The 144179-nt window shown below is 40.5% G+C and overlaps 1 protein-coding gene across 1 annotated transcript; it reads right to left on the bottom strand.

The window, feature by feature from the left end:
- Positions 1–42852: 42852 nt before the first annotated feature.
- On the bottom strand, positions 42853–129571 carry LOC109038001 (uncharacterized). The gene is made up of 2 exons (XM_019052909.2): positions 127875–129571; positions 42853–46262 (listed from the first exon to the last, which is right to left on the bottom strand). The coding sequence occupies exons 1-2, from the start codon at positions 128947–128949 to the stop codon at positions 45907–45909; spliced, it is 1431 nt and encodes a 476-aa protein (XP_018908454.2). The 5' UTR covers positions 128950–129571; the 3' UTR covers positions 42853–45906.
- Positions 129572–144179: the final 14608 nt, after the last annotated feature.

The raw sequence follows: 144179 nt of genomic DNA, 5'->3' as shown, positions 1-144179 counted from the left end.
CTGCTACGTAAAGAGGGTAGGAGGAAAGAGTTACATTTTTAAAGTCTCAGTCGAAGCGAGCGCTTTGGAAACATCTTGATCGGGTATTTTTTCAAACAGTGTAATAATCGGACGGAGAACTGGCGCTATTATTTAATATGTGTGTGTTCCATTTACACTTGAGTTTCTTCGCACAGAGGTGGGGCTCCTGCTCGATCTTCCCAACCTGAGGCTGTCAGACGTTGCTGACCACTAGTGCGGGCGCGCGCCTGTCCGAGTCTGGGCCACTTCACGTCTAATTTGACGTGCTGACATGTTCTTGTCGGGGGGTAATTTAATTGTTCGTTTATTATACCCACAATCTTGAACAGATCGCAGCCTCCTTTCACCTCGCCGACCAGCCTTTGAGGCGGCTCGCCGAAATCTGACTTTCCGGTTCTTTAAAACCATGATATTGCGACCAATTACGTCTAATTTGACTCGACTCAAGTCCCTCGTGAATATAATGCAACGCATCACTGAATATAGTCTGGATTTCGGCACTGTATCATATTTATCCTTATCAATCGTTGCATAAGAGATATACAGTGCAGTGAAAATTTCGTAAGTAAATTTCTAATGGCCTGGTTACACGATCAAATTCCCGTCAAATTCCGATCATAATGATGACCAAGATGGCGGTCGAGAGTTATCGAGATTGATGAGTAAAATTAATTAAAACAGCGTGTTGATTGAAATAAGCATGAAATAAGCACGGTAATGTGGACATCAGATGAAGGATGAGCCTCACAGTTCCACCATCTACCATCAAATTTTTGCAGGCTGCAGAAATTTGATGGTAGATGGTACGCACCAGTCACCATTTGATCGGAATTTGACGGGAATTTGATCGTGTAACCACGCCATATGGGAGTTGTCAACGTTTTTGTGAGCGTAAATTCAAATATATTTCATGAAAAACTTGAGGTATACATAAAGAATACCAGGCTGAAGTAGAACTTCTTATCCCGCCAGTTGTGTTATATCAACGCTAAAATCTAATGACGAAACACATTGCTAAACACATTGCTTTACATCGCTGAAAATCATGCTCTGCTTGACAATCTATTTAAGAAAAATAGGTTGTTACCTTTTGGGGCACTTGAGGTGTTTTCCACGGTAGGAAACACTCTTAAAATCATATTTTAGTGCAATGCAATGCCGTCAACATAGAGGTTACTACTATTCAGAAAGGAAGTAAAGGACTCGATAAAGCTCTGAAAACGCCATCCTACAGTCAATGATGGGTTCGATTCGATTGATACTTGAGGAAGTAAAATAATAATTGAAATTGCGATTCTTTATATAATACCATCGCTACAAAAAAGTAAAAAAAAAACACAATAAAAATAATAATCGGCTTGAGAGTGAAAAATAGATCTTACTGTTTAAAAAAATTGCTTAGCCCGATACTTCCCACTCCGAACCAACGCAGTTGAAAAGTTTTCGTCACTAGCAGGTCGTATTGTTTAAAAGTTCTCAAAGGCCTACATAGTTACCAATTTCCAGCTAAATTTCTAATTTATCGGTACAAAGCAATGATGAACAGTGACTTACATCCTGAAATGCAACAACGTCGAGCAGTAATCGTCCGCGGAAAAGTAACGTTTGGCGCACAGGTAATCTGTTTCGGAAAGGAGGAAGCGCAGAGTGACAGGAAAATAACGACTAATTATCATGTACATCAGCCAGGTAGACAAGAGCGCCTAGGCAGGCGAGGACGCAACAAACCTCACGGCGCGGTAGCGGGGGTAGTCTAAAACGTTTTGAAGGGGCTGAGTGGGGGAACGCGGAAGCAAGACAGCGGAATCGGGCGAGAAAAGGAAGGGCTCAAATTACGAGAGACCCAGGTTACTGTCTCGTTTTACTGCAGACAATCATCGTATCGATTTTCCTCGCTTAGACGCGGCCTGAACCTCAGTGAAAACTTTAATATTCTAAACTGCAGAATACGCGAAGCATTATCAGCTACGGGTCGGCCAGATGTGCTAGATGATTTTGCACTCCTCTTGACTCTTAAACTTAGAATAATCTTACTGACGTTTGAATCGCAAGTTTCGTGCAAACTAGGTGAGTAGTAGGATTTCATTAAAAAATGATATAATTGGTTCTTAACGCAATAAAAGTATGCTGATTGTCGAAAAGTACTTCGACTGATTGATGAAGGATTAAGTATTTCAAAACTTGAAATGAATGAATGAACAACACAAATAGAATATTTTACAACCAAGTGTATTGAGGTGACTTACTAGGATCATTCAAAATGTGAACGTTTATAGAGACTTCAGCTACGCTAAATTTTTAGGGGAGTTATTTTTCTTGCCGAGTTGGGTCAAAAAATTTGGTTTTGAAATTTCGATGAAAACTCTCCTGGTGTCCTGAAGAACTATTTGTACGGATAGTAAACTTGACATTTGTGCCAAAAAAGGGTGTGAACTTGCATCATGAGTTGTCAATTTTGTAAGTAAACATGGTAGTTCAGAATTTCAAATACGTCCTAGTCTAAACTACTATTTTAAAACTGCAAACCGTTTAACTTCTAACTCGATTAGGCATCGTTCAGCGGTGTTTGCCCCAAAATTAGCAGAACTATTTTCCAGACTATAACTATTGTATACTACTACAGCGTACGTACCTACTCCCGCGTCCTGTTAAAGCGGACGATTAAACACATCCAATTTTAAGGATTACCAAGCTGTCTAACCAATTACCAATGATGTCTAATTTTGGTTGTATCTCCGCATAATATGAGTTGCAAACTGAATAATGAATAGCACATCGATTGCGCATGTGCAAAATCATGTGCCTTGCACTCGAAAATTCTGCCTCTATTCGTTTTTCAGAATTTGTGTTAGATTCTCCCTCTCATTTTAAATCAAGTCTTATATGTATGTATTTCTGCCAAACGGAACTATGTGCATTAGGACGTGAGCCTTGTTATACATATATTCTTACGGGTCTCAGGGCTCATGTCTTACTGCACATAGTTCCGTTTGGCAGAAATACGTCCATATGCTTGATGCGAGGGCGTAGTTTTTCTTTATTTTTTCAAAATGTCAAAATAATTTTTTATGAAGTAAATGGGCCTGTTGCAAACTTTTGCTAGAGCAAAAATAAGAGTTGTTTCTTATAGATAATGCCTCAAAAATCACGATGAGCTCATCGGCAAAGTCTGAAATGCACTCATAACTTCACAATCTGCGTAAGAAATTTGCGTTTTTTTAAGCTTCCCGCTTCAAAAACGATACTACGGCACAGGTGAACATTTTGTTAGAGGAGTCGCTCCATCGTCGGCGATATTCATCATGGCCGACGCTTGCTCGCAGTTCCGTGCGTGATTCGAGGAGAGTTCAAGGTCAATCAATTCGGGCGTGGAAAATATGAACGTTAACACACCGATTGTTATCCGGTCTAATCCAGTTCAGGTGTTATATCTCGTCCCATCAAACGTGTTTCGGCGGATTGGCGTCGGCCATGCTGATTATTGCCGACGATGGAGCGACTCCTCTTACAAAATGTTCACCTGTGTCGTAGTATCGTTTTTGAAGCGGGAAGCTCAAAAAACCGCAAATTTCTTACGCAGACTGTGAAGTTATGAGTGCATTTCAGACTTTGCCGATGCGCTCATCGTGATTTTTGAGGCATTATCTATAAGAAACAACTCTTATTTTTGCTCTAGCAAAAGTTTGCAACAGGCCCATTGAGAAAACTAAACAACGGGTGTCCAGCTGTCCACGAGCTTGTTGTACTCTTGCTAATCTTGGTTGCTAATAACACAGCCCTGCGTTTTTTTGGTCAGGCCGAGTTGCATGACACGTCTTCTTTGATTCTTATGTATTTTTTAGCGTTGAATTCGAGAGAAATATGCAAAAAATTCCAACACGTCAGGATTTTTAGCAAATTCAAACTTTTGGTTTTTTGTGGGGGGGGGGGGGAATTTCTGAAAAAGTGAATTTTTTTTTTCAATTTGACCGTAGATTTTGGTCTGTAGTATCCCCAGCAAGTATAAAATAACCATTGCACGTCAAAAAGAAGCCTTAAAGAGTGATCATTGCCCGATTTTAGCCAAATTTTATGCATTTTTAGGTGATTTATATCCCCTACCAAATCGTTCCCCGGTCAAAATTTTTAAAAATACCACTGAGAAAAATTTTATTCCCCCTGAATTTACTTCCGGTAGTACCCACTGATCACGTTATAATTGATAAGAGGAATTTCCCATAGGTTTCTTTTAAAAAATAATATTGCTAAGTTCGTCTCACTCTGCTTGCTGAATAAGATTCTTGTTTTCGCTCGCGCATCATCAGGATGGAATCCCCATAACTCATGCTCAAAGCAGCGAGAGGCACCTCAGCTTCGCGCACGATGCGTTCAAACTCGAATCGGTACATTTCGCGAGAGCAATATCCGAAAACAATAAAAATACCTCGGTCCTCGAATTTACGGCCGCTCGAATTTATATGCTTCACTTTTCAGGAGCAATTTGAAATTCGGATCACTGGAACTGCCCCACCGATGTGTCCGTCTCTCTCCTTCGCCATGGATCCTCCACTGTCCCTCTCTCTCGCGCCGATCGCGGAGGTGAGGTGCGCTTAAATCACAAACTGGTTTGGTCCTTCACCGGTTGCTAATCAAATATTCATCCAAACAATTAAGCTCAGCTGAGCAGTGAGAGCCGAGCTCGGACAAGAACATTAGGCTACCGGCAATACTAATAATATAATTTAGCCGCGCCGCCTCGTAATTTAAGATGCCGGCGCAGCGCCGCGCGCCCCGTGTTTAGAAACATCCGACATCAGACCCGACACCGCGCCGCACCGCGTCAAGAGGTGTTCGGAAACGGGTCACCCCGTGGCGACTCCCCGTGTCCCGTCAACGACACCGAGTTCGCTCTGCCGTGCTAAGGAAAAACGCCGTATGAACCTTCGGGCGTTGCCAAATTTCCGTTGGTAAATCACGGATTTTCGGGAAAATTTGAAAATATTTTTCTTCCAATTTTTTAGATAATTTTGTTCGCAATGGAGATGTTGCATGTGTGAGGAATTTGCGATTTGACCATTGATTCTTATGGAAAAGTTCACGAGAAACACGATGGTGCCACTGGTTTTTCCTGAAATCAACTCCCAAGCTCAAAAAAAGCTCTCAAGTAGGAGCCAAAATGGAGGGGATATCCCACGCTATCCTAAGAGTCCACCTCTACATCAAAGCAAACTCTCCATGCAAAGATAGGGAGCAAATACATTGACAGGGCTGCCACTTTATTTGGGGACTCTAATAAGACTGAAAACACGGCATCCCTGCTAATTTATTCGCACCCTATCTTCGCATGGAGAGTTTGTCTTGATGTAGACGTGGGCTCTCAGGATAGCGTGCGATATCCTCTCCATTTTGGCCTCAACTTGAGAGCTATTGTTGAGCTTGGGAGATAATTTCAGAGAAAACCAGTGGCACCATCGTGTTTCTTGTGAACTTTTACAGAAGAATCAATTGTAAAATCGCAAATCCCTCACACATGCTACTTCTCCATTGACCGACTGCACTACGTTTGGCGCAATGCGAGAAGTATTCGTGCAGTCTTGTAGGCGCTTATATGCGCCTCAAGTCGACTGCACTGTTTGGCGCAATGCGTGAAGTATTCCTACAGCCTTGCAGGCGCTAATGTGCGTTTAACGCTGGCCGCTCTGTGTTTGGCGCGATCATTCGGACTCGAGTTAGAATAATCGCGGCATCGAATCATGTTATTGTCGGGTCAAAATTCAGCGGGGCCCGCTGCGCGTTCCTTCTATTTTTTCAGCCATCGGGGGACCGGTTATTTAATTAATAATCAAATCGCAAATTCCTCACACATGCGAAACCTTAATTTGCTGAAAAACCTAGCCTTCGGTGTCATTCAAGTTATCATTGCCCTGAAACACAAAGTTCGTGTCTTGAGTTCGGATTAATACAAATAAACACGTATTTAATTTAGGATCACACCAGGGGTTTTTCAATCTCGGGAAACGGTGGTGATGACGGTGTGTAGATTCTACCTTCATTTTATAAAACCTCTGCAAAATTTGTTGAATATTGATCCGCAGAAAACTTAAAATACTAACGCGCGAAAAAGAGTGTTGCTGATGCAGTTTATATCTTGAGAAACAGCGGTAATTGACCAACAGCCGGAGCTCCTGTGTGGGCTTATGATTAGTATGGTTATTTTTATGACTAGCCTTTCCAATCGCCTCGGGCTCCGCGCATTGATCCTCAGCCAGTGGCATGGCGTGCTCTGCGATATATCGATTGATCTACCGTTTAAACCCATGAGAAAGGATCGACAGACAGGGTGTTCGCAACGAACACCTTAATAATCGATTCTTTACCATAGCTTCAAATGGGAAAATATCGATAATCGATCACTCACGCCTCGCCACTGCCTCAGCCGATGCGTCGCCCATTTATCGTATCAACTTCCTTACGAGCTTTCAATTGATCAAATCAACGATCGGCAGTGCTCAATCCGGTCTACAATTTGCTCGCGCATGACGGGTCAAGCCAACTCCTCAAGCTGTTGACGAGCTGTTCGTTGAGTGTCGTTTGGGCGGGTTCGAAGTGTGGTCATAATTAGACACATAGCACATTATCAGAGAGCATTAATATCGAGCTGTTTACGGTATAAGGACTAACAGGTCTTTCAGCTCACTCTTTGCGATCGGATATTCCAACAGAATTGCATTTTTTCTCTCGACTACCACCAAGTCCGTAAGTGCCATTGTTAGAATGATGTGAGCATGCTTACATTTAGAATACTAGCGTATTTTAACAGCATTGTAAAAACACTCAGAATAAAAAACATAATAGGTGCTTTTATTTGTAAATTTTTGATTTCCGAGAATTTTATTTTTGAAAAACGCCAAGTTTACCACGGAGAACCAGAAGTATGGACAAGGCATACCGTTGCCGTTTGGTATCGGAATCCAGGGCGGCTCGCTAAAAGTGTTTCGTGTACAACGAAAGAGGTGGAGGAGTTTTGAAAATAAGTTAGGAGGCAATGAACATTTTATTGCAAAAACATAAAATAAAATGAGAGACATTTTGAAAAGTAATGGAAAAATCCTGACATAGAAGATTATGGAGATGCGAGTCGTCAAAATTGTTGTTAGGACTGTGAAATGTTGACCATAATACCGGTAATTTACTTAAAAACCAGAAACAGAAGTTATTGGCGAAGAGCATTCAAGTCGCAAACCAGGCTAATAGCACTGTATGGACATTATTCAGTTACATCGTGAAACATCGTGTCAAACTCATGCGTGAAAGACGCGCCTATACTTTGATGGTTATGCAATGGGAGCTACAGAGAAGTTTAAATAATTGTCTCACGCCCCTTGCGCTCAGTTCGAGCATCTTTATGGACATTTTTATTTCAAATCTTCTTAATTAGATTGCGAGCGGTCAGTACGGGAATTAGAAGGAATAGACAATATTGGATGCAATAATTCACACATCATCTTTTCTTCGCCCAATGCAAGGGTGGAGACATGGGGTTTTAGAGGGAGTACCAACTCCTTGAGGGGCTGTAAGAGGATAGGGGACTTTGGCGGCTAGGTGTCGTGGAGCGCCAGGGAGCGATGTACAAGCGGATTTTAAGTGTGTGTCGAAGGCAAAAAGTCAAATCAGGCATTTTGTTAAATAATCTTACTTAGACTGACAGGGCCGGATTTACCTACTTGCCACCTATGGGCTGCCTGTATTTTGCCGCCTCCTTCTCATTCGTTTTGAAACATCAATAAAAACCGTCAAGTGAACGTGCCGGAGGGAGAGGGATGCATAAGACGCGTTTACTCGTGTTGGATACATTTTTTGCAGGAGCCCTGTCAACACTACTAGCAAAAATTCACGGAACTTGGCGCGAAAGTTAAGTTCCGTAAACCTGTCTCTTTGTGGACAATGCCTTCCATTAATAAGAAATGAACGGAAAAATTATGAAAGAATAATCATAAATGTAGTTCAATAATTTTAACTTCCACCGCCGCGCCGTGCTGATCGCACTTTGTTTGGCGCAATGCGTGAAGTATTCCTACACTCTTGTAGGCGCTATGCGTTACACGGCGACCGCTGCTGACCGCAATGCGTGAAGTATTCATGCAGTCTTGTGGGCGCTATGCGTTAAACGGCGACCGCTGCTGACAGCACTGTGTTTGGCGCTATGCGTAAAGTATTCATGCAGTCTAGTAGGCGCTAATATGTGTTACATGCCGACCGCCGCGCCGCACCAGGCCAAATTGCGTGTTTGGTTTCTCTCTCAACTAGATTAATGAAAGGGCAGCCAACCTTCTGACACAAAAATGTCACTGACAAAATTTAGATTCCGATGTCAGACTAAAACGGCCAAGAATGTTCATAAATGAGCGTTCTGGCCAAATTGCGTGTTTGGTTTCTCTCATAACTCGACTAATTAAAGGTGCTGTCTTTTGTATCACCGCAAAACGACAAAATTAGAAATTACGATACTCACAGGAAATGCCAGATTTTGTCGCCTTTTTCCATTTGCAATTTTACTTTTATACCTAAATTTAAAAAAAAAATTGCAAAATTTGCCGCCATGGGCCGCGGCCCATGTGGCCACCCCCTTAATCCGGCCCTGTAGACTGAAATTCTGATTATTTTGCTGACTGTAGACAAAATAATTATCTTATCATGTGGAAATGAATTCCCTTTAAAAATTTGTTCCATACGATTATAAATACGTTTATTCCAGTCCTTGAATGCAAATTTATCTCAAAACATGCAGAATTTCGTAAAATAAAAAGTTTTCACAGTTACGGCGGTTGAAAAATTATGAGGAGCATTTCTGAACGGGAAATAAAATGACAGTTTGTACTTTGACGGATTTTTAGTCTCAGAATATTGAAAATTAGAGAGGTATTTTTGAAAACATCGTAAACATTGCAAAGAGTATCTGCCTAGACATTTGATAAAATGCCTGATTTGACGATTTGCCTCCGACATGTGTTACCCACAGATTGCAATGGTTTACGTCCGGTTAAGTCTTTGAAAGCTACGTTTCCCACTATCCACGCGGAATCCTCAGATATGATGATGTGTGAGACTTCATGATTGTCTTCGTCGAAGATCTTACGTATACAGAAACCAGAGACTCGTAAAACTGTAAAAATCAGAAAACCAGTATCTCGTCCGTGTAATGTGGCGTGTTAGTTTTTACAGCTAAGTTATAGAACGGATTACAATTTCTAATAAAATTAAAAAAAATTGGCTAGTGCTATTTCATGGTTGAAAACCGACCGACGAGGCATTAGGCGGGTTAAGGCGGTTTCACGAGCACATGGACGGCGCAGTCAAGGCGTATTTATCATTCCCGGGTGTGATACCTGTCAAAAGGAGAGGCAAATTGATTATTATTTCAGTGACTCCGATAATAATGCCCACGACGCCGCTCCGGTGGCGTGGCGTGAATTGCGATACATCGATTGTTATGTCATCTAAACCCATGGTAAAGAATCGATTAGTAAGCGAACACCCTGTTCATCGATCCTTTTTCATAGGATTAAATGGGCGATCAATCGATATATCGCAAAGCACGCTGACGCGGAGGCAGAACCACTCACCTGTCGAGCAGGTGCTTGTGCTTTAGGTGGTAGGATTAATGTCTAAATATCCTTTTTAAAAATCATTAACTCGGACCGGTCTTCATTATTCCGAATTATCGGGAACGAGACGCAAGTCCACTGTTTTATGTGCGTCCCGAGGCGGTCCGGAATACACCGCCCGGGCTCCGAATGTATTCGTATTCGAGGGGGCGCGGACCAATCGCGGCGGACCAGGAACCGATAAATATGAAAGTATTTAGTCTCTTAAAATTCGCCCGAGTGCAATCTATTTCGTGCCGGCAAACCCCTCGAGTTTCCTTGCTCGCGTCAGTACGTCCCACATCATGTGCAGTTTCGTCTGGAGAGGAGGAGAGAAGAGAATAATTTGTTCCTCCGTGAAGCACAGAGAGCTCGAAAATTTAAGGTATTATGATACCTCTTGACTCAAGGGCGTCTCGGCCCGTCGCTCTGGGAATGGAAATCAGCAGTGGCGACTCTAAATGATCGATTATCGATCTTTCCCCATTTGAACAGTAGCATGGCGTGAATTTCAATACATCGATTGTTATGCCATTTAAACCTATGGTAAAGAATCGACTATTAAGGTGTTCGCTGCAGACACCCTGTTTATCGATCCTTTTCCATAGGTTTAAAAGGTAAAACAATCGATAAATCGCAAAGCACGCCACGCCACTGCATTTGAATGTATGGTAAAAAATCGATTATTAAGGTGTCCTTTGCGAGCACTTTGTTTATTAGGAAACCTTTTCAGGCACTGTTATTGGGCACCTTGTTCCTTTTAAAAGAATCGATAAACGATCGATTGATCTGTCATTTAGACCTACATAATAGAATAAGTTTAAATGACAGATCAATCGATATATCGAAAAGCACGTCTCGCTCCTGGAAATCAGGACCGTCATCAAAGACGTTCCTTAAAAAAACTCCTGCAAAAGGGCTTAACATGAACATAATGACGATGTTTAAATGTTTATCTCTCCCCCATATAGACAGTCAAACTTTAGTCAACAGTCAAACTTGTCTAAATGGAAGTCTTGATTTCAAAGAAAAATCCCAATTTGTATCCATGGTGACTAGAGAGCAAAAAAAAATGATTGAGCTGGTATGAGAGCCTAAGAAAGAAGCGAACAGATTTTCTCGAAACGGTTGTAATGCCTTGCGTCGGTGGGACTTAGAGCTGGCGTGATCATCGGTGTGAAGTTTTTTAGTTCCCCCACGGACACTTAAACCTAATGGTTTTATTCGGAAAGTGTAAAATATTTAAATTACAAGCTAGGTGCGCGCGAGTGAGCCGCCCCTTTGACGGAACCCGAAAACAAAGAGTAGCCGCTCTGATTTAAAAATAAATTCCCCTGGTCAATGTTGCCACGATACGGTATCACACTCCCAAGGAGCTGGGTATTTGGGAATAATGAGCAAGGATTATCCGTTCAATCTGACGATCGCACTTTATACAGTCATCAACGAGAACCAGTTATGGATATGTAGGAGTGCCTATGATGCTGGAGATTAACTATCGTGATTTATTAATCACCTCTGCTTGATATCTATCTTATGAGACTTGAGGCGAAAAGTACGGGTATACCTCAGGATAAGAGACTCGCTGCTCGGTTTCGAAGAGTTGGCTGAAATTGCAAACATGTACTTTTAATGACCAGCAATTTCCAAAATCAAATGGAAAATCCCGGTGTTTAATGCTAAGAACATTAAGCTGATGAATTTTGCGAATTATGGGAAAACTCTGTCGAATGTTGCAGTGATATTTAACATGTAAAATATTCTTTTTATAAAAAAATGGCTTTTTAGGCATGGTATAGTTATTTTAAAAATCTTCCTCGTGCTGAAAAATGGATAAATTCTTTGTTTCCTTGATATTCATTAATCCCTCCTCTAAATATTGAGGACATATCTAGGGCTCATTTCAGTGGCGAGGCGTGAATGATCGATTATCGATATTTCCCCATTCAAAGCTATGGTAAACGATCGATTATTAGGGGGTTCGTTGCGAACAACCAGTCTATCGATCCCTCTCCATAGGTTGAAACGACAGATCAATCGATATATCGCAAAGCACGCCACGCCGCCGGTTCATTTGCCTCTCAGACATGTGAATTTTCCGTTGCATTTTGGTTTGTTTTCCTCTTTCATGTTTTACACTCACACATGAGTTGATCGAAAAAATCAGCTTGGGATTGAACTAGATTCAACAGTGTTCATTGATTTTACCATTTACTTTGTAGATAAAATTATATGTGAATACTCTTAGCCAAGAAACGCCTTGGGGCTTAAAGAATTATCACAGAGAAAATATATGAATAAAAATCAGAGATTTAAAGTAGTCTAAAACACGATCAAGCGTTTAAAGTAAGAAATACATGATTTAATTATTTTGAAGCGGTTCTTTTTAAAATCTGGGTTAGAGAAAGGGAATGGTTGTATTGATTTGTGAGTAAAATTTCCCTCCTCACTTTTAAGCGTACTTAAAATTGTTAAATCTGCAATTTGTCGTACGGAAGGCAAGGTGTAGATACTTTCTTGCATGTCGGTTGCTATTTCATTCAAATTAAGAACCTATTTCAAGGGGATTTTAGTAGAGTAATAAAATCCAAAATTTCAACTCGACTTGAGGTAAGTCTTTCAAAATGTTGAATAGCAACGAGTTTGAGCTCATTTGATGAAGGTTTGCCGATTTCGATAGTCATCATTTTCAATTGAGAAAAAAACATGAATTATTACATCTATTTCATTAGAATATTTTATTTTTTTTTTCTTCAAAATTTAGACTATCCTACTAGAAATTAGAGGTGTGAATTATTCAATATTTTCTCATTCAGGACTAAAGTAAACCATATCAATTAGTAAGGTGTCGGTTGCGCACAATCTGATGAACGATTTTTTCCAAATGTTTAAATCTAAGATCAATACATCGCAAAGGACAACACGCCACTGCTTGGAAATGATATTCGAATCTAATAGCCGTTGACTCAACATACAACACACGGACAATCAGCGATCTTCGGGATGGTTTTATGATTATTAGGGGACAAAGGTTTACCTTAGCGACGTGTCCCTATACACCGCGAGAGGAATTCGCTTGAAAAAGAAAGATGAAATCGGCAGCAGCGTTAGTCATATTATGCAAAACCAAATGAGAAGGAAGGTGGCAAAGGGTCAGATATCGTGTGCAATTTCAGAAATAACACACATCACGGTGCATCACCGATAGATTAGAGTTAAACGATTCATAATACCGTTGCCACTTTTTCACTAGAGTACACTAACGTTGAAGTCCATTCTGCCGTGCCAGGGAAAAACACCGTATAAACCTTGAAATATTGCCAAATTTCTATGGCTAAAACGCATTTTTCCCCAGAAAATTTGTGATCATAATTCTTTAAATTCCTCCAAGCAGATTTTTCGAAATTAAGTTCAGTGTACCTGAAAATTAAAAAAAAAAAAAAAATCATGACTTTACTTGAGATAAATATATCGACAGAAGAAATTTAGCAATGTTCAAATGTTCATACGGCGTTTTCCCTCAGCATAGCAGTACTGCCGTGCTAAGGAAAAACGCCGTATGAGCCTCCAGACGTTGCCAAGTTTCCTCCGATAAAAACCGATATTACTGAGAAAATTGTGAAGATTATTTCCCACAAATTTCAGATAATTTTGTGCGCAATTCAAGCTAAAGCATCTGAAAATTTCAAAGGAAAAATATGCACGAATGTGGCCAAAAATACATGTTTTATTGAGGGAAATTTGGCAACTCTCAGGTGTTCATACGGCGTTCTTCCTTAGCACGGCAGAGTACTGCTTGAAAAATTGGACATTGGCCGTGCGAAATGGCAAGGGTGGATCGAGGGGCTAATGCGGTCGGTAAATCTAATGATCAATGAAAGGAAACAAGGTAACCGGGGCTGAGAGTGACCGGTGGGCCCTCCGCGACCCCTGGGCCCCCCCCACCCCCCGGGGCCCGCGGCTCCCACCATGTTCCCGAGGGCCCGCTCTTTAATCAAGCGCGATTGAAGCCGGCCGCCTTCACGCCTTTTTAGCTGTTGATTGAAATTTAACCTAAAACGTGTCTACTTCGCTTATTTGTATTTCATCATCATTGCACATCTTGATACATTTCTCCGCTCCCTCAGAGCCCGATCGTAGGAGCAATCTGCGACTGCGGCCAGAAGTACTTTTTATAAAATTTGCATAAATTCTTTTTTAATTTTAATGAAATGGAGGGGCTGTTAATTTTTCCCCGAGAAACTTAATCGAACTTTATTTCAAGGTTCAGAACTTTCTTAAAGGTTCAATCTGGTTCTGTTTCATCAATCATCAGCCTGGATTATTGAAACTAATTGATAAAATTTGAAAATCACCAATAGGATGGAACTTTAAAAAGCCGACTCGTGTGGTGCATCCTCAATAGTTCTGCAGAGGCGAAAGTCCAAAACTGAAATAAAAGGCTGAACTTGGAGGTTTCTGAGTTTCGAAACAATATTTGCTCTTTATGATTGATCCGCAGCTTAAGCGTAGAAAGTGCTAATTACTATCACGATCGAGGTAAGATTAAGGTAAGATCAAGGATACAAGGTATTGTCAGGTATGCAGTGCGTGGCAATTGAGAATCCACCAAAAAAAAGCCTACCTCAATATCTTAATATTTAATTTGAAAAATAGAATGAAATTGTGAATCAACCACTGTACTAATTGCGAGGGGCGTTGGTTCATTTGAAAGGTGTTGTTCTCAATGCTTCGGGAAAACTATAAATTATTTTCTGGGGTTCGTCCCCGATTTTTAAATCCCTAAAAACTCATAAATTGGATGAGGGGAAGTGGGGTTTTTTTTTTTTTTGTTTTTCGGAAAAGTTTTGTTGCTACGCATCTTACTTTACCGTTTGCTGCCTTTTTATCAGCTGTTTTCATTCAACAATCATCATTAAGTGAGGTTACTTCCAACACTCAACTGCCATCAACTTACATTTTTCTTTTCCCGCGTTTTTTTTTTTTTTTTTTTTTTTACGGTTTTTCATGATTGGTTCCATCTTTTTCCTATTGCCAATTTTTCCTCCTTAAGTCAATAACCTCCACGTTTTTTTTCTCATTTCCGATCAGAACTTTTCACGCTGTTTCTTTTCAATGTGTATAAATATGTTTATTATTAATTTCCATTTTCATTTCATCCTTTTTCTTCTGATTTATTTTTTTTAATTTAAAAATTGAACTTTTCAGTTAAGATTTTGTTAAAATAATAATAATTTTTACTAATTTTAATTTTAAATTTAACAGTTGTTATGAGTGAAATTTTCAATGACCGAGGCGGTCGTCCTCCAAAACGTGGTCGCGTTTTCCAGAATTCTTTGCATGTTCGTTTAGTGAAGCAAGAACTTAACTCTGTTATTAGTATAGAAAATCAAAGTTTCATTTCTTCATTTCGGAAGTATAAAATTGATGATCAGAACTTTGATGAAAATTTTGTTACCAAATTTTCAGTCGGTTCAATGAATATAATTTGTCATCATTGTGATGCTCGCCATTTTCAGGGTGAAATGTCCAATGGTCATTTTAATAACTGCTGCCAAAATGGCTTAATTTCTTTACCGAGTATTCGGACAAATACCGATTTGAAATCATTATTTTTATATTCTCCAAATTTCATAAAGCATATCAGAAATTATAATAGTGCTGTTGCTTTTGCCTCTTTCTCTGCAAATCGAATTGATATTCCGGGTGATGGACCTTATTGCTTTAAAGTTCAAGGATCCATATATAGGTAAGTTTATTACCGGAACCAGAATGCAGACTGAACATGGAAAAAACGAAGAAGAAAAAGCGGAAAAATTAGATGAAGTTAAAACAGGAGCAGAAAAAGAAGAAGAACCAGAAGGAACAGCTACTGAAGAAGAAAAAGAAGAAGCAAAAAAAGAAAAGACAAAAGGAGGAAAGAAGAAGAGCAAAGTTGTAGGAAATATAGGAAGAAAAGCAGGACAGAAATGGCAAAAGAAGAATCAACAATTTAATCGAAAAAAAAGCAAAGTATTTAAAAAATAAAAAAAGATCTTCTTTAAAATTAGTTTGAAAACAAATGTAAAACCGAAAAAATAATTTTGTATGAAGATTAAAACAAAATTTTAGTTTAAAGTTTACTAAATAAAATTACAATTTTTGAAAACATTTGTTATATTTATTCTCTCAAAAAAATAATTAGACCCGATTCAAAGACAAAACAGAAAATTAAATGAAAATAAATAAAAAAAAAAAAAAAAAAACATGTGAAAGTGAAAAGTGTACAGGAAAAATAAGGGGCTGCGAAGCAGCCCCATAAGCCCCTAGTGTACATTAATTCGGATTTACGGATTTTGACGCGTGGAAAAAAATGATGCTAATACTGCCAATGGAAGTCATAATGAGATATGTAGGCTTCGCGAAACAGGGTCGTACAAAGAACACAGCACACAAACGGAGATGTAGGTGTGTTTAAGTGTGCGCGTGTCCATTAAGCTAAGAATCGAAGGTTTGACCGATTCAAAAATTGTCTTCGCAAAAGAAACTTCACTCTAACAGTGAATACAACAATTTTCCCCCTGTAGCATCAAATATTACTGCAAGCAGTATAGTTTTGTACTGATAGAAATATTTGAATGAAACGCCAAACTGTCATGGTGTAACGTTGTGTCGCAAAGAATCTATTCCTCTCATGAACTGTCGGAGAACGGTCTGGCGTCTCTTTGCGCCTTCAAATCAATGAATATGCATTTTGAGCTATGGATAAGTTGATATATTTGTATCACGTCTCCTGCTCGAAGTAGGAAGGATTTGATCCGGTCTGCCAAAGGCAACCTGCGCGTTGCTTCACACCGTGTAACTGCAAAACAATCCAAGTGATATAAGACGAAGTCTCATATTATTATAACTCGTAATTCTCAAATGCATTGAGAATGGGAATAATTAAGTTTCCCCAAAAATGTTGATTATTATGACCTTTTCGCTCTAAGGTACTGCTATACGCCCCTGAGTGAAGCACAGTCCGGATCTCACTTCAAGATTCTTCAAATAATTGTTTAAGAAATCATTCTTTATTAAACTGTATTTTCATGAACGATATGATTTCATTTCTCTCCGCGCTACCTTAGAAAAGTACTCAGACTACAACGAAGATTTCATCACTTGCGAAAAACTAAATCCTCATCATTTTCTCTACTCCCCTCCGGCCTTCTTTTTAACGAGAATTCTGAAAATTATATACATACAAGTTGAAACAATATTCAGGGAATCGAAGCTCTCTCAAAATAAGAAAACTTACGTCAAGTCCTAATTGAACCTTTGCCAGACCTTCAACTTTTTGAGTAGAGGCTTTGTCACCCTTGCTCCAACTTCTACATCTTAATACTAGCCGTTCTGGGCGCGCTTCGCGCGCCCGTCACGCCTAGCCGGGGGCTAAGCCCCCTGGACCCCCGGTCACTCGCTACGCGAGTGACATTCGGCTCGCTTCGCGAGCCGATTTTGTAGTAGTTGCAAATTTTTTATCACTATATTTTGAAGATTTCATAGAAAACATTATGAAATTCTCACTCCACAATTAACTTGTAGAATAATAATGGCAGGGCAAGAAATAGACTATATCTTAAAATGGACGGTTAATCCCACTTAGTAAAAACAGCCAACACCACGTGAAGGTGAGGAACCATCGTTAGCCACTTTTTTTTTCTTTTTTTTTCTTTATTTTTCTGAAAAAAATTTACTGAAATTTTAGTTGCGTCCCCTAAAAGGAAACACGGAGAAAAAAATTTGTGCATGGAACCCGAAGCTGAGATCATATGGATCTCTGAAGTTTTCGGATCACGCATCCGAAAAGTTAAGGTCCATCTGCCGAAGTTCGGGTCAGACAATTGAAGTAGTTCGGTATATACCGAAGGTTTCAGGTCACACATCTGAAGTACTCGGTGCATACCGAAGTGCTTCAGATTTCTGACTCAGAGATTTAGGAAAAACACAGTAGAGAACCAAGGAAATCACAGTAGAACAGAGAAAAAAATACAGTCGAATAAATAAAGAAAACTATTATCGAAGAAATTCTAATTATTAGAAAGTAATTAGCTGGCGTAATCAATGCGTAGCTGCATAGGAGCATGAGCGAGATTTATCATCAACTGACCGCTGGCCGCTAGGTACCTGGGTGGGCGAGCGACAATACGTAAGCGGTGGCATATGGTTCGATTGACAGAGGAGTGGGGAACGGTCAGACGTAGGGGAAAGGTTCAGGCTGAACCGTTCAGCACAGCGCAGCGTCAGTCACCGGGTGGGGAAGAGAGTCCGGGAGGGGACACTTCCCCTCGAGTGAAATAGAAAAAGGCAGAATCCTTCGAAGTTTATATTAATGATATTAATGATACATGAATAAATGGCTTCCAAACAATTCCTCGGTATAAATAAACTACCATCGGCGTAATGTAATTTACAAAGAAAAAAAGAGGATTGATTTCAAACGTCAAGAATGATCATTGTTATTTGAATACGTAACTAATTTCGAAGGAATCTTGACTGTTTAATAACATGAAAGATCCATCTAAATGACCACACTTTTCGCAACCCTATATTTCCCTTCGAGACGGGCAAAATTTGTTTCATTTAAACTCCAGCATAAGGCACTAATAAAATCAATAGTCGACAGCCCTGATAGAAACCTGAGGTTTGGAGGAAATCCCCTCTCAAGGCTCATAATTTGGATCCCTTATTCAATACCTGCAGTAATTACTCTAACAAATGATGCCGTATTAATTAAGCAGGTATAAAATTTATTGGTTTTAAATTACACACAGGAGACTTAACAAATTAGATCCGTGGGGCGGCTTGAAATTAAAACCGAGCTTCTGGGCCCAATAAAAAATATGATTTTGGGTCCGTGTCAGATAAGGGCAACCATTAGGGTTGCTATGCTCGTTATGATGTTGCCATGGTGCCAAATTTCTACATTCTTACTGTATGCTTGGAGACATGATCTTCTGGGTAAGATTTTCTGACGTCATATCCCAAATTTGGTCGGTAATTGATGAGATTTTGTTGATTTTGCATTGCACCAATTAAGTAGTTTAAGTCACACTTTAAGACGGCGTAATTTTGAAATTAGCCGTATACTCATTACTGCGTACATAAGTGAATGTTATTTACTCCTCTATTTCAAATATTCGAGTTTATTCCGACAATACAGCAATGAGAACTTATTTGTACCTCTGTTCGATTCCTTTCCTTTTTTTGTTGGACTTTTTATGCTTTTGTACATTATTATTATAAGATCAGCTTAAAGACAAGGTCAGAACTACAGAAAAAGGTCCAAATTTTTTCTCTTTAAAATCTTTAGTAGGAAACGAATTTTACATCAAGAAAATCGGAAATCGCACCCTGAACAAGATATCAACGAATATTTTTAACATGGAATCAAAGGAAGTTATCTGATATAAATGAAGTCATTTGTCAGATAGCTACCTGACCGCAGTTAATCGTAAACACTTCTTTAGTAGTTGATTTCCAGACTTTCCGTTGTATGATTTGTTTTTCTCGTGATATTGTGAATATAGAACATGTTTCATAAATTTATACCTTGTCTACGGGTCCATTATGAGTCTTTTTATTTTGTTACGTGTTTTTTCCAGTTTTGAAATGTTTCTCTTTCAAAAAATGACTATTGAATAACAGTGATCATCATTCTGAGTATTGGTTACATGAATACATCGGGCAAAAAAAATGCTGATTCAACAATTCAATTGCTAAAAACAGTGAGTGCAATGTTTCAACGCAGATTATTACAACCAAAAAAATGCTACTTTAACCACCTCCGAGGTTAAATTAGTTTACGATGTGGTTAAAGTAGCAATTTTTTGTGGTAAAATCTGCGTTGATAAAACAGTTGCACTCACTGGTTTTAGCAATTGAATTGTTGAATCAGCAATTTTTTTCCACGTGTAGTCTAAATAAATCTTGTAACTGTACATTGTAAAAACTTCCAAATTATTGGAAAATCTTTATACTCGCTACTCAATTTTTAATTTTAAGAGTCGAATAAATAAAAATTAAAAATGGATTTAAGGTCATTCTGACAACGCCGCTGATCACCGCACCTCGCCCCGTGGATCTCTCCTCGGGGTGGTTTCACCGTCCGATTTCGCATCAATATACCGCGGGCAGTAAATTCTCGTCTAGTTTGTGTGAAAAACGATTAATCATATCAAAAGGAGACGCCTCCCTTTGACGGGAGAAAGGTGGTATATGGACATGCAGCGAGCACCCACATAGCGAGGGATCAGAGCTGATCAGTCATCAATGGTGCCGAATTTGGAGCACGAAAGTCACGTGGTATTCGAAAAGTATAATTTCTTTTTTTAAAAAAAGCAACCTAATTTGCAATTTTTACCGATTGAGATCAAAATTTCTTCGACGTGAGATGCTCCCTCCGAGCAACGAATTTACCGTTGTAACCTCAGGAATCGACTGATATTATTTAAAAATTGCATGATATTATGGTTTTGCCGAGAAATTTGGCATCATTGTGATCTGTTTTTCAATTGCCGACGGCGCGCTTCAATATGCACAGATCTATTCTCTAGACTACCTGCGGTTAAAATTTGTGTGTTAAGGTTGAAAAGATGTTTCCACCCAAGACAAGAATATAGGTCATGTGGGCTATAATGGCGGGGAGCGCTTGCTGCAAAAGTTCATAGAATTAACAGAAACTTCATTATTTTAATTTGTAATGTCTGAAATGCATGCTGTCGGTGCGGCTAATTTTGAGGGCAGCGTAAAAAAATTGTCATCTTTTCAGAGATTTTAGAATTCAAACAGTCCGACTTTTTCAAAGGTGAATGAACATTGGAAATTGTTGGTCATCCCACTGCGTTTCATGGGTTCCTCTTTTATTATATTGTCGGCAGGCGTAATTTTTCATGTTCATATAAAACTAATCGAGCAATATATATATCCACCCCCAATATTCAAGAGTGTTAGTTCGCACCTTTTAGCTTTAGTTAAAATGTTTAACTTTTTATTGTTAAAATGACGACATTGCTAGATTTAATATACCCCCGAAAAATATTTATACGTCCAATCCCATGATTGCAGGAATGGATTGCATTTTGCACAAAGGAACCAAGAGATTCCTATGTTGCTAGGATTGTGCAACTTACATTCTTTGCAATAGAAGCACTGAAATCATACAAACAATTTAATTCACAAAGGGAATTTTTGTTTTGAATTTACAGTTTACTGGAAGTAAAGATGAAACTTATTCAGACGATCAGTTCATATTTGCAAGGTAAAAAAATTGGACAATCTTGGCGACATGGGAATGCTCCCGATTCCTTTTTGCAAAATGCATTCCAAATAATAAAAAAAAAAACCTGATTACAGTTTGCAAAAAGGAACCAAGAGCAATTTTTTTCCTCGCAAATGTAAAGTGATCAGTGATCATCTTAACACGTTTCATTTTTATTCCCAATAGACTACAAATTAAAGACGAAAATTACCTTCAAAAATTCAATTTTGTGCATAATTTCAGTAATTTCATTGCAAAGAATGCAGTGTTTCCATTTCCTGGAACTGATACCAAACCACCAAAACCAGACTAACCCACCCCCCTAAACTGATACCAGAACTTTGGAGATTTTTCCTGTATTTTTCCCGGAACTTTTGAAATTCCTGAAATGTTCCAAATCTTTTGCATTTGCCAGAACTTTCTCGGAACTTTTGAAAAACTCTATAACGAATCCCAGAAATTTTAACGATCACGGAGTGAGAGAAATTGAAACAAAGAAGATCCGAATCCTGGAATTTCCGACGGATATGGAATGTGGTCACTAAAAAAATGGACGGAGTTAAATAGAAAGGAACCAAGCCACATCCGGATCGAACTGAGAAGAAGAGGTCTAAAGTTTGGCTCCTGCATAAGACTCAATGTAAAAGATAAACTTCAAGTTCAATTTCTGAAAAATTTGCTCCAACAAAAACTTTGAATTTTTTGTGATAGATAGTAGAGTGGTGGTCGAGTTCAAAACCACTCATAACTCAATTTTTTCCAAAATGTGAGTTGGTTCCTTTCTGCTTAACTCAGTCCAAATGTAAGTTGCACGATCTTAGCAACATTTGAATGCTCTCAGTTCCTTTTTTCAAAATGCAATCCTACTCTATCGAATAGGGCAGAATCGAGTATGGATGGACGTGGACAAGTGGAGGAGCGCATGCGCTAGTGTGTCTCGCTGTCTCGCCGGGATCACGATCACGAGGCTACTTAGCCATTCAGTTAATTGTGATTAAGTTTGACGCGGACAGCAGCGTGTTATTAGACGGGTCCACGTAATTATATCGAGCCCGGCCACGCCGCGCATGCACAAAGTATTTATGTATGCGTAAGTACGTATAAATGTGCTTTAAACGCGAGTTTCATTACAAACGAGCCCACGGAAAATAAGACGGTGCCGTCGCGTCGCCGTCGTCCCTCCGTCTGTGCGTTGCGGTATTGCCTACGGTGACCGGCGCCCCGGGCAACTAGCTTGGAGCGTTTTCCGGCTAAGAGCACTCGCGATCTTGCTCCGTACAGTAGGTTTGTTGCATAGGGAAAAAAGGAGGTGTTTGTCTCTTGAGGATTGTTTACCCTGTGACGTAGGTCTGTACAGGCACTCTGGCAAAATCCAAAATCCGAAGTATGAAAAATGGACCATGACGTTCGATTTTTTTGCTTAAACCAACGTATGATATAATTTCAAACACTTTATATAGAGTGACTTTTTCCCATAAACTACACCATTTCCAAAGAAGTTGATGATAAAAATCTTCCGTACCAACCTAGGTCGTCAAAAAAATCCAAGATGCCCGAAATGCAAACAGCTCCTTTTCTTTTTCTATGGGTTTGTTGAGAAAATTAGCAAGAACGGAAAAAAAAGTTGTTACTTGAAGGGTGAAAATTCAAAATCTGGTAAGCACCATCAAGGTGGGGCAACTATTTCTTTCATTGAACGGGCATATAGTAGCTTATGGACAACAAGTTTTGGAATAAAATTAAGATTAAAGCCAGAATCCCACTCTGGATAGGGGCACCTGAGTGTACCTAAATGTGGAAGTCATCGGTCCGTTGTTGAGTGGTGCATCGATGAGGATAGGATTGGGACTTAGCAGTTATCAGTTGTTCGTCTTAACTATTCGAATAAGTTTAATATAAATGTGGATGAAAAATACCTATAATTACAAAGATTTAACTTTTGAGCAACGAAAAGCTGCAAAATTCAGCGTGTGATTCTGGCATAAAATTAAGAGGAAATTTTCCATTGAACAGCTTACTAAATCAGAACACTAATACTGGCTTCCATCATTCCCCAACCTTTAGGACCCCCTTAGGAGCCAAATTAACTTTTCGCTCTGACTAAAGTTTACAACAGGCCTATTGTCCGTATCTCAAGATTTTTCAAATTTATGTCTGGGTAAATGCAGTTAAACATGACCTTTGAAGAGACTCGAGTTATACCCGAGCTCATGAGCAGTGGCATGGCGTGCATTGCGATAAGTCGATCGATCTGTCATTTAAACACACGGTAATTGATCGATAAACAGGGTGTTCGCAACGAATATCTTCATAATCGATTCTTTGCCAAGGCTTCTAATGGGAGAATATCGATAATCGATCATTCACGCCTCGCTACTGCTTATGAAAAAGCGCGATCTGAATGGGCAGTGCAGGCTACTTACATGGTATTTACCTGCCAGTCACCACTTATGACCGGCAGAGGGCAGAATCTGACTGTTTAAAATGCAAGAATGAGGCCTTGATTAACAGTTCAATCCAACTCACCGACGGATGTAGAAAACTGCCCAGGCAGAGTTGTCGGCTTACCGAAGAAAGCGTAAGACTTGGATTTTTGCCGGCTTTCGCTTGAATCGTCGCAGACTGTACACATGATACAGCTTGTACCTAGTAGGGAATACATCTTCCAAATCAAAAAGAGTTTATTGGTACAACGTAAATAGCTACGTCCTCGGAGTAATATGGGAAGAAAGGAAATTAAAATCTATTTGGGTCAAAAGGAATTTCCATTGAATATTTGTGGCAAGAAGAATTCAGTTATTATGTTTAAAAAAATATCAGACATGTTATATTCATTTCTTTATGATACGACTGTGATACTTTCGAACAATTTTGATCAACGGAAACAAAAACAATATGGAAATAACGCAAAGGAGAGGACGCGCGTTGATGACGGCGCAGAGATACAACTATTCGTACTTTATTGATGTCCAAGTTGCATCTGCAAAATTGAAGGCGCGATGGCGCGAGGCGTGAACACGCAATGCCTCGTTCTTTGTGGCCAATGAGGAGTCGCTCCGATTCGAGAGAAAAGTTGAAAAAGAAGGCCGGATTAGGTCTCACCTGTCTTCGGCTAAGTTGACACTACATTTTTTTTTCATTTTTTCAAATTGACGATTGATTGTCTTTAAGAATTATTTGTAGACCTTTATCTACAGCTCGTAGGTGCCAGCTTTACTTTAACCGCGGGACCGTACTGCCCGTGCTTTTAGCAAACCTCGAGTCAATTGGACCCGGCTTGGGCATTGAGGGGTTAACCCTATACACTTTGACTTAGTTCTGATGATGTAGCAGTGCTCCAGACTGCATTCACATTCTTATATATAATGTTAATACCGATGGTTAAAATGCGATACCACGTATCTCCGTTTTCAAAGTTATACATTTTCTGTCTTACCTCATTTTTCTGACTGGGATATTTCCTCAAACAACGTCATTTTTTGTGATCATCAGAAAATGTATTTTATTAGGAGCCAATCATTAGAGATGTTTAATTGTATAGACCCCATCAAGAAAAATTTCTGGCCAAGTTTTTGTCAAAGTCGGAATGCAACTCTCAGTCCTGTTTGTCAAAGTCGGAATGCAACTCTCAGTCCTGTTGGCATATTTTGAAACCAAAAAAAAAAAAATTGCCTCCTAACTTATTCAAACTGTAGGTACTGGAATGCTAAGCACAGAGGTGTCTGTTGCAAACTTCAGCAAGAGCAAATAGGAGATTAAAGTCTTACAGAAAGTTGCTCAAAAATCAAGATGAGACCATCGGGTAACTTTGAAATGCTTTCCTAACTTCAGAATCTGCAAAATAAATATGTATTTTTTAAAGCTTCGAGAATCCAAAACGATATTACGGCAGAAGAACATATCGTAAGAGGGGTCGTTCCATGCAACCCTTGCGCACTAGGATACTACGCAGTATTTAAAATGACTAACGCCAAACCACCAAACTGAAGGACGATATTTAATATTTTATCAAACGGCTTGTTTAAATTAAAATATTCCTTGTATTGATACAGATCATGGTACTTCCTCACGATTTGCGCGCGGAAGCGTCAGCCATGTTGAATATTGTAAAGCATCCTAGTTCACAAAGGTTGTATCGAAAGACTCCTCTTACGAGATGTTCACCTGTGCCGCATTATCGTTTTGAAAGCGGGAGGCTTAAATAACCGCTTATTTTTTCACGCAGATTGTGAATTACGGAGCGTATTTCAGACTTTCCGAAAGCTCTCATAGTGATTTTTGCGCCATTTTCAGCAGGGCCGGATTTACCTACTTGCCGCCCATAGGCCGCCTGTATTTTGCCGCTCCCTTCTCATTCGTTTTGAAATACCAATAAAAACTATCAAGTAAACGTGCCAGCGGGGGAGGGGTGCATAAGATTCGTTTACTTGTGTTGGACATATTTTTTGGGAAAGCCCTGTTCACACTACTAGCAAAAGTTCACGGAACTTTGCGCGAAAGTTAAGATCCGTAAACCTATCTCTGTGTGGACAAGGCCTTCCATTCATAAGAAATGAACGAACAAATTATGAAAGAACAAACATAAATGTAGTGTAATGATTTTAACTTCCACCGCCGCGCCGCGCAGACTGCACTGTGTATGGCACAATGCGGGAAGTATTCCGACAGTCTTGTAGGCGCTATGTGTTTCACGCCCATCGCTGCTGAACGCACTGTGTTTGATGCAATGCGTGAAGTATTTGTGCAGTCTTGTAGGCGCTAATATGTGTTACATGCCGACCTCCGCGCGAAGGGCTTCTCCTTTTCATCTCAAGTCCTCGTCATCATTGCTCCCTAAGTCCAGGCCAAATTGCGTGTTAGGTTTCTCTCTTAACTCGATTAATGAAAGGTGCTGTCTCTTGTATCACTAAAAAACGACGAAATTAAAAATTACTATACTCTCAGGAAATAAGAGATTTTGTCGCATTTTCTCGTTTGTAATTTTTTTTCAAAATTCGATTTTTTTTAAAAAAATTGCAAAATTTACCGCCCCTTAGATTTGCCGCCATGGGCCGCGGCCAATGTGGCCTCCCCTTTAATCCGGCCCTGATTTTCCGTGTGAAAAAAACCAGCTCTCGTTTTACTCTAGCTGGAGTTTGCAACAGGCACATAGTATTAGATTTTAACGCGAGTTTCGCGACGGTCTACGGCGGATTTCGGATCGGGGGCCACCTAAACCGCGACGAAAGGGTAAAAGGACGCATGTGAGGGGAAGCAGGAGCGGGAAGGGGGAGGAATGTTTGGGATTCCTGTCGATTGTGCGGGGCTGGAGCCCTGAGTTGTAATTTTCACACCGCCCAGTAATTTGCGCGTCAGCTTTTACGAGACGCGGCGCGGGCGCGAGCGAGCGGTGCGTTTGCGGCAGATCAGTGCCATGCCGCACCGCGGTAATTGAAAGCCATCGCACCACTAGCCCGAGATTATCGCACCTTCCAGCCGCATTGCCAAGCCACCCGAATTTCCCAAACGACACTTTTGCCAAGGAGAGCAATTGCTTCGTTTTTCCGCTTCACCGCCTGTCATTCCTGTGCCCGGTTAGGCGTAAATACTCTCAAAATATTGCTATTTAAGTCAAAATAGCACCCTGAAAATCTGGCAAAAAAATTATCAGGACAGCTATGTTTTTCAAACATTAATGCCAGAATATTTATTGGTGTATTTGTTAATTGTTTTGCATTCCAAGCAATTTAAAGAAGCTTCCACAATTTTTTTGCCAGATTTTCAGGGTGCTACATTGACTTAAATAGCAATATTTTTTACGCTTAACCGGGCACAGGCTTCTCTAAATTGCTTGGAATGCAAAACAATTAACAAATATTACCAATAAATATTCTGGCATTAATGTTTGAAAAACATAGCTGTCCTGATAATATTGTAAACATAATTTAAACATACTTTTTTAATGTACCTAACTGTCCTAAAAATATCTATACAATATTTTGCAATATTTACGCGAGAGAAGCATTTAATCGGATTAAAAGTAGATAATTGAGAAATATTTCTCAAGTATTTTTAAAACATTTTAGAGATATTATTGTGGATACTATCTTCGAAAAATGTTGCTGCTAGCATTATTTTATGAGCCGCATTAAAGTGGCTCAAGATCAAGAAAGTGTTTGTTGTAATTGCAACACTAGAAAATTTTTTACTCATAGTAGGAAATAAAATTGTTTTTTTTTTTCTTTCTTTTGGATAATTTTTCTAGTTCCGAAGAATTAACTTATGTTCTAAGAGAGAATTCTTCGTTCCCCTGTTACAACATGTATTTTCCTAAATGCACCGAGAAACTCCCACAGAAAAGGCTCTATCCTAAAACTAATTTGTACTATTTTCAATACACCCATTTACTTGAGGCGACCGAGGTACCCGTGAGGCGACTCATGGTTACTGATTCAACAGCACAGATTTTGTACCAGTTGAACCATTCTGACAATTTTGAAGCATTTGTGTAGGATAGGGTCATTGAAAAATAGAATCAATCGATTTCTGTGTCACACATCATCCTGTCCTGGGGTAGAAGGTTGGAACTCACTTATTGCAAATGTGTCATTGAGAACCATGAAGCAAGAAAAACCCTCCAAATCAAGAAACAAAATCTGTGTGACGAAAAAACGGAGCTTCGATAAAATAATGCTTGTATTCTCGAAGTACAACTTTCGTTTAGCATTTTTTGCTGACGATTAAAGCTTATCTGCAGCCGCACTCTTACATGAGGATGAAATACAATGCAGAAAAGAGGAATTCAAGCGCTATTAAAAGACTTCTCTCCGCTGAGAAAATGATTGGACTTGGTAGGGACTGTAGTGGCTAGTCTCAATTAGTACAAAAGTTATCACTCTCATTCTATTCATAGCTTTTGAGGAGGATATCTTAGACAGTGATCTTTGCGGAACAGCCACTTAATTTCATTTTTGGTGGGAAACTTGGCGCAACGTGTAAAAAAGCTGGTTAATGGTAAATTATTATGACTCTCATCGACAGCATTAAAGGTAATACGGATATACCATAAAGTGGTTCTACAAAGTTGGCAACATGGTGTCTCATCAATTGTGGTGACTACCTGCTTTTTATGTTTAAATTCATTTTTATGAATATGAATTTGCCGATCGTCTGCATAATAACGTGTAATTACGTTTGCCAAATTTACATGCAGTCCATTTTTTTGCAGCGAATTTCTATTTTACTTGGGTCGTGTTCACACTACTACCATGGTTAGAGCACTTTCCATTTTTTCTAGGAAATGCGAAGCTCTTTAGCATGCCTGTTTTTTTGTTTTGTTTTGTTTTGTTTTTTTGCTACAACGAGCAAGAAGAGGGAAAAAACGTATCTTAACCTCGTAACATAGTGATAAAATGTGTAAAAGAAGATTGTTAGAACTGCCTGAACAATAGTTGAAAAGGTTTATTTTGGCAGTTAGGAGTGCGAAAAAAAGTACACTTAAATATAAACCGCACAATCAGGGCTGGATTTAAAAGTTTCATTGCTCACGAGACAATGTTTGTAAGAGGTTGAATACCCTATTTGATTTCTCATCATGTAATTTTTTCCTTTAAATATGTGAACTCTTCAAAGTCTTCATCGATCGGAAAATTTCTACCCGTGCACTAATTTGAAATGTATTTGAGCGATTCCTCATTCCAATGATATTACAGTTAAGAATGATAACCAGTGGATCTAGAACTTTTTGAGGTTATCGAAGAAACTTCATATGAATGTAATATTGAGCGGCCAAAAATTAACCAGGATCCTGTGGCTCTGAGCCGCATTTTTATTGACAGTTAGTACACCGAAAGGTCTTATTATTTCCGAAGGGCATTTTGAAGAGAAAAAAATGGGGTCTTATCATGAAATAGACGTATTTTCCTTGCAGTACACGTAGATAGAATATTCCTGTGTTGTAAGTCCCATTTACACAAAGCCAAAATGATATATTTGGGTACGAAAAGCAAGTTTTTTCATGGAACATTAATGGGCATTTAAGTAAAAAATTATATCGTAGTCTTATTCAAATTTTGATTCGAACTACTGTATTTTATTTTATACTTTTACTAATAATTCAGAGTATTAATATCGTGTTAATAATTCAAGAATACGGTAGCCGGGCAACACAGCAGTGGTCGCGGAAAGGACTGGACCGAGTGGCTTTGAATAGCCGTAATTGATCGGCAATTTTTAAATCCGCGCTGGCATTTCGCATTTTCGCGGCCAATCTTCTTGGCTCGATCCTAATCGACATTGTCAAACTTCCTTGAACGTTTCTCGTCGGATTCTCTCATCAATAGGCAAACATTTTTAGAAATGCAGGAATTATACATTTTGCAACAATGCTCCATCCAGGTCGTAAAACACGCAACTAACCAGGGGTGCACGGTAGCCGGTCCTGACTGATTTCATATTATTCGTAGCATTAAAGAAAGTACGATTCCTCTAATAATTTTTTAGGAACATATGTTCTGATATTTATTGTTGTCTGATTCAGATTCGGCCGCGCCAGGGGCCAGTGATTCAAATTTGGCCACTGAGAATAAATTTAAGAGATATTTTGAGCCAGCATCTGATTGTAAGAGGAAGAGAGTAGGAAAAGGGAAGACAGAGAGCTGCTGAATCGTGAACTGTTTGTAATCTTTTAAAACTTATTCAGTCCATTGAAACATGATTGTTGCGCGGTAAAAAAAAAAACCCCAAACCCCTAACGTACTTAGCGGGAATTTGTGCCTGTTACGACACATTTGTAAAATATAGTATGAGCAAGGTAGAATTTAAAGTTAACAAAAAAGATGCTGCTACTTTAGGAATATCTAACATTTCTTTTATTCACGACCGGTCAAACTCTCCGAAATTACGATGCTATTCCCAATAAGTGTCTCTAAAAATAAGAGAGAGGAGTATTTTTCATTGATATCATTTACCCTGATAAAGTTTTTCGGAGTTCAATCTGTTTTTGAAAAAAAAAAAAAAAACAAAAAAAACAAAAAAAAAAAAAACAAAAAACATGACATTCTTTCAAATTTTATACTTCAAGTTGAGTGTCTGGGGATCAGCTAGAAATTTTCAGTCGTCACCTATCGATAGTGATAATTCTCGCAAGTAACGAGCTACCACACGGAGAAAAATGTATGGCTTTGTAAACCAATTAGTGGTTCATATAAAACACCACTAATAGTCGTAAATGGACTAGTAATTCTCGGTGTGATACATACTAAGGTATCTCGTACCATATTCAGGTATATATACCATCACTCAGGTATATTAAAATGCGATGAATCTAATGTTACTACCAAACTTCTGAAACTCTTTGCCTCTCTTAATTTAAAAATCTAAATTTTCGTATATACACCCATTTTTCAAATCTTTGAAAAGTCTATGTTAGCCGTTAAAAAAGCCGTTTGAAAAGCCGTTAATAGCCTATGACGCTGAATGTTTTAAACTAACTAACTAACTATTATTATATGTTGTCTTTACTACTATTAGCGGTGTTCCATATGAACCACTAATTGGTTTATAAACCATAGATTTTTCTCAGTGCACAGTATATCCACAGATTTATAAGATATCTATTACTTAATTTTTTTTTAGAAACAATTCTCAATAATTTTTATTCACGAGATGTCAGCCGTTGCATCGCTCCAAAAGATACAATCTCACTAGGAAAAAGTCGCTTGGATCTACTGAAAACAGTGACAAGAAAAAACACTCTTGATTCAATCGGATTTTTGCTTGGATCGAAAGGAAAACCGCTTAAATTAAGAGGATTGGTTCTCGATGTAAGCAAAAATCCGATTGAATCAAGAGTACTTATTCTTGTAAATGTTTTTAACAGTCTGGACTCTAGATTCAAGCTACTTTTTTTTCGAGTGCTTAGTGGAAGCAGACACAAAAGCTACCATTCCGAGGTTTCTCGGATCACGTATCAAACGGCCAAAAGGCGAATATATACATGAGGAGAACGAATGAAAAGCGGAGATTACGCGTGAGGGTAGTTTCTCTCTGAGGGTAAGTCTGAGCTTGCGAAGTATGCCGGAGAAGTAATTTGTTTACGTAGCTTTGTTGGTCCGCGCACTGACAACGAGACTCACCCCTTCCCCGCTGTTCGTATCACGCTCCGTTGCCCCTCCTTCGCGTTCGCCTCTAATTTGGACCCGAAACAATAAATTTAAATAAAGATACACGCAGATAAATCACAGCAGAGTGATTCCTCGGCAAAGTAGATACTATTAACTCCCAGCTGGATCCGAGCGCCTGGTGAATTTGTTTCATGGGTTTTAATTTTGCGCCCGACGAGCGATTCCTGCGCCTTGGAGGGTCGGCAACCATCCGTGCACGTTGAGAGTGAAATCAGAGGCTGGAATGCCACCGACACGAGCGCAATCTGACGTTGCTTACACTAAAAACAAACAAAAAAAAGCTCGGTAAGACGCAACAGAGGGGCTTGGAGGACAAGACGCGTAAGTGCAGAATTTTTTTTAAAAAAATGAGATCACTGGAATAAAAAACACATTGGATCTAGAGTCCAGACTCTTAAAAACATCGACGAGAAAAAATACTCTGATTCAATCGGATTTTGGCTTAAATCAAGAACCAAGCCTCTTAATTTGAGTGGATTTCCTTTTGATCTAAGCAAACATCTGATTGAATCAAGAGTCCTGTTTCTTGTCAATGTTTTCAAGAGTCTGGACTCTAGATCCAATGTGTTTTTTTTTCCAGTGATAATAATGATTCCAAGTAAAATTAGTCTAATCTTACTGCATATTCTGCGAAAAATTCCAAAATTCCTTCCAAATTCCAATTTTTAAGCATATAAAAGTCAGTTTGAACTTTCTTTCCGCCATACGCATCCAAGTAATTTCGTAACTTCAAACGCGTATTTCTTGAAATAGCGAACACTGTACTTATGCGCCTTGTCCTCCGAGCCCCTACATCGTGCGGCTTTTTGTGGAAAGTATTATGTTATACACAGAGAACTTTTCGATGGTGTGAAATGTACGCGAACTTTATTTGACGTGTAATGGTAAACGGAAGGTGCGGTATAAAGACGCCATACGAGTAAAAATGTGAAGTTTTTATAAAGCCTTTAAAAGAAAGCCTTATTTCGTTTTATTGAAAAAAAAGAAGAGGCCAAAACTTATTGTGTCATTGCACCATCTTACCCACGCACGTAGCTTATAGGTTGTACCTACAAGTTTGAGAGTGAAAAAGAAAGATGCCTCCAACAAAATTGCTGCAACAGGATATGAAGGAGTCTATTCAAGCTAGAGAACCTGTACAGGAAGAGTATATGGACGGAAGAAACTCCGAAAATCCATCACACCTTCCCCGATGCCTCCACGAATAAAGTTAGGGCCCGAGAGGGCAGCCAATCTATGAATTCAAATCATCCAGAACGAATTATTATTTAATTACAATTCTTGCGATCTGTCGTTTGTAAAGCACGCATTTGATTTTGTTTCTCATTTTGGCGGAAGAACGCTAATTCATGAACATTCTTGGCCATCTTGGTTTGATATTGGAATGTCAAGATTGGCAGTGATATTTTGGGTGTTAGGAGGTGTATTGGCTGTCCTTTGGGGCCCTAGGCCCTTAATTAAACGATCGGTCCATACTTTCGCCGTACAGATACCCTAATTCAAGCTCGCATTCATCTTTCAAAAAAAGTTGAAATAACTTCACCTACTGACCTACTATCCAATTTCACCTTAAAAAGTTTTAACCCGCGTTGATATCACTTACTAGAGGATCGCCTACTATTATTACTCCCACGCACACCAGTTTCTTTCATCGTTTTTCTTGCAAACGAGAAGGACCTTCAACGAAGGTACACACGTGCTGGTCTGTCATAATTCTCACATTCTTCATGAAATTTCCATGCGAGCCCAACAAAGTCCTTCCGAAACTGGCAACGCGTGTACCGCGTGCTGAGGGACGAGTCCAGTAAAACTAAGCAGGTGCCCGGGCCATGATTTAAGGGAGACATTAAACCGCAGGGATTGAGCTTACATTGATAGTAGTAAATGCGTTTATAGCTTCCCGGAATGTTTGAAAAGTAGACTGTTCATTCATTTGCTCACCCATGTATCGATCCAGCGTTACAAAATCTACGTGGGAATCTGCCCGATTTCCGTTTGGAATTCGGATGGATTGCCCGTCATCGACAACGAAGCATCGATGTACTTAGCTTGATGCTCTGTGTCTCATCTGTCATAAAGCCTTGTTTTATTTATTTGAAGCTGCCTAACCGCGACTCCGAGGCTCCTCTCGGGCGGAATTTGATCGGCTTTCCTGAACCGTTTGCACGGCTATATTTATTGTCTTAACGATATTGTTAATTGCGGTGAGTTACGCGCGTGATGCGATGATTCGTGTTCCGCAGATAGCTCACCGATTCCTGTCTGCGTGTGCTTGAAGAATGCGTCCAGTTTCCAGTATCCTCTTTTGCTCCAACATTGTTATTTTGTACTGGGGAAATTGAGACCTTGCAGAGTTCACTGATCCAGCACTGACAACTGGACGTATTTATGCTAAAAGGAACTATGTCTCCCGCAAACCCTATATGCACATAGTTCCTTTTAGTATGAATACGTCAATCTTGGTATCAACAACAGTGTGCATAATACATTACGAAAATCGAGTACTGAGCAGGCATCGCCTTAGGAGCGACGTAAAATCCGGAGATGTTGATCGAAAAACATGTCGATGGTTAAAGTGCAAAACCACGTAACCATCTTACAGTATGTTTTAGTATGTTTGCTACTATTTTATTTTTTTGAAGCGGAACAAGCCGAAATGGATTGAAAATTATATGTATAGGATACTAGATGCATCAACATGTTGAAATTTGCTCTTTGTCTAGTGGTCCATTTTATTTACCATAACTTTTTCCTGGTCGGGGGCCGTTCAAGTATTACGTTAGGGGGAGGAAGGGATTTGAGTCAGCTTTACGGTGCGTCACAAGACGGGGGACGGGAGGAGGTCGAGTTTAGCGTTACATAACAAACCCGAGCCCCCACGGGGGGGGGGGGGGACCTTAAAGAAACGTGCGAAAAATTGAAAATCCCGCCTTTCCCGGATGAATCTTTTTGCGGCGAAATAGCTTTCAAGAAACCCCATTTTTTCCGAGCAGTTTTCTCACATTTTCTTGATTTTTTTTTTTAAATTGGAGGGAGGGGGGGTCAGGCCAGCGTTACGTAATTCAAAAGGGGAGTATGTGGCTGCGTTACGGGTGCGTTACAAGGGAGGATGAAGGGATGAAAGAATCGGGAAAAGTGCATTACGTAATCCTTGAACGGCCCGTATAGGTTAGGCCGTGACCTAACCCTATAGGTGACTCACTTTGACTGATTGCACATAAAGGCTCGTATAATTAGTGGACTGCAGGTAGGTTTATCTGGCCGCCACGTATGTGCACGTGTGATGCGACGAAGACAGGGACAGGGCGAAGTCGGAGGAGCCAAAGCGAGGCGTCTGGTGGCATCAGACCATGGCCGGAACCCGAGGGAGGCGCCGGGAGGGCCGTGGCCCCCGGCTTTCGTCCGCCACCGCCGCCGCGTCGCCGCCTCCGCCGCGAAGTGTCCCGTGTGGGCTCCGGCCGCCTCCCTCGCCTCGCGATGCCCCATTTAATTTTCCGGCATCCGTCAAATCTCGCTCCTCTCGCGTCACCACGTCATCGTCGTCGCTTCCTAATTTAAATCCTTGTTAAAACGCGCCCCGCAGTGATGTCATATCTTATCACCGATGACCTCAGAAAGTGTTCTTTTTTCTCCTTTGAAAAAAGCAGAGCTCCCATTCCATGTTCGTCAAAAGTTCCGGGATTCGGAACTTTTTAGTTAATATTCCTACCACTCCATGACACCAAAGGTTCCGGAATTCCGTTTAGATTTTTTCAAAAGTTCCGAGAAAGTTCCGGAAAGTTCAAAAGATCCGGAACATTTTGGTAATTTCAAAAGTTCCGGGAAAATTTCAGGAAAATCTCAAAAGTTCCGGAATTTAGAACTAGTTTTGGGAAATGGGAGCATTGGAAAAAGGTCGTTCCAAACTCTTACATCCTGAGTTTCTTGTCTTCTCAAATTATTATACACAACAAGTCTTTTCAAGTCACTGGAGTCTCCAAGGAGTATAATCATAAAAATAAATTCGGTTTACCTTTAAATTATTGAAATTTATGGACAAAGAAGACAAAAGGGGTATAGAGGGATTCTAGTGGTGAAAAAGGATGGTTGCAATGGACAGAAGAGGTAGCCAATAGACTAACTAAAGAAAACTCACGAAAGACGCTATAGTTAGTCTAACAATTCCTCCCTTAGTCTATAGGAACCACCCATTCAACCAATAGGATCCCTTCATGCTTCCTATGCTTCTTTCTTCTTTCATCCGCTTCCTATACGTCTTCATTAGTCTGTCACTTTGTGAATCAATTTCAATAATCAGCCTGAAGTCATGCCGGATTCTGCCGTGCCGTATCGATCGTCCCTCTGACGTAAGGGCGTATCCCGATTTCCACAAGGCCCTGTTTTACATATAAATCCATGCTATCTTGGAGTCATGCAAAAATCGAAATACTTTCTTCCCTTACGCCAGAGAAGCCACGATATCTGGCACGCTGCGATGTTGAGGGATCAAATGACGTAAAATCCCATTAAGAATTGGGGGTCAGAAAGCGTCTCAAATATGGCGCCCGCCAAGATGTTAAGGGTTGATGTTTCCAAGAGCTTGGTAAGTGATCCAATAAGAAAAAGTGCTAGGTGCTTGGAAGATCGAGATTCATCTGCGCGCGAGGAGCATGGAACGCTTCGCATACCTCGAAATGATTCTGAATGGATGAGTTCTGATCACATCATTTCAAGCGTCCCTAAGTGCGGTAACTTGGCAACATCCTCGACTAAAAGATTTTGACGCCACCGCCACACTGTCGATGCATTGCTGTCTGCGCAGTGGGTTGGATTGATCGTTTAATTTGTGTGCTTAATTAGAGTCCTAATAGTGCTCACTCCTCATGACCCTGATCTACGACGGATGGAAAAGAGTGTGGACCAGTCAGTTATGAACTGAGTAACTGGGATCATCCCTGTCATGATTGTTTAATTGCCTAAAGCAGTCATCTCAGCCACGCGGTTGAATGAGTTGAATTGTGTAGTGTGGGTGAATTAATATGGACAGATTTGAGCAGGATGATAATTACTGCATTATGAGTTTTGATATTCATCGAGCAATCGGACGCATTATGCTAAAAAAAAAGAATCTATGTGCACATTAATTAAATTGAAGGGAGTATAAGCGATACAAATCCTATGTACATGGTTCCTTTTGATTTCATCCATCTGCGTGCCATCTTTTTTAGCAAAAGTACATCCCATTTGGTTCATATTCAACACCAACTGGCTCAAATGCAGCAGTCTTTTCGTGTACACCATTAACTTTATTCTTCAATGCATTTTTTACCGTATATTCATTGAGAGACACACAATCATTTGCACTAATGTGCACGCTTACTCACACAAATTTACCCTAGAATAGTATTTGTTCCCACTTTTAAGAGCTACGGACAAAGTTTCCGCGCGTGTATTCCCATTTTTCATTGCCCGTTATTGTTACCGACTCTCTGGCTTCTGTGGCAACTTCAATCCAAAATCCAAAACTGAGCTGGGTCAAAGTTACTTTGATAATACTCTACGAAGGGTGAAAATTCTCGCAGACTTAATTAAGTTCACAGTTTGCAAACTTTGACTTTCGGTTGACCATCGTTCTAATCAGAACGAGACTCGGGTACTTTCAAAAATTCCTCTCTAAATATCCCGATAAAGGATGTAGATTATTTTCAGACATGCCGTGGAGTAAAAAAGCTGTATACCTCTCTGATTGATGCTCATAATGTGTTGGAATCTGATGAAAATATGTATATTGGTTAAAATTCCAGGCGGTTGGAAACGGAGGCTGCAGTACGATCTACTCCGGGCGCTATATTTGGGGAGGGCCAAAGGGGGAACTTCCCGTATTTGGATGTTGAAATTTTCGGGACAATTTAATTGAATTTTGATCAAGATTAGGTTATTTTTGAGGAAGTTTTTAGGTTAATCTTCCTAACGTGGAACTATCTTTTGCCCCACCCTTCCCTCAAAAAAAAAAAAAAATAAATAAATAAATAAATAAATCTATAAAGCGGCTGGGATGATACCGGCGGTTCTGTAGAAAATTTTTAAGCAATTACTTCTTACATTATCGTGCTTAGGAAAAACGCCGTATGAACCTTCAGGCGTTGCCAAATTTCCTTCGATAAAATGCGAATTCATTGGGAAAGTTGTGATTATTATTCTTCTAATTTTTCAGACAATTTTGTTCGCAGTTTGATCTAAAATGTCGGAACATTTTAAAGGAAAATATTCATACCTTTCTTTATAAATACACGTGTTACCTGGAGAAATTTGGTAACTCGCGAATGTTCATACGGCGTTCTTCCTTAGCACGGCAGTACGGAGGTCTATTGGCCTGATTACACGCTCAAATTTCCGTCAAATTCCGATGAAAATGATGACCAAAATGGCGGTCGAGAGTTATCTAGATTGATGAGTAAAATTAATTAAAACAGCGTGTTGATTGAAATAAGCATGAAATAAGCACGGTTGTGTGGAAATCAGATGAGGGATGAGCCCCACAGTTCCATCATCTACCATCAAATTTTTGCAGGCCGCAGAAATTCGATGGTAGATGGTGCGCACCAGTCACCATTTGATCGGAAATTGATGGGAATTTGAGCGTGTAACCAGCACATTTTGCAAGAACCGCTCTTTGGACTGCGACGTGGACTCGACGGATGCAATAGGCTGACACAGTAGTAAGAGAGTCATTAAGTCGGACGGGGAGAGATGGACCCGAAGATTCCCGGCGCTTCGTGACCCAGCTTGGAAAAATGCTGCGGGGTCAAAATTAAAACGGTTGCACTCCTCCGGTGGATCGTGGAGCTGGGGGAGTGTCTCGGGCCCCCAACGCCGCCGCGGCTGCTTTTCCACCGGGAGCAGCCCTCCCCGCGCCCGCCATCCACTGCCCGCTCCCTGCGTTGGCACCTGAAACGCGCCGCCAGAACACTCCCGTGCTATGTCAAAACGCCGTATGAGCATTCGGATGATGCCACATTCCACTCAGAAACTATCTATTTTTAAAGGCGACTACGAATATTTTCCCTTCAAATGGAGATGTTGCATGTGTGAGGGATTTGCGATTTGACCACTGATTCTTATGTAAAAGTTCGCGACAAACACGATGGTGCCACTGGTTTTCTCTGAAATCAACTCCCAAGCTCAAAAAAGCTCTCAAGTTGAGGCCAAAATGGAGGGGATATCCCACGCTATCCTGAGAGTTCACCTCTACATCAAAACAAACTCTCCATGCAAAGATAGAGAGCAAATACATTGACAGGGTTGCCGTGTTTTCAGTTTTGGAGACCCCAAATAAAGTGGCAACCTTGCTAATGTATTTGCTCCCTATCTTTGCATGGAGAGTTTGTTTTGATGTAGAGGTGGACTCTCAGGATAGCGTGGAATATCCCCTCCATTTTGGCCTCAACTTGAAAGCTTTTTTTGAGCTTGGGAGTTGATTTCAGAGAAAACCAGTGGCACCATCGTGTTTGTCGCGAACTTTTACATAACGGTTACAATTACAAACTTACCTCAATGGTCAAATCGCAAAGCCCTCACACATGCGACATCTCCATTTTCACACTTTTTAGATCAAATTACGAACAAAATCCTCTAGAAAATCGAAAGAGAAAAATTCAAAAGTTTTCCGAAAAATGTGTGAATTGTCGAAGGTAATTGGGCAACGCTTGATGGCTCATACGTTGCTCTTTCTTGGCACGGCAGAGATAGCCATCGACCGGTTCGCACTTGGCTACAAAACAATCTCCGCGCTCATCGGAGACCCTCTTCGCGACTGTGCTCGTGCTCTCGTTGATCGCAGACTATGGAGACTGCTATTTTTGCTGTAATAAAAAAAGGGGGAGGGGGTGTTGCTGATGTTGGTTACTTTTGACCATTTCCACCCCTCAATATATATTGAGGAGAGACAGGTGCCAGGTGCCAAAGAAACGTGACTAACAATTTTGCATAAATCGAGCTATTTGTATTCTCGGAATACTTAGTTAGGGATCTGTACGTGGGAAAGGGTTCGTTTTGGTAACTAACACCAGGAAACAGAACTCCTAAGTGGCTCCTGTAATACTTGAATAGCCCGTACGATGTGTGATGAAACCAACCCACGAAAAATGTTTCTGATTTGTTATTTGAATTTCGATTTTTACGCAAAGATTCCTGGTGATTTCAGAAGCTGTTTTTGTGAAAATTACAGAGATAAATTTGACTGCATTTTGCAATTTGGAACTATAAATTCTGGCTCCTCTGGAAAAACACTTATGTGCATAGGGAAACTAACGGCACATACGTTGTTTTTAAACTGGGATAGAATATTCATAGTTCCAAATTTCTAAAATGTAGTCCAATTGTCAAACTGATCGCGGTAGACGCACGAGTCGTAAAGACAGTAAGCTGAGATAAATTGTATGTTTGGTAAATTTCTGGCGAGCAAATTAGAACCACAAGATGGAATGTTACGTTGATAAAATAAATTTTATTTGTGATTTTTTTAGGGATCCCGATCGCATCTAAGACATCGAGTAGAAAAAATTCAAGTATAAAGTCAAATATATTTCTACATGATGCCTCGGATGACATCAGTATCGCAAAAAAGTATGATTGATTGAGTGTCAGTTTTAGTTGCATTTCATCCATCCGAGGTAAAAATACGCTACTTGAGATGGGAACCGATCAAGGCTCAAGAGCGCTCAGAAGGATACCACAATCATAGCTCAACACCCCTCATTCTAGTTGGCTTCTGTAGTTTTTGTGGCGCTGCCACAAAAACACGACGAGTTGCGGTCTTACGTTCCATGATCTATGATTATTTTACGGCGACTTTCGTTCCAAGAGTGAGCGGGCTGTGTTTAATATGAGATGATATGACGATACTAGCCTCAAACGCCATGCCAGTCAGGGTCAGATTAAGGGGGTGGCCACATGGGCCGCGGCCCATGGCGGCAAATCTAGGGGGCGGCAAATTTTGCAATTTTTTTAAATGTAGGTATATAAAAAAATCGGATTTAGAAAAAAAAATTACAAACGAGAAAAGGCTAAAAAATCTCTCATTTTCGTGAGAGTACAGTAATTTCTAATTTTGTCATCTTTCAGTGATACAAGAGACAGCACCTTTAATTAGTCGAGTTAAGAGAGAAACCAAACACACAATTTGGCCTGGAACGGCGCGACTTAGGGAAAAATGATGACGAGGACTTAAGATGAAAAGGAGAAGCCCTCGGCGCGGCGATCGGCATGTAACACATAGTAGCGCCTACAAGACTGCACGAATACTTCACGTATTGCATCAAACACAGTGCGGTTATTGTGGTCAGCGTGAAACGGATAGTGCCTACAAGAATATGCATTGCGCCAAACACAGTGCGGTCAGCGTGAAACGCATAGCGCCTACAAGACTGGGTGAATACTTCACGCATTGCGCCAAACACGGTGCGGTCGGCGCGGCGCGGCAGCGGAAGTTGAAATCTTTAAACCAAATTTTGTGTTTGTTCTTTCATAATTTTTTCGTTCATTTGTTATGAATGGAAGGTCTTGTCCATAGATTTAAATGGAGGATCAATCCAATTTCAATTCAATCAAAGGAGGAGGAAAAAAAAAAAAAAAAAAAAACATCATTGGATCTAGAGTCCAGACTCTTAAAAACATCGATAAGAGAAAATACTCTTGATTCAATCAGATTTAAGCTTAATCAAGAACCAAGCCTCTTAATTTGAGCGGATTTCCTTCTGATTTAAGCTTAAATACGATTGAATCAAGAGTCCTTTTTCTTGTCAATATTTTCAAGAGTCTGGACTCTAGATCCAATGTGTTTTTTTCAGTGTGTTTGTATCCCATTATCACAATAAATTTTCGATCACCTGATAGTGCACATGCAGCTTAATGTGTTCATGTGCCACTTATGTAGTTACAACTTTCATATCGACGGTGTAGGTCCGCAACGACGTATTTCGTTTGCGGTGTTCGAAAATCTCCGCCTCTGTATTATTTGTACGAAAGAGAACTGATCTACATCATTCCTTGAAATTTTGGTAGAGTTTTCTTTGCACAGAGAATACGAATCACAGCAGTTTTAAAGAATTGACGTTGAATAGATTTCCATTCAAAAAATAAAGTATTTTTCCCCCCAGTGCAAGTGTACGTTACGGATGCGTCACCTGAGGATTAGGGATGAAAAGCAAACAAAGGAAAGCGTACGTGATACTTGAGCGCGCCACAACCACCAGCTTCGTGCGCCTTGCCGGTCAATGATTGTATCTCTCAAGTGACCTCATATTTCGTCGGTCTCTCAATCACGATGTTTATGATTTTACTTTTATGGCTTTACGATCCATCTTTTTAATTTGGCGAGTCGGCTTTTATTAGGGGTCGTGCGGCTTATTATCCAAATTGGATCAGCAAACTCGCCTCTAATAATCATAATTAATGTACTCATTTGCTCTTGTTTCTTCATTCGACTGGAACAAAGAACCCATGTGAAATTTCACTCGAAGATTGCCAGGCGCACGATTGTCCTCTCGAATTTTTACTTTCGTACTTCTTCAAGTTTTTTGTTAAATACTCGTACACTGGAAAAAAACACATAGAATCTAGAGTCCAAACTCTTGAAAACATTGACAAGAAAAAATGCTCTTGATTCAATCGGATTTTTGCTTGAACCAATACGAAATCCGCTTAAATTAAAAGGCTTGGTTCTTGATTTAAGCTAGATTCTGATTGAATCAAGAGTACTTTTTCTTGTCGATGTTTTTAAGAGTCTGGACTCTAGATCCAATGTGTTTTTTTTTCCAGTGTAGGTACAAATATTTTTTATGATCAGTACCTTTATGACTTTGAACATAAGCTTTCTTTTATGATGGAACTAAAAACATCCTCAAGCGCTCGGCAAAACTATAATTACTATACAGTTCAACAGTTTTGCATAATTAGTTCAGTTCGTCTATGTAGGGTACTCTAGATAGAGGTTATTGTTGGAAATATTGACTAAAATTTTGTCTAACGAAGTAGCTTTCTCGTCAACATTTAATCTGATCAATACGTACTTTCAGACAAATCAAATTTTCACTCCTTGTCCGAGCGATCTCTAACGGTCTACTGGATTGATTTCTGTGAAATTTTTGCTGTCGGTAGTGATCCCTATGTGCGGAAATATTTCTTTCTTAATGTTTCTTCGAACGAGGTAACGAAAGTCTTTCCATTCGGGAAAGAAATGTCCATTGGAGTCCATTGGGTAGCTCTCATTGACCTAGGAACGTCCTCCAAGGTTCAAACCTTCACCTCAGTTGGGTCAAAAGTTGGAAAGGGTGGAAGGGACTTTTATATCACCCTGTGCAACAGCAGAGACTTCAACGCAGAAATGGAAAGTCAGCATTCAAAATCCTAGTGATATCGTAATATTCGTTTAATTCCGATCAAATTTTGGCGGGTTTTAGTTTCAATTTCCTCAAATAAATGTTCCTCTTTCTCTTTAAATTTTGGCCTGTTGGACAGAGTGTCATTTAAATTTATTTTAATAAATATACTTTCCCTCTTTTTGAAGTACCATTAGTGTTAAAAAAGCCGAGCTCTTTGTTTGTATTTGCCGTTTTCTCTTGTTATTCACTGTGCGTGATATTATCAGCAACTTCTTGTGAGAGCACTCTATTTTCAAGATTCAACATGAAAGTTCGAACTCAATGTTTCTTATTTGCATATTATCAGCAGATCATACATCATGATCGAATTATATGGGAGAAGAAAGGTCAAATAAAAAATCGGATTTTCTGTGCGGAATAAGTATTATGTATCAATATTCTTAACTTCAGTTTATTTCATTTCCGTTACTCTACAGGTTTGTACATGTTTACAATAGTAACGTTATTTACTAAGATTTACACGTGATATTTTACATTTAGTTTCAACTTTGAGTCGAAACGAACGTACAAAAATTAGTTGGGAAACTAAACACGAACATATATGCATTAGAGGTAGGAAACTTAAATTATCTGTATTCAACGAACAACGTGACTAAATCAATGCGTAGACTCCTAGGCAAGATTTTATTTTGCAACAAAAACAAATCTATTTACAACAATGTTTAACATCTAGAACTAATGCAATAACCTATACTTATCCTTTTTGAAAAACTTTGGATTAAGCTGTCTGGTATGTACCAATTTATATTGGTGAATGGTATGTATTCAATTCGAATATTTGACTCGGAACTACTATTATGGAAAATGTTTTGTTGTTTCAACTAAAAAATGTAACTTTTTCTTCTACACCAATATGATTGTTTTTTCTTTTAAAGAGAAACCTACGGTAAATTTTGTCCATTTGAAAAATACAAAACTGCGGTGGGTCTTTTTATTTATTTTTTTAAAGGAGAACTATTTATTGATGAACTACACAGATACGCTTATTACTAATAAGAATATCACAGAAAAATCAAAGGAAAAAGTAAAGCCATCTCTCATATCTACAGAATATATTATTAATACACGGTCCTGAAACTTCATCAGGTTTAATATATCTCATGGAAAGGCTCCGAATTTTGTTGAATTCGGCTTGAAATCTTTGCCAAGTGTGATATGACGAGTTAATAAATTCATTATTTTTAAAATGTGTTGTCAATTCCTAAAAAATAATAGTAGATCCCTTTTGATATCATTGCTTTATACCAGCGCAATATTTTGATTCAAGTTCATTTAGCTTGAGAAAAGTCAGTATTACAAATAATTACTGGGAGCTCTTTTATTCGGAAAAATCGACTCAATGAATAAAATACTCAAACTTATTTTTTTTTTTAAAAAAATTGAAGATAATAGCAAGTGAAGATGTTTAGATTTTCACCGCTAGAAACTCTCCTAAGAGACAGCCTTTTGTAATTATAAATGAAATATATTATTAATGAACAAGTATGAATACCTTTAAAAAGTGTGTGGAAAAAAATATTGTACGTAGAATAAACCCAGATCAGATTCAGGCTTTTTTAAGATTTCAGAGCAATAGAAAAGCTCAAAATAAGAAGAAAGACAACACTACAAGATACAAATTTCTATATACTTAAATTTCCTGACGACCAAAGTACTATGTACATTTTTATGGAACACAAATACTTTGAAGATGTGAAAGTCTAGATATGGACATATTTTATACACGTAAGGGCAAAAAACAACAAGCACTAAATCATCTTATGATTGACATTATACAAAAAAAACAGGGGAAAAATATCACAGTTACGAAGTCATCATTACATGACATCCGCTCAAATCCGCTGAAAACGCAGATTGCATTAACCTTCAATACTTTGATTGATTGCAAGTGAAAGAAGAAATAAATAAACAAACAATACGTTACATAAGTTGGAAAGTTCAGGAGCAAGGAAACAGTATACTTATTTGTCAAGGAGGGTCTTGTTTTCTGGGGGTTTGAAAGACTTACGTCGTACCTTGAAGTACTCTCAACCGAGACTTTACTTAGCTATTTGTGATAACAATTTGACCTTGGGTACACGAAGGTTTTTCTTGAGGATTCGAAAGTTTTTTACTTGATCACAGCGCTTTAAATGATGATCCTGCGTTTCAGTCCGACATCACATGCTTTGAATAGATCAGAGAGCAAGAGCTAGGTTTTCGTTCATTTAATTATGGAAACATACTTTAGTAGGAAACCGTGAGAATGATAGGCGACTTGAAATTACTTTTTTAGGCGTTGTAAGTCAAGATTTTTAATGTCAAGTGCACATTTAATAAAATACCCATCTTCTTGGCTTCATTCATTAAATAATTACAAAAATCTCTCTCTTGCTGAGTTTTCTTTCAAATTTCAATACTCAATTTCCTTCATCGATAAGAATAATGCACAAATAACATAGCCCAAAAGTACAAATACGCCAGAATAACAAATTTAAAAAAATGGATAAAAAAAGCTAAAATGTTAAAACATTAAAAAATAAGAGGTTTTAAACCGTCACGGGTTCATTTCCAGCTGCAAAATATAATTAAACTTAATAAGAAATTGAGTGGCAACCTGATTCCGGCTGCTAGTGGTTGCGTTGTAAGAACTGAACTAACCAGAGTAAGATTGCCATTAAATTTTACATTCATTTTCATTATATTTTTGCGGCCGAAAAAGAGCCCATAATGGCTCGACACGTCCTGCCTTCATAGTGCTTTATAATATTTAAACCTTGTTTTACCCTTTTTTTAAATTTTTTACCTATTCTGTTGTGCTTGTGTACATAAGGTGGGTATTCACGGAAGTGGCTACTCGTTTGATGCACTGGAAAAAAGTCGCTTGGATCAAAGAGTCCAGACTTTTAATAATATTGACAAGAAAAAATACTCTTGATTCAATCCGATTTTTCCTTGAATCGAAGAGCCGAGCCTCTTGATTTAGGCGGATTTCCTTTCGATTCAAGGAAAAATTCTGATTGAATCAAAAGTATTTTTTCTTGTCAATGTTTTTAAGAGTCTAGACTCTAGATCCGTGCAAGTGACATTTTTTCCAGTACGTGTGTGAGTGCTTTGAGAGCTTCCAACGGCCTGAGTAAGATACTTGGGAGACAATATCTTTCTTCTTTTCTGGAAATTTTGAAGAATTCGTCGGTTGACTCATAAACACCCAGACCTCTGAGCAAGATCTCCACTTGTTCACTGGTTTCTGTCCACGTGCATGGAAGGGCTTATCCAAAGTTTCGTTTGACTTAGTCGACCTCCTTGTTGACGACGGGTTTCTTCTTGAGGAGCGCCAAGTTTTGAGCGTTCTTGAAGAACGCCGAGTATGTTGGAGTCGACGTGCATGGAAGGGCCTATCGAAAATTGGGTTTGACTTAGTCGACCTCCTTGTTGACGACGGGCTTCTTCTTGAGGAGCGCCATGTTCTGAGCGTTCTCGAAGAAGGCCGAGTGTCCGGTGAGGACCTCGGTGGCGCGGACGTCCTTGGCTCGCTCCTCCATGTCGCGCTTGAGCTTGGCGCGTCGGTTCTGGAACCAGGTGATGACCTGGGCGTTGGTGAGCCGCAGTTGGTAGGCGATCTCGTCCCGGTCGGCCGGCGAGAGGTACTTCTGGTGGATGAACCGCCGCTCCAGCTCCATGATCTGCACGTTCGTGAACGCCGTCCGCGACTTGCGCTTCTTCTTCGCTTGCTGCCGCGAGTTGAACAGGTTCAGCGGGTTCCCTTGCGCGTCTGGAACAGAACAAAATCGAAAGACTGTTAGGGCTGGTGTAACTTCAAGGACACGGGGAAAAACAGGAAACTTTTGGGTAGGGAAGTAAAATCTGCTGATTTTCGTAAGGGGGAAGGGGGATGCGCGTCTGAAACAGAAAAAAATCGAAAGACTGTTAGGGCTGGTGTAACTTCAAGAAGGAGAGACAATACAGGAAAATTTTGGGAAGGGGAACAAAATCTACTAATTTCCCTAGTAGGAGTGGGAGGGGGGTGGTGGTGGCGGTGGTGAAAAGACATTTAACAACTTTAGAAAACGACTCGAAATAGATAGAAATGGACCGAAATAAATGTTCGAAATGATACCTCTCTATTCCCACATCGAAGATAAGTTGAGTCAATTGACTCAAACTTATAAGCAATTGAAGTAATTTAGAGTTAATTTGAGTCAACTAGAGTCATACGGGATCAATTAAAATCAAGTATACTGAGAGATAATCAAGTTTGATTCAAAAGGACAGTTAAAGTTGACTCAATCTCATCCGCAAAATGAGAACAGAATATTAACAGTGAAGCTTGTAAAGACATCAACTCTTAAAAGCAGGTAGGGACTCTATTGGTTTCCTTAAGTCCTTAAATGTCGCTCCTGGCGTCAAAACCAGAGACTTTACCATTTATCGGGAGCAGGAGCATATAGCGAGTCAAGTTGACTCATAGAGAGAAACTGGAGAATCACACTGGAGAATCAGTGTGCGTTGTATGAACGTATATACGTTCGGAGACTTAAACGCAAGGTAAACATTGTAGAGATGCGGATGATTCAACCGTAAAGTCAATATATAAGACTAAAATGTATCAGAGGTTTTAACTTAACGAGCGATTTCAACTCAAAGCCGCTTGAGAATCGATTCCACAGTGACTAGTTCGGAGACTTAAACGCAAGGTAAGAATTGTAGAGACGAACAAACCAATCATGTTACGGTCAAGCGAGCTGATTTTAAAAATAATGTAAGCCCTATAAAATGATACTAAGTAAATGTTGACTTCATGGATTTTATTAATTAAGAATTTTTACGGTATCTCTTCGATGACAACTTTGACGAGCTCGAAAAAAGGATATGAATCTGTGACGGAACTGTAAGTCTTCGTCTATAGGCGTCATAAAATACATGCTGATAACAACCGAGAAAACTGGATTTAGACGATTACACCTCATATTTTCAGAATGTACCGATTGCACAAGGATTAAGTCCAACCTGATTCAATGCTAAATTAGATATATGTATCTTTTAAAAACCCTATACGTGCTTACACCTCCTTACCTCTGATATCTTTCTACACCGGATATTGTTAACCGTATTACGACATCTTCTCCATACAAATTTCTAGTGAAATTTTGGACGTAAATAAACGAAAAGAAAGTTTCAGAACGGAGTTTTGCTTAAAATTAATGCATAGGTGTCAGATGTTACTTAAAAAAGCCGATAAAATTTAAATATCCGTCAAACCAATGACCAATCCTGGCGACCACCTCAAATTTTGAAACGAGTTCCTCAGCATAACAAGATAAAGTGTTAACGTCGACTCTCAGGTCCCGGCTTGAAAAGCTCCAACGGAAGGACGAACTAAATCTTCCCGGGGACCACGGCGAACGTTAAGAGTGATAAAGGTGGCGATGCCACCGGCGAAGCGGTGAATGGTGACTCCGGAGTTGAATCGGTGTAAACGAGGTGGTGATAGGCGAGGAAACGAGTTGACAGGTGAACAATGAAAAGTCGTAAAAAGAGTGGTTAACACGGTGCACCGCGCGGCGGCACCCCCGAAAACGAACAAGTGCATGTAAACCCGTGGTTCGGGCGACGGTGGGTGTTGAAAACGGGGATCGGACATCATTTAAATGGACCTTGGACGATTCAAAATATTTTCATGCCGAGCGGTATAGGCATCGACGCCATTGCCGTCTTTTCACGTTATTCTGTTGGTTCTTCGTGTTGTCGCATGGAAACTGGAGGAATTTATAGCTATACTGGCAACATCGCGATCGGACCTGGGAACCACGGCTGGATACAGGGATCGCCGCCCCTGCAATGGTGCCTGATGTTGGATACAAAAAGGTTCGCGTGTTTGAATAGTGCCGCGGAGTAAAACTGTATATCACCTATCCCTGACTCCTAACTTATCCCTGATTCGCTCTCGATTCGTTATCAACTTAAGGACCGATTAAAGACTTGACACAATCAGGGGTTGTGCTAAGTTATTACCTTTGATGTATTTGCAGACAAATATAGAATTTCCAAGAGAAAAACGTGAATGATTTGCTCACTGAAAATATTGCAGGAACACAAGAACATTAGTTTTATCACGATCGGAAGAGATTGTTTACGCTCATGGCGTAAAGAGGAAGTGGCGTAAAATAATGATCTAGCATTTGAACCAGTTTCATGCTAAACTTATAAAGGATCTACCTCCAGTTTGGCAAACTTCGACAAGATTTCACGGTATTTAGAAAAGAATAAACTTCTGAGCAACATTTTGAAAATGTTTTAAAAAATTGGTTGCAAGCTCAGATGGGTAAGGTGGGACAACTTCTTGATGCACTACCCTCACAACATGAATCTGATGTTGATGTCATCTCTTTTTGAACCTAAATTGAGCTCATTGGATTTTGTCACCATGAGATTCAAAATTTGAACCTGGGATTTCAGAATGAGAGGTCAAAGTTGCCGGGTATCAAAACACCCATAAAGAACCTAAAATGCAAAACTTGGCGCCCAATTTTAGTATCAAACTAGAGTTAGAGAGGTGAGAAAAATCATGTTTCACTGGATGATGCCAACCCCGGTGAGTTTCTTACGATTTTTATTAATTTTATGACTATTTCATGTCCGATGACTGCAGTTAAAAATGCGTGTCTTCATTTCATCGTTTAAAAATCTTAAATTATCTTCTAATTTTTTCATAAAAAATTATTTTTGAAAAATTTTCGGACGTTATTGTGTGAATGAAGAAAATTAACCGAAAATTTTATGAAAACATATTGTTTAGTTTTTTCTTTAAAAAAAAAGAAGACAAAAAATATATGAGCGGAGATTTGCAACGTTGCGATTGGAGGTACGCATTTTTCGACTGTAGTCATCGACATGTCCATGTGTGAATAAATTAGGGTGAAAATTGAGGAATTTCCCGGAGAAGTGGCAGCGAGGCGGCGGTGCGCGGCTTCGGCGGGTGCTACCGCAAAAGTTGGTTAAGATGAGACATCTCATATATTTCATAAAAACGGGCCGGCATCGCTTGAACTGAGATTGCCGCCTTAAGGCCCCCGTCACACCTGATCCGAGTATTACGGCGTCGGCATCCTTTGAGAAAACACCGCACAAACACCTTAGCCTTCCTCTTTAATCCATCTTTTTCTCTCTAATTTGATTCATCCTCCCCCTCGCACCTCGCCCGCACGCCAACCTCCATCAGTCCATCCTTCTTCCACTCACGACGCTCATCTCGCTCCTTCCCTCTTTAATCTCCTCCGCACACCCTTTCCGCCCTAGAAATACAAGGTGTCTCACGGGGTTGAAGGAATTTTCCGCCGCGATTTTTCACAAATTTTCTTTGTTTTAATTTTATTTTCCTCTCTAGAAAAAATTGGATTAACAAATGTGGATTTCTCTTAAAAATAGGATTCAAAAAGGATCTCTCTAAAAAATTGGATTCATACCACAAGGAGCAGACATTATGGAAGTGGATTTTTGGGAATGATAATTTTTAGACGGTAACAACTTGAAAATCCTTAAATATTTTTTTGCGACATGAAAACTGTCGCTGTTGCAAAACATTCATTCAGCGCAAGAAGTTATTTTTTTATGCTTCCTCAGGAGGGTAAACAAACTACTAAGGGAACGGGCCTCTTAGTCGTGATGAATATATTTTTCCTCAGAGCGAGGCATTCAAAATTTGTGCGTTTTCTTTGTCTCCCGAATGACAATCCTTTTTACAAGTGCTTATGTATTAACCCTACTCCGTAGAATGTATTTCTGTTTTCTAGGAACTCCAATTGTAGACCCTAATTTTCTGCGTCTTTCTTTTTTTATGTAAGATCTAATTTATGTATCCAAGTTTGTTTCGAAAACTTTTCATATACGAAACCTGCTAAAAACATAGGATTTGCTGGGCCACTAACTTTTAAGACTCTAACTTACGCGGGAGTATTCGTTAAAGTTAAAACACTAGAGGGTAATTTTTTTGGTTGCGCCTTGATCGCGCACTCAAAGCATTTTTTCGACCTCTTTCAAAGCTCCAAAGAAATAGAGCATCGTACGTGGTAGAAAAAAAGGGGAAAAAGAGAAAATACTCTTGAAACATTTTATTGGCTACCTAGTAAAGACTTATGATGAAACCGTACGGGGTTTTTTTTTCTTTCAAAAATCTATCCCTTCCGAAAAAGAGGAGAAAAAATTCAATACCTCGTACTAAATCAACTGGAAAAGTAAATCCGTACACAAATAACGATTGCAACATATCCAAAGAAGCATGATTTCTCAGGATCGGGGTTAATAATGTTTCTGAGCAGGGTGTAGTTGCATGATCTGGCGGCTCACCCACACCTCCTCTCGCGCACGCACACCAAGACACGATAATAAGATCTCCTGAATTACTGCTGTCTTCGGCCGGGCGGCGAGCGCTTGGCCGCTCCTAAGGGCGTAACCCAGTTTTCGCGTGAGCTCTGGGAAGCATTGAGTTATACGGGAGAGAGAGCTCTACTCAAAATGCACTTGGACCCTTATCCCGGAGGATGGACGACTTGCGCCCAGCGCCGGGGCCGGGATACTACAAAGCACCGCGAGCTTCTGACGACATGATACAATTATGGCTAAGTATCGGCATCGGCCAGGTTCGGTTCGGCGCGATGCGAGTATTTATGTTTTACACGGGATTTCAAATGGAATCAGGAAATATGGGCTTCGCAATCAATAGCGCCAATGAGAAATAGTTGCACCGCGCTCCAGAGAAACTTCGGAAAACTTGGTTGCGACGGACGGGAGAGGTTTTCTGCTATGCAGTCAAAGTTTGCACCTGCAGTTTTGACATCAAGCGCATCAGTTAAAGTACCGCACAGTGAATCGGGTCAATAGCGTAGAGGTAGGACAAAATTTGGAAACTTTAGAGGCTTATAACTCCCTTCATACAAAATGTCGGGGTTCAAAAATTGGTGCCATTGGTTTTCTCGTGAAATTTTCTTTTAAAAACACCCCTAAAATTTAAAATGTGACGAGATGAACATCAAAATTTGGAGTTTTAGTCAATAATTTCATGTCCGACCTTCCTGATTGACTCGATCCACTGTGAGCCGCAGAAAAAGAACTTAGATTTAGGACGGATAGGATCGCGTTTGGCAGAGAGGAACCAAGCCACATTAGCTATTGCCAAATTTAACTGGGCAATTTGAATTTTTTTCCAAGAGTAGGTTCTGTGGATTTCTCTGCAAATTTTAAGGAATTTGCTTCTTACTACACAGGAGGAAAGAGCAAACAAAAGTGTTAATATGATAAGAGCGAAACACGACGAAGTAACATAAGCTGTTGGTTAATTTTTTTGTTATTTCGTCGCTTGGCTGAAATAAGGGCGTAACTACACATTAAGATGAGCCCGAAAAAACATTGAATTGTATGTAGGACAAGGTTCATTGCAGAGTGTAGTACGCCTTCATGTCAGGTAGGCGACGATTTGTTGGTTTTCCCTACGTCAAATTGACCAAATCTTCGATTCGAAGGGACCAAATCTCTGTGTTGAAAATCGTTTTGAAAGAGTGCAAAAACTGACTTAAAACTTGCACACCGGGCTTCACGTTAAATATTAAAATAAAACAATTGATTTTCAGGTTTAGAAATGGGTAATATTCGTGATGCCTACTTTAGCGACCATCGCCGATAAAATTAAAACATGGAGTGTCTACCGCAAGTACAAACGCGCCCTAATCGTGAAAGCGGAAGAGGGGGCGCAAAGATGATAGAAAGGAATTTAATTGAATAACTAAACAATGATCTGATTCATTGATTGATGGCGGCAACTAATCACTCACGCCAGTCGCCGGTGCGGCGGTAGGCAGGGTAACTCACCTCCTGCGTTACCTGGCCCAGCCTCCAGCGGAGGATGAAAGGCCCTGAGTAGGATACCTCCATATTAGCCATATTTTTCCCAATCTCATCTATTTATTCCTTTTTAAGCCTTATTTCCATGGATTTTATCTTCGGAGGAAGAAAAGGCCAAAAAGGAGAGCTAGACGCAATTTTTTCCTCGGATGTCCCGCCTTCACTGGTAAAAAAAACCTCTCGGTTCAAGAGTGCAGTTTCTTGTCGCCGGATTTAAGAGTCTGGACTCTTGTTTCAAGCGGATTTTGAATTGAATCAATGCAAAATCCGCTTGAAACAAGAATTCAAGACTCTTAAATCCGGCGACAAGAAACTGGACTCTTAAGTCAATGCACCGCGGCATTGGTCCAAGAGGTATTTTTTTACCAGTGAGTTATTCTCTGAAATTCTCTGTCTGAAATGACAAATACTTGATTTTTTATGTTCAGTGTGTATATTAAAGTATACACCCTTTGAAGTCACGAAGCTGTTGGCTGAGAGTAGTTGTAAAATGGTTGTCTGAGTAATCTCAATTCAATTTTTAAATTTTTTCAATATTTACAGTTGTGAATTTTGAGAGAAGTGAGTGACTAATTTATTTACTTTCACTTCATAGAAGAGCATTGTAATGCAAAGTTTTTAAAAGTTGATGAGGAGACGCCCCTGCGGATTGTTAAGTTTTAGGTTCAATTTGACACTACGCAACTGCATGCTGACCAATAAAGGAGGAGCTTGGTTCCCTCATCAGTGTCTGACTGCTCTTTTTAGCTTAAAATTAGTTCGGTTGTCACACCATGCTTCACGAGGACTGACTCACTCCAAACCTAAACTTCATTGCTTCCCATGCTGTCTGCATCAATTACATGATCAATCATCGATGCAAGCCTGAAACGAGTATTTGCGTTTCATCGGAGTCTGTTAGCTTGAAATTCCTCATTCTTCATGGGTGTTTGATGATATGATTGGGTTTAATCATTTGAAAAGTCCTCATTCAGATTGCACCAGAAAACTGAATTTGGGCGAAACTATATAGGGTAATCCCTTGAAGAGTAGATGAATACATTTGTAAGGGGGGTTTGGGGGAGCACGAAAAGACTTCCCGCACCAAGGAGGCTCCAAGAGGCTTTCCCAGCTTCAAACTGAGATTCGGAGCTCCGCCCCTGCAAAATATTGAAACATGCAGATGTCTCATGGACCGCATTTTGCAATAAGGAGCCACTATTTCTGACTTATTTAAGAAACAACATATATGCCATTAGTTTCCCTATGCAGAAGGGTGATTTTATGGTAGAGCCAGAGATAGTGGTTCCTCATCGCAAAATGTAATCCTAATGCACAATCAGTAATTTTGAGCTTTTCTTCGGAAGCGGAGAAAAGCCCTGCGCTCCCCAATCCTGCCCTTGTAACTGCTCTCGCCACAAAGTAAAACAACACAAATAAAACTAAACCCCCACACATCCGAATATTCGATCATCAAAGCCTCATCGGCACTGTCTCTCTTCTGATGGTCTATTCTAGGGGAAAATTCACTTTTCCGAAGATACCGGTCTCCCGGTCTATTTTTGTAAAGTTGCTGTACCAATTTCAGCAGGAAAAGCACTTTCTGAGCCCAGGGCAACGAAATCCCAGGCGCGTTTTACCAAAGCGGCCAGCCGGACTGGGCGGCAAGTCAAAGGGTTCGACGATAATTCCTGTGTCCAATCAGTCTGGCTGCCTCTACCCGTCCAAGCATCGACTGCGGTCGCATAAAGCACTGTCTTTGCTCCCTTTCTCCGCGGGCCGGACGCGTCGTTGTCTCATTGCGCGTTCGTTTTGTGTAGAAAATATATTTTTATTGAGACAGGTTCGTAATCCGAAGTCACACTTCTCTCCTATTTTATGATGTAGGAGTAACCCTTATCATATTGAAGTTTGCATAACCTTAAATTCCGCTTTAAAATTTAGCCTGGATGTAGCCTATCTCCAGGGATGGGATCATTCTGACGCTTTGGATCTGTTTTTGCCTAGTCGATGATAATAAGGCAAAATGCACCTGTTGCATGCTTGCAACCATGGTGCTTCCGTTTGGACATAATTTTAAAACAGTTCAATGAATTGGATGAATTGAAAGAAATCGAACATCTTGCAAAGAATTGATTTGTTGCATGCAATCAGCAATCGTTGGCAATTTGCAAGAGGCATGCGCGTTAACTCATCAAATTACAAAATTCGCGACAACATGGTAGAGCTTTCGGCGGTGAAGATCCTCAAAATCACAACCACACCGTGGAGCGCCATCAAATCCAGAAGATACCCTCAGCACTGCCAGGTAGTTAGTTTAGTTGCCTATCGGAACCAAACCTAAGTCAGTGATACCACTTCACGTGCTCGCGAGTGTGCTTAGTGTTGCCATGTATTTCTGCAGAAAAAAAAATGTTTGTTTGAAGTCTTAGCATAATTATACTTCCTTTCTTGTTTTTTCGATTCTGGATTTTACATTTTTCCTTACTCAACAGAGGTAGATTGCAATTTGCCGGCAATTGGCAATGGTGCCTTTACAATTATGTTTTGGTCAGAGTGCTTCACATCCGTTCGAATGATTTGTGTAGAGATGTCGAGCTTCACATCCGTTCGAATGATTCGTATATATAGAGATGTCGAGGATTGATAGATCTTATCATGAAAAGCTAAACGTCCCAGAAATATATTTTTCAGTGGAAATTGAGCAACACTGTCTTATACTGCGCGGAACCGTTTAGACCGTAAGCGTCGTAACTCATTCTTTTAATTTGCACCGAAGCCGCTCGCTGCGCCAAAGCTGACTCAGATGCTGATTCCAAGCCTTGTTGCTCACCCGCCAGTGGAGCTTTAGCTAAATCAGGAAGGCCGAATGTGAAGTTTCTAATCGCGCTGTGGTGATTTTCTCCGGATATCCTAAAGTTCTGAGAAAAATTTCCCTGTGGCTCTTCATAGAGCTATGTAGAGAGGAATCGTTTTTGGTGCTGAGATTAAACAAATTCATTTACCTCACAAGAGTGGTTTAGAAGATTGCACATTTTTGCGATCAAGTACAGATACGTAAAACAAATGCCGATTAAACTGGAATATTGCCTTGTTATCATTCTGTAAATCACAGTCCACATTATTGGACGATATACGTTTCTTTCATCAGATATTTAGGCTCTCTGACTCTCCACATTTTCACCTTTTAGCCATGGCTCGCGTTCTGGAGATTTACTGGGTCGAATTTGATTATTGCAGATATCAGCAAGTACCTCTAGATAAGTCCACCGTCTTTAGGGGCCTACTTGAGGCCGCCAAGTCGTCTAACATGATAACATTTACGATGCTTATTAACTCTCGGTTTTCTATCACGCCTCATCCTCGCCATCGGAAGAGCTATGAAAAATTAACTACCAATATTTTCAGATGACTCAAACATAAATTTCCAGGGAAATTTCCGAGCGCCTAATTCCAAGTGGTCTGAGAGTCTACTCGGCCCTCCGTGCAAGAGGGGTGCGAAGCGAAGGGGTGATAGACATATTGAGCCTCAAAACTGGTAATAATTGAGTGTTGAGTGGCGCAGCGCCCGGCCAAGCGTTTATGGATTGAATATGCATTGATTTGAAGACGGAACGCGTGAACCAGATCATCGCTCTCATCGCACCTCGGTCGCGGTTGGAGAGAGGCCATTACGGCCATGACGCGGCAAATTTCGGCGCTTTGTCAAAGTTTAAGTTAATTAAAGGTACGACTTCATGCAGAATCGATCCCGCGTGGGGTCTCCTCATCCAATGTTGCCGAATTTCACATGTAGAAAGAGGGTTGCACTGAAAAAAATTCTCGGCGTTTTTACCAAGGTCCGTTGGTACCTTTACCATCTTACTTTTTTTTTACCAATTATCGGTAATTTTACCAAGATAGACTGGTAAGCTTACCTAAAAACCGGCATTTTTACTATTTTATTCAGGTAAGAATACCACTTTTATTGGTAATCAATTCCCGGTAACTTTGACATTTTATTTCGGTAATTCTACCACAGTCGATAAAAAATATTGGCGTTTTTACCAAGGTCCAGTAAAATTACCGAGAAAGTTCAATAATTTTACCGAGATTTCTCGGTAAAATTACCAATTCCATACGTGGTAATTTTACCGAGAAAAAACTGGGATCCAATAGAACCCTGAATTCTTGGTAATTTTACCCTTTTCTTAGTAAATGTACCGAGATTTTATTTTCAGTGTGTAAGATCAAAAACTTTTACCAACGAGAAAAAGAGAGTAGCGCGTAACCTGCAAGGGATGCTGAAGTTCTATCACATGCTTAACCAATATGACAAAAATTCGGAGACTGTTAAAGGAGTTTTTTTCGAGCCTAAAACCGGAAGTTAAATAATTTTGAGTCTGGGCATGTTTGCGTATAAAAAGGAGGAATTAAAACCAACTTTTAATTGTAAGCTCATGGAGAAAAGAAGAAAAATTCTTGAGAGGCCTGCAAAAGCAAAACAGTTACAAAAACGTTGTCGAGTATTGGACAACATTTTTTCGGTCTTTAAAACGTGATATTTTTCATGGTTTTTCGAAGAAAAAGCTCACTTTGTTAGTTTGTCTGCGACAAATAGACTGAAAACATTAAGAATAGAATCTAAGGTGAAAAAAGAAGAACACGTATCTTGATTTTTCGAAAACATTTTCATCGAAAAATGTATTTTTCACGAGAAATGGAAAACAAGCAACACTGATCAAAAACGGACATTGTTTTAGTTTCCATTTGAAAAATTAAGTGTGGCGGAATAATTAGGATGTCGCATAATAGAGATACATGCTTTTCGAGTTCTCTTATTGATGTGTGTTGTGCTTCTTGCTTTCAGGGAGAAAAATTGGAGTTTACATCGACATTGTGACAACACAGTGAGATGCCTCTCGTGGCAGTGTGTAGCTAATCGCTTATAAATTGATTTCCCGCACCCTAGTATGGATCCAGGGGCAGGGTGCGGATTTTTCAATCGCGAGTGTTGTCACCATGACGTCGGTGATGCAGATGACTCTATATCCTCTATTGCAGGAAAGGCACACAAAAAAAGGGTAGGACCTAAGAAAAGTTGCGTCTCATCGAATCCCTCAGCTCCAAAAACTGCATTCTACATCTTAGTGACTCAGAACCGACAGCATTTGACAGTATGGGGCCAGCTCATTTAAAAAACAACATATATGCCATTATTGCATCCATTCAGATAAGTTGCATTCCGATAATTCTCATCACATACCTCAGCTCCAAACTGCATTCTTCTTCTTAGTGACTCAGAACCGACAGCATTTGGCAATATGGGGCCAGCTCATTTAAAAAACAACATATCGACGGTGAAACTACCAAACCATGTATCTCGGTTTGCGACGTCGCAGACTTCCTGTCATACTTTATTTTTTAAATAAAAAACTACTTAAGATCCAGTCTTGAAAATTGTTGTGATTTTTCCTCTTTGTGCGGAGAAAATTCCGTGAAAATTTCCAGGAATGATATTGATTTGGTCTACTTCAAAAAAATAAAATGTGAGCGTAGATTTTTAAACACCGCAAACGAGATACGTGGTTTGGTAGTTTCACCGTCGATATATGCCATTAGTGCATCAATTCAGATAGGTGTTTTTGTAAATGAGCCAGAAAAAATGGTTCCTCACTGCGAGATTAAAGCGACAGTCAATCTAGTATCGGTTAGACAACATTTTGCAATTAGGAACCACTATTTCTGGCTCACTTATAAAAGTAGGTACCTCGCTGCAAAGGAAAACTAGTAGCACATAAGCGTTGTTTTTTAAGGAAACCGGGATAGTAGTTGCTTCCGGTAAAGTTTAGTCTAGTTGCAAATTCGATAAATGTATTAAAAATGGGATGATGAACGAGCACATTGCTTTCAGAAAGAAAAACTGGGTTTCTTTTCAATTTACAAGAAAAACAACGGAAAAAAAAACCAGACTCCGTCTGAGCTTGGATCCATTAAGACGGCTGAACTAATATCTTAGAATCAAAAGCAACCGCAAACCCGGTGAGGAGGCTTGCACAAAACAAAGGTGCAAAAAATTAATTAGCGCGCAAGAAAAGGATACTTTGGGGGCCCGAGAGCAAAAACAAAAAATCAAAGCGACAAGACCCAGGGGTCGCCAGGTCACGACTCGAGGTTGCCATGCCGGGCAAAATTCTCGAAAATTTTCGGCAACTTCTAGGACCCCGCCGTTCGACCTGACAACTGGCGAGTACAGGGTATCCCGGGGACGCCGACGCCTGGTTATAAATGAATTTTAGCCGGTGTCAAGACGTATTGCACTATGAGTTCCAATACAATGTTGCCAATTATCGTTGAGACGTCCTCCTCTCCAGCGGGGTAAATTACGGAATTACTCTTGACGTTTTGGCACTTCCTTCTAATGACTGCGGTTAATGATTTTCCTCCTGAGAAATCGCACGCGGTTACAGGCGAGATCCGACATTGGCGTTGTCAAATCGTGGGTTAATCCGTGAATTTCATCGTTGGAGACACTGCGAAAGAGGGAAAGCTTTGGCAACTTAGTGACGCTCGCCATTGCCCCCTCCAGTTTTCGCGCCGTTTCGCCCACAGACTGCTTTGATGTAGCCGCTCTTTAGGCGGCATCTAGGCACTCCAGCCTTCCTGGACTATTTTCGCTCGTAGATCAAAGATCCTTAATCCACCACTATGCCCCCCTTGGTAATTGGTACCCCTGATGGCTGCGATTTTATTTTATTTTTCCTTCCATTAATTTAGTTTGGTTGATGAATATGCATTGGTTGTCCGCCACCACAGATCCTGCGCTGTTATCCAACGTTATCTCCGACTTGCGCCTATGAGAGCATGTGCTGTACTGCTGCGCATAAATGAATCATTTCGTGACATTAGGCGCAAAATTTCCTGAATGAATGAACCGAGTTGCTCTAAAATTTGAGGTCAAGAAAATGGTGGGGAATTTTTTCAATAATAACTTACCTCCCATGAAATGACGATGAAATCGAAATATTTTTCAAAACATATTAATAAACTCCCTGACCATAGTGTAGATACGGGGTCTCAATAACGAACTAAAATCAATTATTGAGAGTGGGTAATTCATACCCTCCACAAATGTATGTGCCTATTTTTTAATCTTAAAGGATAAGCCTATTTGCCCTCTAGTGCAAAGATGTAGGGTTCGTACGGTCAGATTTATGTTCATCAAGGTACCTTTTTAAAAACTCTGTAAAAGCTTTCATAAAGTTGAAAGAACGAAAAGTGGAGGGCTATAGAATCAAAGTTTCAGAACGAGTGAACAGAATTGAATTGCAAATTGGAAATTACAATATTTCAGTAACTTGAAATCAGAACTATTTAGTAGAAAAAAATATCACATCAATACGAATGAGAGAAAATGAGACACTTTCTCAAGAAAAATCGACATGGATATCATAATATCCTCCACAGCGCATTTGAAATGATGTTACGTAGTTCCATTGTGATTGCCTCAAAACAATATTTTTGCTTGTTTTTCTCCTGTCTCAACACACATTTTTGAGCAGATTTACTGTCACCAAGGCACCTCTCACCCTCAATTTCGCTGAGAGATTTTTTACGGTGCATCCTTTGTGGCAACCAGTGGCGTGGCGTGCATAATCGAGTATCGATATAGTCCCCCATTTGAAGATGTGTTAAAGAATCGATTATTGGGCTGTTCATTGTGAAAAACCTGTTCATCGATTCTTTTACATGCTTTGAATGCCAGATCAATCGATACATCGCAAAGCACGCCACGCCAATGGTGGCAACGCCCGCTCATGGCGTTGACGCGGGAAAGCTGTAGTCAGTGCTGCAATCTATTTACTGACGCGCGCTGATCAGGTATACGTTCGTGATGCGGAGAATTCTGTCCCGCTACGCAAGAACCACCTATCTGAAAAGACTTTCCGATCGAGCTACGTGGTTCTTCCTCAAAATGGCGGAATTGCTAATTAATTTAGATCACGAGACGAGACGCGAGAGCGCGCTGCCAATCGGGATTGGTCGGGTCGCGTCGTCGGTGGATAAGCCGCGCCGTCGCTGCCGCCTTTTTAAAGTAATTATCCTCTTAATTTGAGCCGTGCCGCGGACTTGAAATAACCCGACGTGATTGTCTTTATACGTGCAATTAATTTCCCCCGGGGCTCTCTATGAGCCAAGTGAATGTTTTCGAGTTCGGCATTCCTCAATCGTTGAGGACTTGGGGCGGATTACTCTTGGGCAGATTTTCGGATACTGGCTATCGATATTTTCCCATTTAAAGCTGTGGTAAATAATCGATTATTGAGGTGTTCGCTGCGAACACCCTGTTTATCGATACTTTTCCATTGGATTAAATGGCCGATTAACCGATATATCGCAAAGCACGCCACGCCACTGATACTCGTGTGAGGAACCCAACGACGCACGTTGGCTGCAGAGCTGCAATTATTGTTCGTCACTTTTGAAGGTTCTTCAACAAGAGCTGAAGTAATATGCACCCTTTATCGTCCCCTCTTTTAACCTCAAATAATAAGGTGCAAAAACCAAGCAATAATACAGTGCAACTTCTCCGTATATTTTGTAGCTGTTATTAACTGACTATATTCTTAATTTTGATACTTGCTTTCTCATTTCAGGGCGATTGAAAAATATTTTCTTAATTGAGAAGCGAAGGGCGGGCCACAATGCTGTGAATGTAGTAAGGAGGATAAATTTTGCTTGGCCGTACTCCCGTGGAAAGATATAAAGGAGGAAAAAAATTAGAGTCAGAGGACAACTTTTCATTAAAAATATTTAAGTACATTCCTTTCTTAGTTGACCGGTAAACATTTTATAGTTTTCTGTTTTTTTTTTTTTCTTGTGGAATCGGCGGGTCCTACGAACTAATTTTTTTGTTTACATTTCGAACGTCAAGTTATTTCCACGTGGTAGTTTTATCCTAAGCTTGAAAAGAGTCGACAGACAAACAAAACCGGCAGAGCACTTCGACTTGCGATGGGCGGATAAGTCTTTTTTCTTTTAAGCATTTCAAGTCGTCCGGTCAGAGAAAAGTAATAGGCTGTGATTGCCCTTAAAAGTTGAAACAATCCACTATGCATTGTTACGTAAGAGGATTTCAGGTCGAAATGTATACGATTTAGCGACGATTTGATTTCATTCGATGCTCTAACTTGCAAGTTCATGCGTGACTATTAACTGGTATTGAGATGTTAATCGGCGCCGTTTCGATTGTTCTCAAATCTCGAAGGCAGTCTAGGAAGGTAATTCACTTCCCGATGAAATGGGCAGATGATCGTGTCTTGAGGGCAAAGCTCGTGTTCTGCGTTAACCAACGCCCTGTCTCAGATTGACTGATGTTCCGGCCAATCACGACGAGCTGTTCCATGTAGTTATTTCGTGGAATTGTGAGACGACCATTTGGAGGTAAAAAAAATGAAAAATAAGGTAAATCTAGAATTAAATTTTAAATTTTTCCTCCAATATTTCTGCCCAATTTTCCCATGAAAATGAAACAGGATTTATTAACAAACTTACACATTGAGTCTTGAGCTTTGTGTGTGCTTTTTACTGCGTCGTATGACAGTATCGCCTTTAATAATGGAATTAAAAATCTGTCGCGCATTTTGAAACTTTCGGGGAATAACTATATTTCAAGTTAATTCCTGCCGAAATGAAAATAAATAGGTCCCTATTCCTTTTACCTAACGCAAAGGGATTTTTTTGTTAAAATTCCCTTTTCGTTAGGTAATTTTTCGGGTACTTTTCCCCTTTGTTTCCCGTATTTGCAGAGAAAAATAGAAATAGTGATGCATTATTATAAACCTCATCGGAAGAGTTTTGGCTCCATCGGTACTCTATTTTTAATGGTTCTATAGATCGTGCTCCTGCCTCATCCGGTATCCGACCAATCAATGTTCAACCGCATCTTTTCCTCTCTTCTAAATATCCGCTTTGACCTCTGATCCATTAACCTTCAAGACATAATATCCCAAAGTTCGTGACGCAAGTAGCTTCCACGGAACGGTGGGCGGGCTATGTTTTTAAATTGGTGGTTTGTCCGCATGTAATTCTGAGGAGATGAGTTTCATGTTTTTAACAAGATTGCAAAATAAGTTGCTGCTAGTTTTGACCTGAATTAAACCCGTTCATCGTGAGTGATCGTGTGGAAAATGAATTTAAAACTAGTCTTTCTTCGTTTGTCATAAAAAATGACTCTATTTTTTCTTGAACTGGAGACTAGAGGTCCCAAGCGGTCCGATTCAGTTGTAAGTTAGCTTCGTGAACGGAGCAGCCGGATCTAAAATAGCGATTTAACTACTCCCCCACCGGGCCTCAAAGCTCCAAAGCATCATCTCTTACAAGACTCTACAAAGCTCAAAGCCACAAGCTTTATCTCTTTGAGTCCAAATTGACCCAAACAGTGGGAAACTGTCCTTGAACAAGATCCAATCCAATTGTTAGTAGACCGAGCAGCTAGATACAAAATGGCGTGTGAAATACTTGCCAACCAATCTAGATTACAGAGCTTGAAGCTCCGATCCAACATTTCTTCGGAGCTGAATTTAACTGGAAAATAGAAAACTTTAGATCCTTACTGCCTTACTACTAAATACGCGTGTTACGGACTCAAAATTACATGAATCCTTATGGCGGAAAGAGAGTTCAAGCTCACTTTTTGATTCTCAAAACTTTTAATTTCGGAGCGACATTTCTACAGAATACACTATAAATACTTAGTTGAAATAGTAAGTCTCACGATCTCTTCAAAAACTGCACTTATGCGCCTCCAAGCCCTTCGATTGAGCTGGAGGCTGGCAAACTTTCGATCCCTAAACAAGGTCCAATCCAGAGAGCAGCGAGATCCAAAATGGCGTCTACTCCCGCACAAGTCTGCACTTGCGGAGAGCTTAAAGCTCCGAAGCATCATCTCGGAGCCGCAAGATGCGATGGTGAGGGGGGGGGGGGGAGCTGGGCTGGGAGTGGCGAAGACTGATAGCCGTTTCCACTGGGGCCGCATCTCCTCTCGGTCCTCTCGGAGCGGAATAATAGCTTAATAAACAAAGCTCGGCGCGGCCGCGGTGGCGGTGTGGTGGTGGAGCGGCGCGGAGGCGGGGCGGGGAGGGGCGGGAGGAGTGCTGGTGAGACCTCCCAGATGAGCGGAGCCAAGAAGCTCTCGCGATTGGGTCCTGGCGGCGATCGGCGCGCGGCCCGGCTCATCCACTGATTGGCCACCCAAACGCTGTAATTATCTATTCTGCCGCGTTGCCAAGCTCGCCTTTCCGCGGGAAATTCGAATCGCCGGCCCTGATAACCACGGTCCTGGGACTACCATGCAATGGAAAAACGCCGTAAACACCATTTTAAATTTTTTAGAAACACTTTACCGAAGCAGAAAAACGTATGTACCTAGGGGCAGTGTTTTTTACAGAATTCTTTCGCGAATACTGTCAAGAACTTTACCTGAAAATTTGAGGTGCATGGGTAAAACAGTTTTTCTTTTATTTAAAGTGTTAAGTTCCAAAAAATGAGAAAAAATCTCGAGGGATTTATGGCGTCCTTGCTGAGCACGGCAGAATTTGTCTCGGGGTCGATCGGATTTCGAATCAGCGGCGTGGCGTGTTTCGTGATATCGATTGGTCTGCCGTTTAAACCTATGGAAAAGGATCGATAAGCAGGGTGTTCGCAACAAACACCTTCATAATCGATTCTTTGCGAAGGCTTCAAATGGGAAAAAATCGATAACCGATTGTTCGGGTAGGTTGAATCGGGATTCTCTAGTTGCCTTCTCTGTGGTAAAAACTGTGAGAAGTCGTAACTTATTGAACAAGCTGGAACTTCAGAAAAGAAAATGCTCAAAAGTATCAATTTGAATGATCAGTGTCATGGTACTCCACAGCATAAAGCGCCAGTATGTAAGAAGAAAAGTTCTCCTTTCGATGTAGCAGGGAATGAATTATTCTATATTAAAAAATCTGGTAATTTTACCACATTCCAGACCAAGATATATATTTTTAAGCATTTTCTGTGCTCAGGTTGCAAGAGTAGATATCGTCACCTTCCGGGCAAAGTATCACAAGCGCCATGCGACGTTTAAAAATTTCCGCCGCCATTTTATTTTTTTACAGAGAAATTGTTCAACGAAGCTGTCCGAAAATTACACCGAATTTTCTTTGTGCTGCCGATAAAATTTAGTGAAATTTTCGAACAGATTCAACCAACAATTTCTCAGTAAAAAAATGAAATGGCGGCGGAAATTTTTAAACGTCGTATGGCGCTTGTGATTTGCCTGGGAGGTGACGATATACACTACAAGGGCTAGGTCACATTTGGACTTCATTTTGCAATTTGGAACTTTAAATTCCAGCCCGGTTTAAAAACAACATAATGTGCCACTAGTTTCAGTTAGTTATGCATATAAAAGTTTTTCCAGAAGAGCCAGAATTTATAGTTCCAAATTGCAAAATATAGTCCATTTTATCCAAAGGTTTAGCTGTACACTTTTTTTCTCGTGCACAAGCACAAAGCGGCAGCGCTCGCTATCTTGGAGCGCTGCGCAAGCTGGCGGCCATTCCTAATTAGATACATTATTCTTGTCAACATCGGTATTAAATCTGTCAAATTATTCTGGATCACGTGTCAAATTAGATTGCTGGCCGCGGCGCGGTCGGGCAGCGTCGGAACTGGTCCGCGATCCGGGCGGGCGTCGCGGCGCGGGAATTTTATCGCGCATATATTATTTCTCCGTGATTTAGGCATTAACACGCGTCAGGTGATTCGACGCCTTTCCGAGCCCTTCACTTCTTCAGGTCGGGAAGGAATCCGACATCTCTCACATCGGGTCTGTCGAATTTTAAATCGGACCAGCCCCTGGCTCGTTGACCTCCATCGATGCACCGAGAAAAAAGGATGCTGATTTAACATTTTGGGTGTAAAAAATTGCACGACAGCTCACAAAACGCTGAATTAACCGTTGTAAAGTTCACTGGAAAAAAACACATTAATTGATCTAGAGTCCAGACTCTTAAAAACATCGACAAGAAAAAGTACTCTTGAGTCAATCAGATTTTTGCTTAAATCAAAAGGAAATCCACTCAAATTAAGAGGCTTGGTTCTTTATTTAAGTAAAAATCCGATTGAATCAAGAGTGCTTTTTCTTGTCGATGTTTTTAAGCGTCTGGACTCTAGATCCACAATGTGTTTTTTTTTCCCAGTGTTTTTTTTAGCAATGGTAAGATGTAAAACTAACTGCGCTGTGGCAGTTAATTCAGCGTTTTGTGAGTTGCCGCACACTTTTTTACTTCCAGTATGTTCGATTGCAGCATTCTTTTTTTTTTTCGGTGTGTATTTGTGTGTATCTGCATCTTTAACAGATAGCACGAAGAACAAATTATCTTTGGTTTCCTTCCTCTCCTACACCTGCTTCATAATAATGAAAATAGAATGAAATTTCAATGAGAAAATGTGTCAAAATATGGCATCATCGGAGCGAAGAAGGGAAACGAAGCGCCGAAGCATGTTTTCGCGGGCAGCTGCTTTTTTGGTGTTCGTCGCATCGATTGGTTGCTTGATCGTCTCCGATAATTACAATTATACGTGCTTAATTGATGCGGCTTCGCTGGCTCGGAGCTGCCTCAAACGAGGAAACAAACAAGCGCTTTCTAATTTAACTCACTTTTGATGCCGCACGTCGATTCCAAAAGAAAGAAAGAGAAAGAGAAAAAAAAAGAGGAAAATAAAGAGAGAAGAGAGAAGGGGTGGAAGAGAAATAACAGGGAACTTGCTAAATTGAAGATTAATATTCGATAGTATATACATACAGGGAATCGCACGATTCCACGCACTGAAGAAAAGAGCCGAAATGATGGAATAGGGTGGTCTTTGAAAAATGTTGTGTTGTATTTTACTTTTCATGGATTTTAATTTATTCTTATTTTATTTTATTCATTCTCTGTTCTTATTTTACTTTATTTCATTGGACTTATTCTTACTCCGTGTATTCTTCTAGTTCCTCTTCATTTTTTCACTTGGGCTGTCAAATCAGTCGGATTCAGTTACTTCGGAAAGACTGTCAAAATTCTATTCCTTTATGACAAAGTCCTGCTATACATCTTATCACTACATTCCCAGAATATCATAATTTTTTTTTCCACACCGCACCGACGTAACACATATCATATCTATCACACTGGAAAACAAAATAAATTACACGCCCCGGGCTGACAATCTAAGTTATTTAAACATGTGAAAAATAACGGTAATCCTCACTAATAATTATACAAGAAAAAGAAGAAAATCCAAGTTTCCTTAGTTGCTCCCACTTTCTCCCCCGGTAAAAATCCTTCTTTTTCCACTATCACCAAAATCATGTGTCACGAAATTGTATACTTCCCACCCTCTACCACCGTCGATACAGATGCAAGAAAGTCCTAAGATATGGGTCGCTCAATCGTTGCAAGATCTTCCATAAGGCGGCGCACAGTGGATCGAGTCAATTAGAGAGGTCGGACTTGAAATATTTGACTAAAACTACAAATTTTGATGTTTATTTCATCGGATTTTAAATTTTAAGGGGTGATTCCATGAGAAAATTTCACGAGGAAACCATATGAGCCAATTTCAGAACCTCGAATAAGTTTCGTATAAACGGTGTTATGAGCGTTTAAAGTTTCCAAATTGTGTCCGACCTCTCCTATTGACTCGATCCACAGTGCGGCGTCGTATTTTCGTGTGGAATCTGAACTTTTTTTGTTTGATAATGAGCCAACTGCGTGCAATAAATCTAATTACCATTTGATCTTCTTGTGCTGGCAGCCGAGCGTGGCCGACGGTGTCGCGGAGTGGAGAGAGATCGATATCGTTGTCACCGAGGAGCTCGGCAGATGTCACGGTCGTAAGTTCGTGATTAATCATAATTTTAAGTGACTCCGAGAAATAATGACAAATGAACTAGATCCGAGCCGTGATAAGTGTTCGTTTTGTAGCCGATCTAATGATTTCGGCTTATTCGGACCATGTGCAAAGTTAATTTTGAAAACTTTGATTTCGAAAGATCAGTGGCGTGGCGTGCTTTGCGATAAATCGATTGATCGACTTATCTAAACTTATGAGAAGGATCGGTAAACTACACTGGAAAAAAAACACATTGGATCTAGAGTCCAGACTCTTAAAAACATCGACAAGAAAAAATACTTTTGATTCAATCAGATTTAAGCTTACATCAAGAACCAAGCCTCTTAATTTGAGCGGATTTCCTTTTGATTTAAGCTTAAATCTGATTGAATCAAGAGTCCTTTTTCTTGTCAATGTATTAAGAGTCTGGAGTCCAGATCCAATGTGTTTTTCTTCCAGTGTAGGGTGTTCGCAACGATATCCTTAATGATCGATTCTTAACCATGGCTTCAAATGCGGAAATATCGGTAATCGATCATTCACGCCATCCCACTGCGAAAGATGAAGAAGAACAGAACGTCCTGAACTAAATCCATCTCCTCATTAATATTTTAATAATTCGATGAAAACTATAAAAAATATTAAATCGTCTCGATCTTCTCTCTTCGGCGTCACGCATTAACAAAAAATCGTTTTGATGGAATGAACCGTGAAATAAGTACGGAAAAATCCACGATAGTCACTATAAGTAGAGAGGGACATTATTTGTGCGACACAAAAATCGAGCTTTAGAGCGAACGGATTGAAGGGGGGGGGGGGGGTCTCAAGTCTCGGCCCGCGAAGAAACAAAAATGGCCGCTGAAGTCCTTACCCCACCCACAGTCCGCCCAGTTACTGGCAATCCCATTCAATTAAATTAACAGCGTCTAATCATTCCTTTTATTGTCTTGTCGTTTCCTCTCCGCTTCGATGTTTTTGTTTTTGTTCGGTGTGCAGCGACGTAAGTCATTGGGACGTCCGCGAGTCGACTCTCGTCAAAATCGATACGAATGCTCTTCTTGCGATGCTGCAAAATGTTCAGTTGGTAGCTTAGTATCCACAGAAAGTAATACTCCACTTTGACCTTATAGCCCCAAACACTTTTTACCGTGTGGGGTACATGCACCAAAAAAAGGTGCATGTGGTTGATTTAACATTCTCGATATAAGAAAAGTGCGCAAGAACTTATACAGGGTGTTCGAAAAGTCCCCTCCCCCCCCTCTAACTTTTGACCTAATTGAGGTAGAGATTTGAAACTTGGAGGGTGTTCCTAGATCAAAGGGAGCTACTTTTTGACCCCCCCAAAATTTTTGGGGGCCCCATTTTGGGGGGGTTACGGACCCTAACTTTTAATTTTCAAATGGGAAGACCCCCTTTGTGATACCTCGTTCGAAAGAGCATAAAAAAAGAAAAGTTTTTCGCGCAAACCGGAAGTCATTATCTCAAACCGTTTCAAAATGGCGGCCGGTCAAAGTTCCAAATGGCCGAAAATTGGCACCTCTGCTATTTGCACATGGATTTGCTTGAAACTCGGTATCTGGGGGTATTTTGGCACGAGAAAAACGAATTTAACGTTAGATTTTCAAAAAAACCCTAATTTTTCAAAATGGCGACCGGTTTAGGCTCAAAAAGGCCGAAAATTTGACAAACTCGATTTTTTTGCCAATGGATTCACCTGAAATTCGGTATCTGGGGGTATTTTGACCCGAGAATAACGAATTCAACGTTAGATTTTTAAACAAACCCTAATTTTTCAAAATGGCCGCCGATTAAAGTTCAAAATGGTCAACAATTGGCAACCTCGACTTTTTGCCGATAGATTCGCCTCAAACTCGGTGTTTGAGGGTATCTGGGTGGGAGAAAAACGAATTCGACGTTATTTTACCGAGTTGCAGGCGAATATATCGGCAAAAAGTCGAGGTTGCCAATTGTTGACCATTTTGAACTTTAATCGGCGGCCATTTTGAAAAATTAGGGTTTGTTTAAAAATCTAACGTTGAATTCGTTATTCTCGGGTCAAAATACCCCCAGATACCGAATTTCAGGTGAATCCATTGGCAAAAAAATCGAGTTTGTCAAATTTTCGGCCTTTTTGAGCCTAAACCGGTCGCCATTTTGAAAAATTAGGGTTTTTTTTGAAAATCTAACGTTAAATTCGTTTTTCTCGTGCCAAAATACCCCCAGATACCGAGTTTCAAGCAAATCCATGTGCAAATAGCAGAGGTGCCAATTTTCGGCCATTTGGAACTTTGACCGGCCGCCATTTTGAAACGGTTTGAGATAATGACTTCCGGTTTGCGCGAAAAACTTTCTTTTTTTATGCTCTTTCGAACGAGGTATCACAAAGGGGGTCTTCCCATTTGAAAATTAAAAGTTAGGGTCCGTAACCCCCCCAAAATGGGGCCCCAAAAAATTTTGGGGGGGTCAAAAAGTAGCTCCCTTTGATCTAGGAACACCCTCCAAGTTTCAAATCTCTACCTCAATTAGGTCAAAAGTTAGAGGGGGGGGAGGGGACTTTTCGAACACCCTGTAAAATGCTGAATAATCCGCTACATGCAGTTACATTAGCAATGCCGAGACGTAAAACTAATTAACTGCTGTGGTGGGTAATTTAGCATTTTACAAGTTTTTGCACACTTTTTTTACATGCCAGAATGTTAAATCAACTTCACTTTTTTTTCGGTGGGGGTACCTTTTTTTTTTTTCAAGTTCTATTTTGCACTATTAATTGTTTGTGGACGCAAATCATTGTTATCCCTAGCAGAGGTTCGTCTCCTAGGTTATACTGGAGAATTTCAATCGAAATTCGTCGAAAGTGTGCTTAGTAAAGAAAAAGGAAAGGAAGGAAGGAAGGTAAAGAAAAGGTGTGTGTATAGTAGAGGATCCTCTTAAAATTCTTTTAATCACGATGTTACCCATTGAGTCCAATTTAGGCCTGGAACCTCTTAAGGAACAACTTTCGAAACAGCCAATAGTTGAGAACTATTGCTCAAGGAATTTCACGTTGTTTACGGCCTTCTTTACTTCGGGAGATAAAAGCAAGTGATAGGCTCTCGATGACGTCAAACGTGGGCATTGGGGGACAATTATTGGAGCTTTGTCACCAGCTGGCGACGACTTGATCGGTAATTGTGGCTCACAAGTCGAACTAATTAAGCCGGGCTTTTTGAGGAGGCGAGCGAGCTTTCCGGTCTCGTTGGCGGTTGAAGGCCCGTCGCCCGTCGTTGTCGTTGACGCTTGACGCTTGACGGGCGAGGATGGAGATTCTTCACACCTTGGGTGTCCTTTGTCCGAGTGTCTTGTTAGTCTTGCGTCTGCGTCATCGGCTCAATCAGCGCTATCCGCGTGTGCCGCCACCGATGACTGCTCCCTTGGGCTCCTGTCAATAGAGTAGGTGACTTTCAAATGGACCGAGTTTATTGAAAAGGAACCAACCGACATTTATGAAAAAATCGAGTTAAGAATGTTTTTGAGTTTCACTAGCCGTAAATTTTCTCCTGCTAAAAACTGAAAGTCTAATAAAAAAAAAAATTGTGAAAAGAGGGGTTGCAGTTTACTTTTTACATTGAACTTTATGCAGGAATAACACTTCAAACCTCCTTTTTTTCAGTTTCAGCTTAGTGTGGGTTGGTTCCTTTCTAGTAAACTTTGTCCAAATGGGCTGCGTTCAGCGAGAGAAAACCGAGTAATCCCAAAATAAAATAAATAAAAAAAACTGTTGAGAATGGGTCAGTTGTGTTGGTCACAGAATCGTGTTTTGATGCTTGACTCTTGTCGACTAGTTAAAACAAAATTAAGATCTGTCCAAACAGCAACTTTCTACGTTCAATATTAACCGAGATATCGCTCTTTGAAAGGTCGGCTTTTTGAAGTCATCCACCGCGGTACTGACACCTTTGGTTTTTTCTACCTTGCTTTCATCCGAGTTCCACGTTGAGTACCCAGTGCAAATGTGCGTAACGCTGACTGTAATGAAAGCAAGGTGGAAGAAACCAAGGTCGTCACTACCGCGGTGGATGACGTCAAAAACTCGACTTTTCAGAGGGCGATATCTCGGTTAATATTCAACTTAAAAAGTTGCTGTTTGGGCAGATCTTAATTTTTTTTAGGTAGTGCTAATGGACAAGAGTCAAGCATCAAAACACAATCCTGTGACCAGCGCAACTGACCCATTAGACGTATATAGTGGTGACATCAAGGAACGATACTGCCGGTTCGATATCTTGTAAGTCGTAAAGTGTCCCTGAGACTGTGCAACTTGATTATTTACGCACTGCTAACCTATCCAAAGCCTCTGGCAGGTATATATTTCCCAAACTAAGCTTTGAAATTTTCTATACTTTTCGCGAAAAATAATACATACGTACAAGTCACTTTTACAGCGCCTCCGGGCGCTCTGCGACACCCTATCGCCATTCTTGTCTATCGACTCAGAGATCATCTGGTAGATGGCATCTTGCAATTTCATCTTGAATGCCACCGATCTACGATTGTGCTGCACGTCCCTAAAAAATAACTTAAATTCATTTTTTTGCAAGTATTATGTAAAATTGCACAATCTGAGCCGCATTGCAAGCTCCGTACGCCCTTTCGCCGAAGGCGCCCTTAAATGTTGGGCAACGATCCGATCTCCTGGTAGGTGTAAAGCTAAGTGGTGCTGGTCCAGGGAGACCTAACCAGTGGCGTGGCGTGAATGATCGATTATCGATATCTCGCCATTTGAAGTTATGGTAGAGAATCAATTACTAAGGTGTTCGCTGCGAACACCCTGATAATCGATCTTTTTTCATAGGTTTGAGTGGCGTATCAATCGATATATCGCAAAGCACGCCACGCCACTGGACCTAACGTGGAGTCGGCAACGCGGTCCATAAAGTGCGGCAGAGGACAATGGGATAGCCATCGAGGAGGCAGCGGCGGAGGCACCGCCTATTGAGCCTCTCTCAACACCGACGCGTGACGGTGCAATACTGACATGATATGAAAGTATAATTACCACCAAAGTCGATAGGAGCGCTGCGGTCGCTCCTCGCTGGTGGCGGCCGGACCACCACTGCCGGGGCCTATTTACACAATGGAGATGCCCAGAAATTACGGAACGTGCGGTAACTGGCGGTTTAATTACCGTACCCGCCGGGGTTGCCTCGACACCAGCTCCCTCCATCTCGACCCATGTTGAATTCACCGATTTCCGTCTCGATCCGGCGGCCGGGGTATCAGCATGGCCGTATGCCGGCCATTGTGTCAAACCTGGAAAACCACCGCTTCTTCAGGTCATGACTAAGCTTCTAGATAATCAATTTTGTGTTATACTCGATCGCTTATTATTCATCTTTTCCACTCTGCTTGTTTGCCTGCTCGAGTGACTTATACTGGCCTTCAATTTACCACATTTGATTCTGTGCGTTTGTGTGGAGCCGAACATTGACGCACCATCGTTTAGTGAGCGGATAATACTTAATACTTCAAATGTTAAGAAAGAAACGAACATTTCGCGACCTCTTCAATACATCACTGAGGAGAGGGTGTTTTATTATACACATCTAAAATAGTAAGTTGGAATTTTATGGCAAATGCGCGTTGAAAATTCAGAATAAAGCTGATATCTCAATACAGAGGGGAAAAGCTCACACACGAACACAATATTCCCTCGAAGAGATACGCTGTTCGGTGCAACATCAGTGACGACCATTTAGCGATCATTATTTTGTGTGTAGCGATAATTTGTTCCCCTCTGTATTGAGACATCAGCTTTATGCTGAATTTTTAACGCACGTTGGCTATAAAATTCGAACTTATTATCTTACGACCCGGGCGCCCCGTGCGGCCACACTGAAAAAAAATTCTCGGCGATTTTACCAAGGTCCGTTGGTACCTTTACCATCTCACTTTTTTTACCAATTATTGGTAATTTTACCAAGACAGACTGGTAAGCCTACCTAAAACCCGGTATTTTTACTGTTTTTTCAGGTAAGAATACCACTTTTATTGGTAATCAATTTCCGGTAACTTTGCCATTTTATCTCGGTAATTCTACCACAGTCGATAAAAAATATTGGCGTTTTTACCAAGGTCTAGTAAAATTACCGAGAAAGTTCAATAGTTTTACCGAGATTTCACGGTAAAATTACCTCGGTAAAATTAACCTAACCAAGAAAAAACTGGGATCAAATAGAACCCTGAATTCTTGGTAATTTTACCCTTTTCTTAGTAAATACACAGAGATTTTTTTTTTTCAATGCACCGCTATCAGTTTGTGTACATCTAAACTAGTTCAATTTAACCAAACTTTAAATCCCTCACACATGCATTCATTCAATTGTCATTTTCTTTCCATCCTTAGCTCTTTCTTTTACTTGTCTCTATGACAACAATGCCATAACTCGGAGCTTCGAATTTCACTAACTTGATGATCATTTTATGACCATAGGTTTCTGATATCCTCTATCGCACTCATAACTTCACGGTCTCGTTAATGACAGTAGTAATGTAGCTTAAAGCTTACCCCATCACGATCGTTATTGGTCAGCGCAAGGAAGCCACGGCCAGCCCGAGAAAGTTCCATTAGCCATTCCACGGGAAAAAGTGGTTTTTAAATGGCATGAAAACAGATAAAACTGCCTTAATTACAAATCATGCAATCACATCTTCAAGCCTAAGGTCTGGCTTGGATCTAACTCATCCTCGCATTAGAAGTGACAGTAATACTTACTTATCACTGTTATGTTAGTAATATTTATCGCGAGTATAGAATTCCAAAATTTGGCAACATTTGGGAGTTTGGTCCAACGACCTCATATTGTACATGGTTTACTTGTAGAAAAAATACAGGCGACTTTAATCACAGATATTTTCTCTCGGTGCGAATTTTCTCAAGAACGTGAGACCACGTTCTTGACTATTTCAGTAGCATTTTAGAGTAGTACAGCATAGATTGAAAATAGGACAGAGAAGGAGTAGCACGGTGAATCAATGACAGCCAAACGAAGAGTTACGGTCCAGTCCACGTCGCTGATGAGCAGAATTATGAGCCGGATGACGTCAATAAGTGTCCATGTTTGCACGGGCGCTGTTGTTGAACTGTCTGATAGTTTCCAACAATTTTATGAGAAATTAAAGTTTAAAAGTTGCGAGGCAAGAAAACCGAGGTTTTGGAGAGTTAGTTGCGAGATTAGTTCTTCTTTTCGGTCTTTTTGGTTTAACTGCTATAGCGTTGAGTAGAAGAGTAAGAAGAGATTTCTGCTTTGTCGATTGAACGGTAAAAATGGAAGGAGAACTGAAATGAAATGGAAGAATTACTGCAACGGAATTGAAGGAAAGGAATGGAAATTTCGAATTTTCATATTTGACGAGCGAGTTAAAACATTTCAAATACAGAACGAGTGCTAGCTACTTTTGGGCATTTAGATATTTATAAAAAAGGCATCACTCCCACGAAGTAATTTTTATCTCGTGAATCTAGAACGGGGAAAGTAACATAATAAGTCAAATAGGGTGATTTAAATTATTTGAAAATACAAGAGGAAGATAAAAAATATGGAAGATACACAATCTCTGTTTGTAAAACTTCTATTTAAGACTGGAAGTTTGAAGGTTTTGTGGTTGATACCACTTTCTGTAGAAAAAAAGTTGCACCTAACTGCTTTCTTTCACAGCATGCCTCCAAAGAAAACCCCTATTGTCTTACAAATAATAAAAAACCGACAGTAATTACAACAATACCTAACGGAAAACACTGCCGGGTCTACTGATCCCATCGTAAGCTGAAGAGAATTTTCAAAATGTTGCACGAGGTGGTCAGGAGCTAACGGGTTTCATTTTTTTCTTAAGTCGGGCTCATGACAGGACTTTCCAAAAATTATCGGTCGAGTGAGCTCGTCGACTACTTTTCTCACCGCGCGTTCAAGTCTCTGACAAAATCCGCGTTCCATTAAGATCGCTGCTCGTTAATTAGAAGTCATTCACGTTACATTATTCACGGACCGTCTTGATCGCGGATGCGATGGCCATAAACAAGACTGTAATGGCCGGCCAATCAACGGCGACTTATTTCGATGATATACGGGAAAATAAAAACCCCGGCCTGACGGTTTTCTGAGAAACGAGAAATGAGCGGGGTATGCGGTCAGCTTGAGAGGTGACCCGCGAGATGCCGTGATAGGCAATCAATTTCTAAAGAGTTTAATATATTTCGACTGAATGGACAGAATGTCTAATGCGGCAACGTAGAGCATCTCGAAGCCGCAAGCCTAAACTGACCGATTTTGATTTGCTCCGAGCAGTGATGCAATTTAATTCGAACTATTAGATCAGCTATTAGGAAACTCGGATGGGTTTAATTTGGAAAAGGCAACTTCTTCAAACCAAAATCGAGAATCTATGATGAGGCTGATGGAAAATCTTTACGGTGATGTCAAATTTGGAAAACATGAGGAGCCTTTAAAAGAAATTGCAAAGTTATTGGGTAAAAACTAACAGAAAACCGATTGGGAAGTTTAAATTAAAAGAAAAATCTTAGATCGGCAGCCTCAGAATATAATATTTTTGGATTCATTCCACACTGCATGCGTGTTCCATTTTACTTTGCTGCATTTTTTCAAGCTCTGTTGTCACCATTTTCATATTTTCTTGCATGTTCAGAGCTGGGGAATTACTGCCAATGAATCATTAGGCACAGTAAGAACTAAATTTTCAGTCGACTTTTCCGTCTCAAAATTTCAGTGGTTATAGGTCAAACAAAACTGCTAGGGTCTTTTGAACCACGAACTCATAAAATTGTCAGGAAAAATCCTATTTCATTGTAAAAAAGCTAAACTGAAATTAGTTCCACGATCGATATGACTTCAGTTGACTTTGATTTTTTGTGAAAATAGATCTAAACAGAACTCCTCTCTCTGACTTGTAAGTTGAATTCGGAAATCTTTAGCGCGTCTACCGTATTTCACATGCAATTTTGATATGAGAAAAGAAAAGAGAACGCTATTTCCTTACTTGTGAGTTGAATTAAGAAAATTTCATCATGCCCATTGTATTTCACATGCAATTTTGATGTGAGAAGAGAAAAGAGAACGCTATTTTCTTAATTGTGCGTTGCATTCGGAAATACGTATTCATCGTGTCTACTGTACTTTACATGCAATTTTGATTTGAATACAAAAATATAATAAAATTGCGTGGTCCTCAGTTTTATGCCTTGTATAATTGTCCATTAAAACCCTTTGATTCGCGTACAATAACAGCTCATCAGCTGATTACCGACAAAAACAGTTGTCCTATATCCCTGAAAATAACCCTTTTCCGGAGACGAATCGGCGTCGTTGGAAGCGGCTTAGGGCTCTCGGTAGGTGTTAAATACAGGCCTCGCTTTGGGGCCGATATAAATTTCAGAGAGGTGTTAACGCCACTGACACCGGAACGAAATCTGTATCTATTAAATCGGGCCGTTTTGTGGGGGGTCAGAATTTCAAAATGCCACCAACGATCCGGACCCCGGTCGACCGCGGCCGAGCCTCCGGCCACGGGCGGCCGCGTGTCCGTCGAAAAGCTTATTTTTCCGTGTCCATTGCGCTAAGCTCTGTGACCGAACATGCTCCGATCACGCTGCGAACCTAGAACCAACTCTGAGGATGCTTTCTCAAATATCCTCGTCGCGGCTAAGTTTTAGTGCTGAGAAAGTCGGAGAAAACTGTCGCGCGTAAACGCGGGAATCAGTGGCGTAGCGAATTTTGCGATACATTGATTGATCTACCATTTAAACCTATGGAAAAAGATCGATAAACAGGGTGTTTACAACGAAAACCTTAATAATCGATTTGTTACCATAGCTTCTAATGACTAGAAAAGATGTTTTTTTCTTCCTGTCTATTGATTACTAGGACATAAAAAGTCCTTCAATAGTTTGCCAATGATTCCTTAAAGATATTTAAATGATTTGACAATATAACATAACGGATTTTGGTCATAATCTCAGTTTTAAAAAAATTGCTGTACAGATTGGTTCATTTAGTCACAAGTTCCTGAGTTTCAGCTCTTCGAAAGCCTACCTGATTTTTGAAGTACATTCGATATAATATAAGAGGAACTATGAGAAATGCTCTGAAAAAAATGTGCTTGGCTCAAGCATGATGATTCTTGAATTTGCCGCCAAGAAATGTTTTATCTTGATATAAGCTGAATTTTTCTTGATACAAGGAAAACAAGGCTTGGGTTGAGCAAAAAAGTCATTTATATTAAGCAGGAAAATTCTTGGGTACTTCAAAATGTCAAAGAAGATTGAATCATCACGAGAAAAGTAGGTGGAGCATGTTGAAGCCGCTGACTCATTTTCGAGCAAATTATCAAAATACGGCATTTTCCCCGGAGCGTGGCTTATTATCCATGCCGGCCGTGAGGAAGGCAGCCCACTTGACGGGGACCCTGGAATCGGGCGTGTGAAAGTGTCAATTGGAAACAATGGGGGCGGACAGAACGCGAAGTCGTCGCTCGTCGGCCATTGTCAGCGCTGTTGGATCGGTGACAAGACGCAGCGCGGTGGATGACCAATGTGATATTGTTACGAGGCCCGACACCCAGCTCTGATTAGTGCTTAGAATCCATTCGGGGTTCGTGCTAATCCCGGCACTGTAATTAGGACCTCCACGGAATCGAAATTGCGCTCAGCCCAAGAACCCGCTCCGCGTTGAAAGATGAGCTCGTTTTCAGACTATACTGGTATAAAAGTCTCTTAGATCTAGAGTCTAGCCTCTTGGAAAATTTGACAAGAAAAAATACTCTTGATTCAACCGGATTATTTCTTGAATAGAGAGCCAAGCCTCCTAATTTGAGAGGATTTCCTTTTGATTCAAACAGAAATCCAATTGAATATTCTTGTGAAATTTTTGAAGAGTCTGGACTCTTAATCCAAAAGACTTTATTTCAACGTAATTCGCTATCCACATGGTAATTTTTTTATTTTCTTCCTTTTTTGTCTAATCTTTAAAATGAAGCGAGCCCTCATATTTTGTGTCGCAAGAATTCAATTCCACCGAAAAGGTAAAAATTTTCAGGACGCATTAGGATGAAAATTATATACATGATATTTTGACTTCATTTAGAAATTAGAATTTACCATTCCTTGGTTATCTATAATTTCTGGATCATTTATAGAAGCACCTATTAGCTGAAGTTGAGCCCTAAACGAATTCCGCTTTCTTTTCTACCCGCGCGTTAAAGTCTCTCGAGTATATGTACGACTTTAGTAACTTTGAAGATTAAATCCTAAAAGTACGACCCTTTAATAAGCTTACATGTCCAATTTTGCATTTTTACGGATGAAAGGAACTCCTTGCAGCGACAGCTTTCCCTCCTTTTCTTAATTTTCAAAATATTCGTATTTTTGCCGAAATGAGCTATGTGCTAATGAATCCAATTGAACGGAACGAATCGAATGTGTGTGAGCTAATGGTTCCCTCCGACTGAATTCACTTGTACATAGTTTCATGTGGCATAAACACGTCAAAATAAATCAGAATCAATTTGAACATCACTCACGTTACCTTAGCTGGAAAATGAGGAACATGAAGCATCAATTACCTGTAACAAACAAAACAAACACGGGAGTTAAAAAGTGCGAAAAAATCATAGACTCGACAACAATGGGTGGGGTTATGAAGAGGACTTCTGGGTTGAGGCCTGTAATCAGAGAGCGGCGAAGAGAGGCCGAGTGTCAAAATAGTCACCGGGGCCGACCGCGAGGACCGGCGACCGCCCTGTAATGATAGCCGGCAATCAAAGTGTGATCAGCCGAATCACACTCGGAGGTGTCCGCGGAGGCGGAGGTGGAGGTGTTGCGGGGGTGAGCCCACCGATCTCGAGGACCTCACGGCCCATTGGCTGGACCGGTCTGGTGACGATCTTCCTCCTCGCCCGTGGTGCCAAGTTTACATTTATCCCAGATTTCAAAGGTCGCCCAGACCGGAATGGAGGTCTTGATATATGTACAGTGAAAGTTCGCTAAGTCGAATTGTGTAAGGACCGATAAAAAATTCGACAAAAGCGGCAATTCCTTTTAACAGATTCTCCACTTAACTTATGGACGTGTCTAGGGACCGAAAAAAAATTCGACTCAATAGGCATTTCGTCTTGACCGTAGTTCGACTTACAATTAGATTGCAAACTCCTAGTCCATGGAAAAGCTCCATTTCTATTTATTGTCGGGTTCCGAAGTTGACCGGCTGCCTCAGTTGTAACGCTGTATTGTGGGCAAGAATGCATACAAAAGTTCCTTCTTCTTTCTTTGTTCCCTTTTTCTTCCTCCCTTTTTTGGGGCGCACGTCCCCTACGCCCCCTACCCCCGGATCCGCTTAAGGTAACATATCACATGAGACGCACTTCATTAAAGAACATTGGTTCAAGAGTAAATAAAAACCCAATCCCCACCCGATATTTTGAAAAATGGGAGCTGACAGTATTATCCTTCTCCTATATCCTGGGAACAACATTGTATCATAATAGTCTGAGGTTTAGGTCTTAGTTAAGTCTTAGTCTTGCGTCTGGGAATAATTATATTATAAATATTCTAATTTCTATGTAGGTACAGAATGATTCAAAATTTAAAAAAAAAGTATTATCCTTATTTGCGGGTTTCACTTTGTGACTCTGTACAGCGGCAGCAGCGGGTTGCTTTCCTCGGTTTGTTGGTGCGGACGCGGTTCCCGGGGACCGAGGAGTTGCGGGTATTTAATTTATTCCCGAGCTCTCCCCGACCCACCCTTTAATTATCCTCCGACTGTCTCCTCCCTTTCCACGTCTCCCCGCTCCGTTTCCGGAGTCCATCGCGGATCGACAAGTCCGCGCTCGCCGCTCGCTCTCCTCGTCGATGTCAATGGACACCGAGTTCACGGTTGGCTGTCCAAGTGTGCACCGTCTAAATTGCGCGGAAAGCTCGACCTGGGTGGAGACGCCTCAAAGTACGTCTCAAGGCCTTGTTACAATGTTAGAGCTGCCCGAGGGAAATCCGCAATGCACTCGGACGGATTTAAAACAGAATTAGCTATTTACACCAAACGTTGCCTAATTTCTACTCGTTCTTCACTTCTTACGGGAAAATTCAGCAACATTCTAATTGGAAATTTTGTATTTAATAATGGTATTATTGTTACAATGTTAGATGTTACAATGTTAGATCTTACAATGTTAGAAGTGCCAAAGTTAAATTGCGCGGAAAGCTCGACCTGGGTGGAGACGCCTCAAAGTACGTCTCAAGGCCTTGTTACAATGTTAGAGCTGCCCGAGAGAAATCCGCAATGCACTTGGACGGATTTAAAACAGAATCGGCTAACTACATCGGACGTTGTCTAATTTCTACTCGTGTTTTACTTCTTACGGGAAATCTAGGCAACATTTTAATTGGAAATTTTGTATTTAATAATGGTATTATTGTTACAATGTTAGATGTTACAATGTTAGATGTTACAATGTTAGAAGTGCCAAAGTTAAATTGCGCGGAAAGCTCGACCTGGGTGGAGACGCCTCAAAGTACGTCTCAAGGCCTTGTTACAATGTTAGAGCTGCCCGAGAGAAATCCGCAATGCACTTGGACGGATTTAAAACAGAATCGGCTAACTACATCGGACGTTGTCTAATTTCTACTCGTGTTTTACTTCTTACGGGAAATCTAGGCAACATTTTAATTGGAAATTTTGTATTTAATAATAATATTGTTGTTACAATGTTGTTACAATGTTAGATGTTACAATGTTACACTGTTAGATGTTACAATGTTAGAAGTGCCCGGGAGAAATCCGCAATGCACTTGGACGGATTTAAACAGAATCAGCTAACTACATCGGACGTTGTCTAATTTCTACGCGTGTTTTACTTCTTACGGGAAGATTGGGCAACATTTTAATTGGACATTTTGTATTTGATAATAATACTATTGTTACAATGTTGTTACAATGTTAGATGTTATAATGTTAGATGTTACAATGTTAGAAGTATCCGGGAGAAATTCGCAATGCACTTGGACGGATTTGAAACAGAATCAGCTAACTACATCAAACGTTGCCTAATTTCTGCTCGTGCGTTACTTCTTACGGGAAAATTAAGCAACATTTTAATTGGAAATTGTTTATCAATATTCTTGATAGTATGCGGAAAATTCAGTGAGAATTTCAATGGAATTTTGTTATTTTGTTCTCTCACTGAAAAAGAGAATGGTAACATCTACCATAAGTTTATTTGATTTTTTACACAGTGATACTATTCAGTGGAGATAACCAGAATCGTAGCAGTATTCATCAGAGCTCTGGCCATACTAACCATAGTAGAGTAAATGCTGCCATAGAGTCTAGTGTTCTTTACTATACTAATATCACTGTGTCAGAGTATGGTAGAACCTACCATATTTTTTTCAGTAATATTAAAAAAATAAAATGACTAGGAAGTTTTGAGAGGAAGTTAGCCAACATTAAATGCAGTTGAGTTAATTTTGGCTAAATTCATAATTTAAGTGACACCTGAGTCTAAGTATTTTGTCTCCAGAAAACTCAACTGATGCGACTGAAGAATTAAATACGGTTTATCCGCTGTAAAATCTGGACGCGTGTAAACATTGATTTTTAGACTAACAAAAAACGGAAAATGTATTGCTAAGTTAAGTCTCAATGACATGTATACGCAATGATAGTCAATACTAAAATTTCAGGATCCATTCATTTGTTTACGTTTGTTAAGCTTTGAGAGTTTAATTTTAACTTTTAACGAAATTTGATGAAAGCGGTAAACGCGTGAGATAGCGCCGTTAGTGATCGCTCTGGTACGAGAAAGAACATAGGTTATTTTCGTCCGGAACTTATTCGCCCCCCCCCCCTTTTTTTGCGCCTGCGCGACTACCGGGGACTTATTCATTCTATCGAGGCATAACACTCCGCTGCGTGTGGGAGGAGCAAATTTCTTAGATTTATGGTCTCTTTACCGCGTAGTCATTATTGCGCTTAGTGTGTTTGTCGGAGAGACAGCCGCCATTCGCCATGAAATGATAATTTGATGCGAATGAGTTGTATCGAAACATATCGATAAAACGGAATGAATGCCAAACTGTTTAGAAAACCCGAATTTTTGCCGAAAACATCGACACTGCAAAGGTCAGTGATTTCATGTAGATGATTATATTTTTTAGGCAGAACTTAGGCGTCCTAAGAAATGTACTTGTAAATGTGTTCTACGAATACTTCCGTTTTTTTCTCAAGGGAGGCTAGGCCACCATATCTAAAGGAATCGGAACACGATGTTGTTCGGATCATAGATGAACTAATTTTTTGGAATAGAAAGAATCAATTTTCGGCTTCATTCAGAGAAACAACATATCTAAATCTACTTCTTTGATATGAATCTGCGCTTTTATGAACGCGTCGAATTGAGTTCTCTTACAGGCCTATGTTAATAATATATTCATTGGTCTCCCCTCATTATTTTCGAAGGAAGCGCTGATCTGAAATACCATGGAAACTGTTAAATGGTTTTTAGTGCCCAGATGGCCAAGTTCTCACCATTATGAAAGAAAAATATGGTGAGGAATATTTATATTCATTGGCATTTGTGGGATTCCTAATCGCCCATGTAGTATGATTAATCTCTGAGCTCAATAAATGGATTTACTTTTAGGTTTAATTTTTGATCAATACATACATAAGAGTCGCTCTCACAGCGCTCTCCGGCGCTTTGCGACACCTAACCGCCACAAAACTCGGTCCTTCCACAGGTCATCAGGGAGTTTGCATTCCCTCATAACATCCATAACCCCCTGTCGCCAACCTTTCACCGGGCGTCCCCTTCGTTTCCTCCCAGGAGGACCCCAATCAAGCATCTTTTTGGCAGCCTCTCTTCCGTCATCCTATTAAAAAAGCCGATTAAATTATTTTTTATTTGATCAATAAAAAAGCAAAAACTATTAAAACAGAAATGAAACCTATGTTATCATCACTTAAAATACACTAGTCTTTCGGTGCAACGTTCGATTCATCGAGTGGCCATAAACGCACGTCGACTGGTTTGCAATATCTCGCAGTTGAAATTGCTCAATCCAACATTACTGCGCGGGATAATTACCCGCAACTGCTCAAAGAGCGCGCCTACGGCGAGCATAATCCGGCGAGTGTAGCTTTTACACTTCCTAACAATCGGCCCCATTGTGCTGTCATCTTCACATCCTGATTTTAATGCTTCAATTTGTGTTTTAATGCCAACAAAATCCCGGCTTGTTACCAGCCCTATCGCCCGGATCTGCGTATTCGCACCGCTCATTAGAGTGACGTTGCCAAATCCACTCTCTCTTTCATTACTGTGCGTAATAAATTTGTTTTATTTTATTTTATTAGTTTTATTTTTTAGCACAGTTTCTGTAATGTTGACGGTCACATTGTATGGCTAGGTAAAATAACGAATTACATTTTGCGATACAGAGAATAAGAAATGGTACAATTCTATTTATTATTTTTTTTTTAATTCAAAGGAGTTCCTCTGTAAAATATTATATATCCGTTTATAAATTAGAGAAATAAGTAGTTCTTACTTGGTGACTTAGTGCTGCTGACGGTTTTAATGATTTAAATGGACTTCAACGTGTTAAAATCTTACTTAAAGCTATAAAATTACGCTGCAGTTTCGGCGATTTTTTTTTTAAAAAGATAAGTAGTACGTTCCGCAGATTTACATTACCTCAAACTTATATCACATGGTGTGCAGTCCAGACTCCGAACACTCTGATGTTTGTAAATTATGAGTATTTGCATCTCCATGAATCCAGCGACAGTTCCTACATAATCTTACTTTGTAAAATGGTCTTACTTTCACTTTAGTCGATTCTACTTTTTCAATGTCAAGTTTGCGCTTTTAGCAGCTGACCCAGATTAGAAATTGAGCGATTCATACACAATTTTTCTGCAATTTATCAAGTTTGGCAACATCGCCATTAGCCCGTCTCGTTGAGCCGCTGATTTTGTCTTGAAAAATGTAACTCTTAATTCGCTGTGCCTCCGAAAATTTTATGCTCAAGCCTCGGAGTCGTTTGATTCGCTCAGCTAATTCCACCGCGGGCCGATAAATTACGCAAAGGTTCCACATCGTCCCTCAAAATCCAAAATTTGCATCCGCGCGGAGGCAAACCATCGGCAATCCGACAATATGGCATGAATGCTAATGTTCACTTTTGAATCTCGCGCCAATTAGCGGGAGGAACTGCACGGAGGCCGGATGTGAAATTCCGCCCACTGCGTTCGTTTGGGTTTATTTTCGCCATCGTTCCACTTATTTATCGAACTATTTATTTATGCTCTCGTTTAATTTTGAGTAATTGCCGCGTGGCCGTGACGTAATTAAAAACGCCCGGTATCTTCGGCGGCGAAAATGAGAGCGCAACTGATTGGGCAGCGCGCATCCTATTCTAGATGTTCGCTCTCTGCCAGTCGGAGTGAATTATACTCAGAGGAAAAAGCCACAATTTAGAAAATACGAATTAAAAGTAGTTCTGAGCTTAATTAGCCGCTCAGTTTTTCCTTCTTTTCTTTTTTGGATATGTTTAGACTCCCTTTATACTGAGAGTAAAGACAGTGCGAATCCATTTCTGATTGGTTCCCGTATTTGAGGCCTCCACAGTGTCACAAACGGGACTATAGATTACATTTTCACCAATGGAGAGCCTGCACACAAAAATTGTGTTGCTTCATCTGAGAGTGCCAAATGATCTGAGTTTGTAGTATTTTTCATAATTTTTTTCTGACATGGAAAACTGGAAGAAAATAGATTTAAAAGTGAGAAAATTTGCCTCCTTGTGACGTCATCTGGCGGCATATATTCCATTAGAACACATGTATTTTAGCATTATTTTGTCATATTTTCTCTAACGGTTTTGCGGCGATTTTAGCATCGCGCAAGCTAGAGAAGGGAGCGCGGTCGGGTGTCGAGTGTCGAGTTATCTTCACAGTGTGATGCGCCTTCAATCCAGCTAGCGGCAATGTGCCCATACCGGTAGTTGAATAGTTTTCGCAAATAACACTCGCATTGCGTTTGGTGCAATGCGAGAAGTATTCACGCAGTCTTGTAGGCGCTAATATACGTTTGACGCCGACCACACTATCTGGCGCAATGCGTTAAGTATTCCTGCAGTCTTGCAGGCGCTGCTATGAGTTTTTGGCGCCGACCGCACCGTGATTGGCGCGATTAGTCGCACTCGCGTTAGAATAATCGCGGCATCAACCAATGGGGCTTAAAAGGCCCATGTTGTGTTTTGACGCCGTGTGAGCATTCCAATGTTGCCTCGTTTTCGAAAGTGAAAGTATTACAGAGAATATTTTCGAGATCCCTTAAAAATTCTAAAGACGACTGGCGAATAACTCTACAGAAACTCGAAAAATAATCACTCAACTCGTTGCGAAACGCTTCGCTCTTTACGCCGTACCCCCTATAACGCCGCGTAACCCTGGCAAAGAGCCGCCCCTTTGAGCGTCATGTAATTTAGGGACGGCCCCTTGCATTGAACAAAGTCTAAAACTCTGGAAAGCACACGTCTCCAGAGATGCGAGTCTTTAAGTAAAAACTGTTGACAGTAATGTGTCATTACTCACGGGTACTGATGCAGCGTTACTCGAGAAGAGATTAGAAATTAAAAAGAAATACACACGAAAGTAAGACGAAGGAGAGGGAGAGGGATTGTGGGAGGGTGAGAGTAGCGCGGCGCATCGCCAGATTTCATCGAGGAAACGCACATGCACTAATCCGTTTATCATTGAGGTGGTGACAGCATGAGACTTCCCGCCTACGCCAGGCACATCACTTTCTCACGTATTGGCCGTATTATAAGTTCGTTCCCGCTTGGACTGGGTAAGGATGATATTATCGTCCCGCCGACACATAACTTTCGATTCGGGGGGAGAGCATGCGTGTTTTTCGAGGGTAAATGAATTTGGAACTTGTAAAATTTGTGATGCTTTGAATTGCTTCGGAGAATTACTTATATTTATGAAAATTTCTGACGAATCTACACTACTTTATGTTGTATTTCACATTCTATTCAGAGCCTAACGCCGATTCTTCACAATCCTCTGTGGCAGTAATGGTTGTGAAAAAATTTCCGAAAACTCTTTAGAAAAAACTGTTAAAATTTCCGTAAAGTGAAACTCGGTTTCAGTGTTTCTTTAGTAAAATATGCGTAAAAAGACGATAAAACTTCTTTTAAAACATTTTCAATATTAAAAGACACCCTGAGATCTATACAATTTGTTTACTTTAATTTGACCTTCCGTAAAATTTTATTTATGAAAATACCGACAGAAGGTGCTTTTTTAGCGTAGTTCTGACAATTTTTTGAGAGTTTTCTTTTGAACAGAAACCACGTTTTAGATTGCTTTTTTAGGCATTCATTCTCACTGGGGAAGAAAAATATTCCCGATTGACATTTCTCATTAGGATTAAGGGGCTTTACCGGATTCAGGAGGCCTCCGTTTCATTTAATCGTAGCCCCTCGAGTAAAAAGCGGGAAATCGTTATTGGTGCACTATTTCAAAGGTGCTCGTTTATCTTGTGAAATGGGGAGGAAAAGAGAGAGGGAGAACCACAGTCAAAAATTTGTCAAACCACCATCAGCTATACCTGAACTAAATGAATCTCTCCCGAGACAATTTACAGCCACCGTTAAACGTTGCCAATTCTAAAAAAACTTCATGTTAATCTGCTTCCCCGCGTTTAACTTTTGTGCAATTGAGCTTCCAATACGGACAGGTATTTTCCGAAAGGATTAGGAAGAATCAGTTCGTGGATGTTTTAATGGATAAGAAACGATGGGATTTGCCGTATTCGGATACGGGCAAAGAATTTAGGATATTATTCTGAATATAACAATCAGTCTCTCCAATTTTTGTTGAGATTGAACGTCCTTTTCCTCTGTTTTCTCTTAGGAAGAATTTTGAATGTACGAATTCCAAATTTTATCAAATTGAAAAACCGTCAGCATTTATGTGATCCAGACTATAATAATAATAACTGCAATAATTTTGCATTCTTTATTAATTGATTGTGGATGAAGGGTTACACATGTTATCTATTCCTCGCATGTTGTTTATATTTCTTTAGGATCCACTAAAATTAGAGAAACAAGGAAAGGAATGAAAATATAAATAGAAATAAACAAGGAGATAGTCGTAAAGTGTAGGGTAATAAAAAAGAGCAAGAAGAAAAGAAAAAGAAGAGAAGAAAAATTTTTAAAAAATATTTTTTTTTTCAAAAAATGTAAGAAAAAGAAAAATTAAAAACAAAAAAATAAGAGAAGAAAAAATGAAAAAAAAAAAAAAAAAAAAAATGGTATAGCCACCCAACTTGAGATACGCGTTTGATAATAAAAGAATATTTGGACTAGCGCTCAAAAAACTTCATTTATGAATGAGAAGCGTTTTTCGGCAATAGCGCGGGAAGATGGAAGAGGATATGAAACGGCGGAATCATTAGTGCTCAATGGGGAAGCGGAATGCCCTTGAGGCCATCTCACGTGAGGACCAATATCTCTGTCAACTTCCAGCCACCAAATGAAGAGCTATTGCCGAGGATTTGTTTTAATCACCTCACTTGCTTCCCACCCTCATCGCCTCCCCGTCCGTGCCTAATTTCTGTTTGCATTTCTTTTCAATAACTACCCATTTGTCTCGCCCAACCGTTTATCCGTACCGCTGCCGAACTTCTTCAGAAAATACTTGATTTTAGAAACCAATATTGTCGTAACACTTTCGCAGGCAAAAATTCGAATTAAAGGCGCGTCATAAAGTGCCTAAGCAGACACTCAAATTTTGAAAATTGGCAAATTTTAATCCGTGGTTTCAGAAGATCTCTGGAATTTTGACGCTTTAAAAGTAATACCTTATCAAAGCTACGATCTTTTCTTGTATTTGTGTGTCTAAATAGATTACTCATTTGTCTTAACTGTCAAAATTTGAAGACCTCGGTTTTTTGCAACTTCCTGTAAATTTTGGGATGAACTTAGGTTCAAGGACTAAAGATTAATAAGAAACCATTGTACGATGTCCGTATTTCTACTGAAGATGATAAAGGAATATATTTTCTAAAATCAGAAAAATAACCAGAACTTCAATTGAAGTGCGAGTTTTGACTATTAGTCGAGGCATGTTACAAAACACCTGACTTCACTGCATGCCTGCGATATGTGCAATGTGTGAAATTCGTTGAAACTTACTTAATTTGCTTCATGATTTTATAATATTGAAAACGAAAAATTTCCGAAAATGCACTGAAAAGTGTCCTCTCTAAAATTGAATTAGCAGTGACGATTTTGAAGTATCCAAACAAGATATGCCCTTCCTGCACCCAACGCGGGAATTCTGTAATAGCGCTTATATTTTGGCTTGCCTCAACTCCAATACGTGAAGTACATCTGAGGTGAGTGGCTAAATTTCGCACTGAGGAGGCTACGGCCAACTCCGGGACATGTCGCGCGATCGCAGCGCGAAAAGTGACAAAATAGAGGGAAAATTGACGGGGCCGAGGGCCCGCGACCCGCATCAGGTGGCACGAGCTGATAGCCCGAGGGAGGGGGCCCCATTATTTATAGCCGGCCGCTTGATGAGGGAATGCTTGTTATTTTAATAAGACATCAGTTAGCGATTCGCTTGATGCAACCGCGTCGCAGCTCTCGTCTGTCTTTACAAATGGTTTGTTATTTTTACACTTAATTATAATGTCAACCCCCCCCCCCTTGCCTCCCTCGCGGATCTCCCCCCCCCCTCCCCCGGATTCAAAAATAAAATTTATGTTATTAACTTCCCGCGCGGATATATTCGCCGAGCTTTTTTCCCGCTGTCTCATTTGTAATTTTTTTCCGCTAACCTCAAATTTTTGAGTTTTATTGCGTTTTCCTCGGCGTGGGAGGCGAGGTGGCGCTTCGCGCGAGGACAGACACGTGACAACTCGAGTCGCCTGTCACGGGACTCTTTACTGGTTACGAACAGTATATTTGCTTGACAAATTCTTTCGGTACACGTCGAGAGGGAATCGCTGCACCGTGATTTTTTTATCGTGGAAAATGGTGTAGTGTTTTTATCATCTGGGTTGGGGTGGTGGAATTTTGAAGACTTGCTGCGGTTGACCGCTCGGGAAGTGCCAAAACTATTCCGAGTCCTGATTTAAACTCGGATTTTGGCGTTTATCCCAGCACCACCTCTCTGGTTTTTTTCTTCGAGAGCAATGAGCTTTGAAAACAGAAACTCCACTTTACTCATCTTGATTGTACTCAGAAAAATATCAAATTTAAGTTAAATCAAAAAGTAATTCTGCTAAATAAACCAGACGATGGATATTTCCCTGAAACAAATAAAATGTCACTTGGAATAAAAAAAAGAAGGAAAAAAATTTATAGATTTAAGGGGATTTTAACTGGAGCATGGAGGCATTCTACACTGAGGTGGCTTCAAAGACAATGGACATTGCTATTTCTTGATGATTTTATGATCATTGAATTTACTTATATCCACACAGGAAAGAAAAAAAACACATTGGATCTAGAGTCCAGACTCTTGAAAAAATTGACAAAAAAAGGACTCTTGATTCAATCAGATTTAAGCTTAAATCAAAAGAAAATCCGCTCAAATTAGGAGGCTTGGTTCTTGATTTAAGCTTAAATCTGATTGAATCAAGAGTATTTTTTCTTGTCGATGTTTTTAAGAGCCTGGACTCTAGATCCAATGTGGTTTTTTTCCAGTGTAGTTAAGGATTTGACTTTCGAACTTCCCGTTGTGTGGTCGTTTTCTTTGTGATGATTTGAAGAGGAAACAAGAAGCGTTGTGCTTTTATTCATATGCCTCTGTCCATGTCTAGAGTTCCATTAGGTCGGTATTGATTTAAACCAAACGATAGTGAAATAAACGACTTCAAAGACAAAAGAGATCGCTATTTCTTCAATCCTAAGTCCTGGGGCACGATCCACTTATTAAGACTAAACTACATTTTCATATGCCTCTGTCTATGCCTAGAGGTCCAATAGATTGGTATCGATTTAAACCAAACAAGGTGGAGAAAGTTTCAGGCCACTTCTTAGTGTTTAATTTTTTCATTTAAACCAAACGATAGTGAAATAAACGACTTCAAAGACAAAAGAGATCGCTATTTCTTCAATCCTAAGTCCTAGGGTACGATCCACTTATTAAGACTAAACTACACTGCCAAATTCGCTCGGTCACGTCCGGAGAATCAACGGCGTAATTAACTACGGCAGTTAAATTTGCGCTAATCGTGTCCGCCCGTACTGCCGTGCTAAGGAAGAACGCCGTATGAACATTCGAGAGTTGCCAAATTTCCTTCGATAAAATGTTCATTTTTGAGGAAAGTTATGAATATTTTTCCTTGAAATTTTCAGGAACTTTAGGTGAAATAACGAGCAAAATTATCTGAAACATTGGGGAAAAAAATTTCAAAAGTTCACCAGGAAATTCGTGTTTCATCAAAGGAAATTTGGCAACGCTTAAAAGTCCATACGGCGTTTTTCCTTAGCACGGCAGCGTAGAGGTCCGTCTCCGCGGGCTGCCAAGTGACAGTCCAAATTAAACGGGGACTTTTTTCCCGCCCGCGGGGCCTGCGAGCCGCCTCGGAAACACTGCGGCTCCGAAGCTGGGAAATTAGAATATCCGGAAGCGACTAATTTCCCCGACGAATAATGTCACAGAGATGTTCCGCTTTGGTAAATCAAAGCCGGTGGGCGTGGAGCGGCGGCGCCGTTCCGCCTCGAAATGTCAAATTAGAACCGCGGCAACGCGGGAGACCGCATCATCTTCGAGACAGGGACTCCCGTGCTCATTCATAAATCCAGGCGAGAAAGCCTCAATTGGCCAGAATTCTAGAGGCGCATTTAAGTTGTACTGGAAAAAAGAACACATTGGATCTAGACTCCAGACTCTTAAAAACATCGACAAGAAAAAGTACTCTTGATTCAATCAGATTTAAACTTAAATCTGATTGAATCAAGAGTATTTTTTTTTGTCAATGTTTTCAAGAGTCTGGACTCTAAGATCCAGTGTGTTTTTTTTCCAGTGTGGCAACCTTCAGTTGCATAGCAAAAATAAGAGTTGTTCCGTACACTGGAAAAAAAACTACATTGGATCTAGAGTCAAGACTCTTGAAAACATTGACAAGAAAAAATACTCTTGATTCAATCAGATTTAAGCTTAAATTAAAAGGAAATCCGCTCAAATTAAGAGGCTTGGTTCTTGATTTAAGCTTAAATCTGATTGAATCAAGAATATTTTTTCTTGTCGATGTTTTTAAGAGTCTGGACTTTAGATCGAATGTGTTTTTTTTTCCAATGTACTTTAGGGGCGGCCCTTTGTGACCCCCCAAAAATTGACGCCCCTGATTTCACTGGTTAAGGAGACGGATTCTGAATTAGATTATGCGTGAAAATGATGGACGAACTATTAACGGACAGTCAGAAAGACCTGAGAGCATGATTGACTTGGATGCTCATAAAGATTCCTCGGAGAGCCGGAGACGTGAAGAGATGGGCGCCGTCAAAGTGTGACAAGCCGCGGGAAACGGTGGCGCTTAATTGAAAGATATCGAGGGGATCCATCCACGATGCGCTTGATTGATACGTGACGCGAGGACGCGATCATCGGGGAGTGGGTCGGGGTGGCGACGCAGCGGGGTCGCGGGGCAGCGCGCCCGGCACCGCCACCTCGCGGCCGAGATTTGTAGCTGTCGCGCCGCGTGATGGATCGTCGTTTAAATCGTTTTGAGGTCCCTGTCCCGGCTCCGCTCGCTCTCTGCCGACTAAATGTACCGTTTCGCGGAGGCTGGGCGAGGCGGTTCCGTCGCTTTGTTTTGACAACCCCCGCCCCCGCCCGCGCCCCACCTTCGGGCTCCCCCACGCTGCAGACGCTGCCCTCGCACTTTCCGGATTTTCGGCAGATTTTTATGAAATTTTGTAACGAATCATACTGCCGTGCTAAGGAAGAACGCCGTATGAACCTTCAAGCGTTGCCAAATTCCCATTTATGAAACAGAAATTTCCTGGTAAACTTATGAATATTTTTCTTCCGATTTTACAGATAATTTTGTTTCCAATTTCACCTTAGGTTCCTAAACATTTCAAGGAAAAATACTCATAACTTTTCTCAAAAAGGAACACTTTATTGAGGGAAATTTGGCAACTCTCGAATGTTCATACGGCGTTCTTCCTTAGCATGGCAGCATACTGCCGTCCACAGCAAAAATGCCGTAACTCCATTCCAATGTTTGTATTCTTCTTCCACGCATACTTTTCTTTTACTAGAAAACCCAATTGCAACGATGCTTTGCCTCATTTTTATCGAGATTTCTAAATGGTAAGTCAGAGTTGACTTGAAAGTATGAAGGATGAATGGTTGTTAGTTTCCTTGCAAAACAACATTTTGTCAGATAAAAATTGGAAGAATGTTGATTGGACATACGGCGTTTTTAATTTGGATGGCAGCAAACTTGTGTGAGCGGTGAGTTGGCTGGAAATGCGATAAAATTAAACTGAGTTTGACTTTCAGGACGATTTAAAAAAACGCATCGTTACTGCAAGTTACATACATAAAAGTCGCTCCTACACCGCACCCTGGCGCTCTACGACACCCGAACGCCACAAGCGCCTATCTCCCTAAAGGTTATCGAGCAACTGACAACGCAACATCTCTGCGTCAACACCCTGCCGCCATCCCTTCATGGGACGTCCCCGTCGTCCTTTGCCAGGTGGCACCCAATCCAAAACTTGTTCGGGCAACCTCTCATCCTTTGTACATGTCCTTTGCACATGTCCATACTAGCGTAACTGCCTGGACATGCCGTCGTGCACGATATCATTTTTAACCTTCATCACCTGCCGAACTCTTTCATTACGTTTACAGTTCCGTACCAAGATGCCGACAGATCTTCGCCAAAAACAGGGTGTTTGGAACAAACACCTTAATTATCGATTATTTACCACTTTCTTCAGCTTAGCACTGACAAAAGGGTGAGTGGCATACGATCATGTAGTTCAAACCGCGTTAAAGAGACTTAAACGTGTAAAAGACACGATGGTTGGTGTGAGTGAGGGACCAACCAACATGTGTGTAAATCGGGGCTCAACGTGTGTGTAAGGGCTGAGGGGCCGTGATTGAGGCTTCGGCGGTGTTTGTGTTGGTTGTTTGTTTGTTTATCCGCGCGGAAGCTTTGTCAGTAGCCGCCTTTTATTTGGTTAATGAATTGACTCGGAGAACAATGTTGCCAGCTCGTAAAAAATTGAAGAATTTCCATTGGGTTAACTATGGGATGAGCTGGCTTTGATATACACGGCAATGCAGACCCAGTGGTTGCCAAGTATAAGCGTGAATATGAATTTTTCCTTTGCTTCAATGTGAAAATGATGCACCTTGGAGATTTTGATGATCTGGGAGCTTGTCTGGAGCGTCTTTTGATCTGTGTTCGGGAGATGAGTGTGTTCATTGATCGCCCAATCTAATTTATCTTAACCGCCGCTTTGAAATCCTGATCGCCGGAATCGCACACCGTTAACTCCGATTCTTAAACGAAGGGGAAAAATTCTCTTTATGCCCGAATGAAAGCGACACAGATTCTAGAGACTACGCCTTCTCTTTCGGTCTTAGCAATAGTGCTGAATCTAGCTAAAAAGTGAGGCCGGTCACACTACTCATTATGGGCAAAAATAGGTCAAGTTGGTTCGCATCTTCCATAAGGGTCATGTATGATAACGTCCCTGATTAATAAGCGTCAAAAAACGAAAGATATAATTCGACCAATTGTAATGAAACAAAATTATTTTCAGTGTGTGTCCGTACAAAACTAGTGATAAGACCGGCTTACTGAAAACAATTAAGCCGTCGATTAGGTAATGAGAGAGGTACGTTGTGAGTCAAATCCTAATAGAAATTTCGAGACAAAAAATTCGTATTCTGTCGTGATAAATTTGGCAACATCCGATTGTGCATACGGTGGTTTTCCTAAGCACGGCGCATTAGTCATTACAAGTAAGTCTTATGCCGCATTTATCTCCGTTTTATCTGCGGTGCGCCGCGCCGTATATGCACGAGGCAAACATCGCGAGGTGCAAAACGGGAAGGGGCCCAACGGAGACCGTGAAAAGTTTGAATAATCAGAGTTTGAGGAAACGGCCTTTGCGGTTCGCCGCCGGTTTGCTCTTGACGTAAGCCTGGTAGCCGTCCTGTTTACAATCCCATTTGAGTGTAGACGCTAAGTGAGCCTGGCAAAAGTTCTCCGTCTCTGTCGTTTCACCGCCGGGCGTGCGCGGCACGGAAGGATGGAGGCCGAACTTACGGTGGCCTCCTTCGTCAGGGGGGAGGATGGAGGCGGAAGAATCCTGAGCTTTGGCCATTGATAGTTTAAATAGAGATCCTATTTTGATGTTCTCCTCGCTTTTTTATTTTCGTCCTTCGCTGCCTTGCCGTGGTTCGGTCCCGACTTGGCATCATTTGACTGCTCATTTTTTTTGGCATGGTCCTTGGTACTACATGGTTTCACTGAATTTATGTTATTTACGCTTGGTACCTAGATGGTGCTGGAAATGGGTAGGGGGAGGGGGGGGGGGCAAATTTAAGGCACGCTGCGGCACGACGTGCTGCCAGCTTGAAACGCGCACCGACGCCTACAAACCTAAGGGGATACTTCACGCATTGCGCAATGCTTGAAGTATCCCCTTAGGTTTGTAGGCGTCGGTGCGCGTTTCAAGCTGGCAGCACGTCGTGCCGCAGCGTGCCTTAAATTTGCCCACAATTCATAGGTCAGGGTGTTAAAATGTAGGGAAATTTGACATCAAATTCGAAATTAGCGACTCAAAAACATCTGTTACGAAACTTTCGTAATCTTTCAGTCATTATCCGACTTATTTCTTCCTATTCTTGAGTTTTGGACCATAGTGCGTTGCGGGCAAGGCTCATGAGTTCATCAGTCGGATCCTCACTCTCCGGCTTCATCGTCGCCGCTGACGTCACTGGCGCTTTATATTTCCCATTCATTCTTACGGCCCTCGAGTAACGAGCACACCCCATTTTTCCCACCTGCACATAGTTCTGTCTGGTAGAAATACGTCCATTTAATTCTTATAATCTTTTCATTCAAGTTTAGAATTCATGTGAAACCGCTCGGTCGCGCCTCGGTTTTCCTTCGATCGCAGACCGTAGGCACCTAAATGCCTTCAAATCGCCTTCAACATATTGAGAAACTTCAAACATTGCCCGAAAGTGGTAATAGTTGCATGTTAAATATTTTTCCATCCTCAATTCAAACGTGCGTGATTTTTACTCCGTGTGTACTTTGTTCTAACACAGTAAGGGCTAGGTTACATTTTCCCCTTAGAATTTTATGATATTTTAAGCATATTATGGTCACAATTTCACAAAAATATATAAGTAAGTTCGTCGCGTCTTCAGTAAAACAAGCACGATTTTTTTTATCATACAAACTTCTGAGTGATGATTACTTCGTCTGACTAAGAATTTATCTATCGAATAAGCTTTTTTGCGTCACTGAGTCACAAAGCTGAATAGGAAAACTCACCTTACACGTGTGAACTATCTTTAATAAATTGATATGAAACCTCGAGCATTATTAGTGAGTGTGAGGAAACAGCTTTAATGATTCGAGCGTAAATCTTGGCTAGAAGTACGGCGCGCTGAAGCCAGATTGTCAAGTAAAGGAAATGTGAAATGCACATTGCACACACCGGGTGAGTTAGAACAAAAATGCTCGTTGGAAATGCTGACAAGTATCATGCCTTTTTCTTCCCGCAACAGGATGGAGAGTAAATTTTTGAAGACCTAAATTTTCTTAAAAATGAGCTAAGATGGCGAGATAGAGAGAAGCATTTAGTAAATGATTCAATTTAGCAACCTGCGAAGCGACGCGACGGCTAGCTTGTTGCTGCAAAGTAGCAGGTGTAGAAGTCGCGAGGCTTCGATTCTGGCAGTGAATTTGAAGGTATCATAGCGTGGCTGCAGCTTCGAAACCCGTGAAAATTAGCGTCATTGTTCGCCCATGCCTTTACACTCCAGCGTGTTTTTGGCGTGGAGACGTGCCAAATGTGTTCATGGTTGTCATTTTTCAACTAAAATAACTAGCAGTTCTGCCCGCCTGAAGCTGAAGAACATGTAAATTTTAATACAGACCAAAAACGAGATGTTTCTGAAAACTTTCGAGAGGCATAAGTCTTAATGCTCCGAATGAGGAGTGGATGAAACACAAAATCTGGCGAGCGCCATAAGATGGTGCTGAGACTATGCATGATGTTCCTCATTGTACAAAAAAAAACAACCTAATTTGGATTTGGCCGATGGACTTTTTATCGAGTAATTTTGTCTAAATTTTAGTCTTACTTTTTCTTTTGATAAGAATTTTTATTTTCAAGCCAATGGGACCTGTTGATCGAGAGAAACGTTTTTACGACCTTAGTAATACCTGATAGGACTTACTAGGCCCTGAATAACTACCCCCCCTCCTACCTATGAGGGTCTAGCACAGCGTTAAGGAGCGTTACAGGGGGTGGGTGGTGTCAAAAAACCGTAAATTATGTTACATAATTTAGGGACGGCCCCAAAGGTACCAAAAGCCCTCTTATCAATGAGACGGCAGGATTAAAACTTTGTTTTGCGGCAATCATTTGGGAGAGAAGGGGTGATTTGTTCGAGGGTTGACCGCAAACGCTGCTCTCGGCTTGACTTCCTCAATATGTCAGTCATCGATAGTGCATCGCCCAGTTCACCAGACAGGAAGCGCGAGAGTAAATCCCACGATACCTCCGGACACTCCCTCTGTGAAAGGAGATGAGAGTATCCGTTTGCGCTTCTGTTCGGGAACTTGTAAGTGTCCCAGCGTCTGCCAAAAGTTATGGATAATTTCATTTTGGCACCGTGTTTTTGTTGGCTTCCGACACGTGCTTGAAAAATTCTTGAAGGGATGAATACAAATCATGTCGCTCAATCGTAACGCTATACTTTACGCGTGAATTTCACCTGGGTTTCCACGTCATAGCTATCACACTCGGGAGTAGTGAAAAAGTTGTTTCAATAAACAAATTATTTTTATGCGTTGGTCTTTACCGAGACAGACGAACGTATCTCCTTTCCGGGATTGTAAAATCGACGCGATTTTTTTTTTTTTTTTTTTTTTTTTTTTTTTTTTTTTTTTTTTATAATTACAATAATACGATTGTGCAACTCGTCCTCAGAATTGGGCTGATTTCTGCACGAGGTCAGAGAAAAGATCAGTGAAATTTTCACCGCGATTACTTCTTAGTGAACATAGACTTTTGGGCTGGAAATTTTGCAACGTTAAAATGAAGTTAGGTTTATACTGTCTGGTAATCGACGGCTAATGGTTACTCATTCAGGAGTAAATAGCAAAAAATTAAAAATAAAAAACCGGAATTTATATTTTGCTGGATTAAAGAAAATTTTGATCCTTCGAAAACATTAATTAAGTTTCTACATTATTTTTTAACTGGCCATTGGCTATCTCATAAGTTATGCGTATTTAGGTACTTGCAGCATAATTTTGTAATATTACGACAAAAGCTAGGATCATTGGTTGTCTCAAGAATAGGATAATTCTTTTTTCCTCAAATCGACTTGAAGCCAACTAAAAAACAACAACAAATTATTCTTACCAATTTATGTACGATTTCAAAGGTATACAAAAAGTGGGTGGGAAGGAAGTCAAAGTATATTACAACTGCATGACAACTAAGTTCCGACATCCAGAGAACTACCAGCCAAGGGGTCGAGAGATAATGATGAAAGAAAGCCGATACGGAAGGTCTTTAACTCATGGCTCAGCAACAATGTAACGATTAAACGGTCGGAAGAACAGTCATGGTATCCATGATATTAACAAGTAATAACATGGAGTTGAGCAAACAGCAGCGAGGTCGATACTCCGCTAAGGGTGGTAATAAGGAACCCTGTAAAGCGTGATTTAATCGTCCGTTGCCAAGTTAACATTCATTTTACTGAGTAGATTTTAGTGAACTTGACCTGTTGGGTCTGCAAATTTTTGTCTTCTTCCGAACGGAAAGTTGGAAAATACTCAGAAATCCAATCCGAATGGATGACAAAACAGTCAGATGATTAAAGGATATGATACAAGAAGATCAGAGAGAGAAACGAAAAACGAGAAGAAGGAAGAAAAAGTAATAATAGAAAGTATGGAATTCGGGATCTTAATGGGAAACGCTGCTAGTAATGTATAGAATGATTTACCAGCGGTTTGGATTATTATATTTTTATCGATATATTACATGGAACCTTATGGCAGAAAAGAAGTTTAAAGTCACTTTTTGATGCTTTAAAGTTGGATTTTAGCTGTGAATTTTTCAAAGAATATATTTCCAAACTAGTTTTAGTTGCAGAAACTAAAGACTCCAACCTCCAACATACTGTAGTTTTAGTTGAGTTCATGAATGTCTCACTTTTTTCAAAAACTGCACTTATGCGCCTTGTCCTCCAATTGCCCCTCAATTATTCTGGAGGCACGTTGAAATCAATAAGCGCTCTACATTCGGCTGCGCGCTCAACAGGAAGAAAAATTCACGGCTAATATGACTGAAAAATTGTTTCCTTAAAACAATCCTGAGTATGAGAGAAGAGTACTTAGGCAACCCTGGGCGAAGGGTTCAATTTGATCCGGTAAGCGGAATGCATTTTCAATTAACGGGTCAAGTCAGCCGTGCTTGATGCTAATGGCTCCCTGCTCGGGTGTACGGGAGGATGGAAGGCGTCGCTTGGTGTTGGGTTGCCGTTGCCGGGGCGTCCCTGCGCATCCCTGCTCGAAATCCCGAATCCGGAGCGCTCACGGTTCATGTACCTCCAGCCCGGCTCGTGCGCGCCACTCTTCAGGGAGGCCCCTGAAGCTTTCCACTGTTGCCGACTTCAGGATCGGGTCAAAGAAAGAGGGAAGGTTCCCGGTTTTTGAATTTTCGGAATTTATTCGAGGGGCTTGGAGGACAAGGCGCATGAGTGCAGTTTTTGAAAAAATTGAGATAGTAATGATTCCTAGTAAAACTAGTCTTCATACGTATTCTGCAAGAAAAATCACTCTCAAATTCCAATTTTTAAGCATCAAAAAGTCAGTTTGAACTTTTTACCTGCCATACACTGAAAACAAATTATCGGCGTTTTTACCAAGGTCCGTTGGTACCTTTACCATCTCACTTTTTCTACCAATTAATGGTAATTTTCCCAAGACAGACTGGTAAGCTTACCTAAAAACCGGTATTTTTACTGTTTTTTTTTTCAGATAAATATACCACTTTTATTGGTAATCAATTCCCGGCAACTTTGCCATTTAATCTCGGTAATTCTACCACAGTTGATAAAAAATATTGGCGTTTTTACCAAGGTCCAGTAAAATTACCGAGAAAGTTCAATAATTTTACCGAGATTTCTCGGTAAAATTACCAATTCCATGAATGGTAATTTTACAAAGAAAAAACTGGGATCAAATAGAACCTTGAATTCTTGGTAATTTTACCCTTTTCTTAGTAAATACACCGAGATTTTTTTTTTAGTGCAAGGAAGAAGGGAAGGTTCCCGGTTTTTGAATTTTCGGGATTTATTCGAGGGACTCGGAGGACAATAGGCGCATTAGTGCAGTTTTTGAAAAAATTGAGATTATACTGATTCCTAGTAAAGCAGTCTTCATACATATTCTGTAAGAAAAATCACTCCCAAATTCCAATTTTTAAGCATCAAAAAGTCAGTATGAACTTTTAACCTGCCACATAGATCCATGGAATTTCGAAACTTCGAACATATATTTCTCGAAATAGCAAAAACTGCACTTATGCGGCCGTGCTAAGGAAAAACGCCGTATGATCCTCCAGGCGTGACCAAATTTCCTTTGATAAATCACGAATTTCCTGGTAAACTTATGAATATTTTCGTCCCAATTTTTCAGATACTTTTGCTCGAAATTTCACCTAAAGTTTCAAGGAAAAATATTCATAATTTCCCTTAAAAATGAACATTTTATCGAAGGAAAAGTGGCAACTTTCCAATTTTCATACGGCGTTCTTCCTTAGCACGGCAGTACACGCCTTGTCCTCTAAGCCCCTGATTTGAAGTTTTACACCTGTCCCTTCCCTCTTCTGATTTCACTTGAAGCTGCATCTGTGAAGTTCTTGTTTTTTTTTCTTCCTTTCTTTTTCAGTTTTTATATAGTTACACTATATGCGGAGGTGAATCGTTTTAAATGACAAATAGAAAATCTAAAGAGGAAAAAGAAGAAAGCAGAATTTCGTCATTACATAAAACGTAGGACATAGGCGCACAAGTGTGGCCGTGTATCATATACGTTTTCCCTCCTCCGAGTCTAAAATATCCGAGGAATCGAAGGAAAACTACAAAAACTTGACGAGGGCACACCTTGGTGTCTGTTTTGTCTTCCACTGAGGCAATAAACACCACGTAAACTTTCGGATGCGTCAAACCGTTTAAGACCGCGAGGCAAATCGTTTAGCGCGGAGCAGCTTCGAGGCTGCCAAAGACAACAAGCAAAGCGGTGGTTAAGCTAAAAACTGCTCTCCTTCTCTTTCTCCTCTATGTCCATCTCTCTTCATCGTCTATTCGAACCCTTGCGTTAGAGAAAGACGCGAATACGCTCCGAGGAACGGAGGAGCGAAAGAGATGAAGAAATGACAGGCGGCCAGGGGCGAAATAAACCTCTCTCGCGTCAGGTACCGCATATTAACAAGGTATAACTGTATCAGAGTATTTTCGTAGTACCAATAAATTTCGAAAATTATTCTAATGTAAACACTAAAATCTTCCCGAGTGTTAATAAATTTACGACTCGGGGGCTATTTACGCTATCTGGCTCAGCGATTCCCTCTCTTTCTCTCTCGGCACCTCCGTTCTTTCTCCCTCTTCGTCTGTTTTCTTTGCCCGCTGTGCATATTCTAGCAGCTCGTCACGGGTGGCGAAATTTCACGGGAGCCTCAAACAAATTGGATTCTTTTTATGTTTTCGTCGATTAAAGTTCGGTTCTACTAGATTGTCGAGTTTAATTCGGCAGATCGGCCTTCCTCCGAACATAATCCGTGTCAATATATTTCTGAGATACGGCTTTACCGAAATGAGCGACGGTTTCGTTGGGTCGTTCCGTGTTGTAAAATTTGGCTGAGAGTTGTTAAATCTAAAGTTGAAAAATTAGAACTCATCAGATCCGAATATTGCTCACCGTGCAAATATTTTCCTCGATAAATAGTTTCTCAGGCGAAGGAATGTATCTATTACAACGTTGCAAAATTTTAAATCTCAATTTTTTCTACAAGAATTTGATTTTCCATCGCCTGTCCAGAATTTTCTTGAGGTTTGCGTGTAATTAGAATGAAAATTAGTGACTTTCTCAGTTAGCAACGCCCTGCCAATTCCTAGTAAGAATAACATTTGCGAGTAATTTTGCGACGTTGAAATTGAATTACGTTCTTCCGTCTGAAAATGACGAAGTGCGACTACATCAACACTTAAGTCTAAGAATTTTAGCCTGTGCACCTTTTTGTCAATTCTGCTTTGGACTAAAAACGCGTTCATTGAAGAGGAAAATCTTGCGCACAAAACAGCCCGAAAGAGATAAAGAGAGGAAGAAAAGGAATCTAATTTATACGTATCCATTACAGCACCAGATGAAACGGTGTTCATAAAAATCATTTCATTACCTGAAACAAACAAACGACAAAATCGCAATTAAGACAAATATCATTCGAAATCTTGCAAGTTATATATACGACCGAATTTATCAGAAAGGAACCACCCCACATACATTTGAAACTAAGAAAGAGGTTAGAAGTTTTACTCCTGCACAAGGCTCAATATAGAAAATAAAATTAGACCCCTCTCTTCACAGACTACTTTTTTCTACAACAGCGAGTTTTTAGTTTTCGACTAGTGGAACTGAAAAAATTCTTCAATAATTTTTTTCGAAAATATGGTTTGGTTCCTTTCTGATGGACACGTTACCATTTCTGATTTATCAGAATACTATTTCTGTCTCAATCTATAGAGCACTCAGACTAAAATTGACAAAGTTTAATTTTGTCGCATTATAAATATTCTGACACATTCATGAGCGAAATAGTTTTTCGCGGTCAAGATTCACCCCTAATACACTCGCATGCTTAAGAAGTGGAGGCCGAACTCGAGGGTGTTTCGTCACCCTCCTCCACCAAATGCATAATGCAGACCACGATCGAGGCCGACAATCGGGACGCATTGGAGCAAACACGCAATAAGCCATAATAAAAAGCGAAAAATCCGCCGTCAAAACCAATTAACTGGCGGCGCAGATTAACTCAAAGTTATAAATCCCGTTTTCAAATAAAGTCACATTAACGCGTTGAAAGCGCGGAAGGAGGAGGGGGAAGGGACGGGATGAAGGGACGGACAAATCTGCATCGTGGATGGCGTAGCCAATCTGCTTTTTGCTCCTCACCCAGTTAGCCCGTTTTAATTCAATACGTCAACCGAGTTCTTAGCTCCGTCAAATTTCGGGTCATTGCTTTCGAGGAATTTTTCCAGCTTTCGCCCACCCCCTCTTCCGCCCTTATCGAAAACGATGCGCCCTCTCTTAGATTGCGCTGTTGCCGATACGACACAATGAAAAGGCGGAGGTTAAAATTACCGTATAAAAAGGATGTTACATAAGCAGTAACAATTAATAATAGTCTTCACCCATAGTAGTGGTAGTATTTTGGTTAACTCGAGGTTAGTATTTTTGGTAAGTTTTTAGTATTAAATGATAATTTTACAGAAGTAGCTGTGAAATAACCATTGTAGAAGTACAAATACGAGTATTATTGGCTAAAAATCAATTCTACTGAACCTCATTTTTCGATTAAAGTAAAGCTTTTAGATGACTTTTATCAATTCAGTCCACGAAAATACTGAGTATAAAAACTGGTTTCTTGATTGCTGTCCAGTCACATCACATCACTCACATCTCTATCCTATCAATAGACGAGGTCTCGTTCTGAACTCCACCACTTCTCTCCCCACGCCTGCCTATTTCTGAAAAAAAAAATACCCCCCATTTCCTAAACGCCTCAATTTGAAAAGTGTGATTTAACGTATACCACGCTTTCTAGTAACACTTTCCCGGCCTCTTGTGTAGGCGACCATAGAGAATTCATCAATGCAATATGGGACCTTTCATAAAATGCGTAACGCTCAAGGGGAAAGGGGAAGGCTGAGAAGAGCGTTACGTCACTTTGCTTTCACGTGTTAAAAGATAGGGGTCTACTCACAAGCGCGCTAAAAAAAAAAAAAAAAAAAAAAAAAAAAAAAAAAAAAAAAAAAAAAAAAAAAAAAAAACAGCTTGGATCTAGAGTCCAGACTCTTGAAAACAATGACAGGAAAAAATACTCTTGATTCAATCCTCAATCGGATTTTTGCTGAAATCAAGAGCCCAGCCTCTTAAATTAAGCGGATTTCCTTTTGATTCAAGTAAAAATCCGTTTGAATCAAGAGTACTTTTTCTTGTCATTGTTTTCAAGAGTCTGGACTCTAGATCCAAGCGGTTTTTTTTCCCAGTGCGCATAAGAAAGGTAGGTCGAAAAACCCGAAACTTAGCGTTACGTGCTTTATGAACGGCCGGCACCCCTAGTATAGGTCCTTTCGTCGACCGGTCGGCCATCATCACTCCACCGGCGCCGAAAGCTCATCGATCAGTGCCTCTAAGCGTCTGCGCTTTCCCGGGAGCCGTTAACGGGAGTTTTACGACCCGCCTCGTAAAAAACCTCTCGACCGCCCCCCGCCCACCCCCTCCCCTCCGAAAGCTCGGAGCTTCGAGGGTGCAAGTTTATGAGCAGTTTTATGAGGGGGAAGTGTTTTACCGCGTTATAAATAACTGGTGGCGGTGGCGGAAAACTCTCGGGGAGGGGGTCAAATAGGAATGTAGTTTGTCAACATGTCAGAGGTGTTAGGGGGTGGGCGTGTTTATTTTCTACTCCATTACCCCTTAATATGCTCTCCTGGCTCCCCGGCCATGGAACTTGCTGACCCAGCGCACAGTGACACTTCCATCTGGCTTCCCGGGATCCAACCTACTTGCAGATATCCCGATATTTCTCAGATATTCATTCTGAGACACTGAGGCAATATTGAGGTTATACTGCCGTAAAAATGGTCAATATCCATTCGATTGCCGACTTCAATATTCTCACAGCGCAAGTTGGTCGATTTCACGGCTGTTCTTATTCGAACTTTGCTACTGTCTATTGTAAACATGTTGACACTAGTGATTCTGAAATACTTACAAAATTAGTTTCCCTTTAAAAGAATAAAATTATTATGAAGCGTTTTCTTTCCTTCCTTGATTTTTTGGTAATTTAAGCATTCAATAGGTGAAAACATTGACAAGAAAAAATACTCTAGATTCAATCGGATTTTTGCTTAAATCAAAACGATATCCACTTGAATCAAGAGGCTTGGTTCTTGATTTAAGCTAGATTCTGATTGAGTCAAGAGTACTTTTTCTTGTCGATGTTTTTAAGAGTCTGGACTCTAGATCCAATGTGATTTTTTCCAGTGAATTTAGTAGGCCCACAGCTATAGCGCATACACCTGTGCGACGTTTTGATGAAATTAATGTGAGTATCGCCGGTTTATGCGCCGTGCAATGGCCATTGTTGCCCCAGCTCTCGGTCCCCGTTGTGGCATTCTTTCGGCATTTTTTTATTATGATTTCACCCTGCTCCGACGGGCGCGGGCGCTTATTATTTATCGCGTTCTCGTCGCGTCGTTCGCGCTGACGATGACGACGCGTGCGCCACTGATGCGTGCGTTAACGTCACTTTACGACTTCGGACCCGGAGAACGACGATTGGCTCCCGGGCAATAAATTCACGCCATCCTTCGACGACAAAATGATCGGAAACCTTAATAAGTCGCCCACGAAAATCCTCGTTCCGCGAGAATGGTCCCTTGTTTATGGCACCAACTACAGTTCTGTCGGAAAATGGGAAACGCTCTGTGATACTCAAAATTTGAGCAACGATAAAATGTATAATGTTTAATTTTTAAGGGAGAGACAAGGCTTTAATTTATAACTTTGGAAACTTACTTCTTTGGCTGGTCCTGATTTTTTCCTCGAATTTTGTCGACTAAAACCTAAGAAACTTATCAGGACCAGCCAAAACAAAAAGTTTCAATGTCGATACTATGGAACCTGCTAAAATTACGGAGTCGTTTAGCTTTAATTTTTTGTAGGAAGGGTCATTCCTGATATTCGCCGTGTGTGACTACCGGAGGGAAAAAAAATTCAACTATTTTATTTCATCTTTGGGACCACTTTACTATTCTGAGGACTCAAATATGTGCGTTTATCAATTCGTCTGTAAAATAGCTTTGATTGAAAAGGGCTGTACAATTTGAAATTTGTAAGTTGATTCGAATAATTTGCTTCGAAAAGTGCTCAACTCAGGAACAACAAAGATTCCCCTTAATTACGGAAAATGAGTTTCAGCGTCATCTCATGTTTTACTTTTTCCCAGAATTTTTTGTTATTTTGAATTGGCAAGACTAGCAAAAATTGCATACGTTTCGAATAACGTCCAATACTGAGGTTTAAAAATTCTCACATAGCTATTAAAGGATTACCAAGTTTCGTGTTTTGGGACAAAGAAATGTTTTTGGGAACTGAGATACATGCGTTGGAAAAATTTAACATTCACCAAAATTTTGGGCTGAATTTAGTTTAAAAAAATCATTTTGTCGTTCCTAATTATCGCTGTGGACATTTACTCAATATAAAACAATGTTTCTCGGCACAGGAACTTAGTGAAACGAGTTTGGCGAAGGCAGGCGGAGATAGTACAGCGTGAATCACGTTGCGAGGAGTTTTATAATTCTTCGGTAAACAGCTCCGAATTAAACGCAGAAAAGTTATGATTCGCGAGCAGTCTAAGAAGATTGGTCCGGCAGCGCTCTTGTAATCAGAAATGAAACCAAGCTCTCGGAGGGAAAAGACAGAAGAGTTATTAGCGGCAAGAGAGGCTTATTAATCCGGCACAAGGAGCGGGGAGGGCAAATTGTGATGAAGGAAACTCGGCGGATGCATCAGGTAGGTAAATTTAAGTCGGGATCGTTTTGAGGCAATGGTAAATTCCCGAGCACAGTGCCACATTGCACCGGCCACAAACTTTCACCCTCAAATTTTAGGGGAATTTCAAGGGAGTTACGGCAATGCTGTACAGACATGATTCCTGATCGGCCCTTCAAAGTGTGCCGCCAAAGAACCACCGGTGATTCTCCTCAGTCTCTCAATGACCGTGAGAGATTTTACACCTCGCGCTCCTATCACATACCACACTGTATTAATCACTCTGAAAACATCTTCCCTCTCCTGCTAGGAGTTAGCGTCGGAACATCGCCTCTTCTGACGTATTCTTGGTTTGTTGCGGCGAAATTCGATGCATCTCGTGTTTTAATTTTCAATTATTTCATCACCCACAGTTCATACGACACATCTTCAACTAACTGAATGAAAAAATCAATGAAAAAGTTAACTAACAAATAATACATCTTTAACTGTTTATGTGAGTTTCTGGCGATGAAAGAAATGGTTCTCAAAAAGTGAGAATTTGCAGAAATTCGACACGCATGTTTTTTGAAAAAATAATGACTAGTCATGAAGCCCTTGGAGCACCACTACAAATTAGACAAACGGAATCAACACGACACGGAAATTAAGAAAGGGAAAGGCAGCGCGTTGATGACGGCGCAGAGATACAACTATTCGTGCTTGACGAACGTCAGTGTTGCATCTGCAAAATTGAAGGCGCGATGGCGCGAGGCGTACATTTGCAGCACTGCCTTGCTGTATGCTGCCAGTGAGCTATCGCTCAGATTCGGGAGAAAACTCAGCTTCAATGACGGAACTCCACAACGCGACAATGAGGGCCACGCCACTTGTGTGTGATTAGTCAATTACCAGTTCGGTGCATGCTTTGTGCGTTTTAATTGGCTAATGAATACCGTGAATTCTCATTTGCCAAGTTTTCATTAGCTACATGTTTTGCAATTATCTGGAAAAGGGATGTACTTTAATTTCTCTATCACTTGGCGACTATGCATGAATCGGTGCTTCCGTTTGGAGAGTAGACAATGAATGAGGTGGGGCGCAGAGTAATTAGCGAAAATACATTTTATTGAAACGCGCGACCAATGACGTTCTTCTTGCTCTTTCGATTCTTTTCAAGTCTGATCACGACCAAAAACATTCCAAACTAATCTTCTGTCCTTCTCTGATGTCCATGACTGAGAAAAATAGGGGACATTTTAACGATCTGTAGCTGTCTGAACTTACAGCAAACAGCGCGTGTAGAAAAGAATGGAGATCTATTGTTTAATTGTATGAACAGTGATGTAAACTGTGTTGTGTGCGAGTCGTAGAGAGATCGATAAATTCTAATTAATTGACGGCGAGTAAATGTGGAAGAGCTAGACCTGGTCGTTATCTTATTGCCATTGATGAGTCGCGATTAATCAAGTTATTTAATTGAGGACTAAAATAGGGGTAGAGCACTACGAAATAAGGTCATTTCCCAAAATAAAACTATAGCTATTATAGAGGTACTCTCAATTTTTGAAATTTTTAGTCTTTGCGGCCGGACTAAAATGGACTCAAGGTAGTGGAAAATTTCTAGCGTTAGCAAGTCCTCCTGTGCCCCTGGGCGTAAGTTCGATGGCTTGATTTTTAGGAAGGGGGTTTCTAACTGGAAAAGCTTACGAAAATACTCTTAAAAGTGAAGTAGTCCAGGATGGATAAAAATTGACGCTCGGTGAGTGGATAGAAAATTTTGCCCCAGGTGTCTTCATGGGAGCACAACTCACAGAAGTTGAGCTAAAAGGAGGGAATTCAACAGAAGGGAAAAATAAAGGAAATAAAATAAAATAAACCACTGAGGAGCAAATTGACTCATGGTGCATAATGATTATTAGGCAAGCAACTCTTGGTTCTGCCTTTATGCTAAAAGCAAAACATTAAACGGATGAATCAGGTAAACACGATGCGATCCATTCACAAAGCCTTGAGATCAACCATGGCAAATCGGACCACCGGCTTGAGACAAAAAAAGGCGTTGACGATCAAACCCCAGAGGACACCTCTGACGCGAAACTGGTCAGGATTGACGGAGGGCCGCTAAGACAAAAAGCAATGTTGTCGGACAGTTTGACGAAATTTCTATGTTCTTTTGGTCAGAAAAAATATCGAAATGAGTCCTGTTCATCTCCTATATGGTGTTTTTATTGAAATTAACAGCTTTCGGTACAGTGGAAAAAAACACATTGGATCTGGAGTCCAGACTCTTAAAAACATCGACAAGAAAAAATACTCTTGATTCAATCGGGGTTTTGCGTAAATCAAGAACCAAGCCTCTTAATTTGAGCGGATTTCCTTTAGATTTAAGCTTAAATCTGATTGAATCAAGTGTATTTTTTCGTGTCAATGTTTTCAAGAGTCTGGACTCTAGATGCAATGTGTTTTTTTTCCAGTGCATGAAGACTAGTTTTACTTGAAATCATTAAAATCTCATTGTTTTCAAAAACTGCACTTGTGCGCCTTGTTCTCCAAGCCCCTCAACCAAAGATTGGATTCATTTTGAGATTTTACAAAAAAAAAGACGGAAATCACCTTCAAAAACACGGATTATGTGTTGAGAATATGCGAAATTTCAGAAAAAAAGGATTTTACAGTAAAAATCGGCAACGAAGTTCGCGCACCATCCTTTTGCTGAACGCCGCCAGAGTCCGTCCACAGACCCAAAAAACAAATTGGATCAGACCCGACGACAGAATAATGGACTAATAGCATTGTAGCCTGATAGAATAATAGACTGCCAATATTTTCACGGACCTGGATCAGTTCGCAGTTGCTGGCCTGAATATTGAATACCTCCCCGAAATCTCGGTTCGCACCCCGCCCGCGGCCCGCCGACCGGGATAGCAAAACCAATTCTCGACGTCACTTGTCTGTTCGCACCCTGGAACCATGCATTTGTCTCGGATCTCTTCCGGTCTGCTGAGTCCCTCGTCCCTGGGCCCTTTCGCCAGTCAGTGACCTAACCCCAGGGTTGTCGAGAGACGACGACGATAAAACGCAATTTGCTCGATCTTTCATCCCGGATGAAATAAATGGAGCAGCTGAGAAGTCATGAATATCGATGTTGCAGTTATCTTATTTTCGAGTACTGGAAAGCCTCCTTCACCCCTCTTGCTCTCATACCTCTTTTTTTCAGATTCAACAGTAGCTATATGATGAATATTTAATATTTTACTTTAAAAGGAAGGACAGTCTCTTTCGCAAATAGCCTCCAAATCCACCTGCTTTATTATATAATCGAAAAATGATCGGAAAAGGATCGATAAACAGGGCGTTCGCAATAAACACCACAATACTCGATTCTTTACCATAGCTCTAAATGTGGAAATATCGATGATTGATCATTCACGCATCGCCACTGATGTTAATCAACTATCCACATTAATTAGCAAATAACAAAACGCACTCGATTTAGAATGTCCGTTTTTTTATTTTCGTTTTCATCTCAACCAGTGAGAGTTTTCCATAAGCTGTTTTTTGTCAAAAAAGTACCTTCATGGTTACAGTTGGGTTTAAGTAAATACCTTTTTCTAAAACATGTTTGCCCATTCACAGTTTATTGGGTTCCTTTTGATTAAAATTCAAGATTAGCGACACCGGTCTAAATTTCCTACAAGACTGAGCCTGCGGCAACACCGTGAAATCTTATAACTCAACGCCTACAAATATACGGAAGAGGCTCCTCATATTTTCATTAATTTCCAACAAGTCTGAGGAGCTGCCTTCATCGCCGGGTTTGGCTGGGTGTCTGAAGATCAAGTCCCACTGGGATGATTAGGTGATGTCGATTGGGGTCTTACTTGAGCCAGTACGCTCATGGCATTCGACACTTGGCAGTATGAGGAAATTCTAAGTGATCTGGGGATGATATCCGCCACTACGATGATCTACTGCACAGTTTGCACCTTTAAGATGCATGCATGAAAATCAATCTCGTCCCTTGATCACTTAGAATGACCTTACAGACTTGGACATGAGCAGTGTTCGAAACTCACAGGCGCAAACGTGCCAAATGCGCCTAAAAAATCGGCCATGACGCCTAAAACATGTAGGCTCTGCGCCAACGTGGCCCCTAAAAATTGCCCCCTAAAAATGTGAATTTCCATATCAGATGATTATATTCGAAATTTTCAGCACTACAAGTGAAAGCTTTTTCTATTCTTCACGATTTCATCTTTTGTGTTTTTTGCTTCCCCAAGTTACAGCTACTTACTAGTTCGGTTACGAAAACATCTTGAATCTAACTTTTCACTAAATGCGCCGTAATATAGAGGCAAAAAGTCGATTTGGCCCCTTAAAAGTCTTCAATGGCGCCTAGAAATCGGACTTAATGCGCCACTTGGCTCCTAAAACTCAAAGGTGAGTTTCGAACACTGTTCTCAGGATATTATATTACAGAATAAGGCACAAAAAAAAATTACAGTCCTGCATGTGGACAAGTATGACCAAAATACTACCTCTACCGTTGTCCCGACATCCAAAGACATGCGATCGGTGGTCAAGAGGCCCGCTTTCCGCCTCCAAGGCAGGCGCAGCGCTCTGAGACGGGCGCATCTCAATTTATCTTCATTTGCTGGCGGTGTGATAGCCGCTCTATTAAATATCTCTATCAGAGCCGGCTCGGCGCAGCGTGGCATCTTTATTGTTTCAAAATTTTGAGCGGTCATCTTTACACGGTGGTTGAGCGGCGCTGCGTGTAATCACTTGATGTTCGCCCGAGTATGGCGCTAGTAGCGGCTCGCCGCTCGCCTCCGAGCCCCAAAGGAGCTTAATGTTCCCAACGTGTAATGAGCTTGTTCTTCCTATCCACCGCGGTAGTATCGTCTTTATTAAAAACATCTCACCACTGTTTTGCTCCTCGGGTTTATGACCGTGTGCTGTGTTAGTGCACTGGAAAAAACCACATTGGATCTAGAGTCCAGACTCTTGAAAACATTGATAAGAAAAAGGACTCTTGATTCAACCAGATTTAAATTAAATCAAAAGGAAATCCGCTCAAATTAAGAGGCTTGGTTCTTGATTTCAGCTTAAATCTGATTCAAGAGTATTTTTTCTTGTCGATGTTTGTAAGAGTCTGGACTCTAGATTCAATGTGTTTTTTTTCCAGTGTACTCCTCTTTTGAGAGATAAGTCGATGGATTGGAAGAAAAGCGTCCGAATCACCATTTAAAGGCGAGTTTCAGCAGGAACTTTGATGTTTAACAAGGGATTGACTGACATTGCGATACAAAGCTTCAGCGCGGAGTGGGGAAGAGGATCCCGGAGGGGGAAGGGGAAGTTCCGACTGCAACTATTAATGTCTAATGAGAGCTTGAAATGATTGCGTGTTGTTTTAAACGTAACTAAGGGTAACAAAGAAAAGAAAGCTCGCCTGTACACGCTATTACTTCCTTTCTTAGCCGTCTATCGATTTCTCGGGTCCCCCTTTCAAAGTGAACCGCCCCTTGGAGCCCCCTATTCCCAATTGATTTGCAGGCTATTTTATGGCCATGAATTTCTCGTAAAAGTGATGAAAATAAATGAACTTAATTGACAATTTGCAGGTGTCTAAAATTTTATGAATTTCATGTTTAAGAAGAACTAATGATAGAGCTGAGCATGAGAATATCTTTGGTTTCTAAAAGAAATAATTATTACAGGACATACGACGAAATACCTGATATGCTAAAATGCATTTTTTTAACATTGGAAATGCCGTCTGATGACGTGACAAGGCGGCAGATTTTCTCACTTGATAATCTATTTTTCTACATTTCCCATATCGGAAAAAATTATAAAAAAAACGCTTTCCAGCCACAGTGGAAACGAAAGGTAGATTTCGACTAATCGTTTCTATGAAAACACTTGCGCCTAATGAGCCTGACAGGTTGGAAAATCGTCCCCCTTGAACTTGAGATTTTCCGGATAATGAGTGGTTTTAGAGGGTAGGTGAATATAGGTCGTTTTGAAGGCCACGACGAGACGAGTTTTTTGACGTATCGCCGACCAAGATCGGACGAGTTTGAAAAATCATCCCCCTTTGGACTTGAGATTTTCCGGATAAGGGGTGGTTTTAGAGGGTAGATGAATATAGGTTGTTTTGAAGGCCACGACGAGACGAGTTTTTTGACGTATCGCCGACCAAGATCGGACGAGTTTGAAAAATCATCCCTCTTTGGACTTGAGATTTTCCGGATAAGAGGTGGTTTTAGAGGGTAGATGAATATAGGTTGTTTTGAAGGCCACGACGAGACGAGTTTTTTGACGTATCGCCGACCAAGATCGGACGAGTTTGAAAAATCATCCCTCTTTGGACTTGAGATTTTCCGGATAAGAGGTGGTTTTAGAGGGTAGATGAATATAGGTTGTTTTGAAGGCCACGACGAGACGAGTTTTTTGACGTATCGCCGACCAAGATCGGACGAGTTTGAAAAATCATCCCCCTTTGGACTTGAGATTTTCCGGATAAGGGGTGGTTTTAGAGGGTAGGTGAACATAGGTTGTTTTGAAGGCCACGACGAGACGAGTTTTTTGACGTATCGCCGACTAAGATCGGACGAGTTTGAAAAATCATCCCCCTTTGGACTTGAGATTTTCCGGATAAGGGGTGGACCGATTTTCACGAAAAAGGAAACTTGATCTAGACCTCATAGCAGTGAAGAACCATGCTTAGTTTCGTTTTGATCGTACGGATAGTTCCGGAAAAAAACGGTCGCAAAGGTTCGTTAGATCCCAGTTATATATATACGTATATATATATATATATATATATATCGTACTTTTTTATGACCCACATTTTTCAACTCAGGGCTTCAGGATCCATGCTCTTTGAGCGAAAATTCCGGAAAATTACGAGGTCGTACCGTCTGCAATAGGTAGATATTTCTTCGAAATCTACCTAAAAATACTGCGAACGCAGCTCGTTGAGTACACTCATGCAGATGCAGCAATAAACGTTTTCGAGCAAATTCTCCATCGCTGGTTAAAAATTCTTTGATTTTTCCCTTTTTTTAAGAAACTTTCATGACTTTTCCGGGTTTCCAAGACGCTTTACTCCCGGACAATTTCAAGTTTTCCAAACCGCCAGGAATCCTGTCTATCCTTAAAAATGAAAAAAACCCCAAAGGACACCCCTTGAAAATGAACAATGAAGGTCTAAGCACGGGTGATTCACTGATTTAAAATCACTCGCACTGGAAATAAAAATTACGGGCTACATAGACATACCGTCCGTTACGGGCTCAGAAGTCGAAAGTTCCGGGTGCTGGAGCCGTAGCTTCGATTGTTGTGGGTGCTACGCCCGAAACTTTTGGCTTCTGAGCTCGGAACACGGACGGTATGTCTGTGTAGCCCATAAGTACGACTTCCACGGCCGTTTTTTTTTCCAGGGCGGGGTATTACGAGGAGGAAGATGGGCGCATTCTTGGCAACCGTGGAGGGAGCGGATGGAATCGTGGAGCGTGCTGAGCTGCTGGATTCCCGGGCACAAGCGATCAGCGCTGGACACGAAGCGAGGAAAAAATTGTGGAGCAGCGAACGAATTTGAAAACTCGGGGCCCGGCGAGGGGCCATCTGGGGCCCCTGCACCCACACCATGGCGCGGCGGCGGCATCAACTCGACGCTGCCAGTAATTGATACATACCCCATTGTCCGGGGCGTAACGCCGGGACAATCGCCTCGATATCTTCATCCTCCATCTAGACCGCCATGAGTTATGATTTCTGCACTATCTGTCCAGAAATCTCGCCCCTTGCCCCCTCATCAACTCCAATTTCGCTTCGTTATTATCGTAACAGACCTGCGTCATGCCTCCTCATTAATAGCAGGCCTCCTTTCGAGCTGCGATTAGCCGTTATCTCCTCCATCTCTCTCGCTCCCAAGTCCGAATCCGCGGCCTTTTTCTCCGTTTCCGAAACCGGGAATATTGGAGCTGACTCCTGCCTCAAACGGCAGATTTTCGTGGATTCAGATCATGAATGTTAACGCCAAATAGATAGATAGATACGGGGAATATTGGAGCTGAGTCCTGCCTCAAACGGCCGATTTTCGTGGATTCAGATCATGAATGTTAACGCCAAACAGAAACAAAGACAATTGAATAGAATGGAAATATGAAGAGTGTCTTATCTTCATGTAATGACTGAAATTCAAACAATGCGTTACAGAGCTTGTTATTCTTCTCGTTAGTAGCCGCAATTTGTTTACCGCGCGGTCTAAAGGAATGGTTTGCATATGGATTATACATTTTGCGATAAGGAACCACTATTTCTGTCTCATTTTAGAGACAACATACATGCCATCCCTGGTGAAAATTGGCGATAAGAGCTGCGTTTCAAAATACAATAGGAATTTTTAAAGCAGGCTAAAGAAGGCTACAGAAAATCATATTGCTGGCTGTAGAATGCGGAGAAAATTATACGGCCGGGCTATACGAAGCGATAAAAAAATTATGCAGCCGGGCTATAATTCCTATCGCCGGGCTTTACACTTTATCGCCTGGCTGTTGCATTTTCGCCATCGATTATAAAAGGCTATAGGAAATTGTGTAGTAATTTGTGTACTTTGGAAATCATTAAACTTGATACGGAACCACCTTAATATTTACAAAACACACATTATATTTTTCTTTAATACATATTTTTTTTTTCATCAATTGAAATGAGAATAATAATCCATACAGGATGTGCATACATTCCAAAATCAATAGTTGAATAACGCTGACTCCGCCAGATTAAATATTAGAGCCGAACACAGAGCGGAGCGGCGACGCACTGGCGCCTACAAACCTAACAGTGAAACTTCACGCATTGCGCAACGCGTGAAGTATCCCTGTTAGGTTTGTAGGCGCTAATGCTCGTTTCGCGCTGGCTGCCCGCCTGCCGCGCCGCGGCGTGCCACGGCGCTTGAAGCAACTATTTCACACCAGAGGTATTGCACAGCATCATACGAAACTGAAGGCGCTCTAATATACTAGGAATGGCAGGCATCCATTAAAAGTACGGAGCTTTCCTCGCAAAATAAATCAAGATACTACGGCTCCAAAAGAGAGCAGTAGTCCAAGAACTCACTAATTCCTGACATCCATAATTAGTAACGTTTAGCATACACTTTATCGCCTAGCTGTTGCTTAATCGCCATCGGCTATAAGAAATTGTGTAGCCGGCTATAGAAGCTATTGGAAATCTTACAGCCGGCTGTAAGTCTATGGTATTTTGGAACACAGATTCTACTGCCAATTTTTACCAGGGATTGGTTTTCTTGTGCAGATATGTGCTTTTATGAAAGAGCCAGAGATTGTGGTTCTTTATCGCAAAATGTAATCAATATGATAGTCATCAAAAAGAACGTGGCTTATTCAGCTTGTTCAGCTAAAGGCTCCATCAATTTTACATTAGATGAAGAATGTGTTCCCAATTTTTCCCGATTCGCTTACTTCCATGTCTGTTCTGAACAAACAATCGGAGGCAGCTTAATATTATTATATTATTTAAAATAAAACTCTTAAAAATTGAGTTTTTCTCCTCATTCTCAGTTTCTTTGTCTTGCTGCTTTTAAAGAGTTGAATATGATTTCTGCAGCACCGAGTGTTAACCGAGGACCCTCTATGATCCTATCATAGAAAGGATATTGATTTTATGGAAGATTATTGCTCACACAAAAAACTTAGATACAATTTTTGCATGTAAGTACGCGATGAGCGTAAGTAAATTAGTTCGAATGAATATTTGAGGAAACAGAGGAGAAGAAAGAACAATTACTTCAATGAAATTTCTTTTTTTTTCCTTTTCCACGATTATTAATAAGTAGTATATACTTGCGCTATGAGTGAAAAGAAAAGAAAAACCAATATTTCTTTTGAAAAGGATACTTCTGTTGATAAAAAAGTAATTTTCCTCTGAGAAACAATCCTTTTTTTCGTAAATGTCAATATTAATTTTTAAATAAAGTATACCTCCATCCCCTGAAAAGAAGTCAAAAACTATACTTTTGATCCTCTCTAGCATCGCACCATGGTACCATACAAAAAAGTATAGAATTCGATCATCGGCTTTGAGCAAGACGCTCGATTGCGTAAAGCACGCGCCGAAAATCAAGTTCCGATTGCAAAGCAGCTAGTAAATATTATTAGAATAAGAACGTTATTAATCGTCGCGGCTGAAATGAAAAAAATTAACCTTTGCTAAGGAGATCCTTTCACGAGATTGTACAAACAATCCGGCGGGCAGCCCGGCTAATTACAGCGATCTAAGGCCAGTGTCATGCATTATTTTTACGACAGCGACTCGGAGATTTAAATTGAGCGTTGTAAAATAAACACTGCTCAAACACACCGTCAAGGCTTTTCGGTTCTGAATACAGTCATTAGACAGGCCAACTCCCAAAGACTAATTTTTAAATGGCTTTTAAACAGTCATAAAACCACTTTAATTACCTGATTCTGTCGTTTAGCGCGCCTCGATCGGGAATAATTATAACTAATAATGTCTCCCCGCTACGGCGCACGACCTATCAGAGCGTTTTATCGAAGCAATTTTACTTTGTTCGGCATTATCAGCCCACTTTAAGTTGTTTCAACTTGGTTATTTACCCTGCCGATTTTAAAACGCCAATAAAAGCGAGTTGGGTGAAACTTGTTTACTGGCCGACGGTGGAGGCCATTTTGTGGGGGGCGGGGCTTGGTTTTTACTAAGTGATCTTTTTTCCGGCTGATGTAAATATGCTGGTAATGGGGGTAAATTGAGGTTAAAGTGCGTAACTATAGATTCGCGACCGGCAAGAGTGTGATAGTGGTGTAATTAAAGTTAATGGGATAGGTGATAACCTGCGTTCATGGTTAGGATTAAAATTTTACTGCGGGGAAGTTGCGTTCAATATCCAGTTGAAAACTGTTCTCTCTCCGTTTTCTCGCTAACTTTGTTTTTACCACAATATAACAGTATTTTGCCTGATCTAGAGTCCCTCGTTCTCCCCTTTTCCCTGCTATAACCTGTAAAAAAGTTAAAATCATCCATTATTTTAGACACAGAAATGTTCTGCTTGGTAACGATGATTATTATTTTTTCAAAATCTCATTAGATTTTCGAAAAACTTCTTGGAAGATTGGAGCACAAGTCAGTCTTCTGTAAGAAAAACATGTTACGCTAGGTACATGACGAGCACTTATCTGCATTTTAATCGAAGCTTGTTCAATTTGTTGACGCAGTTTGTATTACCCGCGAGACTGATGTAAAAATTTTGAATCTCAGATAAGTGTCTGGTATCACACAAATTTGAAGGAAACTGACCATATAGGCACACTGGCATATAGGATATGATTTAAATCAACGATTCTGTGTAGAAAAACAGGTATCTTTATGGCATGCTTTGCGTAAATGTAGATTTTTTTTTCTTTCCTCATACTTTAACTTTCCTGCACCGCTTGTATTATCAAGATATTATTTTTTTCCTAGGAAAAATGCATTGCTATTCTTGGTAAACTCATCATCATATAGCTCTCGGTATCTCGTCTGCAAATTCCAGAGAGAGTATTTTTTAATAACTTCATTACGTTTTTTTATCACTCGGTGAGACTTTGAAATACTAGAATGTTTAGAGCAACACAGTACATCCATATAGGTCTGAGTGGTATTCTAATCGCCGGAAAGCGAGCGGTTCTTTCGATAAATCGCATTAATATGCACAGCATGACGAAAGTTTGATGGGTATTGACCTATCGAAGCACGATATGGGCTTGGGGCGCCTTCAATTTCTGTGATACTCTACGCACTGTCACGGAGTTAGTTTAGTTGCCTGTGGGATCCAAGCTCAACCCGGGTCTGGGAATTCACAACACGCTCTCTTGAGTGTGCCATCAGGGAGGCCTGATGGATTTTCGGAGTTTCACACCTGTCTATACTCTCGCTGTACAGGTACTCTAGAAATTAGGAAGGGCCTTTAGTCCCAATGTGTTCATCATGACTAGTGTCATAACAGTGGCTCAATAAGAAGTACCTCTCTCTCTTCGCTCTAGGAAAAGTTCACTCGCAAATCGGCCTTCGCAATTCGCAATTCGCAATTTGTTGGCCTAAACAATGCGACGTAAACGCAAACGCAACGGCACGCATCTCGGGCTCCCCCACCCCTGGGTGGAAGCCAAGGGGTAGAGTAATACAAAATATGATATACGCGTATGGAAATGCAGCTAAGTAACATAAATTACGGCTGGCCGCGCTGCGATCGCCGCGCTGGTCCGGCCGACGGACGCCGCAGTCGCCGCTGCCAGATCTCCTGCGTTTCTCATCGGATCGTGGGAAATCGGTCGGATTTCCGCTGCCATCTGGCGGAGCTGGCCGGCGACTTGAAAGGAGTCGGCACATTACCTAATTGGTAGTCTCAGAGCCAGTCAAAGGTGTGTGGTCTCAAAGAGCCCGGCTAATAACTTCATCCTCCCTCCCCTACTTGCCCCGCGCTGCGCTGCCCCCTCAGCGTGCCCCCTCCTCTTCCATTCACGACCATTCTCTTGGGCCCCGTGCGCCCGTGCGCGGTGGATTCTCTCGCCGTGGAGGGCGGCTCAGGGGGATTCGGGCCCTCTCTTTTTTGGATCCAGCAATGACCAGCCTCCGAAGAAGATGGAGCTTCTCTCGACATCCTCAACTTTCCTGTTGAGAATGACCCCATGGAGGCTGTCGCGGGAGACCCAAAAATAAAGAGACTTACCCTGGTTTTTTACGGTTTTGGTACTCGAAATTTTTCTGTTGGGTTAAGGGATCAAAATAGAAGTAATTTGGAGTTATTGGAGCACATTCAACCCCCTTTAAATCATCCTGATAGTTCGCGGTAAACGTTTTTCTAAAGGATGTTTGATACATTTTTTGATGCGCTTTGACGCATGAGGAAGCCACCGAAGTAACCTCTTTTAATGATTACTTTTGATCGTTGCATTCTCGAATGTATGCAAAATCAAAATTCTAATATTTGCCGATCGAAATTGATAGGTATTTGAAAAAAAACAGCTATAATTTTTGAAGCATCCGCATGGGTGAAAGAAACGCCTAAAAAACTTGACCAATTTTTTTTTGCAGACATATTTCTAAACACTGTTCTCTGTAGTCTGTACGCTTTTAGAGGGTCGCAAAGAGGTGAAATTAGGTAAAGTGATACCAAGTTACTCTTAGTATGATCTCCTGAACGAAAACATGTTTAAAACCAAACCTTGGAAAATGACAACATGAGTCTAAATTAAACGTTTTCAAGCGATCGAAGTTGACGCCGAGGCGCCAAATTGGTGCAAATTTCCTCAGGAAAAGCCTTATGAATTTTACCGAGGTAAACTTGAAATTAAATGAGCTCACATTTATATCGGTTCACTATATGCCATTACGGCAGTCGATATATGTTTCCAAATTCATTTACTTTTTGTCGAACTTTGCAGCGATTAAAGGTTCTAAATTTTTCAATGTCACGAGATCAAAGTTTGGGATATTTTATCGGCACCAGCAAGTAAACATAATGATCAGAGTATTAACTTAATTCTCAAAACAGATTTCAAACTCTTTCTACAAGTACCTTAATCTTTGCATTGATAATATAAACAATTCGACACCATTTTACAGTATCTTTTGTTGAAAATGAAAACGAAACCAACAAACACGGGCATGTGCGAGAAGAAAGACGATACTGGACATGGACGATGGATACAACGGATAGCTGTTAAAAAGGTTCGGAATCTAGCTAGGAACCTACCTACTGTCCGTCGAATGTGGACCCTCGATTAACTCCGTCAATTTTTTCACCCTATCAATTCATTTTTCTCGCTTGCTCTCGGTGTTTTGTTTTTATTTTTATGCCACCTTATTCGTGTCCAAGCGACCTTTTTGTTGCCTCAAACCGACCTTTTTTGGGTAGAGATCTTGCCTTGACACGACCATTTTTCTCGCCTTCTTTCCGCGAGGTTTTGAAAATACTCCGTATCAAAGGCGCCGGGTAGTGTTATAATGACAAAGAATTAAAGACACTTTCTTTAAGATGATTGTGGTGCTTCGCGGTAGGTAGAATAAGCGCCACTGGCATTATTTCCTCTTGATTTATGGAGCAAGGATTTTACGGATCGACTCCAGCAAAAAGGAAATATGGAATTAGAAGGTTTTCACGATCCCTGCAAAAAACAAAGAGCACGTCAGGGACGAATTTCACCGGACCACTTTCGCTTAATCAATATTTTTTGCATTATTTCCGTTTTTGTTATTTTTTCATCATTCTTTTATCTTACCCACTCCGATTGCTGAAAGCCTTGCAGCAAAGGGCTTGATTATAAGCTTTTTTAAGTGAGAAAGTGAGAAATGAGAGATACAGAGAGAAAAAGAAGAAATCGAAGGGTTGGATTATGACTGTCTTCACGTGGTCTTCGAAAAATATGAAACCATCCTGCTCGCAAAGATGATGACCAAGTCTCATCGCTGCTGATGCAATTGCATGGCTCATTTATTAACAAAAAAATGTGTGTGAACATTTATAACAGTAGCTTGAGGAAGTATTTCTAAAGAACTGTAAAATTGGAACTTCAATTTATAACATGGCTTGATGTGTAGAGAGACTATTATTTGATCATTTTATGGGTTAAAAATGAGACTCTTGGAGCTTGCAATCTCCCCTCACGAGGACATCCTAAAAGCCTCTGATAAAATTGCACGATTTGCTGACAGATTAGTCTCAACTTGCGTTATCAGATTTCCGCCAAGTTACGTGACGCCCGGGACGGAAATATTACTTAACTGGGGTTAAATATGCAAAGAAAATATTTTTTGGAAAACTTAAAAGTCCTCGATATTTTTTCGTAAGCCATCACTGATGAGCTTTGCAACTTTTGAATCTTACTTAAGAGTGCTCTTTTTTGACGCCACGATCCGCAAATTCTTCCTCTTAATCTAGAAAGAGCACTGAAAAAAGTAGTTGAAGCATGTATTTTGAAATTAAAATAAAATTATCTTTGATTTAAAGACATTGTTTTAAAGGAAAGACAATTGTTTCGAGGGAAAGAATGTTTGTTTAATCCAAATGAGTATCTTTCTTTAGTTCAAGGAGATGGAATTTTGTCATCTATAAAAAAATTTAATTTTCTTCGAATTGAAATAAAAATTAAAAACTCAGATTTAAATTAAATACAAATTCTTCACTTCGAAAACTGTCTCTTTTGATCAAGAAAATTCCATTTCAGTTCCAACAAAATATTCTTGAAACAATTTTTTCGGGCTCAAGCACTCAAAGACAGACGAAATACCGGACGCTTTCAAAGCGTTAGGGGCGAGGAGCTAGCGATCACGTGATTATAAATTGAAATTACGGCTTTAAGTACATTTAATTAAACTAGAGCGCGCTTTGAACATTGCGGGGGAGAGTTCCCACTATCTGGTGATCGGGATCTAGATCCTCCGCTGTTTCCATCGGCGTCTGCGTGTATAATTAGCGGCTAATTACTCGGTTTCCTCCATGCCGATTCCAACTCTGAGTATTTGCCTCAGGATTTTGCCTTAATCTCTTGCCTCAGTTTTTGCCTTGTTTCGTTGACGATAACCACTGGCTGCCGTCTAATATGAAACGCTATTGGCACGCAATGTTCTCAGAGCATGGGAAGGGCTCTTCATAATGACCCCTTGTAAAATTCAAATGAGGTTAACAAAAAGTTACTCCGTTTTTCGGAGACCCTGGAAAGGAAACCTCTAGTTGAGCTTCTGAAGATTTTTGGGAACGATACATGGAGGTAATTTTCACCATTGTCTTTTTATGATAGAAAATTTAGAGGGAGGCATTGTTGACACAAGAGGATTGAGAAAGTTATAATTACATATTTAATTCGCCTTCAATTTTTAGAATTAGGCCAGTAAACATCCTTCATGCAGCAATAGTTGTATGATCAAGAATGAGTTCGTGCATTGCAGTAAATGTGTAAATTAATTTCTTCTGCCTTAATATTGAATAGGTTTCTTTGTTCTAGATTCATCCTTTTTTAGTAGGTAGTGAGAAATTAGAGGGTCTTGCTAGTCAAATAATGACTAAAATTTACTACCGTAAAGTTAAATACACATCACCGAAGACGCAAAATTCTAAATTTGTCGATATCAACACGATCATTTCTCGATACAAATACCCAATCGCGATTATATGGTTTTAAAAATGTCTTAACTCTGTTTAATTCAAAAAGATTTGATGAGTTATCAATTTTTCAGCGGGAACCAGAACTGTCTCTAAATTTATGGGTTTAGGGAGCACTCCTGCGGCGTTATTTCATTGTTTTATGCATGGTCCACTTCTCTTCCGTTGTTCATAAAAATATTTGAATAACTATGAGAATCTCTAATTTTCTATTGTTCAACTAATAAATGCAACGATTCCAAAATCAATTCACGCGTACCAATAATAATTTTAAGTCACGTCAGTTCTTTCTTAAACCAACTAACATATCCTAGTGACATTTTGTAAAAAATGATGCATATAAAGTCGCCATAATTTGACTGACGACCCCGCTAGTAAAATTGTGACTTTTGTGATAGAGTGAAATCGTCAAAATTTTACTTTTAATAATTAATTGCAGAGAACTAAAATGGGCATGTACTACAAAATATTGACTTTTGATCAGCCGGAAGGCATGTTAGGTTTTTCAACAAATAGAATCTTTTGAAGTCATGTATTTTCAAATGAAGGGGTGAGATGTGGTACCTCCGAGTGAAAAGTAATGCTATGAGAAGTAAATATTTGTAAACTGTCCGAGTTTCCATTTAGATTTATAGGTATTTAATTAAATGACAACGGTACAAAGTTATTCAGTTTCATTGATGACGATTTCTCTATTTATGCTACTGTTTTTTTTTTTTTTTTTTTTTTTTTTTTTTTTTTGCTTTTTGTTTTTTTTTTACCACAGAACAGATAATATAGAAAAATGAATTTAAAAAAAGGGGAATCGGGGCTCAAGAGGGTTGAACAGAAGAAAATATTTAAGGGGGTGGAGAGCGAATCAGTGAAATGCGTCGTGTTAAGTTTTTGATTTATTTTTATTTTTCTAAAAACGGGAGAGCGATTTTCACCGAAACTTTTGGAATGTAAAGTTGGGTTATTTATTTGCGTTTATGACCATTTCTTGTATCCTATTAACTATATTTTAATTCTTTCCACCATTATGTTTTGTTACTGGACGTAAGAACGTATCATGAGACAAAGCGTTTTGGGATTGTTCAAAATTTACTACAAAAAACAACCTGACATATTATAGAGATGAGTATACTTGCGTATTACTTTGATTAAGAAATCGGCAAAATAGTATATAAATAGAGAACGGTAATCGAAAAACCTTTTTTAGGCAAACAATTCAATGCGTTTGTTAACTAAGAATATTGCGTAAAAAAATTGAATATATTTTTAGAGTTTGAAAGGACGTGAGGAAGGCTCTCTAGATAGAAAAAATTGCTTTATGGTTAATTCTCTATGAGAAAAGAGTTACAAACCACGAAAGCATAGACTCGTTCTGATACAACTATAGTCTGCGTACAGGTTAAGCAGGTTAAGTACAATGGAACTATGGTCCAAAAAGAGACTCATTTTAAGTTGGGAGAGAGACCCCTGAGAAAATTTGTAACGAAATAAATCGCTTCGGACGACAGCTGTGAAGACTTTATATTTAGTCCAATTTCATTCTGTTGTGAGTTAGAGACTGTGTAAAAAAAGAAAATTAACTAGATCTCACTTTGTTTTTGCGTTAATAATGCTGTATTTAATTAGAAGGTGATGCTTTGGATGTCGGCCAAAGTTGTGAGAAGAAAACGTGAGAAGATGGAGTGAGGAAGGGTCAGGTTGTTAGTCGAAATTAAACCGCAATTGGTAAAAATATAAATAAGATAAGCTTGCAACTTTGAGAGGACGTTATTAGCTATGTGTCAGTATGTTACGCTCGAGAGATTTTCATTTAGTTTTAATTTTTGAATTATAGCTGAAGATCTTGTATCGGGACAATATAGAACTTTACGTCTCCGTCCTTGTGAGTAATTAGTCAGTCTCCGGGGAATAGAAAATTTTGACGGAAAAACAATTATACATCAAATAAACATTTCTACTTTCGATTGCATTGTTGCTGGTGTATTTTTCCCCAATAAAGTTAAAGTGGAGAAAAAAGGATCCTGTGGCGTTAGAAACACGAACAATACGACACGTACGCACAGTAACTCATACCTAAGTTTTTCTTTTTTTTTAAAAAAAAAAAAAGAAGACAAAAAAAGAGTTTATTCATCAGAAAATCATTATTGGACAACAGTATTACCTCACTGTTAAATTGACAATTTCTTTATATTATTTTCTATCTTATATGGTGAACTGGCTCATTGTTAACCGCATCTAAGCTTTTAAAACGGAGTAAAATAAAGATCTTTCAAAATGCGAAATAACGATCTAAAATAATTACTTCTCTTCCCGTACAAAAAAAAAGGAATGATTACTTAATCAAAGAAGTTATGAAGTTATGGTGCAAGAAGTTATTGAGTTTTTGGTACTTTTTATGAAAAAAAAAAAAAAAAAAAATCCAAATCAGTTGAGTTCCACTAAAACACAGGGATTCTTAAATTCTAAAATCTCTTGTATTTATCCTCTAAATCATTTCTCCTACTAAGGTGCTCCGAGAATGTACTTTTTCATCTATTTCTAAAATTATCAATTATACATAATGTTTAGAAACCATTACATTATGATCTGATGATTTTTAATATCGTATGAGTGTCAGTGTATTTTGTATGACCACGAGACAATTTGCGCTGGATTTTTCGAGTGTGTTATGCAATGATTTAATAAAAGGAATCGAAGTTAGAATCATCAAAAAACGGAACTTCAAGAACTGAATATGGAGAGGTAAAATATTACGAATTATTCCACGTACTATTTTATCGTTTAGAAGTCAGCGGCAGAGAGGCAGTTCCAAAAATAAATTCATTGATTTCAATGTTGGGCATGACAAACTTTACTTTACTGCTATCGCTAAAAGCACTCGGATAATTCAATTCTTCACAGGGATATATGGCTATGAAATATTTTAGTCTAAAATTATACTGATTTTTGCAATGAATTAAAGGACACCTCACTGAGCAGTTTTCAAGAAAAAATGCAATTTGCAGGGTCAATTTTGCAAAAAGGAATTGTAGTTATGTTCTTTCGTCTTGAAAACGACGATATGTGAAAGAGAAGAAGAAGCAGAGGAAATTAATTTAAAACGCGTTAAAGACCGAAACAAGATTCTTTTCAAGAATTTTTCGGTTTTTGTTTTCAAGCTCTAAAATTAGAAGAAAAGCACTCCTACAATTTAAACAAAACTCTTCTTGTTTCGTACATTTCATGAGAGAATATTGAAGAAAGTAGCCGCAGCTTCTCACTAAATAAATTTTTACAGATCTGAGATAATTTAAAACCGTATTTGAGATTTAAATTTGATGAAAAAAGACAAAAAATATGCGTAAACTTTACATAGCACTACAATTTTTTTGGTGTTAAGGAATTTTTTCTTTAAGAAAGTTTTGAAGACACTGATTTGTAATATATTAGATTTATGTTTTGTGGTTTGTTCAGCACGATAAAAAAGAAAAAAATATGCTTTGAGGTATTGATTAAAACCGAATATTAAACATAAAAAAGTAAAAGAAATAACGAGAAAAGTTTCCTCTAAATACCCAAAGTAAAGAATAATAAAGCAAATTCAATTTTGAAAGAAGATTTACATATTAAGGTTTGCTTCCACTGGCCTTTGTATTCGCAACAATTGAGTAATTTTTTCCCCCTCTTCTTTTTCTCTATTTTTTTATTGAGAATTTATTTCTTTCGCGTTGTTTACTTGCTAGTGTTGTTCTGATGAAATTGCTATAACCTGTATTTTTAAATGATACAAAAAAAGAGGAAAAAAATTATAGTGTAAAAGACTCTATCACCGGACCATAATTTAATCTGTAGCTACCAAAAGCAAATTTTCTTTTCTGAGAAAAAAGAATGAAATTGAAAAGAAGGAAGGAAAAACACAATATTTGTATGGATCTGAAATTAATCCAATCGTGCATTTTTAGGAGGAATCTCGAACAATTTCTTCATACGAACAAAAAATTCGAAACTTAATACAATGTTCACTCTCTGATTTGTGAAGCTAAAAAAATCGTAACTATGTTTCGAATTTAAAACAATTGGGGAATTTAGTAAAATAGTTCCATCACTTTTAACAGGATTGATTTATAAGGACATCAATTTTGATTCATTGATGGTAGTTAGCTTTAGAAAAAAAGAGAGAAAAAGTCCGTGCCGGTCCCTTAATGCAGATACATGCTTGTCTTTTACTTTCTTTTTTTCCAAGAGAGAAAATTCTCCCCTTTTTGCGACAGATAAAAAACCCTCGTAGATTGTCACATATTTAAGGTGAGAAAACGGCATTTGGTAGACGATAATGCTCTAACTTATACCAATAACAGTTAGGTAAGGAGTCCTTTTACATTTTTAAATCTTTTTTCATAAAAAGTTTACTCTGGCTTTTTCCAAATTTAGACGTCGCACTCAAGTTTCTAGCAACTTTAACTCTAACAATGCCGATGTCTTCTTTTTTCCATATGATTGCTAACGACAGTAAATGCGAAACTCTTATTGCAACGTTGCACATTTCTGTTAATGCTTTTTTTTGCAAAGAAAAACTGACCATTTTTCTTGACACATTCAAAAATATACACTTAAAAATTTTGGTGTTTTAGTTCGTTTGCAATAACAAAAAAAAGAACAATATCGGAAATGTTCAAACGCTGCAACGAAGATAAGCATTAATACTGAGCTCGAATTTTATAGCTTCCAAAGAGGAAATTGAACCTAAGTAATTGTACACGACCGCAAAGTGCACCGCACCCCTCCCTTCGTCGGAGAGCAAAAAGTTTCTAAAGCACAGACGACATCAGACTTTGGTTCTTGGTGAGGAATATAGCGAAGTAGATCTGAAAATAGTGCCTCCAAATTCGTTCAATGACGCACCAATTTTGGGCTTGACAAGTGTCATTAGATGATAGATATTGCACAAAGATAGATTTGCAAATGATGATCCGTCACCTCTAACGATTCGCTAAGCGCAGTATGGTAATTATCCGCCAAAAAATTGTCTGCAAGGTCTGGACACACGATCAAATTCCGAACCAATTCTGATCAAAGTAGACCAAATTATGACTGATGGTCCCCATGCAACAGTTCTTTTTGATCAAAATTGGACGGGCCGTCAAATTTTGATCAGAATGGACTGGCTCCACTCATTATTTCCTGCCACACGAAACATTTCTGCCAGGTTTTCATTTTAAAATTAAGCAAAGTAATGATTTTAAGACTGATGATTCCCGACACGTTGATGGTAATTGGTTCGGGAATTTGATCGTGTATCGAGTCCAATGCGAACTAGATATATTGAGGTGATTAACTAACCTTGTCCGGTTTCTCCTTTCATCTTATCGAATGGCTTGGCAGTCATCTCGACGAGTAGCTCAAGGGGCGAGCATTCAGACTTAGCCTCGCTGGAGGACTGCTTACGGGGTTGCGAGGGGGCCCGACGGGGCTGCCCGGAGGAACTTGAATTAGGACTAGTTGAGTTGATGATATCCGGACTCGTGCAGTAGTCGGAGCCGCCGGCGCTGGATCGTCCGCTACTACACGACTCGTAGGTGGAGCAGAAGTCGACGGACTTGGGGCGCACGTGCAGCCGATGATACCTGGGGTCCAGGAGCATGGGGGGCGCCAGGCTGAAGGCCCCGCAGTGAGCCGGCGGGGGCGCCAGCTGGAACGACGCCGAAGAGCCCTCGTCCGTGTCCCACGGGCGGACGATCCTCGTCGGCTGGGTCGCGGCCTTCTTGTCTTTGGCTTGGGACTTGGGGTGGTGGTTGAGGATGTCGTGGATCGAGAAGGACTTCACCCCGTTGGAGCCCGTCTTCGAGGACAGGTCCTCCACCAGGTCGTCCGGCCTGGTCAGCTCGTTGGGGATGTCCACGAAGGAGTGGGCCAGCTTGTTCGGCCGGATCTTCTGGATGTTGGCCTTGTCCGAGATCCCGTACTTCATCTTGTCGATCTGCATCATCTTCAGCTTCTTCAGCGGCGTGAAGTAGTCTTCGTTGCTGTAGTCGACGTTGTCCTCGCTCTCCTCCAGAGATAGCCGTCTTCGGCACGTCAGAGCCGAGGAGCTCCTCGACGTGTCTTCTTCGTCCGAGTTGAACTTGCGGACGTCGCGCGAGACGTCATTGCAGAAGTCGTTGACGGGTGACGGGCAGCCGACGCTGATCTCGCCGTCTTCCTCGTCCGAGTGGACTTCTTTGTTCGAGTCGGAGTCGCTGCCGTCTTCGAAGCGTTTGTCGACGTCACTGCCGTTGGAAATGTCGTCTTCCTTGTGGAACTCTTCGTGGACGTTGCACATGCTCACGGAGGACTTCATTATGGGGCGGACGGAACGGGAAATAACCGGGTCGGAGTGGGAACGATGCCTTATTTCGTTCGGTTCACGGTCAACCATAGTTCAATCCGAGTGGATTGGGCGACGCCGCGGGTGACCCATCTTCAAACGTCCACGTCAGGCTTCGAACATTTCCACACACGTCACAACAACTAAAAAAAGCCGTGTGCTACAAGACACGTTGTAAAGTCACACTCTCAGATGGAATGTAATCAATCTCGATTGAGAGTTTCGAAAACGTGGTTATTATGCGCACTTCCCGTTTTGCCGAGACACATAAAACAAATTGAGACGAAATCCACTACGACTAAAGTCACACAAATCTGAACAATATTTCACGTGTTGGCCAGGTAAAGACGAAGTTTCGCGGAGTTTCCTGTTCGCAGATCACAGTATTTTGGAGCAAAACGAGATTATGACCTCGTGTTTCGAACACCACGCGGTTAGTTTTCAAGGCTGGACGAAAGAACGCCGATCACTTGAACACACACAGATTGGGGTAGAAACAAAACAACGGAGAGAGTTCGGGGAGGATGCAACCAAGTCGCACTCGAAAATCACATTCACTGGTTGAGGTTATCCGTCGCGAACCGCACAGGCGCACAATGGAAACAGACGGGTCGGGTGCAAAAGAAACAAACGAAACGAGCGGGGGACTGCGTGGAGGCACACACTCGACCACGACGGCACTTTTCGTGATAATAAATCGTAGGAGCGGCAGCGGCGAGGTGGAGCCAGAGCGAGGGGCCCGCCCGGAACGAGTTCTCCCGGAATGGGCGTGACCTCCCCCCGACCCCCTCACCACCCCGCCTCCGACCAGCAACCTACTTAGTAAAACACCGAGCCGCGACCAATAAGCTGCCCCCATTGATAATCAGCGGGCCGCGCCGTCTCTCTCTTTACCCCCTCGCGCGCGAGGGGTAATAAGAGACAGACACTGTTCCCCGCTTCCCCGGGAGGGGAAGCGGGACGGAAACAGAACCTCAACTATATCATTTGTACGAGCCGAGCTTTCCTTCACAAATTACATAAGTTCCGTAAAGTTCCTCTCCCGCTTTTTTCTAATTGTCTTTATCGAGGTTTCAGATTATAAATAGCCGTTGTTACTTTCGTGGCTGGCGTGATCGGGGGACGAGGAGGTGGAAGGGGTATTGACAGCCAGCTCTACCGATCCCAGATCGTGTTGATATTTTGATCCGTCCGCGGGCCCCTTATCCCCGTCCCGTTGACCTATCATTAACGCGTTATGGTGTTCTTAACCCCCCCCTCCCCCTCCTTCTTCGACCTCCCCCGCCGCGGGCCGCGTTTCCTTTATTTACTTACTTGTTTTTTTGTTTTTTTTCCTGACAGGGTTCGTAATCTTCAATCGGCTCGCGGGTATGCCGACGTTCGGTTTTTTTCAACGGCTCCCGACGTGATTGCCTGATTCGTGGCTTCTGACGGCCACCGACGGGTCCTTGTCGACACGGTTGGTCTGGGCCGACAAAGTGTTCCTAATTGTGGATGGTAGTGAGGTTCTCATTTTGCGACTTGACACTTCGAACAAAAATTTCGGCCGGTACCGATGATGTGTTAGCTTTCGAAAATTTACTGGTAAAAAATAATGTAAGTGTGGTTATCAGATTTTACATTATTATATGATATCCATGAAATCTGGTAGCCGGTACTGGATTTCTGTCAGTTCTGGCCATCCGTCTTGTCTCGTTTACCAGCCACGATTTAGGCACTCACTGAAAAAAAAAAAAAAAAAAAAAAAAAAAAAAAAAAAAACATAGGATCTAGCGAGTCCAGACTCCTAAAAACATCGACAAGAAAAAATACTCTTGATTCAATCGGATTTTTGCTTAAATCAAGGACCAATCCTCTTAATTTGAGCGGATTTCCTTTTGATTTAAGCTAAAATATGATTGAATCAAGAGTATTTTTTCTTGTCCATGTTTTCAAGAGTCTGCATGGACTCTAGATCCAATGTGTTTTTTTTTTCCAGTGCACTGCCAGAAATCTATTACTGGGGGCTACAAGAGATCCTGGGGATCATACGATAGTCAGCACTCTAGTAACCACTCATTTTCTTTTTTCTACGTATTTTAAAACAGTCTCAGTCTCCCTAAATCGGCATTTGAAGCGCGGTTAATAAGAAATTGTTTTGTTGCAGACATCGTCGCTCATGACGGAGAGATTTTTAAAGCGACGAAAAAAAGAGTTGCTAAAATTATCACATTTTGCATGAAATTGAGAAAAATAGGATGCGTTATATGGCCAGTATAGCGCTATCACAAAATCTGTGTAAAGCAACTTCTAAAAAAGTCAATATCGAAATTTGGCTTACAAGCGCTCTCATGATTGCCGTGGATTGTATACTTAACACGAGTGCTCCATTTTTTAATCCCATTTCGGACTTGGCTTTTGGAGTGATTTTAATAGTTTCTTCTCTAAAAAAGTGTGGAACGATTATGATCCACAAATCCCTCTTTTATTCGTAATAATGTTTCTTCAACAATGATTTGAACTTGACGTTAATACTATACTTTCGGCTGGCGGACGCTTCATGAGACGCTGAAAAGCTTGAACGGGCGGCCAAAACAGTTGACGTGGAATAAGTGATGGCTCTAACAATATGAATCCACGAGAATTATCACCCCTTATTTCAAACTTAACGATAACAGTCTCCTCCTCCGAGAGTCTGCTAGCTGCGAAACGAGGGAAGGGAGATCCAGTCTCACTTGGATGTTACGGAAGCAGCTAGCTTGGGCCCGGTCTTCACACGTCATTATGCTGACATATAGTCGAGCCTGTCAACAGCTAATGAAACAAAGAAGCGTCTTTAAAGCGTTCCTAAGCGTCTGTAACCGCCCGAGGATGGGAGGAAGTCCCTCCGCGCAAACAGGATACTTATAACCACCTCTTTTTTTGTGTTATTTCTTTCGTTTCAGCGCGACTTCCAGTTTTTCAGAAATTCCTCGTCGGAGGCCATTGATCCACCAAGAAATGTAAGGTGAGTAATGGAGCATTTCTCCCTCTATTTTGCTCATCTCCGAATTCGAGTATGATTTTCACCTTCAACAAGGAACATCTCAGATAGGTGACTTTTTGAATGATGGTCGCTCATTGAGGTGCATTAGGAAATGAAACTCGGAGTGACACGAGTGTCATTTCAGCTTGAACTTGGAGGATAAATTAATTTTTCAAGAGATGGAAAAAAACCCTGAACCATTCGAATAAAACACGGGTTTGTATCCAAGCACAAAGAGGGGCGTAGGGACTGCGGAACCACCCACGATTGCATATACCTTAAAAAACTACATTTTTCTAGGCGAAGTGGAGAAAACCACAATACGGGAAAATAGATTGTTTTCATGGAAATAGGCACGATGAGTTTTTTGGCAAAAGCCTTGAATATTTTTCTCTAAATATTAAAAAAAAATCCCCGAATACCACATGAGCCTGAAGATACATGCATTTATCCAACATGCACTGTTTTTTGAACGGAAAACTGCGCTTTTCTCTTAGTCTTGAGGGATCAATTTGATATTTTTGCGACGAATTTCGTCTAACACTCATTTCAAGAGTTTCGTAGTACTTCTAAGATGAGGCAGCAGTGAAATCTTGGATCACCTTTGATAAGAAGTCGGCCTACCAACATCTCAAAATACATCGGCTCGACCTCATCAGTTGCACCAAACACGAATTTTTTGAGGAAGATTTATCTATTTATTTTGTCATTGTCTTATTGTTTCCTTTTACGCACAACATCATTCAACGATAAAATTCATGGTACTATTACGATGTTTTCCCGACGAAGGAACGTAACTCCATTCCAAGTTTGCGAAATTGACTTTAGAAAAATCTATTTTTATAAGTATGTACCCACGCAACTTTCGTTGACAAACTGTCCAATTTTTGCAAGAGATCAGAAGAAAAAATTTCGGTTGGAAATTCCCAAAATTCTTTTGGTATAAAGGTGCAATTTGTGCAGGCTTTTGCAACATTGAAATGCAGTTACGTTCCTCGTGAGAGAAACGACGAAAGTTGGAAGGGGCCATAAGTAGCTCATTTTATGGACTTTGGATTATATTATAGTTTAAAATGCTAGGTTTTTATTCTTGACTCTCGTTGAACTGGCAACCGAGTTGCTAATCGATGCCGGTCGGCAGGCAAAGAATCAGTAATTACTGCTCAAGTGCCCAGCTAGCCGGTAGATTTTTCTTCACCTCGATTAAATTATATCATGAACGGTAATTTATGAGCGACTAAGTGGTGAGCGCGGCGGTGAGTAGCAAGTGCCGGTGCGATGTCGCGGAGCCATTAGCGGGTCCGCTTCATTGGAGAATGCCTCTGTATCCAGTTTCCACATACTTCTTGGAAAATTTGTTACACTAGTTTAGTGACTCAAGGGACCTCGCGTGAATAAAATAAAAGGTGCGAATCTTCACCCACGATCGAAATATTAAGTACGATTTTTTATGCATACTGTCTTCTGCGTGGACGTAAAGGCGCCAATAAAAACAGTGTAAAATAGGATTCTAGGGTCTGGACTGCCTCATAAACCTGTCTAAAAGAAATAACAAGGGCAGAGGAGACCCGAAGAGAGACTTGGAGGGGTCAAAAAAAAACCTGATGCAAATTGGGCGTTCTGTGCTGAAAAGACTACACATTGAAGTTCAATAACGAAACATAATTGAAAATACTTATTTGAAACGATAAATAAACGGGATTCTATAAAATACCTATAATAAATATAACGTGAGACTGAACGAGAGTATAAAATACATATGTTTCGTTGGGTGCAGAAGGGGCGCCGAGTATAACTTACTGAAATGCCAAGTTTGTTCAGTAACCACGAAAACCGAGGATTGGGAGACGCCTTCAGTTCTGCGTTATGCAACCAACACCACTTTAATGTTCGAATAGTTGCCTACTAAAAGTTGACTCGAGTCAGACTCCCATGTTCAGCCAATTGTTTAGAAATTTGTATTTTTTTAATCTTTGGTGGGGATGAGTTACGTAAGGGGCCTTCCATAATTATAGAAGGCACCTAGAAGAACGAGGGAGGCCTACTGGTGATTGGAAGTGCCACAAATTACATCGGAGGTCCGCTTGACATTGGAAAAGAGAGGTTCAATCATTGAACATTTTCTTTGAGGTTCCCATGGTGGAACTTCCAAAGGAGACAGCCTCTAACAAAACTGTACACTAAAATTTTATCATTATTTGTGAGCTATTTACGTTCACAAATGTGAGCTGCAAACTGGGTAGAAACAGTTCTGTTGCCATAAAAATATGAGACATGGTTCAATGTCTTTATCTCAGAGCCAGATCAAGTTGTACAAAGAGATCATATGTTCGTCGTATGTCTTCCTACCCTTATCGGCGTCCATCTCTTCATTTTTCTCTGCTGAGCTTCTCATTCGTGGTGATGAGCTCTTGATCTCTTGATTATATCCCGAGCTCAGTTTTTCCAGGCCGGACAGGTATCCTTTATCTTTTGACGTGAGAGCGAAGGGCGAAGGGGTTAGCCGGCCGGGTACAGGATGCGGAAATTGAGGGGCAGTCGTTGAGCGATAGGGCCATTGGGGCCCGGCCTAAAATGGTGGCCGTCATCAACGAGCCGAAGATTGGCCTCTTGCCGCGGCCGGTGGAGGCGGGTAATGGCCGAATCCACGGCTCCGCTAGCGGCAGGATAATGATCTCCAATCCGAACTTGGGCGACTTGTCGAAGATTTGGCCGAAACATTGAACCGGGCGGGTCATTAGAAGACATTAGCCATCTGACATGCATCGAACGGGCTCTCCGGGCCCCCAACTTCCTCACCGTTGTCACATTTCATACGCTCGTTCGCTCTCACTAACCACATGGACGCAGCCGGAAATATATGTATGATAAAATGAAGAGCTTACGGCCAAAATCCCGTATCGAAAAGTGTTTGTGGCCAAAAAGTGTTTGTTGGTCAGGGTGTGTAGTGTAGTGGATGTAGCGCTTGCTCTACTATCGAGAGGTCCTGGGATCGATACCCGGCCAGGTGACGGTCTCAAACGACAGTTACCTGGGGCTTGCTTGATTAGGGACATAGGGGTGGGACTTTGGGAACTATACAAGCGTGAGATTATCCCCTTACGGACATTTTTGAAGTGAAAAAGAAGAGGGACGATTTCTTTGTAGGGGAGGTCGAAAGACCAAAAATTCACTGCAAAAAAATTCTAGAAGCTGAGTGTTGGATGCCCTACATCCATTAAACTACTCGCACTGGAAAAAAACTCATTGGATCTAGAGTCTAGACTCTTGAAAACATTGACAAGAAAAAGGACTCTTGATTCCATCAGATTTAAGCTTAAATCAAAAAAAAATTCGCTGAAATTAAGAGGCTTGGCTCTTGATTTAAGCAAAAACCCGATTGAATCATGAGTATTTTTTCTGGTCGATGTTTTTAAGAGTCTGGACTCTAGATACAATGAGTTTTTTTTCCAGTGCGAGTTGTCAAAACGGAATTTCGTATTGCATCAGTAAACGCTCGATTCGCGTGGTCGATATTATTTCATCGGTTCCGTTCGATCGAAAAGTTCGATCTCAACAACCGGAAGTTTGGTTTGACAAACTGCATAGTTCGATTGATATGGAAAACTGAGAGCGTTTGATTCATATGATCGAACTGGATTTTTTCTGACGTTCTTAAATTTGCCAAGAATGGAAAAGAATAGGAAGGATGAGGATATTATCGTAAGAGTATATGGACTTTCTGACTCCTCAAATTTCCATTTTATTTATTAGGAAAAACTGTACGCATGATTTATCTGCCGAACGGCAACAGCGACTGGACCAGCAGAACCAGCGGCGAACAACCCGCTTGCGATAACGAATGCGTAATTAACCAGACTGGTTGGTTCGAATCTTCGATGCTGGGTTATTAAGGGCAGGTGCCGCGGCCGCGGCCGGCGCAACGCTTGATCACACTCACAGCTCATTGCTCTCTCCACGAATGTCCGAGCGAACGTATGTAGCTTTAAAATTAGCGAGGAAAAGCTCTTCTTGTTCCACGCGAGACCATTATAAATACTTTAAAATGCTCTGATTAACAGTTATCGCATCAATTGATCGGTCTCACAATCCAAGTTAAAATATAAACAATGAAGCACTGGAAAAAAAAACACATTGGAGCTAGAGTCCAGACTCTTGAAAACATTGACAAGAAAAAATACTCTTGATTCAATCAGATGTTTGCTTAAATCAAAAGGAAATTCACTCAAATTAAGAGGCTTGGTTCTTGATTTAAGCAAAAAACCGATTGAATCAAGAGTATTTTTTCTTGTCGATGTTTTCAAGAGTCTGGACTCTAGATCCAATGTGTTTTTTTTTTCCAGTGAGTGACAGAATATCTGTCTAAACTCTAAATGAATCACTAGACAGAGAAGGGAAAGAATTATATCAGAATTGAGTATGAGCCAAAACGCGCGTAGTTTTGCGGTAAGTGTTGTTTTTGTGAGATTCGCAGAGTAGATTTGCTGTTTAATTGTCAATGCAACTATTCGACCTCCAAAGAAGTGTGGGGAAGTATCAAGTCAAATGCAGGCGCGGACGGTGTGCGAACTCCCATTCAAAGGCACCTCTAAAAACCAATTCACATACAGATGGAACGAGCGCGTCAATTAACACTTGACAACCTCGAATGTAGGTCGAAATTTTAAGCGTTGTTACAGAGTTTATAGATCAGAGCAGCCATGAGAGACTTTCGAATGATACAAATAACTTGGGAACATTTATATAAAAATATGTCCATGTTAATTTCTAAGCCCCAAATAACCCTGGCAATATTTTTAGTAATCATGAAAGTGCCAGAATCGAATCTCTTCTAATAATTTAACGAGCGTCAGCTCCTTCTTCGTGTATGTGCATTCTACATTATTGCAATTTGTTGTAGCTAGGCTTATAATGCTTTTGGAATGATAAACACGCAGAAATGTAAGGCTTATTTATTTTCTTCCTCAGGGTGCTCTTTCATGGATGAGTGCGAAACCACATTTTTATAAAGAGATCATGTTTACTTTTTGGTGAACTCTAGAAAGCATGTAAGATTTCGTCGGGAAAAGCGCATGTACGGGGAAACATTTCCAGGTCATCCTTCGATTTTGCTCTAGTCAAGAATAGGGTATAGAGATGGACTGAAGATATCAGGCTAGATTTTTTTGTATTTCAGCCTGATGAAACCCATTTTTAAGTATATTCTCCGTAAATTATACTATTTTAAATCGGACCCGTTCTTCTGATCATCATTGATACTACCACTACTGAGTCACTATCATAGCGCTTCCGCACGCTCTGTGACACCCAACCGCCACTGATAGCGATCCTGCCAGAGCTCCTCCGGCAGATCACAGCTCCTCATCAGTGGCGTGGCGTGAATGATTGATTATATCGATATTTCCCCATTTAAAGCTGTAGTAAAAATCGATTATCAAGGTGTTCGCAACGAACATCGACAACACGTACATCGATTCTTTTCCATAGGTTTAAAGGGCATATCAATCGATATATCGCATAGCACGCCACGCCACTGCTCATTTCCTGCCTTATTCCGTCAATCCACGATTTGGCTCGCACTGATCATCATTGATTTCTGTGAGAAGTTTTTTTCGGTATCAGCGTTATCTTAGATGAAAATCAAAGATCCAAGTTTGAAACTCTCCATTTAGAGGCTGACGAACATGGACGTGAAGACGGGGGCCGAGACTAGGGGCTCTTCAACAAGAGGAAGACATGACGAAAAGAGGAGGTAGGCGGAGTGTTCAAGAGGAGTACACACAGACTGTACGGTCTAGGTACCACGGTAAATATGCGAGCGGTAATTACTATGGGAGAGTCCAACTTGCGAGCGTCCATCGAGGCTCCTTTCGCAGTTAGAAAAACACACATCGAAAAAATTCTGTTTTCATTTTGATGACCCCTTATCACGCCACAAGCACACCCGTGAATCAAGTTAATATCTCCCACTCCTCTTCTCTCCCCTTGTCTCCTGTGCATCCCCCTCTCATTCTAGTGTACTTTTCCATTCCCTCGTCTGTCTCAAGAAATCTTCTCCGCCGTTGCCAAAAGAAATAAAATTCTAAGAAGAAGTCTTTCAAAAATTTTCTGGCAAAATGAATACTCAATTATTCATACATATTTAAAACGTATTTAAAATACTACGCATTAAAATTCGACTTCAATTCATTTCACTTATTCATTTGAAATTATTCACGCGGCGCTGCCCTAACGTTGTGTTAGAGGTTCCAAGCAAATTCAATTTTCATTTTCGGGGTACATTTTAGAGATGGGGGGATTTTTACTTCTCCCTGCTTGCCAGGAATAATTCTGGGTGTTTTTTGAAAAATTCTCCAATTACCTGAATATATCTAATGACTATGGTAAAGGGTTACAACTAATCCGTTGGGTTCCTCTCCCTATCTAAACCAAACTTTTGGGTAATGTTTTTCTCTTTGTGTATGGAACTGCTTAAAACCAAACATTTCAGAAAAGCCACCCAATATTTTACTCTCTGTTATATAAATTAGCAGTAAAGATTCCGAGATACCGTAACCAAGAATTGGATTGCATTTTGCAAAAAGGAACCAGAAGCATTGCAATGGTGCTAGGATTGTGCAAATTCATCCTTTGCAGAAAAATAACTGAAATCATGAAAAAATACGAAATTTACATACTAATTTTTGTCTTACATTCACAGTTTTCAGCAAGTAAAATAGAAACTGTCAATGGATAATCAGGTTTTTTTCCAAGACCAAAGAAGTTGCATAGTCTTAGCAATATTGCAATGCTCGTGCGATTCCTTTTTGCAAAATGCAATCCAATTGCCCTTTCTGCACCCAACGCCACATACGTCTCAATAATGGGCCCGTTGGTCAAGGGATATATCTACAAAATTATTCTTCAAAATACCTGTTAAAAAAATAATTATAATATGTGCGTCTTTCCCATCAAAAAGGCGGGGAGAATTTGAAAGACGCAGGGAAAAATCGGCATCCTAGGTGTTTTGAGGCATTGTCTCCCCCTTGGTTACTTTGTAGGGTTCGAGCTGAAGCGGAACTCTTCCCATTACCGTAGCTAATATATTTTTACCACCTACCACATGCAGGTAATATAAGCCATTACCGTCATTGCGGGCAACTCGGGGTCGTAAAAATTCACTCGTTTGCATGGACAAATCGGCACTCGGCGGCGTGGCGGGCCGGTTAGTCGCCTCTCTGCCCCTGCCCCCCCCCCCCCCAAAAATACATGCAACTCAAATTAACGTATGAGTGACTACGTGGCGCGGTGGATTTAATTTTTCGAGCGATTATTCGACTTTCTCAACCAGGTCGGGCTCTTTCATCTGCTCGCGATACGAGGAAGTGAGGTGCTTCGCTTCGGGAGAAAAAAAAATGGACTCAATTGCCTCGCTGGGTATTGCTGAAATTAGAATTAAAACGCTCATTAAAAATGAGTTTTCTTCACTTGCCGACAGTTCTGTGAACAAATGCGGGTTTATGGATACCTACATCGCAGATACGGGCTCCGCGATATAAACTCAAACTTGAAGTGCATTTTTTATTTCCTCTTAATCTTAATGACGTACCTAACTAAAATCGATTGGAACCAGGCCCGCCACAAGGGGGAGGATACTGGGTCCCTGGTACCGGGGCCCGGGCCATGGAGGGGCCCCGTGTTTTCCCTAAAATTTCTCGGGGGATGCCCCTCGGACCCCCCCCCCCCCCTTCCGTGCTTGGGGCCCGGACCATAAAACTGGTACCAGGGCCCGAGATGGGATGTGGCGGGCCTGATTGGAACGGCATGTTTTCTGCGGAGAGATGTGTGGCTCAAAATCGCTCTCTCGGCGGGCCAACTATTGAAAGTTTGAAGCAGCACAATCATGCAATATATTGGGCTATAACTAGTCTTATCGCATCGACATAGTTCCATTAATCGGGCCGCTAGATTTATACGCGCATAAATAGGTCGCGATAAGTTCCTTTGAAAGCTTTGTCGCTTCAGCCTTACTTAGGATGGCTGATTAGACCTATGAGAAGGATAAGAGGGGCCTTTACCTCCCAAATTTTTTATTTTATTTTCTTTTTATTTTCTTTTACTCGTGATTTTGTACAGAGACAGCATTAGTATTTAAGAAACCCCACTATCTCAATCGAAGAGGCGTAATCAGGCGAGGTAAAAGTTTAGCTCGGAGGTCAACACTATTTTTCCTCGAAAAGTGATTGATGAGCAACTTATTGACCATAAAATACGCCAAATTATGTCGGATTGAGCTATTTACCAGGCTAATTTTTGAATGTGTCAGGAATTTGCGATTCAAGTGGTACCTACTTCCTATGCAAAGTTTTGTGAGAAACACGATGGTGCCCTACTAGACTTTTCTGAGAGAAACTGTAAAACTCAAAAAAAGCCCTCGAAGTTGACGCCGTAATGAAGGAGATATCCCATACTACCCTAAAAGTCCACCTCTATATCAAGTCAAACCGGTACCATACCGGCTTGACCGTCCCGGTCCCCCGATGACTGCACAATTGATTATTTTGTAAAAGTTTGCGAGAAACACGATTGGTTTTCTCTGAAGTCAACTCCCACAATCAAAAAAAGCTCTCAAGTTCAGGCCAAAATGGAGGGGATATCCCACGCTATCCTGAGAGTCCCCCTCTACATCAAGTCAAACTCTATGCGCAAAGATAGGGACCAAATACACTAACAGGGTTATCACTTAATATGGGGACTCCAAAATTGAAAACACAGCAACCTTGCTAATGTATTTGCTCCCTATCTTTGCATGGAGAGTTTGTCTTGATGTAGAGGTGGACTCTCAGGATAGCGTGGGATATCCCCTCCATTTTGGCCTCAACTTAAGAGCTTTTTTTGAGCTTCTGGAGTTGACTTCAGAGAAAACCAGTGGCACCATCATATTTCTCGCGAAATTTTACGCCAGAAAAATTACTTAAATAGAAAATCCTTCACACATGAAAGAGCGCAATTGGCTCGATCTTTGGCCATCAGTCATCGTCCGATAAATCTGAGAGTTGAATTTTAAATATGACTTATACCTAAAAAGAAAGATAACAGAGCGGTTCTTTAAAGTTTATTGATATCTCTGTCCGAGACCAGCTACGTAGAGAGAAATTTCAATAGCCTCCGGTTGAAGTTTGGAAGAAAAAATGCCAGCAGGTTTTCCTGACTGAGGAAGTAGTGGTGAGTACCAACGTCACGGTCGGAGTAATGCATTTTTCCCGTCTTTCCATTGTTTTCTGCGCTACATTCGCCGCAAACTATACCAAAACCAACACAAAATCTGTACGGTTTGTATTTCACCTCCTATATTAACCAAAAAAAAAAAAAAAAGACCACAAGAACACACTTATTTTTATCAGTGCACATCACTGGAAAAAAACACATTGGATCTAGAATCCAGACTCTTAAAAACATCGACAAGAAAAAATACTCTTGATTCAATCGGATTTTTGCTTAAATCAAGAACCAAGCCTCTTAATTTGAGCGGATTTCCTTTTGATTTAAGCAAAAATCTGATCGAATCGAGAGTATTTTCTCTTGTCAATGTTTTCAAGAGTCTGGACTCTAGATCCAATGTGTTTTTTTTTCTTCCAGTGTGTACATCACTGTGTACATCATCAGTGTGTGACGTAGCTAGAAATTCTTTAGGGGGAGGGGGGTCCATTGACATTATTTTGTGTACGTCCCTAATAATATTTTATGTCTGCCCTCTAAGAGTAAAAAAAAGGTAAAATTAACGAGGATAAGGGGGGTCCAGACCCCCTGGACCCCCCCCCCCTTGTCTACGCCACTGGTGTACATCCCCTTCCTTCACGCGCTCTACGTTGAACTTACACTGTTACGTGGAACCCAAGCGCCGAGCCCGCGGTGAGGAGTATGAATGAGATCTCTTTGACGGAAAGTGTGTGCTTTTTTAGGAGCTTAAGTGCCTTTTTCCTTCCTCGGTGGCCCGGGTGGTCTGCGCCCCTTGATAACGGGATCGAGATGAGGAGGGCAACGCCAAGACCGGGACCACCGGGAGCAACCCTGCAACCACCGCGGCGGAATGCGTCGTGCGTCCTTGTTCGGTGTTGGATGCGCTCGGGCAAGGAAGCATCTCGCGCTGCAATTCCAGTCGTCCGCCTTGATTTACTTTAATGCCTCTTTCTCTCTCCGTTCCTCCGCCGCCCCGGCCGTAAGAGCGCAGGAGGCACGAGAAAGTCCAGGTCTCCACTTCGGTTCCGACGCACAATGCTGCCGTGCTAAGGAAAAACGCCGTATGAACTTTCAGGCGTTGCGAAATTTCCTTTGATAAAACAAGAATTTCCTGGTAAACTTATGAATATTTTCTTTCCATTTTTCAGACAATTTTATTCGCAATTTTGCCGGAAGTTCCGGAAAATTTCAAGGAAAAATATTCATAACCTACCGCAAAAATAAACATTTTATCGAAGGAAATTTGGCAACTCTCGAATGTTCATAAGGCGTTCTTCCTTAGCACGGCAGAATAGGTGGTAGTCTCAAAATCTTATGAAATTAATAAGGATTTAATAGGAAACTTGCAGGCAGAGCCAATACGTCGATTCAATCACGAAAGAGCGTAACTATATTTCAACGTTGCCAAAATTCACTGAAGAAAATTTTTCTTAGGAGGAAATTTTGACTTAGAGCGTCGTTTCTCGTCGACAAAATTTGGGTTTTTTTTTAGGCAAGTCCGTGCAGTTTTGACTGAAGGTTAGTTATTTTTAGTTAAAGAAACGTTGTTTTGCTTTATTTTGTTTAAACTCTACCTTAAAGATAACAAAACAACGCTTTTTAACTTGGGAAAAAAAATCGACAGGAAACGCCACTACAAGTCAAAATAATATCTCAAGAAATGTTTTTTTCAGTGTTCTACTCGCAAATTACATTTTTAACAAAGAAAATCTTGGGATTTTCTTACCTTGGAGTCAAGTTACGTTCCTTCATTTGGGAAACAACGAATATATTTTAGAGGTCCGAACTATCCTCCCGATCTTCCCTGGAGTTGAAAACTTACTTCCGGGAACACTCAAATTCGCCTAGTGGTAACAAACAAATAAAAAAGTAAGCAATTATTTTAGCAATCCTAGCCTAATTTGCAACAACTCGCCCAGGAGAGTGGGCGCCTTGACATTTATCAGCCATCATTTGGTGGCTATAGTGCTTAATACATTGCTTACAAATACATTAGAACTGAAACACACACCCAGAAACTGAATGAATTTGACCAAACTGCAATGAGCAACTATTACTGCTCCTAGGCCGCTCAAATTGCCTGCTTGAGTTTTGAAGGAGAACTAGTCGGAGCGCGGGACACTGCGATAGGCGGAAAATAGCGTTGACCTCCGAACTTCACTTTTCCCACCATATTATATTGCTCAGATTGTAAGTGCGGAAATTTTAAAGTATATTTTCTCCAGAGTCGTGGGGTGAATGATCGATATTTCCCCATTTGATGCTGTTGTAAAGAATCGATTATTAAGGTGTTCATTGCAAACACTTACCGATCCATTTCCATAATTGTAAATGGTTCCTCGGCCGATGTATCGCAAAGCACGCCGGGCCACTGATTTTCTCTGCTTGCAGGTTCTTAAATGCGAAAAGTTACCGGGAACTTTTGCAATGATTTCCGTGCCCATCTCAATGAGTGCCTTTCCCGGAAAATTTCGATCCTTATGAGTAAAGCAAATGTTCCTTAAAGTCGGAAGTCAACTTTTCTAGCACAGCGAGAAATTTAGTTTGGGAAAAAATATCAAGTTTTAGTTTTTGATTCTAAACGCTTTCTAAAATTCTTATGAACCTGAGATCAAAATTTTAAAGTCATAATTTGAAATAATTTGTTGAATTGTTGTAATTATGTAAAACAACTCCTTTCTGAAGCCAGAGTAATAGGGTTGGAAAACTTTATCCCGGATTTTCTGAACTTAGCGATTAATCGCGGCTTCTAATTCTGATAGATTCGTTTTTGAAATTCTTAAGTTTTTTTTTATATGACATTTGAAGAAAGCAGCATTATTGACGAGAAAGGAACGTGCGAGATCAAGCACTGTGCTTTTTCGCCTTCAATTTTCTAGGTAAGCCACACAAGGTTTTTCAGGCAGCCGTAGTGATCTATGTGAGGATTGGTGTCGTGAAGTGTGCAAATCTTGGATCGCAAAAATGTCGGACGCATTTCATCTGTTTGGTTTTTGAACTCAACGATTTGAATTCCTTAGTAATGAACAGGAGCACCTTGCCCGCCAATTTGGGTTTA

Source organism: Bemisia tabaci, chromosome 4 (genome assembly GCF_918797505.1).
Source record: "Bemisia tabaci chromosome 4, PGI_BMITA_v3".
Classification (NCBI taxonomy): domain Eukaryota; kingdom Metazoa; phylum Arthropoda; class Insecta; order Hemiptera; family Aleyrodidae; genus Bemisia; species Bemisia tabaci.
This window is presented reverse-complemented; position numbering and strand designations above follow the sequence as displayed.

Excerpts from the sequence above, each read along its gene's own strand:
- LOC109038001 (XM_019052909.2), bottom strand. The coding sequence starts at position 128,949 with ATGGTTGACCGTGAACCGAACGAAATAAGGCATCGTTCCCACTCCGAC. Across the intron at positions 46,263-127,874 it reads GAAAGGAGAAACCGGACAAG|ACGCGCAAGGGAACCCGCTG; the intron begins GTTAGTTAATCA and ends GTTCTGTTCCAG.